The sequence below is a fragment of the Podarcis vaucheri genome (assembly GCF_965113315.1).
Source record: "Podarcis vaucheri genome assembly, chromosome: 5".
In the NCBI taxonomy this organism is placed as follows: Eukaryota; Metazoa; Chordata; class Lepidosauria; order Squamata; family Lacertidae; genus Podarcis; species Podarcis vaucheri.
Window position 1 is genome coordinate 53,793,140 of NC_138763.1, and position 144,179 is coordinate 53,937,318.

Below are 144,179 nucleotides of genomic sequence, written 5' to 3' on the forward strand. Positions count from 1 at the left end.
AAGTGTTACATCTGCGAGGATCCAGGCCATTTGGCGAAGGAGTGTCCCCGGAGGCTCCACAAGCACACTGCAGCCTCAGCAATGGTGACTGCAGCAACGCAGCAAGGAGAACCACAGCAGGGAAACGACGATGTCTGGCTGGAGACGGAGGCACTGGGGCCCAGCCAGACGCATCTGTGAAGCAGTCCCCAGCAATCTTGCAACCCACGGATCCCCTCCCACCCAAACCAGTAGTGCAGCTCACAGCATCTCTCCAGCTACCCGACGGCGTCACTATCGAAGTGCCGCTTTCTGTGGATTCTGGAAGCAACGCAGACTTTATAGCGCAGAGCTTTGTGGAGCAGCACGCTATACAGCTATTGCCTGCCACTCTGCCCCTGCAAGTCGTCACAGTGGATGGCAGAGAGTTGCTAGGGGGGCAGGTGGTGAAGCAGACGCCACCGATGGTGATGCGCCTTGGCAACCACAGGGAAGTCATCAGTTTTAATGTCACCCAACTGTCGGACACGCCCATTGTGTTGGGCATGAGTTGGCTGGACAGGCACAGTCCGACACTGGCTTGGTACCAGAGACAACTGATCTTTGGCTCCTCTTATTGCGCAGAACACTGCATCCTGCCCCGACGGGAGGGAGAGGAGGAGGAATCACAACTGCAGTTGGGAACGTTGCAAGCGGTCCCCCACAAATACGCGAGCTTTTTGGAGGTCTTCTGCGAGAAGGAGGCGGACAAGCTACCCCCTCACCGGCCATATGACTGCAGGATTGACCTCCTACCGGGGGCGACGCTGCCGAAGGGGCGGCTATACTCCATGTCTGAAGATGAAATGCAGGAACTCAAACAGTTCATCGAGCATAATCTGGAGCGTGGCTTCATCAGAGAGTCCAAGGCAGTGGGGGGCAGTCCCGTTTTCTTCGTGAAAAAGAAAGACACGCCCCAAAAAAGACTAGTTGTGGACTACCGCCTTTTGAACCAGATGACCAAACCGTCTGATTACCCCATGCCCAGGATTGACGACCTCCTCGCGACGGTGCGCAAGGGACGCGTGTTCACCAAGTTGGACCTGCGAGGGGCGTACAATCTCATCCGCATGCGGGAGGGCGATGAGTGGAAGACGGCCATGTTCACACCGCTGGGCACCTACGAATACAGAGTTATGCCCTTTGGATTACAAAATGGCTCTCACTGTTTTCAAGCTTTTATGCATCACGTGTTGGAGGGACTCCTCTACAAGACATGCGTCTGCTTCCTGGATGACATCCTGATTTTCTCTGACTCGCAGCAAGCTCACGACCGAGACGTGAGGGAGGTGCTCAGCAGGTTGCAACAACATAGACTGTACGCCAAGCTGGAGAAGTGCCAGTTCGACACGACGGAGGTGGATTTCCTGGGATACAAGTTGTCGGACAAGGGGATAGCCATGGACAGCACCAAGGTTCGTGCGGTATTGGATTGGAAAAGCCCGCGCAACCGGAAGGAGGTCCAGCGGTTTGTCGGCTTCGCCAACTTCTATCGCAAGTTTATCAAGGGGTTCGCGATGCAGACGGCAGCAATTACGGACACGCTCAGCTCCAAAAAAAAGAAATTCATCTGGACGGAGCAGGCGGAACAGTCCTTTCAAGCGCTCAAGCATCTCTTCGCATCGGAGAAGCAACTGCTGCATATCGACCCCAGTAAGCCGTTGAGGGTAGAGACAGACGCGTCAGACAGAGCCGTGGGAGCTGTCCTGCTGCAGCGAGACCCGCAGGGGGTGTGGCGGCCGGGAGCGTTCTACTCCAGAAAGCTCAGCAAGTCGGAGCAGAACTACACCATCTGGGACAGGGAGTTGCTGGCCATTCATGCAGCTTTCAAGGCGTGGAGGCACTTCCTAATCGGCGCCAAGCACACGGTGCAGGTCTGCACGGACCACAAGAATCTGGAGCACTGGCGCACGGCTCAGTTCCTGAACCAGAGGCAGATACGTTGGGCGGAGTTCTTTGCTGACTTCAATTTCCGAATAGAGTACGTCCCAGGCGACACCAACATCATGGCGGATGCACTGTCCCGAAAACCGCAATACCTAGAAGAGGTGACGCCAGCGGCGGCCATGCACATCTTCGCACCGACGGCGTGGGCGTGTGCCTCAGCTACAGTAGACCTGGATGCGGTGCGACGTGCATTGCGGGACGACTCATTCGCGCAAGACAAGATGGCGGAACTGCTCAGAGGCACGGCTACCACGGACGAGTTCCAGGTGCGGGACGGCTTGCTCCTACGCAAAGGGGCTGTCTATGTACCAGGAGACGACCTTCGCGCCAAGGTACTGCAACAGTTGCACGACGCACCCACGGCCGGTCACTTTGGCACAGAGAAAACGATGGAATTAGTCGCGAGAGACTTCTGGTGGCCCAGGCTGAGAGGAGAGGTCGCGGACTACGTCGCGAGGTGCGACACCTGCCAGAGGGCCAAGCCGGTACACAGACCACCGGCGGGACTGTTAGAACCGCTGCAAACACCGTTTGAACCGTGGGAGAGGGTGGCCCTGGACTTTGTGACAGATTTACCCAGCTCGAGAGGCAAGACAGCTGTGCTAGTGGTGGTGGACTTGTTCACCAAGATGGCACATTTCATTCCGTGTGCGAAGGTGGCCACGGCGGAACAAACCGCCAAACTGTTCATAGATCACGTGTTCAAAGTGCATGGCCTGCCACGGTCTATCCTGTCCGACCGCGGACGCCAGTTCATCTCGTCTTTCTGGCAGAAGCTGATGGGTTTTCTAAATGTCAAGGTCAATCTGGCATCAGCAAGACACCCGCAGACCAACGGGCAAGCAGAGAGGGTCAATGCCATCATGCAGCAGTACCTGAGATGCTATGCCAATCAACAGCCTGCGACGTGGGTGGATTACCTGCCGCTAGCCGAGTTCGCTTACAACAACACGAAGCACGTGTCCACAGGACTGACGCCGTTCTTTGCCAACAATGGGAGGAATCCCAGAACCTTCCCGGGACTGGAGAGAGTGGGGGAAGGAGAACCACAGACGGCGGACGCGTTCGCGTCAGAGCTGCAGGCGGTCCACGATCAACTCAGACGGCAGCTGGAGCTAGCTAAGCACGCCTACAAGGTGCAAGCTGACAAGCACAGGCGGGTTGGCGAAGTGATCCGAGTGGGAGACTGGGTCTGGTTGGCAGCCCACGCAGTGCCGACCAGGTCGCTTGCCAAGAAGAAGTTGGGGCACAAGCAGATCGGTCCGTACCAAGTCGAAGCGCAGATCAACCCGGTAGCCTTCCGACTGGCGCTGCCGGAGGGTTCCAGAATGCATCCGGTGTTCCACAGGTCGGTGCTCACTCCCTACAAAGCACCTCACAGGTTCCAGGAGCCAGGGACGGCGCCAAGTCCGCTCCGGGAACGGACGGAGACGCGGGAGGTGAAGCACCAGGACCACATCAACGAGGTCACGGAGATTTTGGACTCCAGATGGGGGGAAGAGGGAGTCGAATACCTCTTAGCCAGAGAGGGCACCCGGGCCAGCGCCAATAGCTGGGTACCAGACTACGCTTTGGAGGAACCCCTGCTCAAGGACGAGTTTCATGCCCTCTTCCCACACAAACCCATGCCAGCGAGCTTCTTCGACGACTGGTTGTTCACACCCACACTTTCTTCCAGCACGTTCCATGGATTCGACTCAGAAGGGGAACCCGCACGGAGCACCCGTTCACCAGAAGGTTCACCGGCAGGTTCGGCATCAGGCAACTCGTATTGGTGGGACGATCGACCAGAGGAGCGATGGCGCAGGAAGTGGCTGGAGATGCCAGGTCGAGCGACCGACGCAGAGACTGACATGGACGTGTTCGGGGAGGACCTCGGGTTCGAGCACGGCGGTACAGAGATGGAAGAGCAGCAAGTCAACGTCGACGACCGCGAGGGGGAAGACTCGGAGGTCTTCAGTTGGCGGCCACCCAAGGGGAGCGACCTGTATCCAGCATTCCCTCCCATGATGATGGAGCGCCCAGCACCCACACCTGACAGCGGGGAGGGGGGAAGGGGGGGCTTCGAGGGGGGGATGGATGTCAGGGGTTCAGAAGCAGAGACGCAGAGAAGGGTGGAAACAGAGAGCGAGGGGGAGGAAGCCGAAGGGAGAATGAGTGATGATGACGACCCGAGATCTCCAAGCCTAAGCAGTGAGTCAGAGGACTCCCAAAAGGGAGCCCCAGTGAGCAGAGCAAGGGGGGGATCCGGGGGGACACCCCAGGAGGAAGGGAACAGAGGAGATTCAGAGAGCAGCAGCTGGAAGTCGGGACCCACGCTCATAACTGAGGGCGGCAGCAGCTGGAAGTCGGGACCCACGCTCAAGACTGAGAGCAGCAGGGAGGAAGGTAGCCAGGCATCGGGTTCCGGAGGCTGTCAGCAGGAGGGAGGGCACGAGTCAGGGGTGGTCACGCCCTCCTCAGAGAGCGAGGCAACGGTTAAGAGGAAAGTAGAGAGTTGGGCGCGCGCGCCAAGTTCAAATGCAGCGGAAGCTGGAGCAGTAAGCAGCCCGGAGAGTGAACCAGGTCCTAAAGCCCGCCGCAAGGAGGCAGAAGGATCAGGGGGGTCAGCGTCAGAGGAGAGTAGAAGGGAGGAGGCCCAGGGGGGCAGAAGGACCCAGAGACGTAGGGAGAGGCGAAGGAGGTGGAGCAAGGCTAGGGTATTAAGCTGGTGTGCAAGAGGCGGGGACTCAGACGGGTCTTCGCCGACCTAGAGCAGAAGGTGTAGAGCTGCACGCTGCAGTTCGGAAATGAAACCTGTAACTCAATAAAGACTCTTTTAAAGTGGACGCTGTGTGGCGTGGTCCTATGTGAGCTGGGACCTGGTAGCAGCTCTGACAACTATGATTTTGATTCATAAGTGAAAACTTTGACACTCAGGATTTTAGCCAGCTTCTGCTCATGGCCGATAAGTGCCTTACGTAGTATGAGTACCACTGGTGAAACCATGGTGGAAGGTCAGATTTGCCTTCCTTGTCTTAGAACTGGGGTGCTGCTTTAGTCTGCCTCCCTGAGCAAGTATTTATTTTATTTCATCAAGGAAGACAGATGAAGCCAGGTGGGGACAGAATTAAGCAACAAAATGGCAACCAAGCAGAAGTTGCATGAAACTGCATCCATATGAAACAGCATCCGTATGGTCAGTTCTTTGCATGAGCCAGCTCACTATGCTGCCTGTTTTAAAATGGCACAAAACATCCCTGGCAGATGAATCTTGTAGAAATTATGGTCCACGTGGTGAACCACCACACATTAAGAGCCCTCTGCGTGGAGAAGCTTCCAAGCAAAATGAATTCCAGGTTCCCTCTGCAGTGAAAATGGAACCAGGATTAATGACTGGCTTGGTGCTAAGTATGAAGCTTGCAGAAGCATGAAGAAAGAGTGGCTGGGGAAATCCAGCCAGGTGGGCAGGGTATAAATAATAAAATTATTATTATTATTTATTAAATATCAGTTGAAAGGAAATTAGGTGAGAAATTAAGCCATTTATATAGATATCAATGCAAAACCTAGCTGGGTTGTATGATGTCTGAACAGGTAGATTATTTTAAAGGAAATAGGCCTCATTTACAGTGGTGCCTCGCAAGACGAAATTAATTCGTTCCGCAAGTCTCTTCGTCTTGCGAGTTTTTCGTCTTGCGATGCACGGTTTCCCATAGGAATGCATTGAAAATCAATTAATGCGTTCCTAGGGAAACCGCCTTCAGACCAGGTCCGGGGACAGTCTGTCCCCGGGCCTCTTCTGAAGGCTGGGGGGGGGGACAAGGGCTTTTCTTCCCACCCCCAGCATTTTAAAAAACCCCGGGACAGCAGAGGACTTCTCCGCTGTCCGGGCGATCTTAAAATGCTGGCGGGCGGCATTTTAAAATCGCCCCGGGACAGCGTAGGACTTCTCCGCTGTCCGGGGCGATTTAAAAACCCCTGGGAAGGCAGGCAGGGGGGGCCAAAGACTTTCGCCCCCCGCCCGCCTTCAGAAGGTGTTGCCGCCCTGCCGCCCGGCTTCGGAGCATCGTTCCGAAGCCCGGCGGCGGCGGGAGGAGGCGTTCCCGCCCCACCGCCCGGCTTCGGAGGAGGTCTGAGGACAGTGGGGAAGACGCGCTGCGCTTCCCCGCTGTCCCGGATATTTCCCTAAGGGCTGTCGTCTTGCGAAGCAAGCCCATAGGGAAATTCGTCTTGCGAAGCGCCTCCAAAACGGAAAACCCTTTCGTCTAGCGGGTTTTCCGTCTTGCGAGGCGTTCGTCTTGCGAGGTACCACTGTACTTTCTTTTCCATAAGGAATTCAGTGGCATTGAAAGCCATGCCTTGGAAGCATCAGCTTGCTATTGCCAACTTCTCTGATTGATCCTGCCAACAGCAAAACAGTACTCAAGGGGACACTGCTGACAAGATCCTGTTATAAGGCAGAACTACCGAGTTTTTGCTTTTCAAAAGTATCTAAGTACAGCTGTTATGGGTAAGATGGATAAAATAGTCCTTATATAAAATTCATTTGTGCTACTGAGGTATAGCTATGTGGGTATGAATCAACTGGGGACTTTTCCTGTAGAAGCCACTCTGAAATGAATGGAAATTGCATAAACTCTTGTGCGTTTTTTTAAGGGTGTTATTCTGTAGCCACCTACCTAGGAGTAAACCACAATGAATCAATGAAAAAACTTATGAGCAGACATGCACAGAATTGCATTGTTGAATGACTGAAAATGGTGCCCTAATTAGGGAACTGCTTAAAAAATAACTAATTTAGTACAGAACTTTTAAAAAGCACCACTGGCATTCCCCAATAAAACAGAAGGAGGAATGTGTCTTTTATGATGATATCTCCTACAACATATTTGTATATAACCTAATAACCAAGAGAATCTACCTTTTCTTTTAAAAACTGTGCCTCTTCGCCATATGCAGATATATGCAAACAGTGATATATTAAAAGCAATACAATTGACTGACTAACAGTGCAGTTCTAAACATTTGTGCTCAGTTCTACTATTTTTAATGGGACTTACAGCCTAGTGAATGCACAAGACTGTAGCTGAAGACCCTTTTAATCAGGTGGTAGCTCAAAATTTCATAAGTCTTGCAGAGAAGTCCCCAGTACATTTGGGACAAGCCTTTTGGCTGCACATACATCCTCAATGAACAACAACAAAATGCAGCTCAACACCCTGGCTTGTTCCAAATCTGTTAACCAGAACTGTTAATTAAGGGAAAACTTCCTGGTTGGTTGGATTGCTTGTGTGAAGAGACTACATGGATGGCCAAAAGGCTCACTTATATATTTTCTTATTAAGGTGAGTTATGTTCATCTTTCCTTTTCTAAAACTGATTTGTGGCTGCATCTATCAGTAGAAGTGCATTTCTGTGATTACCTAAATAAAGCTCAATCTATCAGTTTTGGTGAGCTTTCAGTCCTAAACAAGGCATCAATATAAAATAATATCAAAATAAATTTTGATGTACTGCATAATTTAAGAAAGAAACCCAATACGATAATTCAGTAAAAACTTCCCTGCTGCTACAGGAGAAAGTCCAATTGTATATAACTTAAGGTCATTTCAATAAACAATTATGATTACATGATTAGAAACTAGGAGGAGTTGCATTCAGTTAAGCACTACTCCAAGTAGTCCCATTGAAATTAATAGACGTAAGTTACTTAAACCCATTAATTTCAATGTGTAGAATTCCAGGCTGCACTATGGAAATTGTTCCAGTGCAAGCATTTTTGCTTGCCAGATGGAATGATCTCCCCTTGTGCTGTTCTTGGGGTTTCCTGACCTGAGCAGATTTGGGGAGGTAGCAGGGGGCACACAGTGGGAGAAGTCCTTGTTGTGCTAGCGAGACTTATTGCATTGGTTTTTGCTACTGCAACAACTTAGCTGAATCCAACCCAAAGGATCTACTCTGAGTACAACTAAATTGGATACAACCCTACAGAATTAAGCCCTTCCCAGTACACATAAATGAAACAACTGACGCTCACTGAAAGGAACTTCCAGAAGTTAATGCCTTTTAGCACATCAATTAGCAATGAGAGCTATCTCTCTCTTTTGTTTTCCCAATGCTAGCATCTTTATGAAGCTGTTGACCTTTTTCTTCAGTCCCCTTGTCTTGATTCACATGTCCAGGCGTGTGCTCTTTGGTTTTCTCAGGATTCAGTAGTACCATGGATTCTGCTTCCTTTTCTGTACCAGCAACCTTATTTTTAAGCCCCATGTTGGCTGATGACCTGGAAGCACAAAGCAACATGTAAATATAGGAAGAAATCATTAACATACTAACTGGCTTGCATCCCAACTTCAAAAGCACTAAGTACAGATTATTTGGCTATTTTGAGGGCAGAATATGGTAGCTGCCAAGAAGCTATAAGTATTGGAAAGAACAAGAAGAATCCTTTGGGGAGAACGAAATTGATGTGATTGGTGCAATTATTATTGGAGCAGTTTGGGCAATTGTTCAGGAAGGAAGGTAACTCAGCAAGGGCAAGGTGAAATAGAAATGCTGCCATTTCAACTGTTTTGTATTTGATGGGAAAGCCGTAAAGCCCTACAGTTTTAAAGAAAGAAAGCCAGATCACAGAAATAACCAATTGTCATCCTTGCAGAATTTTATGTTCAGGTGCCAGATTTCTTCAGCAATAAATTGCTACTTTATAACAGCAAAACCTTGTTCTTCCTCTGAGATCTTCATGGTTCAAATTATATACACCACAATCACACCAAACACTGGAACTTGAGACTAACTAATTCAGAACCTGTCTCTAGCCGATCCATTTGGCAAGTCCGTTTGGCCATTATTCAAATCCCAAAGTCTTATTTTATGCAGATTCTGCCTGGTGCTTATTTTTGTTTTTTTGCTGAAAGTGGAACAGGTTCCCCCCCTTAACATCACCGTGAATGAAACTTTGGAAGTGACATAAACAACAAGAAGAGTTATTTTAGAAAATGCTACATCTGAAAAGCTGATTGCCCCAACACTATCAAAATGGTCAAAGCCATAAATGCCAAGGTCTTTAAAAAAATAAATCACTTTAGAGGTAACCATCTTTCAAAATCTCAACAGCTGGACTATTTAACACAATCTGGTGAATCAGAGTATAATTCTTCATTGGGATCTCAACAGGGGGCCTGCATTAGTGGATGGCAGCAATCCAACGGCTGATGCACTGCCAAAGAGTGTGAAGCCTGTGTCATTTACAATAATAAAAAAGGATAACAGAGCAATCATATTTATCACCTTTGAGGACAGAAAAATGGGAGATTAAAGTCTGTCACTATAACACAGTTTAATGGCAAAACCCAGTGATTATGTACCAGCACAAAATAAGAAATTGCCGCTCAGGGTTCCTTCGGTGCATCTCCGCCCCCAAGTCCCCTTTTTACACAACTGCTGTTATTTACGGTGCAATATTATTGTTAAAAACCATAAAATCTCTCTCAAGTGTTTACTGCTGACTTACCACACTGTATCCTGAGCTGAAATTTGGCACAGCTTAACGACACAGTGCAATACAGATTTTTGAATTCTGTATAAAAGAGTACAATCCGCTCAGCTTTATTGTAACTGTCAGTGGTACTTTATTGTTCTGAACACAATCTGTACAGGAGCAGATCATAGTGGGATTGCACTCAGCCCTTACTTCAGACCAGAAAAATCTCAGCGGCATTGGTGAAACTTTGCTCTTCTGCTTTGGAATAAGTTTCAGATGAAATGAAACTGATTTTTAAAAATGCTATCTGTGCAGACTATTTTTGTGGGGAGGGCAGTTGGGAGGAGAAAAAACAAGACTGTGCTTTATTGCCATGAAGGATCACTCAGGCGTTTTTTGACCTATAAACCAGTTTGTATGGCATAGTGTTTGACTAGTACTTGTAAAGGCAGATATGAAGTAACGGAGAGTCTTAACTTCTAGCTCTGTGCATACTCTATTGATAACACAAATTACCGGTAATAGTTGTGAAGGAATAAGAAAGGTTGGATATAGTCTCCCGTTTATGTAATGGCAGCAGCACTCAGTCCAGATTTTAAACATCAGCTAAATGCTATTAACCTTTGAATTAAGAACTAAAGACATAATTAACAAGATAAACAGTAACAGCTTGGGGTTTTACTGTGTAAGCTCACACAAATATTCTAATAATAACTGCTATCAGTCAAGAATTTCAAACACCTGCTGCCATTCTCAGTGCAAGGACTTATACATCACAAAAGATAACACAAATCATTAAATGTGGAAAGGAATAGTGATAAGACAGTACTCCGCATGAGCATCAGGGTTATAGGTCACCTGTCCACCATTTTCATGCAAACAAAAAGAGTTAATCCAAACAGCAAACACAACAGCATAAGCTAAGGAATATGTGTGCCTTAGATTTATTTAGGTATTTTTATACAGCCTTTCATGTGGCATCTCATCATACGCAATGCTCTTGGTTTTGATGCAGCATTTGCTTTACTACAATCTGAAACTGAAACCTTAAAAAAAAATGAAACAATTCTCCAGAATACATGCCAGTCTGACAAATGGCCTTTATAATTTGTAGAAGTAATGGAAACACTGTCATATTTTGCTCTAGAGTCTAGAGCAACGTTCTCTATCTGATGTTTATGGGATATCTCCATTGACTGTAAAGCCTCCAGAGTGCATTAATTCCAATCCTACAAAGGGAACTAGAAACTAATTTGTCACCTTGGAATTATTAAAACACATAGCTCCTGCTGAATATGAATCATACATCTGAGCCACGGAAGACCATTATCAGTGACTCCCCCAAAGACCTCCTCTCCAAAAGACCTCCATGATTAGACAGGGGCATTGGGGATCAGGAAGTCCTTGAGGCACCCTGGACCCAAACTGTTAATGGCCTTGTAAACTAGCCTGGTAGCATACTGGCAACGAGTGCAGACTTCTGAGTACTGGAACTATGTGCTGGTCATAGTCTGTCCCCACCAGCAGTCTAGCCACAACATTTTGCACCAGCTAGACCCCCTGGGTCAGACCCATAGAGTTCTATGCTTAGTACTGATTACAAACCATCAGGGTATTACTGTTTGAAGTAACAGGCTCCTGGGTTACCCGGGAGTAATCTCATTGAGCAGTACTTATACAACACATGAGATACATAAAGAAAATACTGAGCAGAAATGCTAAGGGCTACTGCAGCATAGAAAGGTGGATATGAATGGGGACACAACATTGGAGACCTTGTGCTAGATCTCATTTTTAGGAAATATTCTTAGGATTTCTTCTAGCCATTGTATGGCATGCAATAAAGAGCAGCGAGAAGATGCTGAAACTGCTCAGTTTTCAAGCATGTTTCTGATGTATCTATGCACCCTTCTTTCGCCATCCACAAGGCATCAATCTTTTAAGGAAGAAGATTCTCAACTTCCAGCACATCCTGTTGTTCTTTCCAATTTGTTGTTAAAGCTTAATTGCCCATGCACAAACTGCACACAGAAAACCTTTGTAGTTGACTCTCTCTAAGGCTGAGCTGTTTCCTGCAGTGCCAGTAGACAATTCAGTGGTGCTAAGATTACAGCTGAGGGAAAGAGAAAATCCTTTAATTGTATAAAATCATCAGATTAAACCTTACCCAATATGTGGCTTCTTCTGTTAACTGAGTCCTCTACTACATGGAAATGTTTACTAAGTGCAGAGAACGTACTAAGGAAAAGGAAGGGGGTAGGGGGAAGGTTGGAAGAGTAAGATACAGCAACTTTCCCGTCCATGTACATACACCACAGGAATGTCAGGAACTGTTCCACACTGAACAAAATTAGCACCTAGTTTCTCTGAAGAAACTGCCTAAATGAAACTCCTGCTGTGTTTAATTTTGCAGAGAACAATTGGATTAGGTCTCACATATTATACACAACCTAGCCTCCATCCACTGGTATTTTCTCTTGGTCTTTCATCCCTAAACCACTTCCTCTGCAACTTGGGCTGAGCATGGGAGCTGGGTTCAAATGTACAGCGGACTTTAATGATTTTCTCAAACCAGGCCATTTTAAACCAGGCCATTTTCTCAAACCAGGCCATTAAAAAATCATTTTTTAAAAGCAGCTGCAGTGCAATCTGATAACAATCAGGACTGTGGAGACACACACACACACACACACACAGGAGGGAAACTGCCACTGGTTCAAATTTTTATCAGGATCACAGTCCAAGGAGGAAGGGTGAAAATAAAATCTCTCCCATCTCACTACAGTCTGATCACCCCCACACAGTGGTGTAGCTCACGGGGGGTGGTGGTGGTCCACTGGGTGCCACGGGGGTCTGTAGTGCGGCATGGTGGCTACTGTGTGTTGGGGGTTGAGATTCTGGGCAGCAAGGGAGCTTGCGGGCAGCGGAGCCACTTCCCATCCCTGAAATCAGTGGCTGCCCTAAAAAAAAACCTGAACAACAATGGTCTGTTGCTACGCCACTGCCCCCACACCACTGCTATTTGAAGAATCATGGAACACCAAACTATGTGTTCAAGTGTAATGTGGAATCTGTCCCTTGTCCTCATGTCACAAAGCTTGACTCATGTTTTGTCAGAATGGTTCTGTCATCCTACTACAGTGCTTATTTGCTACTCATATATTATCATTGTATGCTCTCTCCCTGGGATGTATGGGGTCTTAGGGGAGCAGTTGTACCTCTGGTGGGGGACATGTTGTGCTCCTTTTGGGGAAGTCTTTCCACCTTTGGTCCCCACCCTGCACACAGCTCTCACCTGTGGCTCCTAGAAGCTGTCAGCATGTGAAAGTGGCCACACCCTGGGAACGGCTTTGACTGGCCGGCTAAACCAGGTGAGAGTAGCTGATGGGTCTCAAACCCTTGGTGGGTTAGGGACTTCTCCTGCTTGCAATGACAAGCTCTGCAGATTGAGTGGGTGACGCCTTGTATGCCTCCTTCTGGCAACTCCTGCAGCCAAGGTGGTGCCAAACATACTCCTCTGCTTTCCTTTGGACCACATCAGTGAGGCCAAGAGGGGGTCTTGTCAACTAGACAGCCAGTACTTCCATACACACTGCCCAGGCTTGCATCCTGAGGAAGTCACTTTGGTGCTGCTAATGCAGCGGTTTGACTTCATCCCCAGAGGCATAATCCATCGTCTTGCAAGGTAGATGGATGTCAACAATTTCTCTTTGCCACTCTTTAAAAAGTGCCACAGAGTTTTGTACAATTATACACGTCTACAATATTTAAACAGTGACTCATGCAAACATAGATGCAGGGAATGCTCATATAATCAAGGCAGCCAAGTACAAAACAAGATAATGTGACTATAAGGCATTTGAGCAAACCCAAGAGGGTTTAAATTGGCAAGGGTTCCACAAGAAAGCAAGCCCTAACCCCAAAATTCCCATGTATGGCAGCTACTTTAGCCTAAAGGGGCCGTCTGAGGACATTCAGCTGAAAGCAAATCAGGTCTTGAAACTGTCCAACAACGTTAGCACCTCTGCAACAGACTATTTCTAATGTGTATCTATAAATATAAATTAGACTATGCAATTCTTAAAAATACTGATCAGTGTCCTCTTGTTCTGGTAACAGCTAAGTGGCCCCTGTAGCAGTTGCTCTTTGTAGCCCCCACAGAAGGGTACTCCCCTAGTTAGCAGTAGATTCTGAAAAGCTGCTCAGATTGCCCCAGGTAAACATTGCCAAATGGACCCACAATTCAGCAGTTTCATAAATTGGCCATTGTCTACTGGCTGCATGATTAGGTCACACCAAGACTACATCGCCTCTACAAAGCCAGTGACACTTGTTTCACTTTTTAAGCATATAATTTTAAATAAGAAGGTGTCCTTTTTGGTTGTTGCTGAATAGGCAAGCTGCATAATCAACAGAGTTTCACGTATGCTTTTACAGCTCCTAACAACTATGACAGTCGATACAAGATCCTTTTCATGGTCAATTCATCACGCATTCTGGGAGACCTTGGGCCCCGCAATTATTTCATTTCCTTCCTTGCAAATGCAATTTCCACTTAGTTTACTAGAATAAAAGGTAGACAAAAAAGGTAGCAAGAGTAAGTAGAATCTTCTGATTAACATTATCCATCCAAAGCAGTGGAAATCCACAGATGAACAAAGCCGTAGTTCACATAAAAACAACAACTCATCCCTGAACTAAATTGCCTTTGTGTTTCACTAGTGGCTCACAAATGCAACAATAATGATGTCAAATTAAACACATTTAATCGGAAAGATAGAAACTCGGTAATCTTTTATCAGGGGTGTGTGAATGTGAAGAAACAAAATACAACTGGAGAGAGCTATTTCCTTTCAAAACATACTTTAAAAAACACACATTTAAAACAGAATGAAATGAAAACCATAAAAGCAAGAGAAATAAGAAATAAGGTTTTTAGCCTGTTTTTACGAATGATAAAGGAAGCACACAAAAATAGCCGTGAATTGAATTTCCACTTCATTTGCTGAGATTTACCCCTTTGAACTATGAGATGCAGTTGTTTGAGAATAGGTGTTCCCTTTTCAACTGATAGAACAGGAAATCAGAGCTTTAATTAACCATGATTATAACATTTTGCTGATCTGATTTGTCTCACCTATTTCCTTTTTTCCTCTTTAAGTAATAAACTGCCTAACATCCTGGAAAGAGGACCAAACGGAAAGCATCAGAGAAGTTTATAGAAAGCTGGGGATTGTTATAAAACAAACTGACCCTCGACCGGATCTGTCTGAAGTGTGCATTTCTGAAGCAGGATTAACTCTTTGATGATTAAACAGCACTTTGAAAGAAAATGTACAGTCAGGTAATACCTTGGGCAAACCAAACTGCGGATTTATTCAGCCAAACAGATGGAAGCTTCAAAGCTCTTGATCACAACACCTCCAGGTAGCTCAGCATTGTGTTTACCGCTGATTAAAAGTTGCATTGCCAGCTGCATCTTAGGCTAAGAAAATACACATATTCTTGGCAAAATTGAATATGCATTGCTGCTGCTGAGATATATTGTCTAATTAGTTAATGGCTAATTTGCAGTAGTATAATTCAGTTATTCAGGACTGTGGCAACCCAAGAACTGCAGCTGACATTTAAATGGGAACATGTATACATCCCAAACACTGAAAAATGAAATACAAATAAGAGACAGCGTATCATGACATTTAATGATATAAAGAGCGATATTTCAGTTTTCCATCTTCACAGAGAGTAATGCCCAAAGCCTTTGTTATCCCAACTAGATTAAATTTAGGCCATTAACTAGAAGGCTCTAAGATCCAGGACTGGAATAATTTTTCATGCTCCCAGTTTCCACAGCTGAGATATGCAAATGCTTCAGTCTACTTTGGTACAGAAATCATGCAAGTGAACATGAGCAGTAATCACAATCTTTTTTAAAAATGCAAATGTTATTTTCTGGATTGTGCTTGGAAGTCATAGTTTTATACCTGCTGTGTCATACACGTCTAGATGTTCTTGCAATGTCAACCCCTATTTTTGAATGGAGGGGTTTTGAAAGACCTAATGACTTTTGATCTCATTGCAAGGGGAAACATCAACAAACATAAACTACTTACTGAATGTCGGAACTTGTGCTTTCAACCATTTTGTGACACTTTTCATCTGACCCCGAAGAACTGGGACCAAGTTCTGCTGCCAGAGTTTTCTTGTTCAATCCAGACTGTGTTTCAATGGAACCCAACACTGGCATAGATTTGGATTCAGAAGAAGCCAATATTCCAATTGGATCTAAAACCCAAAGAATACAGCATCTGCATTATTAAATTACATTATTATACACTTATAGAGTGGCATTGTGCCAAAGCATTAATTAGTCCAGATCAATTTTGATCACTATATGCACCACTTTCTATTGAAGATTGTGCCACTTAAGAGACACACACACACACACACACACACACACACACACACACACACTTTTTCAAGGTTTTCTTCCCTGATGTATTATCTGGATGTGCTCACTTTGGAAAATAATTAGCATTTTATTTGTATGTACAACTGCTCTTGGAACAACGAATAAGGTTTTCTTATTTCCTATGAGTCTGAAATCATATTCCTGATGTACAAGCTTATATGATAACTATCCGTTATTGTTCCTATGATACACAGGTGTTAATTTACGAACCTATTGGAAAGAAAGCATATCGGTGGAAAGGATCACAATGGCTTTAGTGTCAGTGTCTGAACTTCAGAGCAGAAGGTTGCCTAGAATGGCTTTACTGAACAATGCTGGGGATGTTAGAGTGCAGCTCTTATGAGACCATAGATCAGCCAGGAAAGCAATCAGAGCTCACTCAATTAATGAGGGCTGAAATGTTAAAGGTTTCAAAAGGAAGGCAATTAGACCTTTGGAACAGCATTGAAGAGATAACATAATTCAGTTGCAGGATCAGAAAATATCTTGGTAACTTACTGCTATTATCTTGATCGGTTGTCACCTTCCTGAGCCGCAAAATTCTTTCTAATTCTGTTTCATTACTATCTGCCTCAAGGGATTTTAGGCTTCTTGAACTTGCAGATGTATTCATTGTTTCCTAAAATAAATCAGTAAAATGTTCGGCCATGTGACAGTCAACAGAAGATGCCATAACCATACATCAAAATTTGCTGGTAAGCATGTAATCCTGACTTGGTTACCAAAAATTCTTCACACATGGGGCTGCCCTTGAAGACTACATAAAAAGTCCAGTTGGCTCAGAATATAGTAGCCTGATTATTGCCTGGAACTGGTCACTTGGAACTTATCTCAACAGCATTAATGATAATAATAATAAATTCACTCCTTGTTTGTTTCTATGTACAATTCAAGCTGATGCTTTCAACCTACGAATGGCTTGGCACCAGGATATACTGTTGCATACTGGTGACACTTTGCCCCAGTTCTCCCAATGACCACCACCAGCAGCTTCATATAGACATCAAATAACACTGGAGACAAAATTGTGCAGTGTCCCCCAGAGATCAACTAACAGAGTGTTAAGGCACACTCACCTAATGCTACTTTCTGGAACCGACCCTGTAAGCAGAAGTGAAAGCACCATAAAACAGTGCCCTCAGCTGCTGACTCATAGAGACAGTCCAAGATGTTACAATGATCAATGGCATCAGAAGCCACCAACAGATTCAGCAGAATCATCAGGGTTACACACCCTTCTTCCTCTCTTGAAGGAGGTCTTCTATCAGGAATACAAAGGCTAATTCTAGTCTGAGCTCAGAGCTGGAATGGGTCAAGATAATCAGCTTCATCCAAGAGTACAGTGGTGCCTCGCAAGACGAAATTAATTCGTTCCGCAAGTTTTTTCTTCTTGCGAGTTTTTCGTCTTGCGAAGCACGGTTTCCCATAGGAATGCATTGAAAATCAATTAATGCGTTCCTAGGGAAACCGCCTTCAGACCAGGTCCGGGGACAGTCTGTCCCCGGGCCTCTTCTGAAGGCTGGGGGGGGGGGGAACAAGAGCTTTACTTCCCACTGCCAGCCTTCAGAAGGCTGTTCTGAAGGCTGGCGGTGGGAAGAAAAGCCCTTCTTCCCACCTCCCGCCCCGCAAGCTCCGGGGACAGGAGGGCTTTGCTGCCGACCGCCAGCATTTTAAAAGCCCCTGCTGTCCCGGGGCGATTTTAAAATGCTGGGGGTCGGGAGGGAACGCTTCGCTCCCGCCCGCCAGCATTTTAAGATCGCCCAGGGCAGCGGAGAAGTCTCCGCTGTCCTGGGAAGGCAGGCGGGGGGGGGGAGGAAAGACTTTTGCCCCCCGCTGGCCTTCAGAAGAGGTCCAGGACCTCTTCTGAAGGCCGGCTGTGGGCGAAAGTCTTTGCTCCCGACCGCCAGCAATTTAAAACAGGTCCCCGGAGATTTCCCTATGGGCTTTCGTCTTGCGAAGCAAGCCCATAGGGAAATTCGTCTTGCGAAGCGCCTCCAAAACAGTAAACCCTTTCGTCTTGCCGGTTTTCCGTCTTGCGAGGCATTCGTCTTGCGGGGTACCACTGTATCTGTAACTGAATACCTACCACCATCTCAATCACCTTGCCTAACAAAGGTCTATTGGTAATTGGGCAGCAGCTGGAATAAACCTCTGAGTCCAGGGTTGGTTTTTTTCAAGAATGACCATATCACTGCTTCCTTTAAGGAAGTAGGAACCACCCTATCACACAATGAAGTGTGATCTACCCAGTTAACCTTCCATGGCAGGCACAAACCAGCCAATGGGCATGTGTTGAGAGCATGTATTAAGCCACACAACTGCAGATTCTTCAAAGGGAAGAGTTAGTCTCCTTCCCCATGGAACTGGTGCAGGGCCAATACTAAACTGCATTTCCTAGCCTGCACATGTAAAACCTCAATTGTGCTCATGCTTCTCTTGACTATTGGGAAGAAAATGGAAAATGCAGCACATTAATTCTTAAAATTGGCACATCTTTCAAGTTTTCAGCAAAACAGCACTTAATTTGCAATGTTTCCTTCAATTAACTTAAATCCTGCATTTTGTTAGCATTCTGAATTTAACAGAGGAGGCATATTATTAACACGTAACTCCTTGGTATTGTGCTCATGCTACAGATCTAGTAGCAAAGGAAATAAAGTAAGGTGTTTTACATCAAGCTTGAAATGGAACAAATTAATATCACTTTGTTTACAACAATTATACGGAGACCTACACAAAATGCATAATTAGCACAGTAACAATATGCATATAAGGATTTAGCTTTACACCTCCCAACCTTATTTTTCCTGTCTCACTGTGCTAATGACTAGCCTGGCAAATGCACTAGAAGTTGGTTTTATCGAGTGTTCCTTTTACTTTTCATAGTGAAGCGATTTGCATGGAACCAGTTAGATCTATTAGACCAGGTACTAAGATTCAGCTGAAATTAGGCAGGCGTAAATCTGTCAATTTCAGTTTCTCATTTCCCCCAATCTTAAATTAGGTACTCCACATTTCCATATTACTTTGTGATTTTTTAAAAAGGTCTCCTCAGCATGTAAGTGCTGATTTCTCCTAATGTACGCATTTTTGCATGCAATTTCCCCTGATATAGTGCATTTTTAATGTTATTTTCACACATGTATGCATTATATACACATTTTACCCTAGTATATTAATTTTTATACCCATTGCTTGGCTGGTGAACTGCACTGTAAAATTTGGAGAAGCACAAAACTTGAATGATGGGCATGTTTCAATTCGTGAATTGTTTCAGAATGTGATAATTAGGTAGGTTCACCATTAAATGTCATTTGATCTGAATTTCTTCCCCATCCCTAGGTGAAATCTTTGGAATGTCACATGAGCTCGCATAATTAAGTAAGAAAAAGAAAACATAATTCTGAACATCTGTCTGCATCCATCCATCTTGTTTTCCTTGGGGCACTTTTCAGCAATGACACAAGGACACAAAGTATAATGCAAAGTTGTTGTTTTCTCTCTTTTTCTTACCAGAATTCCCTTTAACTCTTTCATTGCACTCTCAGAGGGTTTGGGTACTTCTGGCTGTAAGAAGAAGAAGAAGAAGAAGAAGAGTTTGGATTTGATATCCCGCCTTTCACTCCCCTTCAGGAGTCTCAAAGCGGCTAACATTCTCCTTTCCCTTCCTCCCCCACAACAAACACTCTGTGAGGTGAGTGGGGCTGAGAGACTTCACAGAAGTGTGACTGGCCCAAGGTCACCCAGCAGCTGCATGTGGAGGAGCGGAGAAACGAACCCAGTTTCCCAGATTACGTGACTACCATTCTTAACCACTACACCACACTGGCTCTCGAAATGAAAACAAAACACCCATCTAGGTAATGTGATTTTGCAGACATTGACTAAAGCACTTAACGTGTGCAAAAGAGGAAAACTGGAGGCAAGGATATTGGAAGAGGATATTTCTTTCACCACAAAGAAATACACTAGACTATGCTAGCTTCCCAGTAGGTGGGTTTCTGTTGCCTACTAGGAGGGAGTGGGGTGGGGTGGAAGGGAGGTTGGTGTGGTGCAAACATGCTGACAGGAGCACTGAACTGGCTCTGCTGGTGTGTTTGCACAATACTGACCTCCCCCCACCTCAGTAAGCAGCAGTGACCTACCTTGCAGGAAGCTAGCGCAGAAATTTGATCTCGCCCAGTGACTGCTTCTGAATGAAGTAATAGAAATCAGATGAACCTTAATACAGTGGTGCCCCACAAGACGAATGCCTCGCAAGACAAAAAACCCGCTAGACGAAAGGGTTTTCCGTTTTTTGATGCGCTTCTCAAGACAAATTTCCCTATGGGCTTGCTTCGCAAGACGAAAACATCTTGCGAGTCTTGCAATTTTTTCCGCTCCCACCCCTTTTTCTAAGCCGCTAAGCCGCTAATAGCCTTTCAGCCACTAAGCCGCTAAGCCTTTAATAGCCGCTAAACCGCTAATAGCGCTAATCCGCTAAGCCGCTAATAGGGTTGCTTCGCAAGACGAAAAAACCGCTAGACGAAGAGACTCGCGGAACGGAATGTTTTCGTCTTGCAAGGCACCACTGTAGTAGAAAATGGTTTGGGAAACTTTCAAAAAAGTTATTATTTTGCTATCTGCCTGGGTCATCTCCCCTTGAAGGGGAAAATAAATGAGTGTGGTCTTATAAATTACCGTATTTTTCGCTCTATAACACGCACCAGACTATAACACGCACAGAGTTTTTAGAGGAGGAAAACAAGGAAAAAAATATTCTAAACGAAATAGTGGATATATGATTTTTGTGGTTCATGCTGTGGCCACAGACATGTGATCTGACAGTGAGTTTGGAGTAGCTCAATGCTAAAATCCTGAGGATCCATGTGGATCCGTGCTTTGTAACCACGGAGGAGGAAGGGGAACCATGGATCCTCTGCTCACGACTGCAGCAGATCCACCCACAGGCATTCGCTCCATAACACGCACAGACATTTCCCCTTATTTTCTAGGAGGAAAAAAGTGAGTGTTATGGTGCAAAAAATACGGTAGTTATATAATGCTGCATTAACTCTGCAATCCAGGTTGGAGTGCCTCAGCGACTGTTACCCTCTTTTCCTTCTGCCCAACATAATCAACCCCATTCCTTCTGACAGATTATGGCAAGCTCTTGCTTTCACAGGCGTTAGCTAGGGGTCAGTTTGAAGAGATAGTTGGGAGAGTGAGCCTACCCCTCTGATTACTTTTTAGCAACCTACAGTTTATCTATCAATAGTCCAACAATATTTTGGGATTTAAGGTTGAAGCACACTGCACTAGAGGAGCTTCAGGACCCTTCTACTCTCCTGGAACAGAGCATGTATTTTATAATAACACAGTTATCCCCCTGGCATGTTTTACACGCAAGTTGTTAACAAACCTTTGTCTTAGAACGGTTGGTCTGATTAACAGGTCTAAGGTGAACCCCCTTTTTAATTCTATCCATCATTTCTTCAACAGCTTGTCTCTTCAGATCCGATACTTCTCCTGTTGCAAAACAACAAAAAACTCAAATTACTTTCTTTCAGGAGGTTCCTTCCTTTCATTGTAAATTGAGGAAAACAAAGAGCCAGAAAGAGCCTTCCTGACTCACTGCTTAAGAATATTGATTTCCAAACCGTACAACAGAAGTTATAAGGCTAGAATTAAGGATGGGATTTGGAAGGGAGATGGTTATTTTTTAATTATTATTTTAATATATTTCATATTACTTTGCCACTTTGCCAGCTCATATTAGGTGTTCATGCTACTACTCACTCAATGCTTTGACTTGTACCAAGTTAACCTGGAATTCTACTAGCAGTTTTTGATTTAGAAAAATAAGGTGGGTCCAAAAAATATACATCTCAAGTGTCAAATGCCAAGGTGAACAGGTGGCATCTTCAGCATTTACTGAAAGCTGTATAATGAAGGTGTCAGATACACCTCTGTGGGGAGGGAGTTCTACAGATTAGGGGCTGCCACAGTGAAGACTGTGGAGACGGTGGTTCAGAACCTGAAGACACACAGCTACTGCCCTAAATTGGCTCCCTGCTGCACACATTTGCCCTCCAACACACGGAAGGCCACGGGAGATGGGCACTGGGATATGGATGAAGCTAGTGTACACAACCCTGATCTCCTCCTCATTGCTTGAATGACTGAAAAGGGCTAAAAATGGCTCTTACAATTCAAGAACACAGGAGCATAATAGCCCTGCTGGATGACGCCAGTGGTCCATCTAGCCCAGGCATCCCCAAACTCAGCCCTCCAGATGTTTTGGGACTACAACTCCCATCACCCCTAGCTGACAGGACCAGTGGTCAGGGATAATGGGAATTGTAGTCCCAAAACACCTGGAGGGCCGAGTTTGGGGATGCCTGATCTAGCCCATCACCCAATTCTCACAGTGGCCAATCAGATTTCAGCAGGACCCGAGCACGGGAGCACTCTTCCCTCCTATGGTTTGCAGCAACTGGTATACAGAAGCATTACTACCTTGGATCATGTAGGCAGAGCATAGTCCTCATGGCTAGCAGCCATTGATAACCTTATCCTACATGAATTTGCCCAGTCCTGTTTTAAACCCATCCAAGATGGTGGCCATCACTACCTCTAACGCAAAAAGGTTCCATAGTTCCGATGATGCACTGTGTGAAGTGAAATGAAAAGCTCAGATAGCACCTTATTGAACTAGGAACAAGGTTCATTTTGCTGGGAGGAAAATGTGCTGTACCTGAGCCTTGCTGAGATGCCTTTTCTTTCTTCGCCATGCTGCTATTTGCATGAGACTTCTTACGAATCATTGACATCAGTGACCTTTCACAAAGTAAAGATGGAAGACAGTCACTCAAGCTTTCTCTTGAACCTGACACCTGCACTTTCAGAACCAACTTAGCCCGCTTAGTTGCCCGTAGTCCCGTTTGACAAGAAGACATAACAAACACATGTAGAATCGGGGCCTGTTCCTATGACATGCATTGTTCCTATGACATGCATTGTGGAAAGAGCATTAACCGACAAACAGCTAAGCTTTCTAATTGACATGAGTGTTCAAACACTTCTAGGCAGAGGCAGAAATGTCACACCTCCTTAAAAAAAAGATTTTAAAAATACAGAGAACATATTATTTGTTTCACGATTGCTGTTGACAAGGCATAGTGCAAAACACTCAAGATCTGAATATTAAAAGGTAACATGGCACCGTGACATGTGTGACAAAATAAAGCCTTCTCACACAATAAAAAATTGAAGGGTTAGGAACGTTAACATAACGCATTACACTCCAGAGAACAATGCCACCCAGCAGGGAGCCTCTATATTGTCCCCTCGTTTCGACAGTATGTATTTGCTGGAATAGGGCTACTGGTAAACAAACAAAATGAGAACAGAAAATAAAAACCCTCACATTATCTATGCTTTTGGTTCAATCTGCAAGGCATGATATTAATCTTAAACAGGCACTGCCAAGTCAATATTTGACCAAATATGAGAGGTTTGCTGTCATTCCTTCCTCCTTTCCTTTTACTTTAATACAAAAAGCTTTCAACATGCCTTAAAGGGGGGAATAGGAGGAGCTGTTGTTATTATTATGTGTCTGTACCTGGATGTCTTGAGCACCTTTTAAAATGCTAAATGGCAGGCAAATGAATAAATCAATCCAGTGATCTTTGAAACAGCCACCACAATTGCCTGCAATGTTTGGAGGATAAGCACATTTGAGAACGGCAAGAACTCTTCCAAAGCATAAAGGCTAACCTGCATGACAGGTTGCATGCTGATTAAATTGAAATTGACCAATTTTCATTCTCTGTGTTAAAAAGGATCAAAGTGTGCCCCAACCATATTTTATCCTTTGTGAAGTGTGCCAGTGACAATAGTGCAATGTCTATTACAAGTATAATGGACAGAAAGGATGCCTATCCCTGTCTCTCTTAAAAGGAAGCTAGATGCATTTATTTATCTATTTAAAATTATTTATTTTCCATTCTCCCTCCATGAGATCAGAGAAGTTGACAGTAAAACAAGAAAAATAACAACAAAAACACACCATAAAATATGAACAAATTGAGAAAAGAGTGAGGCCACAAAGTGGTGGGGCCACCACAGAAAAAGCCCTTTCACACACTATCAGCTTATGAATCACTGAAGAGGCAGTTGGAAGATCTCAATTCTTGGGCAGGATTGTACAAAACAAGTTGGTTTTTCAAGTACCGTGGTGAAAATATTTTTCCCCATCAAACACTTAATATCTTCTTTATTAGTATATAATACCAAGCTAGAATCAAACCCCTTTCCAACTTCAATCTCACTACCAGAAACCAGACAAGAGTTAAGGGTTAATTAAGTTTTACGATAATAGTTTAATCAGTGTGTCCAGCAGACTATCTGATGGAAATATAGCTACTATTATTAACTGTGCTCATCAAATGTAAGAAAGCATGCAAAAAAATCTTCCACAATCAGTTAACAATTTTAGATCTGGAATGTTTTAGGTTACACAAAAAATAATAAAAATAACTAATAATAACCCCCATCATTCTGCCTGGACACTGATGTCCAGCGCTGAGGGCCTTCTGGCGGTTCCCTCATTGTGAGAAGTGAAGTTACAGGGGACCAGGCAGAGGGCCTTCTCAGTAGTGGCGCCCACCCTGTGAAACACCCTCCCATCAGATGTCCAACAGATAAGCAACTATATGACTTTTAGAAGACATCTGAAGGCGGAGGGACATTTTAATGTTTGATGTTTTATTTGTTTTATTTGTTTTATATTTTTCTGGAAGCCACCCAGAGAGGCTGGGGCAACCCAGTCAGATGAGCAGCATATAAACAACAACAACAACAATTTTATTATTTACCGGTATATCCCACCCGTCTGGCTTGGTTTCCTTACAGCATATATAAAAACACAATAAAACATCAAACATTAAAAAACAGAATATCTTAAACAGACAATAAATAGCTTTATAATGATGATTTAAGATATCATTCATTCAGTTGTTGAAAACACGAACCTACAGTGTGCCTTCATCCAGGCTTTAGATCATGTGTGAATATTATTCTGCATTAAGCACTTCATAGATTTAAAACGGATTATACTCCTGCCTGGTTTTGGAATACCACAGAAAGGCTTTTAAGAGATACAGTACTGAGCACACTGGGAGCATGGCATGCAAAGAATCAACGGAGTAGCTGTTCTCGTCAAATAGACTTAAATTGCACTGGAAGTAAATAAAGCAGTTGGGTGAGTAAAAAGATTAAGCAAATCACATGAGGCAAAAGGAAGGTAGAAACAGGAGGCTTACAAAACAGGGCTATTTGGGAATTCATGTGACTGAATTGGATGCTTTATGGCAGGCTAGGTTTCCATTAAAACTGCACATATTTAAGTTACACATTGATACATGTATTGAAAACCACTCTTGTTCAGAAAGTTTGGAACAATAAATTGCAAGGAAGCATTCATCCTTACAATTTTTCCCCTATGTTATAATGTCTGTTCTTGCTGAATGCTAAGCACACGCAGCTAACAATTACTATGTTTTAATGGGTTTGGATTCATGCAATGTCCCAGGACCCCTGTAAACCACCTGCCATAATTTTGCTTTGAGACAAAGAGAATAACTCCAAACTTCTTAATGGCAGTGCATGGCTGATTCCTGAGATCACCTGCATATAGGCAGCGGGATATACTGCTAGTAGACTGGATGATTAATATAATTATAGCATTTTAGAGTTAGAAGGGACCTTGGAGATCATTTAATCCAGCTTCCTGTTATAACGCAGGATCCTTGAAAGATGGTTGCCCAGCCTCTGACCTCCAGCAAAGAGCTCACCAACTCCCAAAGCAGACAGGTATTAACAGCCTGATTGTCCTGCAGAATGGGTTATGCAACAGGTTAAATTTGTAGAAATTACATATGAACTGAGTATATATATTTGAAATTGGTTTCATCCAGTCACCCAACCTGTTTTCCTTCCTAGGAGGCAAAAGTGCATGCTTATCCTCAATATGCTTTTAATTAACTCCTAAAACAGGGGTTGGCAAGGTTTACCTTACCTGGGCCGGATCACTCCTGCGGAGATTGTGGGTCGGACCAGCGCAGCGCCGGAAATCGTGTCTGTGCATCTCTTTGATGCCAGAAATTGCTTCTGCACAAGCCCAGACACCGGAAAAAATCACGCCTGCGCAGAAGCGATTTTTGGCATCTGCGCATGCAAAAAAGCGATTTCTGAAGCTGCGGAAGAGACCTGTGTTGGGTTAGCGCAGCGTGCCAGGATTCGATGAGGGGGTGGCTCGGTTCTGGGGTGGCTCGTGGGCCTCCATGGGCTGCTTCTGGCCCATGGGCCACATGTTGCCAACCCCTGTCCTAAAATCATATACTTCTGACCAGGAGCAGCGGGCAGAGATCACGGCAATGCAGCTGTAGCACTGCTGCCACTTACCAGAAGGGAAAGGGAGAGGAGAGAGGTGGTGAGGAGCATGGCACTGTGAGGGCACACCTGTGGAGACAATCCGGTTCCCCCGCCACTCACCTGCACAGCTCTGACCTCCCTGCCACCTCAGTAAGTGGTTGCAGTGTCACTATCAGGAGGCCAGGGCTGTAATGCAACCCCTTCATCCTGGCCACTCAGACTTCTGTCTAAGCAAACAGTGTTAAGAATCAGTAAGTATATAATTTTACTTACCTTATTGGATTTGGAGGTGGAGGAGGAAGAGGAGGAGGAGGAGGAGGAGGAGGTGGTGGTGGTGGTGGTGGTGGTATAACATTTTCTGATTGGTGTATTCTTTTTTGAAGCTCTTCAACTGCACAGAAACAAAATTGAGTCCTCAGCTAAAATGCTCTTCTACCCGTGTGTATTTAAATGATGCATGAAGGGGGTTGGCAAAATAAAAAGAAAGTCCTATAAAATGCAAATGGATTAACAGCCCAGTGGACTATGTGAAACCCCAGATACAGCTTGTCAGAATCAATTAGGTACTGAGAGTCAGTAAGTAAGTATCCCATACAGAAATAATTTCACATTGTAAAAAAAAACAAAAAACAAAAAAAAAAACAAAAAACAAAAAACCTGCATTTTGGAGATTTTATTAAAATATCTAGGATGAAGATATCACTGCCTCTCTCTTCTATCACTGTCTGTTTTCTTATTATCTTAGTATTTTTGTGAGGAGAAAATGTCATCACGCTGCCATTTGTGTGGTCGTCAACAGGCGACCATGCAAACTGTATATAGCATGATAGCAAATGGACCAATAGCAAGAAAAGCAAGCAGACAACTCGACTGAGCAGGATGGCAGAGCAAGTCGATGAGTGAGCAGGCAGCCAGGTGGCCCAGGCAAGTCTTCCCTGTTTTACCACTGCCACCTGCCTGTTTGCTCAAATGTCCAGGCAGCCAAGTGGCTGGGTTCAGGCAGGCTTTCACACGCTCCCTGTCATTCTCTCTCTCTCTCTCTCTCTCTCTCTCTCTCTCTCTCTCTCTCTCATACACACACACACCACAGTTCACCCAAAACTCCCCCCCCCCACAGCTTGCGCCCAAATCCAAGAGCCCACTGTCATTTGCACTGGAAAGGGAAATGAGGAGGACAAAGTCTTTCCCTTCTTTGCCCTGCACTGCCACCCACTTCCTCCTGTAGGTGGGCTTGGTGAGCAACACAAGCAGGGACAGCAGTTCCTAGTGCTATTCTAATGAGGAAGCAAGAATTTTTTAATTGAAGTATGAGAGGAAATGTGATGGCTGTTGCCGTCATGTGCCAGACTTTTGCTCCTGAAGGTAAAGAAGCTGTCTGCTTAGTTTTCTTGGAGAAAACACCTCTCTGACCATAGCACTCCCTAAATATATAGTCTATGGTTTCCCTTTTGCATGTTCAATGTTTAATGGAGTGTTGGAGTAACAATTAGGAGGGATGAAAAGATCTACATCCAGGTCCTTTGCAAATAAAGGATCACTGAAGTCAAATGAAAACGTATGGATTCCATAGAAGCATCATTTCTCTCTTTTTTCTGAGTCCATGGGTCCAACTTAATAGTGTTCTTTTCGGCTGGTCTCTGTTGCTAAACTTGGAAGCTAAATCTAGGACACACAATTGCATGCTGGGAAAAGCAACCAGCTTTGGCTCTTAAAACTAAATGTTTTTGTACTGATAACTGGTTTTCTTTACTCGTATTTCATAATACGTAGCTCTGGTGGGCATGCTACCACTTTGAAATCCCTGAAGAATCATTAGTGGCTTCTTCCTTCTCACTTTTTGATACAGTAAACAACCATTATTTTTATCGTTCAGATAATAGCTGAATGTGGCAGCCATTAAAGGACGCCATCAAGTTGAAATGTAGTCAATACATATACTCAGGTAATTTATTTTGTGTCCTATAGTGGTCCCTGAGTGGGTTCCCTTGGTAATTTCCATAGGTTTTCCAGTCACTTTACAAGGCTGTGATTAATTTAACACACAACACTGTAAAACAGTTTTAGGACCTTGCACAAAGGCATTAGTATGTTTTTCTTTTGACATTTTCCATCCACGTAATCCAGCTGCTTTAGGATAGTTAAACAGTACTTCCCCTGCTGGTAACTGTATTTTGAATTTATTAAGAAATGGCAATCTTAGATAAAGAGTAGTAAATTACAGTTTTTAGCATTTAATAGGTACGATGCTGTAAGCTGGTCAGGCACCATCCTGGCAAATAAGTCTTTGGTAACAACTAAATTACAGTAGTTTATCCATACTGTATGCATTCTAAGTGGTTTTGTCAGTGCTCCTGATGTCTTGCTTTAGCCTATAAACTGGACAAATAATAGCCAGCAAGTCAGACGGTTTCTACAGTCAGATAGTGAGGGGTAAATGTTTTGCCTGATGTGCAGGGAATTAGCCACGCAGCTCCCATGGATTTTAGCCATTAACACCCATGGGAGTTGCAAAGCTAATTCCTTCTGCATAGCCTTCGACACAGCATTTACTTTTTAAAATGTCAGTCGCACAAGGGCACATAACGTGTTGTTGCTTCCCAACTCTCACTGCAAAGCGCTAAATCATTTCTTGGAATATACTAATAACTTCTGCAACTAGAATGTCGTGAGGATATTTTTTTTAATCCCTATGTGACTTTTGCATTTGGAAGAAAGAATACCAACTGAGTGAATACAAAAGGGTTAGACAAGGTGGTCGTGATGCAACTTACATCCTGCTGGTTTGAATGGAGAATAAGTGCAACTAGCTAAGGCTGCAATCCAAACTCACTCACCCCTGCCTGTGGAGCAACTACATCCACAATCCAGCCACTCACGGTGGCCACAGAGAAAGTGGTGGGAGGGCAACCAAGCCCTGCACAAGCTCCAGGCTGATGCACTGATAGGGTGCATAGCAAGTCCAGTGCTGGCCACAAGGACTGGAGGACTGGATCAAGATTCAGCCAATCCCTGGCTGGCTCAGCTCCTCACTGTCCTTAGAACACCCTGTTTGGGGACTTTCCAATGGCGGGGATACCACCAACAGGCCTCTACCCCTCAGCCAGGTGAAATGAGCAGTGGGATGCTTCCACTCAATCCAAAACACACACAGAGAGACAGCCTGCTTTCTTTTGTAAACATACATTACAAAACACATATTTATGAAGTTCTAGTCAATAATAAAGCTTGAAAACTCCAAGCACTGATTATCATGAAACAACATGGTTATGTCTTAACTGGAGTTCACATTTCTATCTGTTTTGCATCCATCATACTAAGATTGAATATGGTATCAAATTTATTCGATATTTTACCTGAATGCTTTAGGTTTTTTACTTTTTCTTCAGCACTCTGGTATTTTTCCTCTAATTCCTTTTTATCTTCTTCTAAAAGTTCTAGCTGCTGCTTAAGGGATTTGATTTCCTTATTCAAGACCTCATTAGCTAATTGTTCCTCCAGTTCTTCAACCTGTTATTGACAAATACAAAATTGCAATGAAAATCAACATCTTGTTTTGTCCCACTCACCAACTTAACGAAGAAGCACACCCAATCAAGTCAAGCTAATGATTCCCCAGAACCCAAAAAATTATCTGGCAGTAGAAAAACTGGGATCCTGACAATATGTAACAGGAATACTGCCGAACCTTGGATCCCAAACGCCTTGGTATTCGGATGTTTTGGCTCCTGAACAAACCCAGAAGTGAATGTTCCGTTTTGCTAATGTTCTTTGGAACACGAACGTCTGACAGGGCTTCCGATTGGCTGCAGGAGCTTCCTGCAGCCAATCAGAAGCTGTGCTTTGGTTTCCGAACGTTCTGGAAGTTGAACGGACTTCTGGAACGGATTCCATTCGACTTCTAAGGTACCACCATACTCTAAATGTTGTTATTCAAACCCAGTGCTTAATAGTTCAAGGTTTAAAAAACATGCTCAAAATGAGGAAGCATTTGTAGCATTTATGAATGTATTGGGTTGTTTGTTTGAAATCTGTTCTACTCCAGAATTTCCAAGTTTTATAATGCAATCCTAAGAGTGGTCATGGGAGAGTGGGATCCATGAGTGCATCCTAAGTCTTCCAAGGGCAGATCAATGGAGGAAGAGAACTGACAATTTTTTCTTCCATTTCACACCAGCTCCAGGCTTAGAGTAAACATTAATCATAGAGTAGACACATGGAACTCGATAGACTTGAGCAGGCACCCCCAAACTCAGCCCTCCAGAAGTTTTGGAACTACAACTCCCATCATCCCTAGTCCCAAAACATCTGGAGGGCTGAGTTTGGGGATGCCTGGACTTGAGAAACTTGAGTTCATCGATTTTAGCAGGTCTGTTCTTATTAGTATGACTTAGTTGGATATTACTCTGTTTTGAAGCTACAGCCTGAACTATTGTATACTCCACTCTTGTGGCTACAGCATTGGGCATAACTACTACTGAAAACCATGTCACAAGCCAGATTTTATACCTGCAGAATGGTTAATTTCCTGAGATGCCTGTCAGTTGCTTAAAATCAGAAAATCCATTCATCTAGCCCAATGTTGGCACAAGCAGTTAATCAAAATATATGAAGAACAGGACAAAAATCTCCCCCTTGGAGAGCCATGAAGATCTTATAATTTGGTTTGTATTCAACTAGAATGTTGTTTTGTCAATTATTATTTTACAAAACACTTCAATTCTGTAGTGCCTAAATGTTTTAAAGAGGATTTAAAAGAGGGGAGCGTACACCTTCTTACATGTTTTTTTTTTATCTCAAGCAATAAAACACTAATGTAAGTTATTAAATGGTTGCCTTTGTTAAATGTTATTATTTGCACACTCTTTCTTTAACCCCTGCTGTTTGCAATGGGTGAATTATAGAATAGTCAAGTTGAAGGGCTGAGACACGGTAAAATAAAGACCTCTCTGCCCCTGTACACAATTTGAACAAATTTGGAAAACAATCCTTTCCCAGAATCTGGGAATTACTCCCAATGTATAAATACACAAACATGTGTGCATTATGTTTTTGAAGCAATCGCTGCTTTCTTTTTACTATTCCTAAAAATTGGGGGAAATAACATGGCTTCAATTTTAACTATTATCCAAACAACTTAGTAATTGCTTCCAGTACTGTAGATTGCTAAAATCTCCACCAAATTCAAACCAATAGAAATCCAAATAATTCATCTCCAGAATATTCCAAATACTTCCGGTGCCATTTGTTCATGTGTGTATCACCTGCTTTGCATATGTAGCTTGTTAGCCTGCTTTCTTTCATTAGGACTTAAAAGACAATGGAACACATTTCCTGTTTATTTGAAGAGATGCCCAGAAGCTCCCTCCTCCTTTTAAAGGCCACAGTGTGGTGTCTCAGTGGCCTGTTTTGCTTGTTATGCTAAGCCAATCTCTGCCTTAGACAACTGTCTGAGCATGTGGGGCTTCTGGAAAAGAGCTCACGGCCCAGTTCTTTTTACTACTGCACTGTGCCAACCTGCATCAAAAATTGCTCTTAGTTACAGCACCTGATTAGTCTGGAGAGAGCTTAACTATGACTCTGGGTTTGGAGTATGCACTAAGGAAAACCTTTGACTTATGGTCCATCCATACTTGTCCAATGATTTCAAGTCACAGGTCCAAGACTTTCTTCTTTTTATCAGCCACTTTCCTTGGGAGAACCCGCTGTTTACTGCTAAATCGGAACAAACGTCAGCTGAGCTTTTGGTGGATTGTTCTGAGTCAGCAGGGAAAAATGGATTTCCCTGGGGAAAGCAATGGGACAAATAAAAGCACTTGGACCCATGACTTGAAATTACAGTACAAATGGTAGTGTGGATGGGTCCTTAGTTTGCTGCAGCAGCAGCAAAAAAAAAAAGGGGGGGGGAGCAGGGAGTTTACAAAACAATTACAAGCTCCTCTCTGGAGACCCAGGCATTCTCGTTAAGCCCAAGAATCACAGAATTGTAGATTTGGAAGGGACCCAAACGTCATCTAGTCCAACCCCCAGACAGTCCCGGTCTTCCAGCCCAAGAACGGCTGGCTGCGTTACCCCTATGGCTTAGCCCCTTTAGCACCCACTTTGGAAGGGTGGTCAGAACCTTCCCCCAATTACACTGTTAAAGCTTCACTGTGGAGTCCAGAATCTAACAATGTCTGGGTGCAGAAGGGGATGGATATTTCACGCTGGTTTAGACAACTTTTTAGTTGGACGACCACTTTTAGTGTTTCATATTTGTAATGTTTTATTGGCTTTTTAATGCATTTGAAATTTTATTATTATAAATTGCTTCAGGACCCCTCTGGATGTGTGAAGTGGTATGTCAATGGGATAACCTAAACTAAATTAAACCAACTTGATAACTTACAATCAGAAGTGGCTGGCAAGGCGGGTCAGAGCCACTACCCTAGCTTCCTGGCAGGTGGGTCACGGTTGCTTACTGGGAAGAAGAAACAGAGGAGTTGGGGAAAGGGAACTATGGTGCAAACACACTAGCAGGGGTGCTGGATTGCCTTAGTTCAGGCATCCCCAAACTCGGCCCTCCAGGTGATTTGGGACTACAGTTCCCATCATCCCTGACTACTGGTCCTGTTAGCTAGGGATAATGGGAGTTGTAGTCCCAAAACATCTGGAGGGCCGAGTTTGGGGATGCCTGGCTTAGTTGGTGTGTTTGCACTGCACTGACCTCCCCACTGCCTCACCTCTCCCCTTCTCCCTCCCATTAAGCAACAGTGGCCCAAAGCTCTGTCCCACTCAGTGAGCTACTTCTGCTTACTATATATTCTTCAGTTTGGGAAGACAGGCGTCAGAAACAAAGCACACCACAGTCTCTGGAAAGTACAGTGCTTACCTTTTGCTGGTGTTGCAGCCTCTCTTCCTCCAGTATTTGATTCAGCTTGGCATTTTCATCCAGAGCTTTCAAAAGCTGTTCGTCGGGGCCAGCATTTTGCAGGAGAAGCTGACTTTGCCGCTTCAGTGTTTTTTGTTCAATAAACATCTACCAAACATGACCAAATTGCAAATTAGATCATTTGCCCAGCATTTATTCAAACCTGGGTATATGGGAAATTGGTTATCTAGCATCCAGATGGAGCAGGCATCAGGAAAATCTACAAGCACACACCAGAATCTTGTCACCTCCTCTAACATTCAGGATCTCAGCAGGTCAATGCTAAGAGCAAATGACTGGACTGTACCCTAAAGTCTGCCCAGTCTTCTATTAGATTCGCTCCAAAGGAAAAAGGCATTATTTTACAATGGTAGAAAAGCTGGAAAAGATGTTTAGGTGATCAGGTATAGATAAATGAAGTTCAGATTACCGTAGATTCCGGCGTACTAGATGACTTTTGAACCCCGGAAAATCTTCTCCAAAGTCAGGGGTTGTCTTATACGCTGAGTATGAATAATAGAATCATAGAGTTGGAAGAGACCACAAGGGCCATCGAGTCCAACCCCCTGCCAAGCAGGAAACACCATCAGAGCACTCCTGACATATGGTTGTCAAGCCTCTGCTTAAAGACCTCCAAAGTAGGAGACTCTACCACACTCCTTGGCAGCAAATTCCACTGTCGAACAGCTCTTACTGTCAGGAAGTTCTTCCTAATGTTTAGGTGGAATCTTCTTTCTTGTAGTTTGGATCCATTGCTCCATGTCCGCTTCTCTGGAGCAGCAGAAAACAACCTTTCTCCCTCCTCTATGTGACATCCTTTTATATATTTGAACATGGCTATCATATCACCCCTTAACCTCCTCTTCTCCAGGCTAAACATGCCCAGCTCCCTTAGCCGTTCCTCATAAGGCATCGTTTCCAGGCCTTTGACCATTTTGGTTGCCCTCTGGACACGTTCCAGTTTGTCAGTGTCCTTCTTGAACTGTGGTGCCCAGAACTGGACACAGTACTCCAGGTGAGGTCTGACCAGAGCAGAATACAGTGGCACTATTACTTCCCTTGATCTAGATGCTACACTCCTATTGATGAGGCCCAGAATTGCATTGGCTTTTTTAGCTGCCGCGTCACACTGTTGGCTCATGTCAAGTTTGTGGTCAACCAAGACTCCTAGATCCTTTTCACATGTACTGCTCTCAAGCCAGGGGTCACCCATCTTGTATTTGTGCCTCTCATTTTTTTTGCCCAAGTGCAATACTTTACATTTCTCCCTGTTAAAATTCATCTTGTTTGTTTTGGCCCAGTTCTCTAATCTGTCAAGGTCGTTTTGAAGTGTGATGCTGTCCTCTGGGGTGTTAGCCACCCCTCCCAGTTTGGTGTCATCTGCAAATTTGATCAGGATGCCCTTGAGTCCATCATCCAAGTCGTTGATAAAGATGTTGAATAAGACCGGGCCCAAGACAGAACCCTGTGGCACCCCACTAGTCACTCTTCTCCAGGATGAAGAGGAACCATTGATGAGCACCCTTTGGGTTCGGTCAGTCAGCCAGTTACAAATCCACTGAGTGGTAGCATAGTCAAGACCGCAGGTTTTGGCAGGTGGCGGCGGCTGGCTTGGAATGGCGACGGGCAGAAGGGTGGTAGGAGCCGCCCCCCACCTCCATCCCTGGCCGCCTCCCGAAGCAGCAGCAACTGCGGCAGCCTCCCCTTCCCGCGGCGAGGTGGTGCGCAGCTTTGGCTGGGGCTTGCTCGCCCTGCCACCATGGGGACCGCCGGATTCCCAGAGGGAGAGAGGGAGGGAGCGAGTTCCACCCACCAAACGCCTCACCTCGGGCTGCTGCTGCTGCGACGGCAGAGGCAGCGGAGTGATGAGCACTCTGCCCCTGGCAGCACTTGGCGGGCGGCAGCAAAAGTTGGGGGGTCGTCTTATAAGCCCAGTCGCCTAATACGCCGGAATCTACAGTAGTTGGGGCATGTGCTGTACTGAAATATTATTTCAAATTAATCTTTTATATTTAAAAGATGGTGTCTCTCTATCTGAGCACTCATAACAAAATCCATAACAATTTCCTTTTGTTCCTTATGCTGAAGTTGCTTTCCTACTTCATTAAGACTCCTTCTTAATGAACAACAGATGTAAGACTAAGCCTGGTATCAGAGGGTGAGGGATTTTTTTTTTAAAAAAAATCTATATGAAAGACAATATTGCGTATTTCTGCATAAGGTAGGATTTTCTGTTTATGGAAAGAAAAAGTAAAGTAATTATTTAAAAATGACTAAGAAATTCATTTGTAGTGAAGCAAAAGCAGAAATGTGTTTTAGGATTGCTGTATTAGATACAGAATGCCACATTATTTCTTGTCCAAATTCCATGCTGTTTGTTTACCAGCACAGTAAATAACCACAGCATGGTGGCTGATAGATTCTTACTATCCCTTATTAACACGTCATTAAACAAAAATGGAAGCAAAATCAGTTATCTGGACACTTGCTTGTTTTTACAAACAGCCCATGCACCACTTGAACTGACTATATTTCCAAATCTACTGAAATATGATCAGTGCTCTCTACTCTTAACTTTGTGAATCGCCTGTTTGCAAATGAGGTAAAATATGGCCGAGTGGTAGATTTTGGCATTTATTGGCTTACGCCCTTCAACCTAACAGGTGTTTCAACATTGTCATGATGGATAGTGCTGATCACAGTTCCATAGACAAGGACCTACACTGAAACTAGTTCATGTGGAAAATGTAGTGAAAGAAATAAACACAGAAAGAACAGCGTTGTATGCCAGGTCGCCAGGTCATGTGACCAAGCTGAACGGGCTTAGGATGCAGCCTAAGTTCCTCTTTTCTGGTCCCGCCCCCAAGAACAACCCTTTTTTGGAATTTACACTGGCCTCAAGTCAGGCAGCTGTGGCTTACCTGGCTAAGCCAGAATGAGCAAGTTACACCGATGTATTTTCGGCTGAGTCACAATTGGGGACTTAATGACAGCTGAGACTAAAATTAGCTGATTGAGCAGGAGATCAACTGCATTCTAAGATTCTCAACCCAGCAGATCTTGCCATATGATTGGCCCCATAGTATGACAAATATTAGATTCCTTTACAATGGAATTCCTTGGCACTCTCCCTCCAATAAGCTGAATCTTCCATTATACTCTGCAGGTGACAGGTTTCAGATTCTAAGGCTAATGTATTTGTCCCCTGACCTCACCCAATTCCTGTATATGACAACTGAAGCTATGGGGTGTTACATTAATTATAGTCATATAGCAAGTCCCCTTGCTCCCACCCTTGGCGAACTAGGCTATACATAAGAATCTTTTCATAAGTGCAGGTTTTTCAATCCATTTAGAGACACGTCACATATTAATGGAAGAGTTATTACAAAATAACCCAAAGGCCATTAATGCATCTAAATGAGAGTTATTGTGGAGCTCGTCACTAAAAAAGCCCATTGATATCTCTGAATCAATGGCATGCAATCTCATGAGAGGAGCAACATTCTTATACATGGAGGTCATGGCTGTCGGAAATTATAAGCGTTTTCCTCTACTGTTGAGGGGGGTGGAGGAAGCAGATAACAGCATTTGACCTTTTGTATGCAAATGTTCAGTACTGGATTTTAAATACAATGTCTGCAAGTGTTGCACAATGACAAGGGCATCCTAAGTAACCAAGATAAGTAAAGGCACTGCACTTTAAAAATAACTGTATTATGCACATATTAAATTGTATATGGAACCTTTATTACTTACACATAGGCAGTAAAATTGAGCAAAATGATAGGCAGGTCAATGGAACTTTCCTAGCTCCCAACCCACATACACCCTCAGTGTTAGGCTGCACCAGATATCAGATATTTTCCCCCATTCTGTTGTTTTCCTCTATTTCTTTGCATTGCTTGTTTAAGAACGTCCCCGGGGGTTTTGCCAACCCCACATGCAGAATCAAATCTGAGACCTGCTGCATGTAAGCCATGTGCTCTACCACAGAGTTATGGCCCCTCCCTGAAGCAAAAGCTGAGTGCATTTTACAGATTAGGACCCCAACCCACAACCCAGAGAGCATATAGAATATACCACATAAAGCCCCAGCTTTACAGATAAGCCACATTCAATGCTGATAGATAAGCCACATGGGAAACTTCATAACTGGCCTCCAATTTAACACAATAATTTGCTTCCTGCAAGCCCTTCTGCATACCCAAAAGCATGCACTACACAAAAGGACACCAAAGTGTCACAGATGCACTCTAGTCCAATTCTGGGACTAGACACTCTTAAAATGAGCATAATAAACGTACACCCTTCTGCAGAGTGGAAAGAAGACAGTATTTATTTATAAATAAACAGAAGCCGCTATGGAGTAAATGGCCCTTTACTTCAGAAAACCTGTATCAAGCTAAAATATACAACTGGGTAGACATACAATCTATAAATACTAGAGTCTTATTACAGTTGTGGCATATATATGAACCTTGACAGATTGACTAGACGCATACATACAAATGGTCTTAACTGATTTTAATGTTGTATTCTTACATTAAAAAATAATAATTCTGTAAAATATTGACCATTATTGCAAAGGACAAATAATAATAACAAAAATTCCCCCAACTGATGGCCACTGTGTCTTGGCTTTTGTTTACTTATCAATACATCCCTCCCCGCACCTTATTCTAGACTGTTTGTGTGCTGCACATATTTAATGTCTGTGGCATATATAATCTTCATTTCTTACTTAGGTCATTTTTAAAAATCCATGTTTCAAAACCTGATTTGATCTGTAGATTCTGTTGGCCTACATACCTCCTGTGCAAAGGATTCTGCTCTCTGTCGCAGATCTTTCTCCAGTTCAAAGTTTACTTGCAGCTCTTCATATTCTTCTACTGCCAGTACAGACACTATTTAAAGCACAAAAAGACAAAACAAATCCAAACACACCACAACACATAACAACACACAAAGATGAACAACAAATTAGGAAGCAAAATAAAAGTGACCATCAGCTGCAAGCCATTGCAATTCACATACAAAGTGCATCAAATATATAAACTTCAAAATGACATGTTGTATCATGCCATGAAACAAGATTACACAAGATTTATGGTTGCATGCCACCATAAAAGCTTCAGCTGCAATACTGCATTGGTGGATAAATAATCCCAGAACTGTAGTGCAGTGGGGTGGAAGACTGGTTTCTGGGCAAATAGCTTCGCTTTGTTTTTCCCCAAAACAAAGATCTGTTGTTGTTATTTATTAGAAGTATTTATAATCTGCCTTTCACCCAAGCCAGATAAACACAATCTAAACCCAATCTAAACAAAATCTAAAACAGCATTGTGGGCTGGCCTCGCTCACCTGATTGGTAGCATCACTGCTGCTTATTGGAAGGTAGTTGGGGAGGGGCAAAAAGGCAGTAAGACAATAAGGAAAGGGTGTCCTAACCAGTTCCAGCTTTGGCCCAATGCAGGTCATTAGGACTGAGTTTTGCAGCTAGGCCTGATTCTTGGTTTGCAATATTCTGGCAGTACAGATCAGGTACAAATTCTGGCCGTGCCCAGCAAATCTCTTTTAAATCTTCCTCAGTCACAGCTTTCCTTATGAAATGCAAGTTGAAAATTGGTTGCCTCTTGGCAATTTCTAATTCATATTGCAAAAGGGCCTTTTCATGGTGCTTTGACTGTTTTGGCTTTGGCGAGGGAGTGCTTCCACGCACACAGTGGATTTACTGAGTATATAGAGTTTGAAATTCTATGCCATTATTCTGAAAACTGACTCTTAGAGCTGAAGTATGTTGCAAAATCAGGGCTTGTGAGCAGTCATTAAGAGATTTTGAAGAGTTGATTGTTACTACTTTCAAGTCCCGGTTGAGCTGTGTGGGCAGAACAATACCAAAGAGCCTGCACAATATCTGTGCACATTCTGGGCAATTTTAGCCAGCAGGCTTGCCCCCAATTTCATGAACCAGTGTTTTGCAATCAACTTGTGGGGCTGGGAGCTATGTATTGATAATGTTTAGTAATGGAGAAACCTGTTCTATAGGTAAGAACGTAAGAAGCGTCTGTTGGATCAGCCTTGCTCCCCTGATTCTGGCTTTTCTTTTATTTACTTACAATAATTTATAAACTAATTACTTTTTTAAAAAATCCTAAGCAGTGTACATAAAAAGAATATACAACAATTATAAATAATATTCAAATAGAACCAGGAAGATTTTTTTAAAAGAGTACACAAAACTAGATGATGTTTTCTGATTTGGACCTTGCTGCATCTATATAGGAGAGGAACTGCAGTAACAAGGCTCTCCAAATGGCAGTGCTGAGAAAGCAAACTGGAGGAGAAGATGACTATGAAGCAAACGTACATACTTCGGTTACATTTTTCCAACACCTTCTGATGCTTCTGAAGTTCAGCTGTCAAGACTGCATTTTCTTCCTTGACTTTATTTACCTGCGTAGTAGAGGGAGACATAGAATCATAGAAATGAAATGTTGGGAGGCACCACAGAGGTCATCTAGCTCAACCCCCTACAATACAGGAAATATTTTGCCTATCGTGGAGCTTGAACCCACAACCCTGAGATTAAGAGTCTCACGCTCTACTGACTGAGCATAAAACATAACAGAGATCATCAGGAAAACAAAAACACTTAATGATTTACATGGTATGAGACTTGGCTGTAACTCAACCAATATGCTAACACTGGTATTTCATTTAGGTATTGGCCTGTACAGAGTTCTTCCGTGTTCTTTTCTGCTCTTGCTGATGTGCCTGTAAGAAGTGACAAGCCCTTTTTGCTCATAATTTTTCTAGCTAACCGAGCAATCATAAGTTACTCTGACACACGCCTTGGTTTCAAAGGAATTTACTTTCTAATATGTTTGCTCAGCATACCAACCAAAGCTGCACAGAAACAGCTGGAATATCTTAAAATGCTTTACTGAATAATAACCGAGAGCTGAGAAGTGGCAATAAGTACTTCATACGCAGCAAGGAGATTTTAAAGCCCTTGTATACAAGGATGTAGAATCTTAGCTAGCAAGATCGCTTGTGGGAGATGGAGGGGGCAGGAGGCTAATAGACACACAGCTAAGTCTCTCTCTGGCTGCAGTTTTGTACAGGGTAATACAATAGCATCAAACAGCAATGAGGGGGTTGCTGATCTCCACTTTGGTGAAGTTAAGAGTGCTTTTGAGTCATACTTTCTGCCTTCATCTCCTCTTATGGATTTTGGAGGCCAGCTGATGGTTGTGATACAAAGCTCCAAAATCCTGACGCTGGACCTGAGAAAAAGCTGGTTGGGAGAGGTTACCCCTTCCAAACTACCATAAAAGCCCCAGTGTTCAATCCTAGTATGGGACTGCACTGGAGTCTGGTAAGTTTGTAATATTAGGCCAATCCATCTGAGTGCACAAACACTCAGATGCTGATACAAATTATTGTTTACCACATTCCTTTTTCTAGGATCCAACAGATAATGATTCGTCGAAAGGAAAATAGATATTTGAGAGGGGAAGCGGACAACGGAAAGTCTCCCACCCTTAAAAAAGAAGAAGCAGTTAACAATCCTGATGAACCTGTGGGATTAGGTATTATCCAATTAACTTCACAGTGGACAGTCATAAACCAAAAACTAGGCACAAAAAGTCAACGTCACATTCACCAACTCCCTGCTTTCCTGACACAATACTTACATCCACAATTTCTTCTACTAATTTGCTCCTCAGGTTTTCCAGCTCAATGGCTAAGGCCTTCTTTTCCTCCTGAAGAGATATAATTTGATCCCGCAGATCTACATTTTCAAGAGCGGTGGTGGGAAGAGTTCGTTTTTCATTTGAGACAAAAACACACACAATAAGCACACAAAGACAGACACCGGCAGGAAAAGCTGAAGAATCGGTCATCAATAGGTTCTTGAATTATTAAGAAGGCAGGTGCCTTACATGCAGATACCATTACAAGTTTGCCTTGTCTGGTCCTTTGTCTTAGTTTGATTTTCATTGCAGAGACATCATAGCCTGAAAAGCCAGAAATTCAGAGGCTGTAATGCTTCTGAATACCAGTTGCTGGGAACCACAGGAGGGGAGAGTGCTCTTGTGCCCGGATCCTGCTTGCAGGGTTCCCACAGGCCTCTGGCTGGCCTCTGAGAGAAGAGGATGCTAAACTAATTGGCCATTGGCCTGATGCAGCAGGCTCTCAACTGTTTTGAGTTCAGTTCTGCAGTGCACAATGCATCTCTCAGCCTGCCTTAGAGACCAGGCATCCCTTAGAAAGGGCTGCAGTTCTCGGTGGTAAAGCCCATGCTTTGAAGGCAAAAGGTCATAGGTTCAATCCCTGGCGTGTTCAGGTATGGCTGCAAAAGATTCCTGTCTGAAAACCCAAAAAGCTTCTGCCAGAGTATTATTATATATTATTATACAGCCCTTCATCCGAAGATCACAGGGTGGTTTACACTATAAAAACACAAAATACTTGTAATAATAATAATAATAATAATAATAATAATAATAATAAATGGATCAGTGGCTGACTCAGTAAAAGCCACCTTTGACCCAGTCCAAAATAAAAGCCAATGAATGATGAAAATTTCATCTCTGTCCGGGCCCTATTGGTTGGTTTCAAATCCTACTGGAAGCCCATTAGCTGCATCTAAAATCTCTTATACAACTAGACAAACATTTACTCATTACAGTATAACTCAACTTGATTCATGCTCGCTTTTTGAAAAGGCACCCCGCCCTAATTCAGAAGCACCCACCTTTTATCATCTGCTGGCAAAGCACCGAGTCACATGCCCCTGGACTACCTTCCGTATCTGTGGACGATTCTTCATCATCAATGTTTATTTCTTCAGTGATTATATCCGGCCCCAGTTTTGCCATGTACAACATGCTGATTCTTTTCAGAGTCTTGTTTTCTTTGTTCAGCTACAAAATTCCAAGCACATACTCTTGTTGCTTAAAAAAAAAAAGCCCTTTCTCTTTCCTTTCCTAAGTGAAATAGAACATGTCAGTCATCCCAAGGCCACCAAGCATAAATCTGAAACACTCGCTGAGATGGGACTGAGGACTGTGTCAAGCAAGCGTTTCAGAAAGAAAGAAAAACCAGCTCCTGGTGGCTGGAGTAGAGTGGGATGTTCAGACTTCAGAAGCAGAGCAATGGGTTGTATCCAGCAGTTCCCTTTGTCCAACAGAAAGAGTTCCTCCAGAGGAAGTGAACCTCTAGGTCAGGGCTGGGGAACCCGGTGCCCACCAGATGTTGTTGCCCTCCAACTCCCATCAATCCCACCTATCGTGGCCATGGTCAGGAATTTGTAGTTCAGCAATGTGTGGAGGGCCAAAGGTTGCCCAGCCCTGCTCTAGATGCTACCTAGCTTTTCTTAAACTCTGGAGTGGGCCATTTTGGGGAACGGACAATGTCCTCCACCCAGCAGGTCAGATCAGAGGGGCAGAGGCAGGCCACATGGAACACACCTCTCTATCCTCTACATTCATAATGCTGCCCTCCCCACCTCACAGCACCTGCCACCAGAGGCAACTGCCCCATCATATCTAATGGTAGGGCTGCCCTGCCTCTGCATTTTTTTTAAGTGTGGTTGTCTAGTAAGCATCTTGATTCAAGATTAAATGGCTTATCTGATTTAAACCACAGAAAGCTGCACTGATCCTCTGAATTTCAAAGAAAAGTTTTGCAGAAATGGAGGTGGGGTGGGGGTTAGGAGAAAAAGAAAGGTTTTCATAAAGAGTCTGAAAAATCAATTTTGAAAGGAGGTCAGCAGAACAAGAGAGAGAACAGAAAGACTATGCTAGACAATCACTATGCTTATTTTAGCACTCTCCATTCCTTTCATTTCTACTGTTTTTGCCCCTGAATGTACATTTTCATTAACAGAAGGAAAGTGTTCACAGCAGCCATGATTATTCCAGATCAGCAATGGAAGAGGTTTTATAAATATGGAGTCAAGTTCCAAAGTCTAATAAAACCAAAAGAGCAGAAATTGACAAGGTTATCCTACTCATTTGCACATTGGGAGCCCTTATAATAGGCCATGCTTTTGTCATATTCTGAAATATGCACTGCACTAAAACACTACATACTAGCATGGCCAAGCCTTACAAATGAGGACATTGTTCACTTAGGGCAACCCTGAAAACACCTGCTAAAATCATAGCAGGCAGTCTCCATGATCAATGCAAGATAGAGACAAGTATCATAATCCTGCAACTTGGTGTGGAGGGGGCTCAGTGGCTTGCATAGCTTTCCCCCCTAAATTATTCTGTATTACAAGATGTGTAAGAGGCTGCCATAGACCTAATAATGCAGAAAGCATGCATAATAAAAATCAGTGCAGGTGCAGAGAATAGGCTGATGGACAGGTCCCTCCCCATCCACTTCTGAAAAATCTGAAAAGTTTCAGTGCATTCCATTGCTCATAGCTGTACCCCATGAGATACTGGAAACCCTTGAATTGTGAAATGTAGGCAAAATTTCTGCCACACACATGGACAGTGTTATAGCAGCAAGCATGGCCTTGCCCAAATTGATTGGTAAACTCTCCCAAACTTGCATGATCTCTGTCTGTAGCAGGTAGGGGTTACATTAGTTTTGATTTCTTGGACAGGTCCTCACATAATAGTGATTGATTGATTGATTGCTTAGGATGGGGGAGAGATTGGCAGCCTCCGGTTTCTTGAAACACAGTAGCTGGATCTGGTTTTGTAGCTAGGGATGGGTGAATCAGTTTCATGCAGGTTGGATGGGGAGACAAGGGAAAGAGTGGCAGCAAAAAGAGAAAGGGTCTGCAGAAAGAGAGAAAAAGAGGTGACAGAAAACAAAAATGTTGGTGCTGATCTTTAAATCCCTAAACAGCCTCAGTCTTGTATACCTGAAGAAGCGCCTCCACCCCCCCATCATTAAGCCCAGACACTGAGGCCCAGCTCTGAGGGCCTTCTGGTGGTTCCCTCATTGTGAGTAGTGAAGTTACAGGGAACCAGGCAGAGGGCCTTCTCGGTTTGACATGTAATGTTTGATGTTTTAGTGAGTTTTTATATTTTGCTGGAAACTGCCCAGAGTGGCATAAATAATAATAATAATAATAATAATAATAATAATAATAATAATAATAATAATAAATAGATGAAAGGCCTAGCCCACCTGTTGCTCAGTCCCTACCCATGTTTCGCTCATTGCTGTATGTGGTCCCTTACTGCTGTCCCACAAGGGAATGCAGCCCTTGGCAGGAAAAAAAGCTTGCCTGTCTCTGTAGTATAGTGTAGAGGATATATAAAATAGATAGCTGAACAAGTGCAATTATTCTTAGGATATTTTATGCAGCTGATGCTGCTAGTGTGATTAGTATAAGTCACATGAGATGTCTGAGAAGAGTGTGGGAACGGAAGACTGTCTTATCTCTTCCTTCTGAGCGTGTTATATTGTAACTGTGGTTTCACTTTTGCAGTATGCAACAGTTGTTCTGCCAGAGCTTGGAGAACACAGACGTGATTATGGATTGTCTGTATCGAATGTAAATAAAATGTAGTTTAGATCTACGGATGTTTCTTTCTTCTTGCTGTATGATGCTAGAAGACTTGTGTGCACTTTTCATATGAAAAGTGTTGCAGAGAGGCACTCTGGAGATGAAGGGACATGCCATTCTAGAGACGTGCCTACCGGGAGACGCTCAGAGATCCTGGGGGGTCGCTGTCTCCCCAAGAGCATTTTCCCAACAATTATATCCTCTATCCAAGCATAAGAAGAGTCCTTCTGGAACAGGCCAGTGCCCCATCTAGTACTACATCCTGTTCTTTGTGGCCAACGAGATGCCCATGCAAAGCCTGCAAGCAGGACCTGAGTGCAACAGCACTCTTTACTGGTCTCTGACCGTAATAAATTATTACAACAGCACTTTTCCTCCTGCAGCTACAAGCAAATGGTATTCAGAAGCAAACTCCAGCAGTCTAGAACAGAGCTTTCCAAACTTTTCCTGTTGTTGACACACTTTTTATACACATACCATTTTGGGACACACTAATTCAGTTTTACTAGCAAACCAGAGGTTAAGTCAACCCATTTCCAGCCCTGGGAGGAGTGAAGGAGTGTTCGTACAAAACACCTACACACTGCAGCCAACACACAGTTTGGAAAGCTCTGGTCTAGAACATGGCCATCAGGGTCAGTAGCCACTGACAGCCTTATCCGCCATGGATTTGTCTAAATCTCTTTTAAACCCATCAAAGCAAGGCAGCCAAGCAATGTAAAGCTATACAATCAATCAACTAAAAGAAAATGAATCTGTCTTACAAAGTTATGGACCACATGATCCATAACAGGTGGCATTCCCCATTCCTTTTGTGTTTGTTCTGTCTGTATGATAAAAAATGGAACCACCCCCATTGGAAGATGCACAAGGTCACAACGCAAGGACAGCTTGCAGATCTGACCATGGGAGATGTCCAACTTTTATTTTGAATTATATCAAGAATCACCAATGGGACACAAGGCACTTGTGCTTTCTGTCCAACATTTATAATAGCAAAAAGTCATCCAGACTCCACTTGTCCTGCCGCTTTCCCCTCAGGAAGCTCAGCCTTTACTGCTGAAATGTCAATCTCGTTTTCAGCAGATTGACATTTGCTCTGATTCAGCACTAAAGAGCAGGGGAAAGCACAGGACAAGCAGAAAACCACTTGGACCCATTCTTTCTCGGCACGGGGGAAGTGGAAGCATGAACGAACCCTAAGACACAAGATCTTATTTTCCTGGGAAGGGACGCCACATAGTAAGAAGAGATCACAACTCTTGTCTTCAAACACAAATCCTCAACCTAGATGCTTGAAAGAGGGAGATCTTCCCAGTCACCCTGCACTGCTAGTTCCTCTAAGTGTGTTTCACTCCTAAAGATCTAGACAGAAAATGTGAGAAACCTTTCCAGGGTTGGTCGAAGAGTGAGTCAGCTTTGACATAGCAAACCAAACAGGAAGGTGCTAGTCTCTTAGCTGTCAGAGTGTGTCACTCCATGCAAAGAATGGAAAGAAAGGATAGTTACAGCCATAAATTCATTTCCTTAGTTATATGTTGATTGACTATATTATGAATCCTAATGTAGTATCATTATGCAAACAATTAAGTTAATATATCCAGAAAGTACATTGCTAATGAATCTAAATTAAAAAAGATTTCCTGCTGGTGGGATTTCTGCTACATCTGAAGAAGTACTTTGAGATTTTGCAAGGGGGGGGGGCGTGCACAAATGCACACATACTAGCCAGCATTGCTAATGAAATTTGGCTCAAAATTGCCACAATCCATTTTCTGATTATGAAGTGGCTCAGATGTGTTATTCACAACCGTGTGTGTGTGTGTGTGTGTGTGTGTGTGTATCCATGAAGAGATAAAAACATTCTGTAATAATAATAATGCACTTCTGATGAGATGGAATATAGAAAATTATATGCTTGGTAAATTCATCAACCTAGATGCAATCAACAGAGCAGTACAGGTCACCTTTTGCTTGCTCCATGGTTTGCTTTCATAAACAATCACCTGAAATGTAATACTCTGGCTGACTTTTCCATTTGATTCACACACTGAAATGCTCATTATTCTTTCATGTCGCAGACACTCAGGACATTTCTAAACTTGTTTATCAGTTAACCCAGATGCATAAAATGGTATGTGGGAGGTAGTGGTGAAGGGAGGCAGAATAAAAAAGTAAACATTCAATGAATTATCCTTTTTTTGCTTTGTTTTTTTAAAACCTTGAAAACCCAGTCAAGCAAATCTATCTTTAGGGGACTGCACATATTGAGCAAATAAAATACTAAGACATATATTGCATTGCTTGAAAGAAAGCAAAAAATCCTTTATTACATCCAAAAGTAAACAGTCAACTTCCCATCCTCTCCCTACTTCCTGGCTCAAGCAAACAAATTCAGGGCTGTTTCATAAAGCTCTTTTTTGTCAGAAATAAAATAAAACTCAAGATTGTCACATATCATGACTGCACACACGTATTTGGACCCTGACAACTCCCCTGCATATGTATATGCGACAAAACAGAAGCATCTATAATCATAATATGACTGTTTTTCATTAAGTTGTGGGCCACATTCTACATCGGAGTGCTTTCCATGTAGGAATTTTGTCATGCACTGAATCTGTCTGAGGGCACATCCTTCAGCACTGACAAGAATGGAACTGATTGCACATATACACTGGGGTGTCACGTTGGGAGGGGCTGGGCACACCCTTCCTGGGTGCAAGACATACTGGCTGCATCCACACACCTGTTTATTCCATTTCCCTGACATTTCCCTAACTGTTAATTTCCATATTATAATTGAGCCTTCACACAACGTAAAAGCCACTACTGGAAAACTAATGGCACCTATTTAGTGCTTGATTCTGTGTTACTTGGTTCCAGGGGAAAAAACACAAATCATTTGCAGTCAGAAACCCAAAAAATTGAGGGAGTCAGGTGACAAAATTTGGGGTGGTATACTGGCATACACTTCTTTCCTGTTGGTCTCATGGGGGAATTGTGCAGGAACAGACACATACATGCACAGAAAGGGTGGGGGAGTAGTGACACAGAATGAAATTTAGCACAACATGCTGGTGTCTTGGTTAAAAAGCCACAGTTCCATAATGCTATAGGTACTGCAGCGTGAAAGGAAAACATATGTCTGAATGTGCTTGTCTGGACATGGCTTCTTACACCTCTTTGGGCAAGTGACATACACTGTTAGGTTGTTTTCATAACTGCATCCTCTCCTAAGTACTACGCAAAAAATAATAATTTTTAACAGTATATTTTTAAAAGAAAATAAAAGGAAAGGAAAGGAAAGGAAATGGACAGAAGCAGTAGCACTTTAGTCAGGGGATCTAACACAGTAACTTACACATTTGAATGTGCCCACAATGCATATTAACTCAGATATTAAACCCCACTCTTCATGAACCTCAGTGCCAAGTAGCAGCACACAGGATCTCAACATTAGAGAGCAATCCTTTGCGTATTTACTGGGGGTCAGGGATCATTCTGTTCAGAGGCACTTACTCCTAAATAAGTGTGTAAAGGATTGTGGTTTCAGTCTCCTCTGCTGACCTTACAGCTTCTCGGGCCTTCCAAGTGGACTACAAAGGATCAGCATCATTGTTATGCGACTTAAGCTTACCAGCCACGATGAACCAGTGTTTCAGAAACCCTCAGATTAGGTGTTCCACACAGAGGAAAAATAAAATATATATTCTTACCTTAGTGGCCAGAGCTTCTGCACTTTCACGGCATGTCTTCTCAATTTCAAGGTGGCTCTGTATGCAGCTCACTTCCTCAATGACCATGTGAGAAACTAAAGCATAAGGGGAAAATATTTGATTCACACAGTGTTTAATGAGTCAAGCCTTCCCTCACTCTGATTTTTATTTTACTCAGATCATTCATCCTATGATTATGAAAATCTAATTCAACTTCCACGTCAACTACTTCTTTAAAGCTAATACTTTATCCATATTAAGCAAAACATATCTATAAAAGGACCAGATGTTTATGAATGCTTTAAAAAAAAACTAAACATTAAGGTCAAAAATGATACATAGTATTTCCAAAGTTTTGAATACAAGGAGAAACAGGATTCCCATCTGATCCTATGGCTGTTTGATCAGACTGCCTTGGAAGGAAGGCCCACTGTTTTAATGGGACTTATTACCAAGAGAGAAAGCACTGGATTGCGGTCTGAAATTCCTAACAGAACCTACTAAACATTAACTCTTCTTTCCCAGTGCTTCACCTCTCCCCAAAGTGCATCCCGTATTATTTCTAGTCCTTCTACTTTACCCCTACTTCTGCATGCTTGCCTTCATCCTCCCTGCCCCAAATCACCACCCCATCAAAACTCATGCCTTCCATTCTTATAACAATCACATTTTCTTACTTACCTCTTCCCACTTCCTATAGCATATATTACAGCAAACACAAAAATAATTTCAAAATAATTTTTATCATCCTAATTGCTGTTGTTGTTATGATTATATTTATATCCCAACTTTCCTCCAAGCACTCAAAACTGGCACACATGGTTCTCCCCCACCCCAATTTTATCATCACAACAACCCTGTGAGGTCAATTAGGCGGAGAGACAGTGACGAAGCCCAAGCTACATGGCCGAGTTGGGATTCGAACCCGTGTCTCCTGGGATCCTGTTGAACCACTACACCACAGTAGGAACTGGAAGGGTGGGGAAAACAATTATTTTCTATAAATAAAGGTTTTTAAATACATTTTTAGCTTTCTATATATTTTTTCAAAGCTTAATATTTCCTAAAGCCTAAATGCTGTCCCAAACGGCTTAATTCCAGTCCCCAAAGCTGGCTGAAAGGTGCAACAGAGTTTTCAAGATGCAAAGATTCAGGGGTGACACTGGTGAGAGTGGACTCTCTTCCTTCATAAGAACATAACTAAGAACATATACTAAGTCAGACCATTGGCCAGTCTAACTCAGTAATGTTTACATTGGGCCAGCTGAGGTTTCAGGCAGGGTTCTTTCTAGGAGTGGCCAGTGGCACAGAGCGGGTGGGGCTGTGTTGCCCTCCCAGCATCTCAACACTACTGCGTACCAAGAGAGATGGGGGGGCGTGGCGGCTATGCAGCCAACCAAAACTCCTGCCACTAAGCACTGTACCACACTGAGCTCCCCACCCCTCACCCTGTCCATAAGGGGCAGCGACAGTGTTGGGAAGCCAGGAAAGCAATGGAAAGAAAGCTGCTTCTGGTTCTCTTCCAGCCTTACTTGGAGATTGAAGCTTTGGCATAGAAGGTCACACATGACTATTCTTCAGAAGCACCCATATTTCTGGCCAGACTGTTGGATCTGTAACCAGACTTCCCATTACTGTCTATGATATTTTACACATATTTGATAAAATTGCTTAAGTTATTTTGAGGCATTAAAGATAACCTTTCTAAGTGCCTTTAAGAATTCTTTAACTCTTCGGTGAAATTTTGTTTCCAAATTTATTGCAAGCTGCCATGAGCATTTTTTAAATGGAAAGTTGGGTATAAATATTTAAACAAACAACTGCCATCACCGCCATCCAATTTACATCGCAATATTTTACATGCTTACTAAGGAGTTCCACCGGGTGGTACCGTATTTTTCTGTGTATAAGACGATGCTTTCTGCTAAAAAAATAAAAGGACAAAAATTGGGTGTCATCTTATACACAGATAGTGAATGCAGAGGGGGAGGGGACGTGCGATTAATGGCAGCAGCAAGCAGGCGATTGGGCAGGCGATTGGCGGCTGTGGAAAGTGGGCGGGTGGGCTGTTGGTGATGGCAAGCTGGCAGACAATTGGCAGCTGTGGCGAGGTGTGCAATCAGCAGTGGCTGTGGCAAGTGATCGGCAGTGGCGGGAAGGTGGGTGAGCAATTGGCGATAGGGACCTCCCTCACCCTCCCCCAAAAGCTAAACAACTTAATTTCTTAATTTGGGGTTTAAAAAATAGGGGTTGTCTTATACACGGGTGCATCTTATACACAGAAAAATACGGTATTTAACTTTAAAAATGTGCAAACAGAACAGTTTATGTTTATGTACTGCTGCTTTCACCCTCTCCTTGTCCCGCGGCATCCCCAAATCCGCTTGGGAAGGTTGGGGAAACCCCACAGAACAGATTTAGGGGGCATGCACTGGTTGAAAGCAACTCATTGCATTTAGTAGGACCTATTCCCAAGTAGGCATGCATTAGATTGCCCTTGTATATGCCCAAGGGCAGAGCTATAACCTTTACATCTCTGCCTTGAATACATAAGTCTCACTGTCTCATCTTCCAAACCAAATGAGAAAACTTCAGAATAAAAGCAGCCTCCAGTTGTAGGATAGTTACCCAACTGCATATAAATGATATTGTTATGAAGTTGTAAATATCTGTTGCTGGGAATCACAAGTCCTGCTTTCATGTCTTGCTTATGGGTTTCCCACAGGGCATCTGGTTGGCCACTGTGAGAACAGGATGGGTCACCGGCCTGATCCTGCAGTGCTCTTCTTATGTGTACTGTGTATCGTTATGAGATACTAGAGTTGATGTGTTTTCTTCCCACTCTATTCCGCCTTGGTCAGACCACACCTGGAGTACTGTGTCCAATTTTGGGCACCACAATTTAAGAAGCACAGTTCTATGATTCTTTCACACTTGAATCCAAGCCCTTTGGGGCTTTATTGGTGGTGGTGGGGGAACAGTGCTGTGAGCTATGGCTCTAAAATGAATAAGAAGCCAATGGCATTCTCCCTCTTGTTTGCTATAATTGTTATTTATGTTTCGTGTTCTGTCAGCATCTGGCACTGAACCACCAGAGAGATGAAAGAAAACAGCCTTAACCGAAGGAGATATACATAGACACACCACAAGAGCCTAGATGTGTTGTTATAGCTGGGCCTCGAAAACCAACACATGGCAGTAGTTTCCCATGTAGATGAGGTAGAAACACAGAGACACCAAGGGAAATACTCAGCCCTGGGATCCAATAATCAAAAGAACACAGAAGCCCTGTACTTTAAGAGGTTTATCTTCTATTAGGTCAACCCAGGCTACCTATTTGGCAGCGTGTCATAAGCCAAGAACAGGAGTAAGCACTGCATGCGCTGCAGACATACTGTCAGAAAATGGAATGAGTTGAGCAAAGCATGGGGAAATGCCGCAAATAATCTCTGCCACATGCTGCAGTGGAAGGCAAGAATAATAAAACAAATGGTCATCAGCCAACCTCTCTTAGGCCACAATCCTACGCCCACTTACTTGGGAAGAAGCTCCTCTGAGCTCAGTGCAAATCACTTCTGAATAAACACATATAGGATCAGGCTGCATGGAAAACCAACTTCAATGCGCTAGAAATCTAAAGATGTTGAGCCAAGAAAGCAAAGCTCATAGGTTGGATCCTGCTAAAGAAGGTATTTTGTAGTCTGCTACCACACCAACCTGGCACGTTACAATTTTCTAAGAGTACACAAAACAGGTTTTACATGTATAATTCAATGTGTAAAATGTACATTTGGAAATGTGGGAAAAATTCAACATTGTGTGAGCTGGCTTCTGCACCCCCAGCTTCAGGGAGCTGCACTGGAGAGAAGAGGAAAGGGAAGTCCCATTGTGCAAGCAGATGTCCATTTTGTCCATACATAGACACCACTGAATTTCACCCAGCGTGTATTATGCAGATACACAGACCAGGTAGTTCAGGTTTGGTACCCGGATGTATGGTAGCGTAGAATGCATTCCAGCCTGAAGAATCACAACAAACAGAAAAAATAAGCTATTGATAATGTGTCACCGAGTTGTGACATCTGTCTAATCCACTGTCAAAAGAAAAGAAAAAGTGATTACATGGCATTTGTCCAAAAAGCTACTTTGTTGTTTCATAAAGTTAGCCAAGAAAGTTCTGATTCCTTTTACATTAAAGGGTAGGAGTAGTGCATTAAAAAAAAAGAGTCATTTTACATTAATGGTAGGAGGTGAAAATTAACTAGATTTTTCATGTAAAATATAAAGGGTTCTTTTTTTAAGACCTCATGGTTCATTTAAAGATTAGTTAACCTGCAATTATGATTAAATTCCGAAGGTAAAATGTATCTGAACACACACACACACACACACACACACACACACACACATATATATATATACACACACATACATACACCCCCCCTTCCTAAGACTGTCCAAAGTTCTTATTATGCTGATATTAAAATTCATAAAGCAACACTAAGTGGCCAAAAACCTCTCCAACCTCAACATTTTTTCAGGGGTAATAATAATATGCAGCAAATGCAGGCCAACCAAAAACCACTTAACTAATTAGTAGTTGCAGTCGCCGAGAAAACATGAATCAACACTGTTATTACAAGTGGCACATTTGAGTGGCATCTAATTATGACTTGATGAGCGTGATACTTGCATTATCAACATTACTACCGCATCCCATCAGGGACTAAAAGCCGCTGATGGCATTGACTGCAAGAAACTCCCCCTCAATGGCACTGCAGCACCCAACAATCTCCTTGGCAGGGGCACCCTCACTAAATGACACGTTAAGCGTAATTACTGGCCGACATTGTAAATAAACAGGATTGGAAGTGAAAATTGTACCAAGTGCATAAGACACAATCTGACACATTGGAAGTGGCAGCCTTAATTGAGAGTTTCTTTGACTGCTCAAGATCATTTCAACTGCATTTCTCGGAGGACAGTGATTATAACTGTGGAGACAGACGGCATAATGGTATCAGCACTGCTGACAGAGCAGTGAATTAAATTGTATCTGCTGTTGTGTGAAAGCCTTGATGAGAAGTACAGATCCTTAGTGGTCTTATCATTATCACACAATGGTCATGTTGTCATCAACCTTTCTGGCTCCAATTGAAAAGAAATGATTGTGTGTTGAAGCTTCCCCCCCTACCACCACCTCCTATCTCTTCTGCTGAATAGAACCAATTTTCAGAGAGCTATGAAATCACGCTATAGGGCCTAAAATGCAGCTGCTTGGCATACAGACTGGGCCCCATTAAACAGGAATCACGCACAATATGTGTTTATGCCGGGAGAACAAATAGAAGCTGAGCGCAGGCCAAGTTTATTCACAGACACAAAGCCCGTGTAGCTCTTCATCAATATAATTGCCTTTTATATTGTCGTTTAAATAATGGGCTCCATTATTGCTGTAAAATCCTAATATTCCTGGCATTTTATCGCTATGTTTACAAGGTATGTCTTTTCCCCCCTTTCTTTTTTTTAAAAAGGGAGGGGTGAAGCACATGAAAAGGAAGATAAAGGAAAACCCACGGCATTTTACAAGAGCAAATATTACTTTCAAATTTTAAGACTCCACTCCTTGACATTTTCTGCCAGGCTCTTGAATTCCCAGTATCACTAGCACATATTAACAAGTCACAAGGTGTCTGTGTGTGCCTGCCCTATTCCTTCCACTTCTTTTCACAGGAATTTGACTTAGGCCTTTCCCCCCCTCAACATATAGCCACTCCACCAGATTATTTCAAAACAGCTTAAAGTTTAGGACTATTTCACTGTAGGTTTTTCTACTGCATTTATGAACCGACGCAAACCCCAGCCATGTAAATTTCTTTGTCATCTATGTATGAGGTGCAGGTTCTTTCTTTTAACCCTCTATTGCTAATGCCTAATACTGCAACAAAACATACTATGGTGACAGAGACCTAACATAACAGGCTGCAGTACTGTTGTCATCTCCTCTCTTGAGAAGCTATTCACGGGAGGGCTTTCCACTCCCATTAGCTGTGCTTTGTTACCTCCAGACACCACATGGCATCAATAGAACCATTATCACACAAGAGGGAAAACTGGATATTTGGTGGAGGGGATGGGGGGTGGGGAGAGTTGTTAGCATATTTATTCCTTGCGCCAGTGGGAGACATCATCATACCCACTTTAAATTTGGTTATGTAGATGTGCTTGATCTTTCATAAAGAAGTCAGCAGCCTGAGCCTTAGACAGTAAAGCAAACAAGCCTTCTCCAATATATTGAATTTGGGTCCCCACCCCATTTCACAACACAGAGATATTCAAAGGAAGAGTTCCACACAGCCGTCACAGCCAGTTCCAATTAGAACCCTCCATATGTGGGCAAGAATAGCAAAAGCACACATGAATAAACGTAAAATGTAAATAAAAGAGGGCAAGGGCAGAGATTTCTTTTCCTTGCAATTCTTTGAACTAAAGAAGATGTTCTCTGTCTATCAGTCCCTGGCTAGCATTCTGGGTATTCCAAAAAATAAAAAATAAAAATACTTCAGCAGTTGACAAATGTTGAAAGGAAGGAGGCAAAAGCTGGCATTTAGTGTATTCGTTTCAAGTAATTTTACTTATAAAAGAATAAGTCTTTTGGAGAACAAATACTGCTGCCACTTTTCAACCCAAGTAATGCTATCCAAATGGAAGTATTTAAAGGAATATTTCATTCCCCTATACAGATAAGGAAGGAAGGAAGGAAGGAAGGAAGAGGAAGGAAGGAAGGAAGAAAGAAAGATTGCAATAAGACAGTAAACAGAAGTGATTCTTTGACCAGAAAATGTAAATGGAACTGGTGATGCCTTCACCATGTCAGAACTGAAATGTAGGTTTTCCATGAGGTTGCAAGTGCCTAGAAAGCATATTGACGTATGTTTTTGGCATTAAATCACAAAAACAGTGTTTACTGTTTTCAAAAGTCTGCAAAACAGGCAGAAATTCCTCATCGCTGCATCTTTGTGACAGGGAGAACTATGCCACTTGAATGTCTGCCTACTTTTAACAGCATTTGTGTGCCCTACGATAACTTTTTTGAAAAAACAATATGCAGCTTGCTTCCGATTTATTTAGAAAGAAGTAAATGATGCTTTCAAAGCTCTACAATTACCTTTAAAACTTAGATGATAAAATCTTTCTCATAACTGCAGTTCCATCAACTTATGCTTCTCATGAGGCATTTAAGCAGGGGAGGGGTGGCAGAGGGGGTGGCAGAATCCCTGCTAGGAAAAACTTTGTGCCTAATGTGCCAGAAAAGGTCATCCTTGTCAAGCTTTATCTTCCGCATTTTTTGTGGGTGGAGAGCAAGGATAATTTCAAGGGACTGCCATAATACTGCCTCTCAACCTGTCTCAGCTTTTGCTTTCATTCCTACACATTTTCATGGCGGTTCAACATCTGGAAGATTTTACCAGCTACAACAGGGAAATGGAAATCCCACAAGAGGACTATTAGGACTACTTCATGTTGTATTTTGAGGAGGGAAAGAATATGATGCAAAGTGGGGAGAAAGTGACCCTCTTTCTCGAGGTTTCTGTATGTGCCAAAGGAAATGTGGGACACAAAGGGGTCTTACAATAGGCTTCAGAGAAGGCAGAAGTGGGCAAGTCTATCCCACTGTTGCTACCCCTCACTAAAACCCGGCCCAAGGCAATGAGAATATTAGCATTGCCCATTCCTGAGCATGACCTTAAAGAAGCAGAGATGGTAATGCAAACCAAAAACAAAGATCACCTCCTCCAAGTTACCCGTTTCTTTGTGGGGCCAAGCCATAGAAGCCAACTCCTAGGGGCCAAGGTCACTTCGGCCTGCTCAGTAAAATATTTGAGGGGTCCCCCCTTTCTGTTTGATGGGCATTGCCATTCAAATGGTGTGCGTGCATTGTGTCATGTGATCAATTATGTGCAGCAGGGCTTACCACCTCCCCCCCTCCCAAAATGTATTTTAAGCTGGCACTCCTGGGCCAAGCATATCGCACCTAGTCAGTACCACACTACTTACTGGTTTGCCCAATCCACAAGGACTTAAGAGCAGCCTTGTTCAAAGATTTAAATCTCCCAGTTGAGAGATCGATTGGGTACCTGATTAACTTTTTATTAGGGGACAAGTTTGGAGAATGTTAAGGAGAAAAGTTTGCAGGGATGGTAAGTTGAATTCCTCAGGGGAGCAAACTCTTATCTGACAGAATGTCTGATTTTAATAATAATCACTCTGTGTAATGTATTTTACTCTGTTTAATTGGACTACTGTTATTAGTAGTATTTTTGTACATTATTATTAATCTTCTCTCTCTTTTTAAATTTCAATTAATCTTTTTTTCTTTTTCTCTTTTTTTTCCTTTCCTTGCTAAATCTGAAAATGAAAAAATTATTTTTAAAAACCTGTGAAGGTAAAACCCCAGAGTAACTGAATTACTGTACAGATTTCCAAAAGTTAGATCTGAGTCACAACACAAAAGGTACTCAGAAATAGCTAACTGGTGTTTGCCCATTTGATCTGTTAGCAAAGAACCCTTATTCCTTTGGAAAACACTACTTACTTTTCTGAATCTCTTCCAACTGCTTGACTGCTTCATCTCTCTGCTGCTTGATTTTGTCACACTGCCGGAAGATAAAATGGCATTTTCAGAAATTAAATAATTAAATCAACTTCCACATAATCAACAGAAAGCAAAACAACGATCAGGAATTAGGGTAAAGCTAAAACCAAATTTTAAAGAAAGGCAAATGGTAATTTGGAGCCAATTCCTGCTTTTGGTTTTTAAACTCCAGTACAAAAAGCTATGGGACGCAGGTGGCGCTGTGGGTAAAACCTCAGTGCCTAGGACTTGCCGATCGTATGGTTGGCGGTTCGAATCCCCGCGGCGGGGTGAGCTCCCGTCGTTCGGTCCCAGCTCCTGCCCACCTAGCAGTTCAAAAGCACCCCTAAGTGCAAGTAGATAAATAGGTACCGCTTTATAGCGGGAAGGTAACGCCGTTTCCGTGCGCTGCGCTGGCTCGCCAGAGCAGCTTCGTCACACTGGCCACGTGACCCGGAAGTGTCTTCGGACAGCACTGGCTCCCGGCCTCTTAAGCGAGATGAGCACGCAACCTCAGTGTCGGTCACAACTGGCCCGTACGGGCAGGGGTACCTTTACCTTTTTACAAAAAGCTTCAAGGTTCAAATGACAAGATTCATAAGCTGCACTATCAATTGTGGAGAGGACATGCAAGTTAAAATGGACAGGTTTCCTCTAAAGATGTTATTAGCAGCTCAGACTACCTTGATATTTCTCAACTTAACGTTCCACCTTAATATTACAGCTTCAACAGCTCTTATCTCAGAGGAAATTCCTTTCCCACAGCTAGTGAAAGTGGAGCAAGGAAAGCCACTTATGAAGAAGCACTAAGCCGGGTTGGATCCTCCCTCCTAACAAATGTCAAATGGAAGGCTCTGATCCTGCATGGTGCTGGTCACTTTTTCTTGAGCTGCTTCCTTTATGTGCAGGGAAATCACTCTTGAAGGAGGATCAGCCAGCACCATGCAGGATCGGATGTTCCTGCTTAGTTAAGCAAGAGGACCTGATCCTGCATGGTGATGTGCATCCAAACCTTTTCAAAAAGTTTTTAATGCACACCCGCTCAACTGTTGTGCAGAAGAATCCAGGGTGGGATGTGTAGCCCTGATTCAGGGCCACAAAGCACACGAAGGGGATTCTTGTACAGCCCTTAAAAAGCATATTCTTCCACTGCTCTAGGGCTTGTTTATACAATCACAGATGCTCAGACTCATCAAACCTGGATGGTTAAGAATTGCTGTTACAAGCCTTCCTTGCCCACAGAGACAAATTCTTGGGTGATTCAGTCCTCCTCCCTCTACACCCATTACTTGTAATCGCAAAGTATTACACCCACCTTAGCATGCCATGACCGTACTTTCATTTGAATGACATCTATTCAGTCAGTTATAAGCTATTCAAGAATGACTAATTGTCCTAGGGTATCTCACCTTTTCTTCCAAAGTTCAACTAATCCCTTGAATGGGTAAACAAATCAGGCAGTAGAGACCTATCCTCACCTTCTAAGTGCATATATACTGATCAAGTGAAAGAGGAAGGGGACCAGCCTGCTAGCCCTACTCCTGACTTCTACATGTGTCAGAAGTCCCATGCTCACCTTCTGACAAATGCACAGAGGACAGGGCAGGACCGGCAACATGATCTGCTTCCCCTACACATATATGGCATGTGCACAAACAGGAGACGCTAAGGGTTAAAAGTCAAGGAAGATGTGATGCAGGAGATCTGTGACCAGGCCCTCTTGTTTCTTTTAAGTTATAAGCAGCTATAGGGGAAGGGGACTGAACTGGATCAAGGCCATTATGCAGGTAAAACACATCGCCACATGCAAGTTTCCACAATATAAATCACACCACTTATACTGACTGATATTTGCCTTACGGGGGGGGGGTGCACCAGAAAAACAACAGCCTTTGTTTGGTGTGGGTGGTGGGAGAAGTTGACTGGAATACTAGTGTGGGGAAATGTCTATCCTCTCTCCACCATGCAACTTCGAAATTTGATTGAACCATGCTCATATCTCCGTTTACCTTTATTTGTTCGTTTATTAACAAAGGATTCCTGACCCTGCTTGCTCTGCTCACCAACCCCTTTTCCAGTGCCCTTTCCCATCACCTGGCCAACCCTCCTCCCTTTACACAACATTCACCCCCTCACAGCTCTCAAAAACCTCCCTATCCCCTCCAAAGGAAAGGGAGGGGCTTCAGAGAGAAGTTTGTCAAACTGTTATTTGAAGCACCTCCTCCCCTTCCATTAAACCTCACTGCAGCTGTGTTTAATGGAGAGGGCAGGCACTTCAGAGAGCAGTTTGGCAAACAACTTTCTGAAGTTCCTCCCCTTCTCCGTTAAACAGGTCATCTGGGAAGCTTACAATTTTAAACACACACACTAATTCAACTAAAAATCAGTTAGTAGACATCAGTAGACATTTTTTTGACACATACCATCAACTATGCACATTTTAGGGAATAATAACAAGCAATGATGAAGCCATACAAATTTCCCTGGGTGGGGAGTTCCAAAAGTGTGGGGCCACTACTGAAAAGGCCCTGCCCCTAGCTCCCAAAGGCCTCATAGTTCTTACTGGCAGGCCAGGGAAAGACAACCTGGAAAAATCGCAGATCTCCCATATCACATCTAATTTGTGCTCTGCAGCTTTTCAAGGCATTGTTATACAAAGGTAACTGTCAAAGAAAGACTTGAGTTTGGAAAACATTAGCTGTTATTTCAACCTAGCAAAATCCAAATTCTACTGAAATTTCAGGACTGCAGCCTGCATATCCATTCATTGAAATAAAGCAAAATGATAAGCAACTGTGGGAGAAGATAGAATTAAAATGTCTCATTGAAAAACCAGATATGCCTGCCACAACAATGGAGTTTCTACCTTTTAATATATTAAAGAAGAAGCCCTTTATGTCTTAGAATGCAAATGAATGGTCAAGGACAGCAATTCTGGAGGTGCCAGCTGCCCCTGCCTCCAAAGTAGTATTCTTTTCTCAAATCTTAACACACAAAAACATCCACAAAAAGACAAACCCTCTTAGGGTATGGAAGAGAAGACGAAATATTCATGTCAGTGGTTCACACTGATCAGACTCAGAGGCCTGAATATATGGATAGTTTTGCTGTAAATCAATAGTATGTTGTATTTACTTTATGAGAAGACTGTGAATGGAAATCAAGAAAAGGGACCAGTGCAAATGTATAGCTTTCTAGCAACAGAAACTGGTTATTTCCATGAACAAAAACATGCAATGTGCAAAAAAAAAAAAGTTCAGAAATATGGATTAGAGATAACCAACGACTTATTATTCTGACTCTCTTAAAATTTGTCTCAGTGCAGATGTTAACGCCACTGTTTTCTTAACTGTTGTTAAAAGATCAGGAGCTAGTCACAATCATGTCCATTCACTTCCAACCCCTGCAACATGAATTTCCTCCAACATTCCCTTGTCAGCCTTAACCATGGCAAAGCATTACATCAGTGACTTGTATCAGGTTCCATCTCAGCTACGGAGTGCAAATCTGCATCAATTTCAAAACCTGATTCAGACAGCAATTCTGGTTAGTGTTGACGATCGTTAGTCTTGATGATGTAGGGGTGTACTGCAGTCTTACAAGAAGTTGTTTTGAGCTGGAAAGTGGGGAGAGGACTACACAACACTGTATCCTCCTCTCATAGTTTTATCTGTGACATTAGTACACTAGTCTAGGGTAGCCCCTTACTGTCAAAAAAATTCATCACACAAAAGGCCTTTTCATATGCCAATTTATATTTACAGGTGCAAATTTGTAATTCAAACAGAAATATAGTGCATTCTGTCCAGGTGCCAACTGATAATGGACAACTTCAAGGCCCTCTCCCTTCTTGTAGAGCTTATCTTAAATTGGACAAGGACTGGATGACCCTTCAGGTGGTGGCCTCCTTCAAAGAGAAGAATGTCTCCTGACAGCCCTTCAAACCCTGCAGTAAACCAAGGCTTGTGGTTTGTTGCTCCCAGCTCCATGAAGGGTGGAGTGACACAGGAACAATTCAACAGTGAGTGTGCTTGAGCAAAGTGCTTGTTGGTGGTAAGCCAAGGTTTATGGCTTATCATGGCATGTAAACAGAGTAGAGGACACATAATTATTATGAATTAGGAAGTTGCAATGACAAAACCCACACCCCTGGAAAGCCCCAGCCACAATGCATCAGTAAAGGCAAGGGGGAGCATAGCAAGATTCACCTACTGACATTGTTGGTCAAACAATTGTTCATTTAGAAGATTAATTGCCCACCTTTCAGTACAAGTTTCACAACACAATAAAGGCAATCACAAAAACAGTAAATGGAAAAACCCAACAGCAGCAATAAAAGCAATAAAAGCCTCAATAGTATCAAGCCACATTAACTTAAAGCCTGTTTAAAAAGAAAGAAAAATATTTAAACTGATCTAAAAAAGACGAGCTCTCAGATTCTGTCCTCAGCTATCACAACTTTGGGAGACCACAGGGGAAACTTGCTTTATGGGTGTTAATATTCTGATGGCCCATCAAGTACTGGATCTCGAAAGGCAATAGAGTACGTATGGGAGAAGATGCTTCCTCGAGGGTGCCAGACCTAAACCAGTGCCATCCTTGACATATCTACTCACTTAAGTCCCATTAAGCTCAACAAAGCTCATTACCAGTAAAGTGGGTATAGGATCACAGCTTAAAAGAAACAGCAACTCACATTTAGACTACAAACCAAGGATGCTCAACAAGTGGCCAAATCCCTCTCGTCTAAGAAGGGATGTGGTTGACGAATCAAAAGAATATGATAAAACGTGATTGTGGACATCGTCTTGGCATGGACATCTGCCAGGAGCACTCCCAAGCTGCCCCTTCTGGGTGAGTGTGATCCTATTTAGGATGGGCATTTCCATCGCTCCCCAAGTGTTGGGACCACTCACCATGAGCTATTTCTTCATCCTGTCCAAATTAAGCTTCTATTTATTCACAGTCATCCAATCCACAAGCAACTTTAGACCATCTTTTAGGAATGGAATGTTGGAGGCTGCCTTATACTCATTCAGACCAATGGCCCATCCAGTTCAGTACTGTCTACATTGACTGAAGGTTGTTCTGCAATATTTCAAGACTGGAGTCTTTCCCAGCCTACCTGTAGATGCTGGGGATCTTCTGCATACAAAGGAGATGTTCTCCCAATGAGCTACAGACCTTCCCACTGAATTAGACCAGGGCACTGGGTTCAGATGGAGGGGAGGAATGGTGATGGGAGTCATTCTACATAGTTCACTGTTTCACTTGCTGTAGTAACCACCATGAGCACTAGGTTTCTACCCATTTCTTTGTGTGGGAGGGTAGGGAGGAGTTTGCAAGAAACCTGATATTGGTTTTTGCTTTGCACCTCTAACAGGCAGGAGAAGAAAATGATTGCAGTGTGTGCTCCGGCTTGCAAACTGCATCCAGGCCAGGATTAGGATAGGAATCATGATCTAAGAGGCACATTGTGGTGGTGGTGACAGTCTGAAATTACTGTGTAAATAAGGAAGTAGTCTTGTTACTGGTTTCTGCTGAAAACTTGCATGAGAAATTTTCTTATCTGAACTAAATACGGGCAATGTCAACTATAGCTAACTACAACGAGAATTCTCTTATATCAACATATCAAGTTTGGCAGTTCTCATTCTATGGCTGCAATCCAAGATACACTTACCTGGGAGAAAGTCCCACTGAACTTAATGGGGCTTACTTCTAAGTAGACGTTTATGGCCTTGTTATCCACTGGGACATACATATACAGTATGACTTTACACTGTGCCACTGCTGGGAGCTGCTGGTTGGCATTGGCTCATGACAGGGCCTTGTAAGTGGTGGCTCCCTGAAGAGGTACATCTGTCTCCCTCATTACTGACTTTTAAGAGGAATTTAAAAGCAATCCTGTTTAGCCAGGTATTTGATGGCTGAACAACATTGAATCTGGCAAAACGAAATCATTGACTGAGAGAATGTGAATGCTTTAAAATAGTATTTTTAAACTGTTTTTAGAACTTTTTAAATAGTACAGTTTTATTTCTGCTGCTCTGGCCTCCTTTTGTGGAAGGCAGGTATAAATCAAATAAGTAAATAAAGGACAAAATTACTAAGCAAATTGGTGATACACAGATATACATACCAGTAATTTCCACCATCACAGTGGTACCAAAGTACTACTATGGTTATGGAAGTTGCTGCAAATACTTCCTCATATGGATAAAATATTTGTAAGGGGAAATGCCAATTGTGCCAAGGTCCATCAAAATCAATAGTTAGACAATATTTTATATCACATGAAAACAAGTACAAACCTCTTCTTTTGTTTTCTTATTTTCTGCTCTTAGATCTTCATATTCACCAATAGCTACAAAAACAAGATACATAAAAAGTTATCTCGGTGGTGCTCTTCATAGAAATCTCATTAACTTTCACACATCCATAAATTTTACAGCTGCAAACATCATGTTGCAAGTCTATAATAAAGATCACTTTGCTTACTGGAATAATACATAGCATTTATACAGGACTTTAAAAGAGTGTTCAGGTAGTATCATAGAATCATCACAGACATTATCTGAGCAATTAAAAGACATTTAGGATGCTATATATCCAGTCATTTTGTTACTCGTGCAGAATATACCCTTTATTTAGAAATTTTGCATTACTGAACTCATGTTCTCTCACAATCAAACTAGCTGGTATAATCACATCATGAGTGAAGTTAGATCTTCAGTAACTGCAACACCAATGGTGTTTTGACTTTATAGCCTCAACTTAATTTTAATTACTGATTTCTAATTTTCCCCACAAGGTGTGCATAGCGGTGCATAACTGTAGGATGGCTCACACAACATCACACACACAGTCACAGTTATGACAGTATACATATAACTTTGATATTGTTACCACAAACAAAATGCTTTTTAGCAGGTTCAGTTCACACGTCCAGCTGCAAGTCATGTGCTTATTTATTATAACATTTATAAGCTGCCCTTTAAAATGTTCCCAGGAGAGCTTTACATCAACAACAAAATTACAGAAACACTAAAACTAATAACAAATAAAAGCAGCATTTAAAAGCAATATTGCATAGAAATTGCAGGTATCTATTTATTTAGTTATTATATTTATTTGTTATCTCATACAAGAGGTCTCTGGGCAACATACAACGCTAATATCTAAAACCAGAAGTAAAACCATAAAAAATACAAACAATTCAGCCAATAATCAAGTCAAGGGGAAAATATTGAACAATTTAATCATACAAAAGGAGCAAAAACACCCAGACACAACCTAAAACCAGGTAATCCCTATCAGTTTAGAAGAGCCTAAATTAAATAATATTGAGATTACGTTTTAAAAAGATGTTTAAAGAATAGAAAAGTCTTTGCCAGGCATGTGTAATTCTAGCACTATAGAGGCACTATGAACCCAATGAGTGATGCCCGACTTGGACTTGTCAATTGATTTCTGTGGGTCTACTCTGATCACGACACACAACTGGGTATCACTCTGTGATCTGCTTTTATATAAAAAAGTGAGTCAGACTTTAACCTGCTGCTTAGCAAATTATGTGGAGACATTTTCCATGAAAGATTAACCAGTTGTCACGGAGCCCAAGATGATTCCTGTACCATGTCTTCTGCCCAGCTTTAAACTGTTCCTTCTGACAATGTCTCATCTGCAACACATTCAGAACATCTATTAATTATTGATGCACTTTCTAAAGTATTTATAAAGGTAACCTTAGTGTGAGGCGAAAAGTCAGAAGTTCTGGAAGTATAAAAGGCTAACAGAAGTGCTAGACTTCACGGACTCAGGCTGCAAGCCTATGCAGATTCTTAGAATTTAAAAGGTACAGGGACCCCTGACCATTAGGTCCAGTCGCAGACGATTCTGGGGTTGCGGCGTTCATCTCGCTTTATTGGCCAAAGGAGCCGGCGTACAGCTTTCGGGTCATGTGGCCAGCATGACTAAGCCGCTTCTGGCGAACCAGAGCAGCACACAGAAACGCCGTTTACCTTCCCGCCGGAGTGGTACCTATTTATCTACTTGCACTTTGACATGCTTTCAAACTGCTAGGTTGGCAGGAGCAGGGACTGAGCAACGGGAGATCACCCCGTCACAGGGATTTGAACCGCCGACTTTCTGATTGGCAAGCCCGAGTCGGACACGACTAAACGACTAAACAACAACAAAAGGCTCTGTGGTTTAGACCACAGCGCCACCCGCGTTAAATCCCCTTGAATTCAATGGGGTTGACTTCTGAGAAGACATGCCTAGTAGTCTGTGGCTAGAGTACAAATAGCCTCTTAGGTCTTCGTTTTTTTAAAAAAGGAGTGAGGTAGCTTCAGCCTTGTGAGGCCTAGAAGCCACAAGGTCTCATTCATCTGTGTTTTAAATTTATAAAACATTAAGTGCCTATACAGGATCTGCTGGGGCACGCACAAAGTAATCTGGGTTAACTGATCCAAAGAATATACTGCTATTTACACAATAAGTTGCCACACACAGTTAGATTCAGGTTTAACTAGTCCAACATTCTTTGTAAGAATCCCAGCAACCAAATAAGTACTAGGAGGCCCACCAGAAACAAGACATTTCTTTACGGGGGGAAACAAGGGCTAATCTTATTTATTTATTTACATGCATGTATACACTGCTTTATTGTAAAAAACAAAACAAAAAAGTCAAACGATTTACAAAAAGATAAAGCAAAACAAAAATATAACCACACTTAAAAGCATACAAAAGTTATAATACTAAAACAGCATCAACTTTCTAAGCATCTGGGTAGGCTTGGCCTACACTGTCCTATAATGCTAGCAAAGGCAGCTACTAGTGTCCATGCCATTTAGGTATTCCCAAATCAGCAGTCAGGCTTTGATTTGCCTGAACAGGCAGCATGCTGACACTAACTGCTCAAGTGATCTCACTTTGCTCCTCCTAGTAAAAGCAGTGTGCACAAATCAGGAAGCTTTGTGTTCATAATTGTGTCAAAATCAGATTGTGGTTTGTTGCTCCCTAAAACACAAACTTCCATAAGCCTGCAGCAAACCACAGTTTAGGGTATAGATAGGAAGCAATAAACCAAAAGTCAAGGTTTCCTGATTTATTTACCACCAGCGTCCTGCTCATTCATGGTATGCCAGTGACATACTGTCTCTGCACATGAACGTTCCAAATAGTCATTGAGACAAATAGCCTGTGGTTTATCTTCTACCAACCATTAATTTATTCTCCGTGAATTTATGACTCACATCCTCCATCTCCCTGAAATCAAAAGGACCTGGGAACTAAACTCTAATAGTCAGAAGTATCCAGTCAACAGTCAGAAGTATCCAGCACACAAAAGAAGGCTAGATACTTGGCTACTTCTATATTCACAACTGTCTTTAAAAAAAAAAAAAGGAAAAACCAACATTCAGGGGATGCATGTCAGCAGTAAATGTGGGCAGCTGATATGTGAACATGTAGAAATATGTGATAATGACTGGAGCTGAGGGGACATTGGATGACTCCAAAGTTTAAAGGGAGGGTAGGTTTTCCACATTCCATCCTGGTTATGATTTCCTCCACTGAGATTCTCTGATAAGTGTAAAATACTGTAATACAGCAAGTGTTTGATAATGTTTTCCTGCCACTCACTCCCTATACAGTGGTACCTCGGGTTACAAACACTTCGGGTTACAGACTCTGCTAACCTGGAAGTAGTACCTCGGGTTAAGAACTTTGCCCCAGGATAAGAAGAGAAATCGTGCAGTGGCAGCACGGCGGTAGCGGGAGGCCCCATTAACTAAAGTGGTACCTCAGATTAAGAATGGTTTCAGGTTAAGAAGAGCCCTCCAGAACGAATTAAGTTCATAACCAGAGGTACCACCGTACCTTAGGGCCACATTCACACTATTCATTTGACACATTATGATACCACCTTAAACATTCATGGCTTCCCTCAAAGAATTCTGAGAGCTGCTGTTAGCAGGCTCCTACTTGCCCTCCCAGAACCTTCCAGAGTAGTTTAACAATCCTTCTTCCCATGGAATTCTGAGAATGGTTGTTCCATGAGGAGAAGAGGGCTCTCCTTAACAAACTGTAGCTCCCATAACTCGTTGCGGGAAATCATGACTGTTCAAAGTGGCATCATAGTACAGTGGTACCTCAGGTTACAAACACTTTGGGTTACAGACTCCGCTAACCCGGAAGTAGTACCTCGGGTTAAGAACTTTACCTCAGGATGAGAGCAGAAATTGCACGGCCGCGCAGCAGCAGCAGCAGCAGGAAGCCCCATTCGCTAAAGTGGTACCTCAGGTTAAGAACGGTTTCAGGTTAAGAACGGACCTCCGGAACGAATTAAGTTCGTAACCAGAGGTACCACTGTATTTCAAACCTATAACATCAATTTGGCCTAGAACAGTTAACTCTGTTCAGACATTCTATGATCACTGCATTGAGTGGGAGAGCAGGCACCCAAATATCCCCTGCGAGCCCTACCTTGTGATATCCGTACACTGGGGGAATGCCTGAAAAGGCAAACCTGCTCTTTCACCTCATGATTTCCAACCATGTTCTGAATGACCATTCTGCATGCATGGCTTCCCTTTTCAAACTTTCTCCAAATGCATGGACAGCAGAAGGGGGAGGGCAGTAGGAAATGTGACTGTAGGTAAGATCCTGCTCTCCACAAAATATAAAATTGTGTGATTTTGAATGTCTGCAACCTTGGAGAGCTGCTGTCAACCACAGTAGTCAATACTGAACTAGATGGGCCAACAGTCTGACTCCCTAGGAGGTCAAATGCCAACAGCGAAAACCTTCAGATGCCACAAGCTGCCCACATCAGCATGCACAGAACTGACAGGAGGCTGGTAACATGGCTTGAAGTTTAAAACAAGCTGAAAACTAGAGCTGCCTGAATAGGCAATGGAAGAACAGATGGAAGAAGCAGGGATGCATGCTGACCACCACCCAATTCTACTAGATGATAGATATTTTAAAGCTTCCCCTTTCTCCAAGGACCTCATATAGTTCCATGGGCATAGCCAAGGGGGGCAGGGAGGGGCAGCTGCTCCCCTAAATCAATAAAAATACATAGCAAACTGAGGTTCTGGCCCCACTAAAAAAAGGCATGCCCCCCAACAAAAATCCTGCCTACACCCATGTACAGTTCCCTTCTTTTATCCTCACAACAACCCTGTGAGGTACCTCTTGCAGCAAGAGCATTAGCTGGCAGTTAGCCACCCCATGAGTTTCATCACTGAATGGGGATTTAGAAATCTGGGATTCCCTAATCCTAGCCTAGTACTATAACCACTACTCCATGTTTCCTTTAGTTAAATTTTAACCAGCAGCAGGCATGTACAGCATTTAAAAGTTGCCTCCTATATCAGCATCAGCTCTCTGCTCAATTAGTGGGGAGACTCCCTAGTCTGAGTCATTTTGCGCTTCGTTGCGGGGAACGTAAAAACACCAGGCGAACGTTGTTTTCTTGGAACCCTTCCAACTGGGAAAAAGGGATTGTTTCACTTTGGGGAATAAGGCTCTTTCGTAAGGGGGAGGGGACGTACAAAGCCAGGCACGTGCCACGGATTTCATCACCCCTTGCGCCCAAACCCACAAATCGTCTTTTCCTCTTCCAGCGCCAGGTGGATAAGAAAACAATAAGCCTTTGCAGCCGATGGGAGGAGGTGGCGCAAGCCGATTAAATAATCAAACCCGCCCGATTTGCCCGGCAACCGAGGAGAGGGGATTGCCAACATTTTCCTGCAGGGAGAAACAAGGAGGCAAACGGGAAATCTTCCGAATCCGGTTGGGTGTGTGTGTGTGTGTGTGTGGAGCGGGTGGAAGAGCTGCCTCCAGGTCTCGGGGTTCAGAGACGCCAGCCCTATTAGCAAGCGCTTCCCCGGGGAGGGGGACCCATCTCCCTACCAGCTCCAATGCGGGGTGGATTCGGTTGCCGGAGCTCACGAGCGAGGAGCGCGCGCGCGCGGCGTCCCCTCCCCTCGCCCCCGCCACCCTGCGTCTCGCCGTCTGGCTGCCGCCTTTGACACTGGGCGGCGGGGCGTCCCTGGCCCAGGGCAGCGCAGCGCGGCACGACCTCCCGCCCACAGAGGGGGTCCTCGCTAGGCGGGCGGCCAAGCGCCGCTCAGGTCGCCCGGGTGCTTTTTGTTTCGGCAGCGGTGCGCCAGCCGCTCCCCGAGCCTCTTGCGGTTTCCCGCCCAGGCGCTGCAGGAGGAGCGGCCGGCCGGTGCATTGGGGCCCCCGGTCCTCGCCCTCGTCCGGCGCGGCTTACCTTGGTCTTTGAGGCCGCCGAGCAGCTCCAGCTGCCTCGCCGCCTCGGAGCCGCTCATGCTGCCGGGCCGCCCGAGAGCGTCTGGCTCGGCACCCGGAAACGCCGCCCGAGCGCGTCAGGCAGGCGCCGCTTTCACCTGCGAGCGCCGAGAGGGGCGGAGAGGCTGGCCGCGTGCGCTCGGGCAGAGCCCTCGAGCGGCCGCCACGCTACTGCTACTGCTGCTGCTGCCGCTTTTGCAGATGCCCGGCCTTCTGGCGGCCGCTTTCGCCCTGTTCGTATAGGGCAGGAGGGAAGCCAGGTTTTTTTGTTTGTTTGTTTTTTAAGGAAGCGAGAGAGAAAGTTTGCCTCCCCCAAAACAACAAACATGTCATGGACATGTAGTGATCATGCCCAGACCTTTTCTGTTATGGCTCTATTCTCGCCATTACTCCTGTTTTGGGAATGAGTGAGCTTTCATCTTTTACATCTCTTGCAAAATATTTGCCACACACTGTTCCCAGTGGTGGTTGCAAGGTCCCAGTGGAATTAAATTGGATGGGCCCAGTTAAACAGAGAAAGGGCAGGGAGTTCATGGACACAGTGTGCGGTGAAATCTTACTATCATTTTGAAGGAAAAGACAGGATCCATTCCAGGGTGCTGTTCGCATACCGAAAAGTCCATAATCAGAGTGACGTGTTTGCCACGTTTTTAACCTGAAAAAATGCCACATGAAGCATTTGCAAGAAGAGATATGACTGTATGTGCATGCCAAGGTACTCTACTCAACTAACTAGCAGCAGGTGTGTTCTGCACTAGCTACAGCTTCCAGGCAACCTCAAGGGAAGCCCCACATTAAGTGCATAAGTTTTTCATGAGATTGTTATCAACACGAGTCACAGTAGCCAAGCTATCCCTGATCAGGAAAGCATATAGTTGGAGTATCAATCTAAGTTGATAACAGGCACTCCTCAAACCTGGGAACCACTCACCTACAAAGTCTTGATCTTATCAGGATTCCATCTCCCTGTGGGCTCCATCCAGCACACCACTGCATCCAAGCATCAGTTCAAAAGAGCCATGGCCTCTACCCATTTAGATATAACAGAGAAGCAGACCTGGTTGTCATGAACATGATACCTCATCCCACCTCCCTTCAAACGATGGCCAGCATACAGGAGATGTGCACATGGCCCCACCCAATATGTTGAACCTGGCCCCATACATAGGAATGGAACCACTGGAAAACAAATGAAAGGGAGGATACCATGGTCAACAGTATCAAAAGCCATTGAGATATCAAACAAGCAGAAAATGATCGCACTACCACTCCCTGGACACACGCGCAGTTAACTCCCCACTCCCAGCTGGCACAAATAAGCCATGGTGGGCGAGGGTCAAAAGAGCATGTAGTGGGCCGGTTTTTATATCCATCATTTAATACTAAACATTAATAACCCCGAAATAAACTGCAAACGTCTTGGCTGTATGTGAAAATTTGTAGTGCATTATAGGCAGTGCTTTTTTCTGGGGGGACACGGGTACGGTCGCATACCCCTAAGCATTTTGTGAATCTTTGTACTTTTTTCCATTTACTGTATTTTTCTCGATTTGAACCATAAAATGGTGATTTTCTTGAGTAAAAATGAGAGTACCCCTAAACATTTTTAAAGAAAAAAAGCACTGATTACAAGACATAAATAAGATCGTGGTAATGTATATTGTAGGCATGGAATGCAACAACCCTCCCCAAAAAAAGAATTTTAAATGGTAGATTTACACAAATGAACTGACATATTTCATTGCAAACCTTTTTCACTAAACACCATCTACAGGTCTACCAGACATAGATTAAAGACTATGTATATTAACCAGCCCTCCTCTATCCAGACAATATGCTCAGAGAAATATTTTCCTCCTCACCCGTTATCACAGGAAAAGAAGCTGCCACCATGTTCCCAGTTGTGGGGGAATTTAATATGGGACTTTGGCAAGTTTTAGGCCCAAGTCTGATCCAGAGCATTTTTACTCAAACATAAAAATGGGGGTGGGCAGGGTTGACTGGGGCTGTTTAGGACTTCAGTGGGATTTAAGTAGCCTTCATGGGACAAACTGTGCGCTTGCTTCAGGGGGATCATAGGTGGGGGTTGTAAAGGTGGGATGATGTTTACTGATAGACTCTAAGATGTACTAGTGAGATACAGCATTTTTTAAAAAGAAGGGGGTGGTAGTAAGTTAAATACTATATGGCACATATAAGAGGCACAGGCATTCAAGATTACTGAGTGGCTGACTCATCAGAAGGTCAAATCATGACTTGTCATGACCTATTCAGCTCGTGGCATGACATCTTACAACTTCAGGATGAAACGGCAGACTACCAATTAGTCAACATATGAAAGCAACCCACAGAGCTAGCATTACAAATTCCAATAAAGATTTTTTAAAAGAAAATCTAGGCAACAGCATCAAATAGTTACGTGTTCTGGCACAAAGGCATCAGAACTTTTCCAGGTCTGTCCATTTAAGTATTATTTTAGCAGTAACTAATTGAGCAGAACATCTTAGGGGAAAGGCTGTCACCGCTGCACATTTGTGTAGCAATCTTTTCAAGTTTGCAAAATGTTTTACTATCTTTCTTGTATTCATTGCAAACCTCTGATTTAGGGAAATACCCCCATTTAACAGAGCGGGAGGGGGTTTAGAGGGAAATGAAGGGACATATGCCAAGGATTCAGTGATCCAGCTCTCTTCCTAATGGGGCATATACTGATTTTCACATCTGTAAGTATCATTGTGTTCAGTGAGGCTTATTCCCAGGTAGGTGTCCATAAAGGCACTTAGGCTTACTTTCAGACCAGGGAGTAAGGCCCACTGAACATAGTAGGATTACTTCTTGGTAATCATGCATAGAATTACACTATCATGTTGCAATATTTCACACTTACATGGGAAATAAGCCCTATTAAAAAAAAGTGGGACTTGCATCTGAGTAAACGTGCTCATTGCACTATGGATCACATATATAGAACAAATAGGGACTGGAAAAGATTGCACAAACAATCCTCAGGCCTGTAATTCTGCAGCTGAGAATACTAAACTGCGCTAGTTAAGGGAGAAAATCATTTAAAAAATAAACATTGAGGAACAAACAGCAATAAAAGGCAAGCTTCATATACAGGAGTTAAAGTAATTTGCAGCACATTTTACTGAGTTGTCTGATGTATTGATCTTCAGCACTGGAGACAAACTGAATTGATGATGTTTAAACAACACTGTCTGTTGAAGAATCAATATGTAGCAGCATGGTATCTATCTCTTTTCATTCAGAGGCATTACAGGGCTGTGATTCAATCTATGAGGTGTTTCCAAGCACAAGCTTATGCATGTCTACTCAGAAGTAAGTTCTACTGAATCCAATGGCGCTCATTCCCACATAACTGCATATAGGATTGCAGCTTTAAAATATGTTCTTATCCAAAAACATATTTATTCTATGACTGGTAATTTTCGAATAGTAGTGCATAATCTGCATTTTAACATATTCATTTTACTACTGTGGTGGAGAGAACCGTGGTTCAGAAATGCAGAAGAGAGGCCACCCCCTTGCCTGTTTGTTAAAAAACTAGATTATTTCTGAAATGAATCACAACTTGCGATGCTCATGTATACTTCTGCACAGCATAAGCACAGATCTTGTGTTTCTACCATGTCAGAATTAGTATAACATGTACATATCTTCCGGGCCGTTGAAGGAAGCATAATATATATTTATATGTAAATGGTATTTGTGTGTCCCTTACACAAACACACACCCACACACCCTTGTACAAGAATCATTAGATTTCCTGAGTGGACTTGTTTTCATAGCCAAATTACTAAAGAGAGAGACAACAAGCAAGGTTCAGGCTGCCTTTTCTTTCCACAGTTTTCTCCAAGATCAGCTCCAGCTTTGAGGGTGGAGCCCCTCTGGTGGTGGCAGTGGTGGGCAGCACTCTGAGCAGCCGGGCCCACCTGTTTTTATTTCCCAATAATGCCCTGGACTGACACTGTATGTGTCATGTGAGTACAGTGGTACTTCGGGTTACATACGCTTCAGTTTACATATGCTTCAGGTTACAGACTCCGCTAACCCAGAAATATTACCTCAGGTTAAGAACTTTGCTTCAGGATGAGAACAGAAATCTCGCAGCGGCAGCGCGGCAGCAGCGGGAGGCCCCATTAGCTAAAGTGATGCTTCAGGTTAAGAACAGTTTCAGGTTAAGAACGGACCTCTGGAACGAATTAAGTACATAACCAGAGGTACCACTGTAGTTTTAATAATAATAATAATAATAATAATAATAATAATTAAATTTTATATGTTGCCCTTCATCTGACGAACACAGGGCAGTTTACAGTATAAAAACACAAAATATATAACACAACAACACGATGATCAAGGATCTGGAAACCAAGCCTTATGAAGAACAGTTGAGAGAATTGGTTATGTTTAGCTTGGTAAAGAGGAGATGCAATAGTCATCTTCAAATATCTAAAGGACTGAAACATGGGAAATTGAGCAAGCAGCCCGGGTGCCTGGGGCGGTGTGCCCAGGGCAGGGCAAGCTGCCCATAGAGGTGGGGCGAGGGCAGGGCGATCTGCCCATGGGGCGGGGCTTACCGTGGAGCCTCTGGAGTCTGCCTGCCTCCTCACATTCAGCCGCCTTACAGCTGGGGGGGGGAGGCAGCAGGCGGACCGTTGGGGCAGCGCAGAGCCAGCCCACGCTCCCAAGCCACCGCATCTCTCCCAGGAGAGACACGTGGCTCAGGTGCCCTGCAGGCCCCGTAGTGAGTGCCGACCGGCATTTTGTCACCCCCCCCAGTGGTGACACCCGGGGCAGCCTGCACCCACCGCACCCCCCTTCCTCCGCCCCTGGGAGCAAGCTTGTTTTCTCCTGCTTTGAAGGGTGGGACCTGAACCAATGTCTTCAAGTTCAGGAAAGGAGATTGTGACTAAACAGCAGGAAGGATTTTCTGACAGTAAGAATTGTTTGACAAGGGATTGGACTCCCATGAGAGGTGGTGGGCTCTCCTTCACCTGAGGTTTTTAAGCAGAGGTTGGATGATCAACTGTCTTGGATGCTTTAGCTGAGATTCCTGGATTGCAGGGGGTTGGATGAGGTGATCCTGGGGTTCCCTTCCAACTCTACACTTCTATGATTCTATAACAGCAACCCAATAACCCCACTCTCAGGCACATTTAAAGGCCATAGATCATTTAATAAGCCAAGAAAGAACTGTCATGTAGTAGTGTTATTCCAGCATACTAGCTAGAGAACCAAAGTTTAATACACATAAACTGAAATACCCTGATTACTAGAGAAGTCACGAGACATCAGTACAGGTCTTTCTCTTTTTCTACATCATCTACACTCCTCAGCCTGTCACCCAAGACACCCAAATATAACATCTGAAAATGTGACAGTTTTGTATGTAACAGTTAAAATCTTTTGCACATAGTTTCAGCAGTATGTGGTGCCTTCCAGATGTTTGACTACAACTCCCATCGCCAAAGATCATCTGACTTAAACCTTAATGGAGGCCAATGGTCCAACAGACATCAAACTGTATCATTTATTAATTCAGTCCATGGGGTGGTCCAAGTGCAGGACTTGAGACATTGCACAACAAACTGGACAAGCGCAGAGCATTTATCATTTGTATAGCAGGTCAATCCCATAGGCATCTATGTAGGTGTAAGGAAATATAATTGCAGAGACAAACAAACCTTCATGCAAAATGCCATAAAGAATTAATGGCAATAAACCATTGAGTCTATAATTAACATCATGAATAAGTTTAAAATGCAGCCCATATTTGCTCTCATATATTATTACAGAGTTGCTAACGGATGCAAATTTCCTATCAAATCAGCCAGGACCAAATAATAGATCTAGCATAATATATGAGAATAAGTGTCAGCTGTATATCTATCCACATTGAAAACTAACTAATCAAAACACATTCATAACCAAATACCTTCTATGATTAAAGTAGCAGAATCTAATGACGATGAATCCCTTTTAAACTTTACTATTTGATTAGCAGCATTAACATGATTTTTCGCAAGCCGGCCACTCCCACTCTGGCGGATTTTGCCTGTCTAGGCAAAGAAATTACAACCTTGATGAGAAGATAAATTAGGGGGGAAAGCCCAGAATAAACACATAATCTAATGTTTTAAAACACATTGTTCTGATGCAATTAACGATACTGTCTGTGAAATGTACAGCTATGAATGGTGGGTGTCACAAGACGCTTCTAGAATAGCTGCTTCTCCTAGAAGTTACATAAGAAATTTGAAGGTGGTGGCTTGCTTATTGATTTGTACCCAACCTTTCCTCTAAGGATTTGTGGGACCATGAGCGTGCAGCAATATAAATTCATCTATGTGTGTCACCAGCATTTCTATAATACTAGGTGATGGAAGTGCCAAGGAAATAACAGAACAGCACAAGAAGCCTTTTATTACAATAACCTTGGCAAAGCTGATCTATTTCTGAATGACAGCATTTTAAACACTACATCTCTGCAACAGAAGAGCCAGTGTCCATGTTCAGCCTTTGTACCAAGATAAAGGCTAGCAAGTTGGACTCCACATTTTCAAGCGCTGTGGTGGCTTTACAGATTTTCTTTCCTAGAATGGTACAAAAATACAGTAACATATAGTCCTTTTCAAAGCCAAAACCAATAAAACACAATAAACATGTCCATATGCTGCCAGCAAGACTGAATTCTTTATCCTCAAGTACAGTACTGAGAGCTAAATCCGACATTATAGCATCTCAGATATTATGACAAACTATTGTAACCAGAGTATATTGCAGAGAACTTGAGGGTTGCACATTCTCTATCCCCTTCTGCTTCAGTGTTGGAGCATACGCAGGCTGCCTGCTAATTCTCACCTAAACAGTACAGTGGTGCCCCGCAAGACGAATGCCTCGCAAGACGGAAAACTTGCTAGACGAAAGAGTTTTCCGTTTTGGAGGTGCTTCGCAAAACGAATCTCCTATGGGCTTGCTTCGCAAGGCGACAATGTCTTGCGAGTTCCTGCTGGTTCCCCCCCTTTTTTCTAAGCCGCTAAGCCGCTTATCAGCTGATCTGATCAGCAGATAAGCCGCTAAAAGCCGCTAATAGCACTAATAGCGCTAATCCACTAATCCGTCAATGGGCTTGCTTCGCAAGACGAAAAAACCGCTAGACGAAGAGAATCACAGAACAGATTGCGAGGCACCAGTGTATTTCCTTCTTCACATTAGCATTACACAGGAAGTATGAGGCTAGTTCTGATATTCTGATACCATGAGAATGTAAGAAAATCTTGCTAAATCAGGCCAAAAGCCCATCTAGTTCAACATCCTGCTTTCACAATGGCCAGCCAGATACCTGTGGGATACTCACAAGCAGGATCTGAGCACAATAACAGTCTCCCCTCCTGTGGTTTCCAGCACTGGTATTCCAAAGTATTGTTGCTGTTTAGTCATTTAGTCGTGACAGACTCATCATGAGCCCATAGACCAGAGCACGCCAGGCACTCCTGTCTTCCACTGCCTCCCGCAGTTTGGTCAAACTCATGCTGGTAGCTTCGAGAACACTGTCCAACCATCTCGTCCTCTGTCGTCTCCTTCTCCTTGTGCCCTCCATCTTTCCCAACATCAGGGTCTTTTCCAGGGAGTCTTCTCTTCTCATGAGGTGGCCAAAGTATTGGAGCCTCAGCTTCAGGATCTGTCTTTCCAGTGAGCACTCAGGGCTGATTTCCTTCAGAATGGATAAGTTTGATCTTCTTGCAGTCCATGGGACTCTCAAGAGTCTCCTCCAGCACCATAATTCAAAAGCATCTTCGGCAATCAGCCTTCTTTATGGTCCAGCTATTACTGCCTCCAATTGTGGAGGCCGAACATGGCTATCATGGCTATCCTTCTCAGAAACCTCACTGGTCATATGTGCCCCTTGGAAAAAAAATTCTGCCTCAAAATCCTGGAAAGAAGACCATCTTCCTAAATTTATTTATTTATTCCATAAAATTTATACACCACTTGGTTGTAAAAAAAATCCACAACACCTCAAAATGGTTTACAAACAGATAAACCAATAAAATCAAGAAAAAATTACAATACTTTAAAACATACAGGAATTTGTAACACTAAAACATTAAAATTCACGTCAGCACTTCTAGGCATCTGGGTAGGCTTGCCTAAATAAGGATGTTTTTTGCAGGCACAAAAATTTAAACACCATCTTGCTAAAAAAAAATTGCAGCCTGTAAACTGAAATTTCCCCAGGAAACTTTCAGGCGGGGGGGGGGGGAATGACTGAAAAATGTTTCATTTATACAGTAAAGGAGGAATCAATGTACCCTTCATTCAATGAATGTATATTCATTTCTTTTTTTTGCAAAATCTCCCAAAAAATGAAGTTTATGAAGTCTGGGAACTATTTTTAAGGAAATTTGCAAAAAAATCAAGACATCCTACATGAGTTGCCATGTGTCTGGGTTTTCCAGGACTTTTGGGGGGGATGATTTTCAGAAATTCCACCCGGACGCTATTTCCAGCAGATGAATCCTGGATATGTCCGGGAAGACATTGACATATGACAGCCTCTACTTTTGGAAGTGTCAGTCTTCTGCCAGGCAATTTTGAGTCAACTACATGACTTTATTTATTTATTTATTTATTTATTTATTTATTTATTTAAAATTTATATTCTGCCCTATACCTGGAGGTCTCAGGGCAGTTCACACAAAAAAAATCACAGTATATAAAATAAGAATAAACGCAATAACCCTATAATACACCCCCCCAAAAGAGCCACATTTTAAAAGGGTATGGGATGTTGATTAGGTCAACCAAAGACCTGGTTGAAAAGGAATGTTTTTGCATGGCGCCTAAAGGTGTATAATGAAGGCGCCAGGCGAACTTCCCTGGGGAGAGCATTTCACAGACAGGGAGCCACTGCAGAGAAGCCCCGTTCTCATGTTGCCACCCTCTGGAGCTCTTGAGGAGGAGGCACACGAAGGAGGGCCTCAGAAGATAATCTCAGGTTCATATCGAAAGAGGCGGTCCTTGAGGTATTGCGGTCCTGAGCCGTTTAAGAACATAAGACATAAGAACATGCACTTTGAATCTCAATCTAAGACAGGAATTCTCTTGTTCTTTGGAAGCTATCCAGCCTATTAAATATGGTGACTTGGTGGGTGCCTTCCTTACACTGTCTCTTTTGTATCCATCCTGGCAACTACATTTCTTAACTGAGCTGCCGACCTGTGTCATAATTTCATGTGTGAACCCCTTTGTGTTCATGCTCTCTGTTGAACATTGTTGAATGGTGATAGGAGTCTTAAAGCTATACTGGCAAAATAATGATGATGATGATGATGATGGTGGTGGTGGTGGTGGTGGTGATGATGATTATGATGTCATAGTCATTCATAGAAATACAAAGATGCAGACTATAAGTCTGAGCAAAAGCCTCCATCCCTGAGAAATAATGATGCTAAATGTTGACAAATTCTCCATTCCTGGGAAATTCATTGTTGAAAAGGTAGGGCATGTAACATATTCTAAATTTGCCCCTTTTTACAGTTATGCCAGATAGATTTAGTGTATTCAGTTTGTGCCCTTTTGCCAGGAAATAAGTCCAGTTGAAGACAGTTGGGATTTTGAGTAAACATTCATTGAATTACACTGTTCGGCAATTAGGGTTTGTAATCAGGAACTTTTAAAGCATACTATGTGGTGGTACCTGTAACTGCTTGAGAAGGTATCCATGTGATTACGTCCAGCATCACCACTCCTCCTCTTAGAGCATAGGCCTGTGAATGACACAGAGTTAAATTGAGTCTTATTCCCCATCAAGTGTGTATTGGATTACAGTCATGGATATAGGGGAAGACAAAGGGGTGGTACTAAACACACAGCCAGAAAATATAGGTGACTGTCTACTTATGGCACGTGATAAGCATTAAAGCAATTAGAGCAGCCTTTCTCAACCTTAGGTCCCCAGACGTTGTTGGACTAGAACTCCCATCATCCCCCAGCCACTGGTCATGCTAGCTAGGGATGATGGAACTTGTAGTCTAACAACATATGGGGAACTAACGTTGAGAAAGGCTGAGCTAGAGTGTGGCTCCTGTTTGTCTGAATCAGATATATACAAGGCATGTGTGCATGTTATTTATATATCATAAGGAACTATGGAAGACATCCTATAAGATACAGTATATCTTATGATTCCGTGCTGATTGTATGTATATTGTTTAATATATATATCTTCTCATTGGATTGTACTTTTATTTTGCTGATGGTACGGTATAAAAAGTTCGCAAATAAATAAACACAATTTTAAGGGTGTACTCCCAGACATGGTGTGAATAATAGCTCCCTAGGAAATCTGGGAATGAGAAATGATGCAGGAAAGAAAAGTAAGTCTGAGTAAGTCTGCCCCACTTCCTGCCTGGCCTGGGGAAAGCTGGTAGGATATTGGAAGTGGGGTAGATCCACCACTTTTCATACTCCCTGGCCCCACCTGGGATTGTGTTGTAGGCCTAATTGAATTCAGCCGCACAGCAGGTCTTCTGGAATTCAATGAGTGAATCATTGGATGACTCAGTACTGTACATTTCTGGCACATGTCAGTTTCACAATTGTTCATTTGTAAGTTTGTTCCATTCCATTTCTGCATTTATCTGCTTAATATATATTTTTTAACTGTATGAAAATATGTAATTTTAATGCACCATTAAAGATCTATTTAATGATATATTTTATCATAAAATATATGTTTTCTTACATATTGTATCTCATTGTATGTATTTTTAAATGTATTTTGTCCCAAAATGGACATTTCTAACCTCTTCTGGTGCATTTTTTGAGCTGGGAATGGTAGTACAAAATTAAGAGGAGTGTGAAATCTGAAGACTAATTATGTTCTGATCTGTACATTAGGATGAAGTGTGAATAATGTCCATTTCCACTGGAATTCAAAGAAAACTGAATGCCTAATGCATCCCTACTTCAAAGCATACATGGATAGAATAAGGATTCACTTATTATATTGTGATGAGCTGTTGTTGTTGTTTAGTCGTTTAGTCGTGTCCAACTCTTCATGACCCCATGGACCAGCGCACGCCAGGCACCCCTGTCTTCCACTGCCTCCCACAGTTTGGTCAAACTCATGCTGGTAGCTTCAAGAACACTGTCCAACCATCTCATCCTCTGTCATCCCCTTCTCCTTGTGCCCTCCATCTTTCCCAACATCAGGGTCTTTGTAGTTATATAAAACTATATAGTAAATTCAACTCCACAGAGGCAGATACAGATTTGCACATTGGTCAAGGTCTGTTTGGTATTCTTTACTGTTTTGCCATATACCATCCATTATGCCAGCACTTCGTCTTGATCTTTATGATGCAGCTTGTTAACATTTGTTCCTGCTCATTATGTAGTTTCCATAAGAATGCTAGATTATCCCACTATATTAATTTGCTGTTGTTTTTTAAAAAAGAAATTCTAAGCAAAGCCACTGACCTGCCTTCAAAATAAATACTCTACAATGGCAGCTTTCTTTTGAATATTTATGACTTTCATGACCTTTGCACATTGCCTTGCAGTGCTTACTATTCTTACTCCCTTTGTGTCAGAGACAATGGGAAATTTATTTGTGTGGCTGCTTTTAATATAGAATTAGGCCACCTGGAATGAAACACACAAGTTTCACCCATTTCTTGCCACCACCACTCTTTCGAATTACAAATTTTGTAATAATATTGAAAATGAATTACTTCTGCTACACAACCTGCACCCTGTAAAATTGCTAAATATAACATCATGACCTCACACACAATAAATAAGTAAGTAAGTAAGTAAGTAAGTAAGTAAGTAAGTAAGTAAGTAAATGTCAGGGGCAGTTGCCAGAAGCAGGTCAGCAATAACTCACACAGTGTCAGTGAAGTTAACTCTATATTCAAAGAAACAAACAGCTTAGGAGGACAGGCCTAGTGAGCACAGCAACTCTTCTTGGTAGATCTTGCCCCAATGAGGCAGTTGTGAGAACTGAAGGTCCTTGCCTTCCCACAACTCTCTAAGTGTCCTCCGTCCCTGAGTCCTTCCCAAGCAATCTGAGACTCTATCGACACATCTGTTTCTGCTTCACCCTCTTCATAGCTCTGTGGGTTCTGGGAGACCAGAGAGGAGAGAAGCTGGTCACATCAGGAGGGCTTCTTCAGTTGCTTACCTCATCTTTGTCTCTTGCCTCCTTTCCAGCCTCTGCTTCTGCCTCTGATTCTGGACTGCTCTCAGTTACAGCTTCTTCCTGCTCACTAAATCCTGTTACCTCTTCAGCTTCCAGCACCTCTTCTACCCAGTCTGCTCCCTCTTCTCCCCCTGACCACTCACTGTCCCACCACCAATCCCATGGCTCTGAGTCTTCTTCCCATGGAGGTTCCCCAGCTGGTGGTGCCTCCCAACACTCCTCTGCATCCAGCCAGTCTATGACAATAACTTGGGAAAGCTTCCAATGTGTCTCTAGTTTCAGAGTCTGACTAGCTCAGTTAGCATACTGTTGAATGCCACCCCAATCTCCGAGCAAGATTCCAGGGGATCCATATGCTTACCCAGGGTTTGTGTTTAATTTAGGAATGAGGCACAGAGGAGACTATGGTGTCTTTATGTTTTATGGTTTATTTACACATATATACAACCTGAGCCTACAATGGAGGTGTTTGTAACATTAACACCTGAAAAAGGTCATGTTTCTCCATAGCTGCAGTTTTGGATTCAAACAGAAATCAAATATTGCTCAGACTCTCTCTCCAGCTTGCTGCTTTGCTTCTGATGCACATCATTGCAGCTCAACTCTAAACTCTGGCTTCATCATTTCAACTAACTGTGAAGGCCACACCCATTTGCCATCTCACACAGACATCCTTTCCTTTGTTTCCCTTAATTGCCCATCAGACTATCACCTCAACACAGGAAGCTAGCTTGGCTTATTTTAATACTTGTTGGATCCACGGGTTAGAAGGATTTCACATATAGCCTACTCCCTCTCCCCAAAACTCATAACAATACTTTCACCAGAATGCTTCTAGATACGGCTGTACTCCCTCTGAAAGACTAAGTTCACAGCTGGGGCGGGGGGTTTCTTCCTGGATCCTTTGCTATCTGTGGTAATACAAGTGGCAGTAGTTAATAAGAGGCCATTCATCCAGATCAAACTACTGCATCACATTCTGTGTGGCGCTGCCTTTGAAAATGGTTTGGAAGCTTCAGCTGGGGCTGAAGTCTCAGTAGTCTCAGTGTTTATAGGGTCTAAACATCCATACCATATCACTCACCTATTCACTTCCAGGCCCAGTTCAAAGTGCTGGCAATTTAAAGCCTTGGCAGGTTTTTAAGGGTCCAGACTCCTTGTGCTGGCACCCATAAAAAGCTGCCAGGCTATTATGGGCAACTACAGAGTTGATGCTCATGTGCCTTCCAGGAAGGAAGGTTAGATTGGTGGCCATGAAAGGCAGGTCCTTTTAGGTGATGGTCCCAAAATCGTGTAATTTCTTCCCCAGGAAATACAATTGGTCCTTCCTTGTTTTTAGATAGACCTTAATAACAGTTTGTTATTGCCACTGATAAAGGAGGCAGATCATGCTTCCACTCTCGCTTAGTCATCCGTTTTAGGGCTCATCCACATTTCTGCTTGTTCTGCCACCTTCCCCCTGGAAAACTCACTCTTTACCTCTGAATCGGAGCAAACGTCCATCAGTTTTTCCATGGGGAAAGTAGCAGGGCAAATGGAAAAACCATTCAGTCACGTGTTTTCTAGGCACGGAAAGTGTGGACAAGTCCATAGTCTGCTCAGTGGTTTGTTGAAATGGATATTGTGCACACAGCGTTTTATTGTAATATTGTATATACTTTCTGATTATTTTAATCAGAGATGGCTCAAAGTGCCTGAAGGAGAAGTACTTTTGTGGGGGAAATGGTATTTGCTCTGCAATGTTGCCAAGAATTGCAAATCAGGACAAGTCTATATGTGGAGACAGAACTACTGCCTGATTTGATTAATTTGTTGTGTATGGAGGAGGTCCTAGACTTGTGTAGGCATTTGTAATGAGCATGTCCCCCCAAATGGTATCTTCAATTAAATTAAATGTGTGCATCATCATGAAGTAACAGCTTTGCAATTTGGGGTACTCCTTGATCAGTCTTTGACACTAGAGGCACAAGTGACTCCTGTGACTAGGAGTCCCTTCTTCCAGTTTCATCTTTGGCTGTTCCAGCACGAGGATAGCCTGACTACAGTGATCCATGCATTGGAAATTTCAGTACTTGATGAAACTCTTTGGGTTGTTTCCATGCCTCTGAGATTCAGTTCAGGCCTTTAGCAAGGACCAGACTTTTAGTGTGGTAGGCTACCCTGTGGAACTGCTTGCCAACAGAAGTTCAGCAGGAATCACCCCAGCTTTCTTTTCGACATATTTTTGAAATTGTATTGTTCAGGCACACCTTTAGAATTTGAATTTTTTTACCAACCAGCTTTATTGACATGTTACTGGTGTTGTGGTTTTTTTTAACCAGTGGTGTTATTGTTGTTTTATGGTTATCGACTGTACACCACCTTTCCAAATATTTAAATAAAGAAGTGGTTGACAGCACAGGGATGCAGGTGCTACATGAGCAATTTTCATAACCTTCCACAACCAAATGAATTGCAAAAACCGATCAGAAAAGGATTGTTAAGTGATAGCTTACGCTTGTCCATTGGCACATTTCAGCTTCCAACAGGCAAAGTTGCAGTACAGTATCTATAAAGAGCAAGGTTGTTATACCAATAGTTACTGAAATACAACAATTACAAAGCATGAATTATCGATGGATATGAGTGGCAGTGGAATGTAATTAGCATATGGTTTAAAGTAGTGCATTGGGATGGATCGAGACTAGACAACAACAGTAGTATTTATTAAATAAATGCCATATTAGTAATGACAGTCCGTTGTGTTTGGTGGAATGTCTACATTCCGTTAGGCGCTGAATGGCACCCTGATGACAGGCTCATTAGAGAGGCAATGACCAAATAGAGATCAATCTTCTTCAGGGTCAGGGTTAAGTGAGGTCAGTAGCTTTCACTCCCCGTGTCCTTGTGATTCATATTCCAAGGTTGAACATAACAGTATAGTCATCATGACTTGCCTATAGCACATGAAACAAAGAGAGTTCAAACTATAGCTATGGGACCAGCTGTTCTATTGTGCTAAGGGAATGAACACACACAAAAATTTGTGTGCACCTTGATCAACATACTTCCTTCATGGTCATTGATGGTCAATTGATGTTCCTGAAATAAATGTGGTGACATTTTCCTGCTGGGAAAAGAGGAGGAGCTAAAACTAGTGTGTCCAGAACAGCTGAAAGGAACAGAGCGAGAAAAAAAGTTTGAGTTCCCAGTGCAGTTACGGTAGGTAAGATGGGCGATGGAGTTGCCACAACTATGACGTAGTGCACTTGAGAGCATGCGTAGAAAGGAAGGTGAGAGGGGCAAGGGCGCCAAATAAATAATTAGGGTGCCATATTACTCAAGTCCACCCCTGCTAAGCCAACTAAAAGACATGAGTTTGTACTGTGACATAAACATTTCCTCACTGCTAGGATTTCTGCATGAACAATGGAATATTCTTCCCCTCTTCTTGCCTGCTCCCTTGCACTCTCTAAATCTGTTCTAGCCCTCTGGAGCTGATTTGGGGAATGTGTGGGGCACCTGTAGGGGAAGGAAGGGGAAAGTGCAAGTGGAAATCTTTGCACTGATGGGATACTATTCTTGAACACTACTTCAGTGCATTTCAATGCATTTATGGTGATTTTCACTGAGCAGAAGGAAAATGGCTCACGCCACGGTCCTGATTCAGACCTTCCCCCTACACACAGAGAGAGCTGGTGCTGCTACAGTGATAATGAGAAAAAATACATTAAATGCACACACATTTAATTTATAATCTAGTTTTGCTTCAATATAATATCGTTCTAGCAAATCATCATTCCTTTCATAGTAGTTCTCAAATGTAATAAATGCACCACTCTTCTGTGCTATCAATTCAGCTTACAGAGTCTGTGTAGTCACAGTACAATATAGTTGGTTGTCTAATAAGATGGGTTAGGCTTTTATTTGTTTTTATATAGGTAAATCACTTCCACCCTCCATTAATGGAAACAAAAAAGGGGTAAATATTAAAGGATTTACAGTGTGCACAAAAGCAAAATGTATACTAATAACAGTAATAATAATATTAGTAGTAGTAATGAAGTAAGTGAAAAGACCTATAAAAACAGAATGATGAAAATGGCATTCAGAAATCCATTAGCAAGGGGCTATGATGCTTCAGAGCTCAGGGAAAGTATTTTAAATGTAAGCAAAGACCTTTGCGTTCAAAATCCTTAATGAAGATTTTTTAAAAAGACTAAAAGCTACTGTAAAATCTTGAAATAAGGCTAACACCTTGATTCATAATGGACTGCAAGTCAATACTGTTGTTCTTAGTTACATTACTGCAGACTACCATTATCAGAGTCCACAGTACTCTATACCTTCAGCTCATTTACTTTCTAGCATGCTCTTTTTCAACCAGGCTTGCTCCATTATTTAATTTATTTGTCTGTGCTAGCTCTATGTAACAAAAGGATAAACAGCAGTGCCACTGGCTTTATTTGCCTTTTGCATGGGAGGAGAAATAAGATTTGGGCACAATCCTCTCAATTTTGTTTGAATGCATTTCAATCCTGTTGATTTGAATGGAACTTAAGAGGGGGGTAGGTTTATTTTGGTGCATACCAGTTTGCAAATATATTGTGCCAAAAACAACAAATTAGAAAGAAACTGGAGTTGTAATGAAATATGGGATACTAGCAGCATATGGGATACTACACTAGTATCCAGTGTTGCTCAGGGACTCAAAGAAACCATAGAATCAGTGCAGTTTTAAAATCATTGGTTATGCAATTTTGAAAGATTTAGGCTACCATCTTGATTCAAAATGGTGTCCAGTTGTATCAAAACAGATGAAAACCCAGTCAGAAATTATCACGCAAAATCTGGATACACTGTCATTAAGCGGTGCCCAAATGCATAGCAAAGGGATAAATTTGCCAAAACATATAGTTGACTGGTGATCCACTATGTGGTCAGTTGGAGAAATTGTATCAAACACCCTGAACAACATTCTCCTGTTGCTGAAGCTGAGGGGAAACTGTTTTGTCCATCCCGTCCAGTATTATCTACTTTGACCTTCAAAGGCTCTCCAGGGTCTCAGGTAGAAGTCTTTAATGTCATTTGCCACCTGACAGTGGCGCTGTGGTCTAAACCACAGAGCCTAGGGCTTGCCGATCAGAAGGTCGGCGGTTTGAATCCCTGCAATAGGGTGAGCTCCTGTTGTTCGGTCCCTGCTCCTGCCAACCTAGCAGTTCGAACGCACGTCAAAGTGCAAGTAGATAAATAGGTACCGCTCCAGCGGGAAGGTAAATGGTGTTTTCGTGTGCTGCTCTGGTTCACCAGAAGCGGCTTAGTCATGCTGGCCACATGACCCAGAAGCTGTACACCGGCTCCCTCGGCTTATAGAGCGAGATGAGTGCCACAACCCCAGAATCATCTGCGACGGGACCTAACGGTCAGGGGTACCTTTACCTTTATTCTAACTGAAGATAATGGAGATGGAGCCTTGGGCCTTCTTTACTCAAAGTGTGTGCTCTACAACTGAGCAATATAGTCTCTTCTACCTAAAGGCAGAGATGGGGCATTTTCTCCTCGTGGAGAAATGTGTGGGAATGACTGAGCCAGAATGGAGCACATAGCAGATCTCCTAGAAACCTGCTGATAATACCAGCTGCAAACAGAAAATGTTAAAGCAAGCATTGAGACTTCTCAAATACAGCTTAGAAGTGTCCTTAAAGCAATCTTGAAGGAAGGACTTGAGGCCAACTGAATGAGAATTCTTTTTGATCAGCAGCTACAAGGGTCAATGCTGATTCAGCTGCAGAACATCCAATCAGAAAGTGGCTGAGGATGAGTGCTGCTGCTGCTACCTGTTTCATTGCCAAGATGGCTTTTATATCAGTGGTTGGCAACCTGAGTTGCCTGGCTTGGATAATACTGCAGAATTTACCTCTTGGTCAGCAGGTGAAATCCTGGATAAAGGTTTGCACAAGGGCATACATCTAGTTTGATCCACAGGTTAGAATGGCCTGCAGATCAGTTCAGGAGCAGCAGGAAGGAGGAAAAGAACAGGCAGCAGATGTAAATAAGTTGGTGATCATTACAAGGCAAGGCAGGAAGCCCTGGCAAAGGGCCACTAAGAGGCTGATTAGTGTTGATTAAAGGAAAAACAGGTATATAAAAAGGATAATTATTGGGTGCCAATATCAAGTTTGGGACAAGTACTTTTTGGTGAGAGAACCCCAATAGAAATTTAAAATCATAATATATGCAGTAAAGTGAAGCACGGAAATATAGGCTGTTAGATCTTTAAAACATATCCTTTCAAGTGACCTCCAAAATAGTCTCTTCTTCCTCCAGCATTGGAAGGTAAAATGGTTTACTTACAAACTCTCCAAATGTCATGTTTACGTGGTTTCCATACATTAGTCAGCAAAGTTGCATAAACAGTAAAACTTATTTTGGTTCCAAAGTGGTAAAAGTACTAAGGCAGGGGTCAGCAACCTTTTTCAGCTGTGGGCCGGTGCACCGTCCCTCAGACCATGTGGTGGGCCGGACTATATTTTGAAGAAAAAAATGAACAAATTTCTATACCCCACAAATAACCCAGAGATGCATTTAAAATAAAAGGATACATTCTACTCATGTAAAAACACACTGATTCCTGGACTGTCCACAGGCCGGATTGAGAAGGCGATTGGGCCACATTTGGCCCACAGGCCTTAGGTTGCCAACCCCTGTACTAAGGCTTCCTCTCTTGACATCTCAGGAAAGTTGGCTGTGTTTTTAGACTCAGGTTGGGCTTGAATCAACCTTAGACCCATGTCTGTCAGGGAGAACTGCTTTTGTGATGCTCACTCTGCTGGGGCTCATTCAGTTTCCAAAGAAACTATGAACTTAAGAAAGAAAAGTCTACTACATTTTTAAAAGCATTTGAAAGTGAACATGGTGTCCATGCCACCTGCAATTTTGTTATGATAAAGAATTTTCTTTTAAAAAATACTGCTGTTTGCACTTCTAGATTTCTGTGCAAGGGGTTCTGGGGAAAGTTCTGGGTGTGTGTCCCCCCCCCATGTGCCAATCAGTCTCAGATTTTTCTTACCTAATCCCCTGACTAGTGGGCACACTAGTGGAACAATTCTTTTGTTTCATCCAGAATGCTGTAAATGTATTGTTAAGTTGTTCAGTCACAGTCCAGCATAGGTTTGACTTGAGGCTGGCTGCTTTCAAAGATGCCAGAGGCAATTCTCAACAACACAATTTGCAAAGGTCTTCCTGTAAACAGAGGAAAGTATTGTCTAAATGTCATCAGTTGATAGTTTCTGTTACAACTGACCATCTGCTGAGGTGAAGCTGCAGGTTGCTTGCAATTTTTTTTTTTGCAATTGAAGCCAAAACGACCCCAAAAGCAGAATCAGTAAGTTTTGCTTAATGTTAACCTTGCAAATAAGCATCAGAAAAAAACAAAATAGTTTTGCTGCATCACAAGAAAGGTTCTAACAAAAAAAACAAAAAAAAGTTTAAGGTTCATAAAGTGCTTTATAAACCTGTGGGGTATTTTTCACTACTATTACATTTGTAGTGATGCTAAGAAACTGACAAAATACTGTTTTTTCATCTTTGGTGCTCAATTTGTAGCAGGAAATTGAAAGAACAACATTTTGGTTAAGTAGCTGTAGATATGAAGACTAATGAATAAATTAAATGGCATTTTGTAGGGTTACTGACACCTAAGGTGTCAGGGAAAAGGCAGGATATAATCATCAGTGGCGTAGCGTGGGGGGTGCAGGGAGGGCCAGCCGCACCGGGCGCAACATCTGGGGGGTAGGGGGCGCAAATCCACTGGTTAGGGGGCTCCAATTACTTGCCTTGCCCCGGGTGCTGACAACCCACGCTACGCCACTGATAATCATATTATAATAATAGCCCCACTGCAATGGTGCTAGAATTGATTCCAAAAATATGTACCTAAAACATCAAATTTTCACTAGATTTAGGAGGTGAGGCCCTAACACACCATTATGAAATACCTGGCTGTTGGAGTTGCAGATGACTGACATAAAAGTTTTGTTACCCAGTGTTAGGTACTGAGTTGAATAGGATCCAAAATACAGCAGTCTGATTGGTCCTAGAACAATAGGATTCATAATGCAGCAGTCTGATTGGTCCTAGAACAATGCAGCAGTATGATTGGTCCGCAGGAGCCACCCAATCCAGCTCCAGGTGGAAGTGAATCCACAACCTGATTGGCCTACAGGAGAATCCCAGAATTAACCAATCACATGCAGCCCATTGTGTAAATAATGTATATAAAGCAGATATTATGGGGGAACTTCCATTCCTCCTCACCACTATGATCCGAATAAAGAGCATGAAATCCACTCTCGACTCTGAGTATATTTCACCCATGCACTCACCTTCTCCAGTATTGTGAGGCTACATTTGCTCTCAGATCTACATAGAAGGTTAAAGGAAAATGTAGAAGGTATGATAAAAAGAAACCAGTGAAAATGTGTGATAAAAGAAAACAGCTTGCTGGCCTACCAAATTCTATCCTAAGAAGTCTAATGTAGCAGCATACTTAAGCTGGGTCAGAATCAGTTGGGTGCCATCTCAAGAGGCTCTATGAGCCACCAGAGTAACATGATTGTTACCAGGTTCAAGAACAGATTTTCCCTCAGAACAGGCTCCTTTAGAGGGCTCCTGTGAGGGAATTGCTGCTTCTCTAAATGAGCCATTGACTATCTCTGAGATCCAATTAGAGAGCAGCCAAGATGAGCAAGAATCAAGCATACATGTAGATGGTGTTACTTCTCCAATAAATCTGCCCACATCCTTGAGGGACAATATGAAAGGTATCCAGTGGCGTAGCGTGGGTTGTCAGCACCCGGGGCAAGGCAAGTAATTTGCACCCCCTAACCCGTGGATTTGCGCCCCCTAACCCTAACCGCCAGATGTTGCGCCCGGTGCGGCCAGCCCCTCCTGCACCCCCCACACTACGCCACTGAAGGTATCCATCTCTGATCAGATTCTGTTTCAAGAATGGAACTCCATTAAGAATGGGTGCAGTTGGTTTTCTGCAAGATATACAAAATGGTCACAGCAGGCCACCAATTGCCTTAGGCAGATTGTACAGTGCCTTTCATCACCTGGAAAGCCTCTGCTAGATGACACTAAGCAGTTGCAATGGTGGTAAAGAAGAAACTTTTTAGCCATCATTGCCACCACATAGTAGGCCCTCACATGGTTTCTAGTCTGTGTTTGGTCAGATTTATCACAAGTCTTCAGCTGTTGCTGCTCTAGGAATCTTCCCTTTCATTTCATTCTCTCTAGCTCCTTATAAAACCAAGGAGGCAGCTGGGGTCTGTGGATAGGGCAAGGATATTTATGAGAGACTGTGTCACTAGCCCAGGTCATTTACCTACTCTAGAAGTCAACTAGGGCTCTGACAGAGCTGCCAGACTTATTAGTAGGAAAATCAAGAGACAGCAGAAATATTTGGATTCATAAGCTTTCAGGGACAGATTGAATTAATGGGTCCACCACCCACATGGATTATATCTGATGCATAGGCGCCATCTCTGGGGGAGGGGACTGGTTGCCAAAGCACCCACAAAATTTTCACTGGGGGTACCTGGGGGAGTGACCCAATGTGTCACAGGTGTGACATCACATGGCACACTGAGGCCTGGCAGGGCTCATCGCAGCCGCAGGAGCGTCTGATGGGGCCCCATCACACTGTGTGACATCAGAAATATTTGAGGCAGTGGAAATGTTTGGATTCATAAGCTTTCAGGGACAGTCGGAATTAATGGGTCCCCAACCCGCATGGATGATATCAGATGTCACCAAGAACTCAAATCAGAACAGATAATAATCTGTTCATGATCATTGGAGACAACTAACTAGCCAATTAAGTCAGGGGAGGGGCCCATGACACAATCTACATAAAGTTTGCATATGCTAATAGAGAGATAATAATCTAAGTTTTAAAAATGTAGGGGAGGGACAAATACCTGGGGCATGGACTCTCTGGACCACCCCCCTAACACTGCTCCTGTTTCTACAGCTCAACATCATTCTTACCTGAGTAGAACATCCAAACTAGTACAGTGGTACCTCGGGTTAAGTACTTAATTCGTTCTCGAGGTCCGTTCTTAACCTGAAACTGTTCTTAACCTGAAGCACCACTTTAGCTAATGGGGCCTCCTGCTGCTGCCACATCGCCGGAGCACAATTTCTGTTCTCATCCTGAAGCAAAGTTCTTAACCCAAGGTACTATTTCTGGTTTAGCGGAGTCTGTAACCTGAAGCGTATGTCACCTGAAGCGTATGTAACCCGAGGTACCACTGTATATGCCCAGATAAGAGTTTGGCCTTATATAATTTAAGATGGGCCCATGGTTCTTATGGAGACCAAGAAGTCCAGAGCTTCTCCCAACAGGGAAGCTTACGCATGAATGTTTTAATCCTCCCCCCACCAAGATTATAAGACTACCTTCATCAGTTCAGAAAAGGAAAGTGCCGGTCAGTGGGGTGGACAAGTACACTAGCAAAATCTTGGAAATCTTATTCTACATGCAGATGCTAATAGCTGGTGGCACCTGGTCAGTAAGATGGAATGTCAAGAAACCATTTTAAGCAAGTTGGAACTGAGGCTGCACCTGGAGACCCAGCAGGCAAAGCTGAGAGAGGCCACCCCATCCTCCTAGGCCAGCCTAGATTGGATGTAACTCAGGCCAGATCAGTATCCCCACCCAGGAGTAAATCCTGGGTGTAAGCGGTTTTACTATTCAACGACTTAAGTGCTAAGTGTAACAATAACTCCGTGCCTTCATACATCTGAGAAGTATGGTATGTAGTCAATGTCTGCTCTCCTCAGCTGATTTGAACCCGAGGGGACCTAACAGAATGACACGCCTCTCAGGGGTCCAGTCTGAAATTCAGAGAGAGTTCAGTCAGGGAATGGAATAGGTATTTGTTTTTTATCCTATGGAAATAATGCTTGGAAATAGCAAAACTGCTATAACTCCCCCCCCCCAACCCCTAGAGTGGTTTGTTTTAGTTTCCTGTTACATGTGATTTGAAAGATTTATGGGGTGTTTTGTTTTTCCAGGTAAACTGTTATTCTTGCAATTTAGCAATTATCTATACGTTCCTCAAACACTGTCTTGACCCGCTCCTGTGTTGCGCTTTAGGAAATTGTCTGATTGTGAAAGGCACTATTACACATTGAAGTGATTGCTGTTGTTTGTTGCTGTTAACACCCAGGCAAGAACCATCCTGGCAGGCAAACAACATCTCAGCTACTAAGTATTCATAATTTGCATATCAGCAATAAAAAGAGGGAAAGAAATGTAAACATATATTATCATTCAATAGGCTGTAATTTTAATTGCTTATAAATGTTATTAATTCTGATTGTGATTATCTGAATAGGTAATAAGGATAAAGGCTGTCAAATTAATTAAGTACGTATTCATTAAATTCAAGGTAGCTTCAGTTTCTTTTATTGCAAATACAATAAAAATCCACAAATACAATTAACACTTAATCTGAACTCAGTAAGTTACATAATCATGTGACTCAGAAGAAAAGGAGGATACAACCTTGGCCTTTTACTTTTTACATGGGAAAACATTAATGATGCTGACATTGGAGACAATTAGACAGTGTCAGCCAATTGTTTTTAGTCAGCTTTCTCTCACATCTGTGGTGTCTACAAGCAAGAGCGGCCATTGTTTCTGCAGGCCGCTGTCGCGCTTTGGCTTTTTGTGCTAACCGTCAATCTCTTGGCGAATATCAAAGCTGTGAGGAAATTAGAACAGACCAGCATCACACTAAAGCTTAGCAGGGTGCATCCACTATGCTACTAATTAGGCAGTGGCCAACAAAGTAACCTGTCAATGCGTGCTTGCTATTTCCCACACACCTGCATTTCATACACTAATAAGCATACATTGATGGAAAGAAAGGGAGAACCGCTGAAGTGTGAAAAATGAACAAAACATAACAATGTTTCTATCCCCACCTAGACCACTGCCAATTACCGTTAAGCATGAGGTAGAATCAACATGTCGGAAGGAACACAATACAGTATCTGAAACTAAAGTGAGGGACGGGAGGGGGGCAACCGAGCGAGGGAGTTGTGTGTGGTGCTGGTGCTGGTGGGAAGCCATGCATTGAGAACATTTCGTGTTTGCTCTAAAATATCTCACTGGAGTGGAGTTTGTAGTTATTTATAAAAATCCCGAGGTGGGAAACGATCATAATTACGGGGTTTCCCGTTTGCCTTGGTAGTTAGAAATTCTCACATCCTTAAAACAAATGACTAAATACCGCTAAGAATGTTTTGATCCGGGCTCACGCACTTATACTGGGCCAGCTCCTCAGCTGATATAAACTGGCTAAGTTCCATGGCATCAATGGAGCCAAGCTAATTGTCACCCATTGAAATCACAGCCTATTTTCATTCTTTTATGCCTTTTCCCTTCCATTGATTCCTGGTGTCTTTAAAACTTTCTCTTAGCACCATTTTTCATTACCTTTCTTTCTTTCTTTTTTAAAAAGAGACATAGGCAATAGGATCTGGTTCCTCTGATGATAATAATATATTCACATTCATATCTTCTTTTAAAGCCTGGTTTAATAGTGGGATAGAAATAATTTTTCTATCTATGAAACAGCATTGCAGTTGTTGTTATTGTTGATGCTGCTGTTCTAGTTATCTTCAGCATTATTGCTAACTGGAAGAAAATGCTTTAAATCTGCTAGATTTGAAGGATGCTCGCTGCAAATATGCAGATATAGTTTTCATCATAGCCTGCATAACATGGTACAAATTGTAAACCTTAGCAAATCAGCAGGGTTCCTTTTAAGCAATAACACACAGATATATGTGTTACCTTTACCATTTGTTTCAACACCCTGTTATATTATGAAGAGGAGTTATATTGGAGGGCCATAATTTAGAAAGTCCATTAATGCTGTAAAGATTTCATTCCCGGTGTATAAATCAGCACATTTCTGTGAAAAAGCAATCAGTGGTAGTTTATTCTGTCTGAGTCCCCCCCCCCCACTGAAATAAACATTCCAATCAATAGAATATTTAAAAAAACTCACTCCAGGGATGTGAAGCGTTAGACTAGACCTTACACAGAAGATCCATGTAAGAATTCCACCCCACCCCCTTTTTCAATTGAAAGCATCCGTATGAAGCTGCAAGTTTGAGTGGAGGAATGGGAGAAAATAAGTGCTGCTTCCTTACCACCTTACCAGTCTTTCCACCCCCTGCCCCCATCTCGTGCTTTTTCCACTCAAAGGGTAAAAATATGGATAAATTCAGTCTATTAAACAATACTATTGCTGTCTCCTAAAAATATGTCTTTGCCATAAACAAACTAAAAGACATTCTACAAAACAGTAATCCCTGTGACAGCAATTTATAATGGATACTTTTTATTTTAAAAAAGAGGTGCCTGTTTTTAATCACGTTGCTATAGCAGTTCCCCATCACTAACACAAAATGCAGATCCCCATCACTTTAAAACAAAATGCAGAGAGTATGGCGTAATCTGTGGATTAATTTGTTTTTCCTCCAATAGGATGGGGAAATAATAATTCTCAATGTGTAGTGTGGAGTCACTATGCTGTTACAGTATCCTTGATGAGCACTGAAACAATAAAGGACAATATTCAAATGATATTTCTTTGATACTTTTGAACACCACTTTGCCTTTCATTGCACATTATCCAAGAGCAGCGTTTTCAATTATAAATAAAAACTTTCTCCGCCTCTTCCCACTTGAGCTCAAGTACAGAAGGCCCTTATTTAAAATGCAGCTCCCGAACAGGCCACCAGGCCGCCTGTTCAGCTGCCAGTGGCTTTTGTGTACAGAGATGTTAATTGGTCCTAATCCCCTCCAAGAAGCTGTTTTGGTAGCCTGACCTGGCACCCCGAAGGACACCTTGGTGTGAAAAACTAAAGGGCCCATTCAGGAGAGAGTGAAAAGCTGCACTGAGCATTCCAACACATTTTAATTTCAAGAATTAAAAAGGGGAGGGCTGGGGTAGGGAAAAAAGAGAGCGAAACATCACCGTTCCGTTTCTCTAAATAAACTGTATTTCAGCAAAAGCAAGCTCCAGTAACAGTGAGGTCCTACACACATTCTCTGGACAGAAAATAACAGGGGGGTTATGTGTTATGTGTGTGTGTGATCCGCATTGTATTCCTGCTATAGCAGTTTTAGAATCTGATTCTCAAATATCTTCAAACGTGTATATCCAATTAAACCATTCCCCTTACTGCAACATAGAGATTTGCCAAGAGGCACAAAAAACAAAAGCATCTCATACATAATCCTTCTGTTCTGCAAAACCAGCAAATGATTTGATGTTTATTTGATGTGCCTATTTGATGCTGCCCCTCCCTCCCTCCCCTGCTCCTCAAAGTTCAGCATAAATGTCGTCCCTAGATTATATCAAAGCAGCTAGTATAATATAAACTTTGGGCAATTTATAATCAAAACCAGCAAGGACAATCTAATATAAGTACTCTCTCCTAACAAGTTCCAATGTGCATTTTTTCTCTCTTGGTGTGTCATTGTGCAGCATGCATTTACATCTTGGGTGGCAAATTATGCTAATAGGATGCACAAACCTTAGCTGTGTGGTTCTGAATTTTTTGACCAAGTTCACAGATCAGCTTCATAGGTCAAAGAAGTTTGCCTCCCATGGTGTAAACAAAAAGATACAGGTATGTGTGTTATCACTGCACTCAAGTGCTCAGCAAGAGGGTTTCTTGCATATTTTCATATCTGCATTTAATCATAGCAAAAACTGTATTTTTTCATTAAGCACTAGCATAGCCAGGAGAAAAACACTTTGGAGCAGACTTTCATGGATGTAAACAGTGATTGAACATGCTGAACATAAAAAATAACACTTAGATGCTATGGCAGCAAATCAAGATAAATTGGGTGTTTTGCTAAACCACTGCATACACCAAACACCAACTATTTCTGTTTGGGATTTTGGAAAATGAAAGTTTACGATCCCATCAGTGGGATCCCCCCTTTTTTTTCTCCATTAGCAATGACTTCCAGCTCAGTCCTGTGTCTTGTGCCATTACGCATGTTCAGAAAAGGGATGTGCTGACAGAGGTGCACCACTGTGACATCCATCCAAGCAGGTACACAAAGAAGAAGGTTTAGGACTGGATTATCAGCGAAATATTGAAAGTGATGGGAAAGATGGTTACGTTGTGTCTACAGCAACACAAGTGAACATGCCTTAGAGGCCCAATCCACACAGAAGTTGTCTTGCTCAAGTCCTGTTAAAAGAAATAGGAAGCTGCACAAAACCACTCCTGTGTTCCTTTGCAGCCCACATTCATTCCAATAGGGCTTGCCTAAGAGGCCTTCCTGATAAGCTGTGGATTTAATTCATCAATCCTTTTTGTCCTCCGGAGTCATGAACTATGCTTTCTGCATATTTTCCTTTACATCACTGCACTTAGTCATGTACTTAATGCAGTGGGTAATAATCTGCAGAAATTTAGAACTTACTGAATCTTTACACATTATTCTTTTAAATATATAGAGAGAAAGATGTCTGTCTACATATTTGAACACTGTAGTCTGTTGCTGGAGTGAAATTGTTTCGTCGCAGGAGGATGGTGCGTAGCGCATGCTTCTATTTTATGGATCCCATTGATTGTTGTATTTCAACTAGGAAAGAATATTCTCCAGAACTCTAGTCTTCTCTTTCCTCTGCAAAAAAGGTTGGCTTACCAAAGCTCTTGATATTTATGACTATTAATAATGATCTCCTTGCTAATGCACTGTTGGGTTTGTTTTGAAATTTATAGTGCACTCCCACTGGGATTTACTGTAGGCTGGCAGACTTCTACCTGTGGTTTATTTGCAGGTAGGGCTGCCAACCAATCAGAAATAAACAGCCTTCCTTTCTCCCCTCCTCCCAACCATTTAAAACAACTGTATAGTTTTGATGACTAGAAATCTTTTCCCAGACCCACTGCTCAAACCACTAAGCTGTGAAAATACTGACCCTTGGCTCTGGTGACACACACACATCCGACTCTGATCGGGTACAGTGGTACCTCTGGTTACATACTTAATTCATTCCGGAGGTCTGCTCTTAACCTGAAACTGTTCTTAACCTGAAGCACCACTTGAGCTAATGGGGCCACTTGAGCTAATGGGGCCTCCCGCTGCCACCGCGCCACCAGAGCACGATTTCTGTTCTCATCCTGAAGCAAAGTTGTTAACCCGAGGTACTATTTCTGGGTTAGCGGAGTCTGCAACCTGAAGCATCTGTAACCTGAAGTGTCTGTAACCCGAGGTACCTCTGTACTGGAGGTAGAACATGGGCAAGTGCAGCACTTCAGCTCATTTTTTCCTTTTTCCTTTTTGGAGCAGGGTGATGATGTCATCTGCTGGAACTTTTCTCCTGGTGATAATGAGGCTTTCAAGTTTGTTGGAGGCCAATTGGCCTAGAGTAAGTCAGAGAAGGGATAAAATAATTGGGGGGGGGCTGAATCTGAATACTTCTTTCCTTCATTGGGAGTCCCTACTTCGTGCTAGCAGTTTAAATGGTAACATTTCTTTGCAAGATGGTTTGCATTTCTAATTTAAAACTAAAGGTTGTATCTCAGCTGCCTGAAGATCTTTTGTTAAAGCTCAGTGTGTTTTACAAGGTGAACCCGGAAGCAGTTGGTGGGATGGGGCAGGTGGGGCTTCATTGCTTTCCCAGTTTCCCAACAATATGGGTCGCTGCTACTTACAAAAAGGGGGAAGGCGTGGAGCTTGATATAAGCAGTGAGTAGCAGGGGAGCTAATCCAGCACTCCTGAAACCACACAACACCATAAACCAAGGTCTAGATCAAGTGCATATATATTTACCTACATATGCCTTAGAGACAAGACTCATCCTTTCCCCACTCAAAATACCTGGGGTTGGACACTGCACCCCAAAGAAGGCAAACACTAGCAACTCGCCATAGCAAAATATTAATGTATCCCCGAAGCACAAAAATCAGGGCAAATGAGAGACACTGGGCTGTATTCAACTAAATCCTACTCAGAGGAGATCCACTGAAATCAATGAACCTAAGTTAGCCATGTCCAACAGCAGTGCGTCTACTCTGAGTAGGGCTGGGTTGAATACCACCCAGTAGATTTTCCAATGACAGGAACCAGAGAACAGTAACTGTACCTGGTACGTAGGGGCGGCTGGTGTGATTCTAATAAAGGAATTGAACCTTTAATGTGGTGGCACAGACCCTTTCTCTGCAGACAGCATATAGAAATTGACTTTGTGGAATATCCAGAGCACATCTGTCCTGGAGCAGCAGATACTGCACCACTTTCTACACACCAGATGAATAAGAAAAGAGGAGCTATTCGTTTGAAAACTCGGACATTAAAAATAAATCAATCCCCATTTCACTTTTAATATTGAAGGTAGAACTGTCTTGCTCAAAGGTGAATGCTCATTTTGAGGTGTGCAAACAGTAAATTATTCTATCTATTGCACATTAAATTGTTTGGACAATAATAGTGGTTACGAAGCATCTTCAATTGGAAAACGAAGGAGTTTTATTCTCTGCTGATGTTTTGCCTGTGATTGCAGGAAATCTTTGTACATTAATTTTGTTTGTACATTCTTTTCCTAAGTTCTGAGCACATCCAAGCAGCTAATCATAACTGAAAAGAAATAACACACACACACACATATACACGGTCTTATTCTGTTCCCAGAAAGTGGTTGTTGCAGGGGGGGGGGGAAGGTATGTCTAGAATGACTTTTTAAGTTTATAGTATCCCTCATTTTCCATCTCCCTTTCCTTGCTGTATGGCTGGTGGTAGTACAATAACTTGACCATATCAATTGCTTGTCTCAGTGCAACCTTTGGTGACAAGCTTTGGCAGCCTAATTGTTCCCCAGCAAGTACAATGCAACCACCATCTTAGCCTGCAGTCCTATTTACTTAGCTAGGCGTATGGCCACGGTCCTACCCTGGAGAAAGCTATGGTGAAGTGTGGACCCTTCTCCACTGCTGAAAGGAGGCAGGCATCACCACAGTAGAGAACTGACCTCTGCCTGAGCATGTGGGAGGCTACCACAAGTGGTCCTCCTGACAGGGGTAGCTAACACGGCATCCTGAGATGAAGTGTTTCAGGGGCAGGGGCATAGTGGCTAGACCCTGCCCTGGCCCAGCTCCCAGTAGGGCTTCCAGATGCATTGGGACCTTTGTTGCTTTGCTCAAAGGGTAGGATTACTCTGAAGTTTAGCTCTGAGTAGAAATGTATAGGATGGCACTGTCGAAAGTTATTTGTTGCTTGTTGGGCATTTGTACATGAAGCAGTCCCTACACTAGGCTGAGAGAGATTCCTCACTAGCGTTTAGTGTGGAATTGCCATGCTTCATTCGCTCACTTTTTATGATGCATCCACATGACACTGTCTTCCAGTAATTGTCCTCCTATATCTTCATTGTTCTGCCATCTTTTCTTGGACAGCAGATAGTGCAACTTTTTTTTATTAAAAAAATGGCATTGAGATATACGGGCACACACACCCTTACACGCATCCCATTTGCACGCAACCATGTTTACATGGGTCGCTGTGAAATAAATTAGCCTTCTCTCACTCAGGGATTCTGCCCAGAAGTTGCTTGAAGCTACCCTGTGCGAAGGAGGGAAGGCAGCCTTTAACTGACCAGCAGACAGAGTAGGAGATGCCTTCTCCCCACCTTTGCCGCTTGGCCATGTGTCTGTGCCCCCATTCTGGCACCAGTTCTGCTGAGAAGGTATGCAAAAGTAACAAATCTGGAAAGCTGGTGTTGTTGATAAAATTCATCACCAAGACTTTAAAAAAAATATTATTATTTTCCAAAATTTAATACATACATCTTTAAATTCTCTTCATTCATTTCATTTCTCCAGACTTCCCCATCCACCCATCTACTTAGTTTTTGTTATGTTGCATACCCATTTATACCACCCATTTTGACAGCAAGATTTAAAATTTAATGGGAACAAAATTCTTCAAAAAATAATTTCGAAGCAAAATTTGAAAGTGCTCAAAATTCAGCACTGGATATTTGTCTAATTTAAAACACATGCAAAGCTTAATTTCCATTTTGCCCTGCTTTGTGGCATATGTGAGACATGCAAGCATACTATTTAGATCATCCTGGAGGAACAGGGGCAGAGAGGAGAAGAGAGAGGTAAGCAGGGATCCTGTGCATCCTCTTCCAGATGTTGTTGGATTCCGGTGCCATCAGCATCAGCCAGAGTGGTCAATGGTCTGGGATGATGGGAGGTATATTCCAATGACTTCTGCATGCTCACAGGTCCTCCATTCCTGTATGATGGGGTGATCTAGTATTATAATGGCAAACAGAGCAGCAGCACCTGGTCCAATGGTTAGATGCAGCTTTAACAGCAGCGTTTGGCCAAATCCTTGCATATACCACTGCTAAGGATGGGATAAGAATTCAAAGCATGTTGTACAATGTAAGTGCTAGACAAAATACAAGCTATAAGGATAACCAGTGCTGAATGAAACTCATTTTCTCAGCCTAGAATTTGCCTGCTTTTCATGTCTTGGAATGTCCTTTTCTTCGCTGTTAAGCTAATGCTGCCATAAAGTGAGAGTTGTAATGGCAAAGTGCATTTTCTTCTAATGAAAAGTTTGATGGTAGCTAATTCTTTCTGTCTCCTGTGGAGATGCCTAAGACTCATCTCCAGCTGCTCAGGCTGGGCACCAGAAATAAAATATGAAGCTGACTGTGTGCCCTGCAAATGAAAAGATCTGAGGTTTTGTTATATCGCTTTATTAATAGCTTTTCCACTAATTCTCTATTCATTGATGTCCATTATGAGATTATCCTGCTAAAATTAGGTTAGTACATATAGCATGTCTATAATGAATTAGGCAATTGTGTGCTTCAAAAGGGGGAAAATGGTACTCTAATTATATTTAAGACTAGCAACGGGCAGCACAGACTCGGTTGACTGAGAGGTGTTGGTTAAGGCAGTTTTTACCTTGTCTTTGCGAGTTTCAAGCATAAAAAATCTGGACAGATTTTTCATTCCAAAAAAATATTGATACGGTAGTGGAACATGGAGATGGGCACAAGGTAGGAAAAACGTTATGCCATTCCCCCCCCCCCACAAAATATCTGTAGAGAAATCCACTAGGGAGATAAATTCATAAATTCATATCCCGTCAGTTGTTATTGTTGTTTTGTAAATTGAAACACATGTTGTTGCAAATGGAAGGAAAAATTGCATTTCCCCACCCCTATGTTTGGACACCTGCTCATTTCACCCCCAGATACTTGGAACAAAGTTGCCCCACAGGTCTGACCCTACCATTAGGTAGAGTGAGGTGGCTGCCTCAGGCAGCTGGTTTTGGGTGGCAACAAATTGTAATTTAATTTATTAGCATCGTTGCTGCGGGGAGGAAGAATAGGTGCTCGTAAGGTTTCTGTCCCAGGTGCCAAAATAACAGGTTCTGGGTATTATGCATTTTGACTAGGTGTGTGTGACTGGGACAAATGGGGATCATTTGCTGTCCTACTTCAGGAAGCAAAACACTTTAGGTAGAACCTGCTGCCTGAGTCTTTGTCAGAGCTCAGTTTTGTTCAGTGCAACGAGGTCCTGAAAACAACAGAGCACCCTGAGATATCACTATTCTTTGCATTTTATCATACAATTCTATTTCAAAGAACAAATTGGAAATAACAAAAAGTGCCTATAATTTTATGTCAACTTACTTGTAAGTTAGCCTCATGGAATTGCAAGGGGACTTACTTCTGAGTAGACATGTACAGGACAGCATTGTCTGAGAGAATATAGTATCAGCACTGTGAATTAGTTATGCATCTGTCTTACAGGGCAATCCTAGGCATGTCTATTCAGAGGAAAACCCCACTGAGTTCAATGGGGCTTACTCCCAGGAAAGTAGGTGTAGAATTGCAGACTTACTGGCAGGTAATTGATGCTAGCACTGCAAGCATTGTAAGTATATTTCTCTCTGTGTGTCTGAGATGCTATTGGCTACAAAGAAATAGTAGCACCATAATATATATTTTTTAAATCCAACATAAAAATATTTCACATCGTATCAGCTTCTGTCTTTGTCAGAAAATAAGTAGACGGCAGGAGAGCATGATATTAAGATGCCACTACCTGATAATTTCTTGAAAATTGCTTTTAAAGAGGCAAATGACAATGAAGTGAGTAAGGAAGAGCTTTCCCTCACTCACTCAGTCCTAATTTAGAGTCTATACCAAGACATATAGTGCCTTTAAATAAACAAAGAATGGTTCCATACCAATAGTTACACAAAGTCCATTCTCCCTTTGATGTGCCTTTGGTTTTATGTAGGTGAGACCCATTAATGTTAATGGAAGTTATGTGTGTAATTCTCCTGTTTCATCAATGAGAGAATAGACCTTTATGTTTCTAAAGAAATTACATGGACCTGATATTAAAGGCTTTTTTGAGGGAGGGAGAGAGGGAGATTGTCCTTTCATATCTCAGCTCTTAACTTTAGGAGAAGGAAGAAAGGACAGAGAAACAAGAAATGACCTCAAAAAGCAGAACTGCCAGAATAAACCGCCAATGCCCAGGATCAAATTGGCATGCAGAGAGCAAGCATCTGTGCATCTTTCTTATGGCAAAGGAATCATGTGGTTACTCTGCCATGCGCACAACATGCAACTCAACCCACATGGATTCACCCATTTAGTGCACAGTCCCACTTACCTGAGAGTAAGCCACACTGAACATAATGGTGATCTGATCTTGGTGCTTAGTTACATATTTCATCATCATTATCATCATCACTAGAGGAGGACTTTTTTGAATGCCTCTGCTGAGTGATATATAGCAAACCCTCCAAAATTTCTCCGATTAAAATAGGGATGTCCCATTCCAAAATCTACTATTTATACACTACACACATCCTACTGGGTTGCCCCAGCCACTCTGGGCAGCTTCCAGCATATATAAAAACATAATAAAACATTAAATGGTTTTTTAAAAAAACAAAATCCCTATACTTCAGATGGCTTGGGGGGTCAGAAAACCCCATACCCTCCAACATTTCTCCAATGAAAATAGGAATATCCTAAGGCAGGGGTCTGCAACCTTTAAGACAAAAAGAGCCACTTGGACCCGTTTCCGAAGAAAAAAAACCTGGGAGCCGCAAAACTCATCATTATAAAAATAACTTTTTTGTCACTTTTTATTATTTCTTTGTTTGACCCCTCAGAATTACTCCTCCTCATAGAAATAAACGTTAAATTAACAAGTTACCAAGTTACCTTTTTGTGTGTGTGTGTTCTTCACTCCCCTTCAAAACAGTGACCAGCGTACATGCCCCCTTTCAATGCAGTGACCAGCGTACATGCCCCTTGCAATGTAGCGAGCGGGCGGGCGGGAAGGTGACGTTGGGACGGTGCGTGACTAATGCACGCACCGCCCCCATGTGACGTCACAGCCAGTATAGCGCCCGCCACAGTGGGGAGTGTCAGGGCGCATAATGCGCCTCCTCCCCTCGCTAGTATCCGCCCCGGAGCCGCGGCAAAGGTGTAAAAGAGCCACATGCAGCTCCAGAGCCGCGGGTTGCAGACCCCTGTCCTAAGGAAAAGTGGGACATTCTGGGATCAAATCAGAAACCAGGACAGCTTCTCTAAATCAGGGGCGCCCCTGGGAAATTGGAACACTTGGAGGGTCTGGTATAGTGGGTGGCCAAAGGAAAATGTTCTTCAGTTGTGGAGTGCAAGCTTATTTTGTATTTCTCTCATTAAATATATAGGACAAAGTAAAGAGACCACAGTATGGGACACATTCCATTCTCATACCCATATTTTTGCATATGGAACAAAAACAGCACCAGCATACAAGGGAGAGAGAGATAACCAGACTTGGGGTAAGCCCAAGGTTTGTAGTGCTCAAAATATCCATAGGGGAAAATATTTAGCTGCTGGAGTTTCATAGAGGTCAACTTCTAGGGACCAAGGTCCCTTTGAATCCCCTAATAAAATATTTGAGGGTGTGGGGCCCCCATAAAGTTGATAGAACTTGCCATTCAAATGGTGCGCGTGTGTTATGTCATGTGATTGATTCCCCAATTTACACTGCAAATCTAATTTAAAATGTTACCAGTGAAAGCTATCAACAGATAAAAATGGAGAAATCAAATATTTCAATGTAATTTAGATCGGGTACAAGTCTCCCCCACCCCCAAAAAAGAACACAAATGAAATCCGCCCCACCCCTTCAAAAAGTCTAAGTGTGCTCACTGGGCATAGGAAGTGGACTGACTGGCTGTAGGAGAAAAAGAAAGAGAAAAGAAAAGCCTGGGGGGAGAGGAAAGGAATGGAATACCCAGGACCCTGAACTACATACTGCAACTTTTTTGTTGCAGGACCCAACTTCTTACAATATGAGATGTAATATACATTTCAAATATCAAAGAATATGTTGTGGAATGAAAGCTTATCGCAGAATGTTACTCTTTGTGTCCTAAGACTTTTTGTCGTCTTTGCTTTTGTTCTATAGAGTATCAAAATGAAAAAGTGTGGAGCTGAATATAATATACACTTCAAGCACTATGCACCACAACTTTTTGTTGCTCTTGCAGGAACTCACCTTTTACAACTTGAAATAGCGAAGTCAAACAATGAGGTATTGTGGGATGAAAACTTATCTCATATTGTATTATTCTTTAAAGTGCCGTAACACTCATTGCTGTCTTTGCTTTTTTACTCTACAGAGTAGGTTGTTTAAGTCAAGGATATAAAAAGTGCAGAATTATAGAACTAAATGGAAGACCAGTGATCAGCTAGGCCAGCCTTGTACAGTAAGGTAGGGTCTATCACCACCATAGCCACGCCATCAGTGAAATACATTGGTCTACAACCCTATCTTTGCTTACCTCCAGTTGGTATGCTTCCTAACTTTCTTGAAATAAAAAATTCTAGTACAGTGGTACCTCGGGTTACATATGCTTCAGGTTACATACGCTTCAGGTTACAGACTCCGCTAACCCAGAAATAATACCTTGGGTTAAGAACTTTGCTTCAGGATGAGAACAGAAATCACACGGCAGCGGCGCAGCAGCAGCAGCGGGAGACCCCATTAGCTAAAGTGGTGCTTCAGGTTAAGAACAGTTTCGGGTTAAAAACAGACCTCCAGAACGCGGTACCACTGCATATGGATGGAGGTGATAACAGGAAAGCAGTGTTTCAGCAGCTTCCATGACACTTCAGGCATCTCAGTTATATTTGAATTGGGCTAGTTTACCTGTGTTACCTAGTACAGACCACTCTTGGGTTTGGGGTTCATGCACTAATTCCAAAACCAGTATTCAGGCTTCAGGGAGGAAATCTGATCCCAATGTAGAAATGAAATTATTTGACTTCATAAACCTTCTTCATTCTTTTTTATGGGCACGTCTGCTTCCCCGATCTTCTTTCCCCAGGATCAGATTTGGTGGAAGAGGTAAACTACAGACTTACTTGTTACGAGTTGCTCCTGGTGAGTCAGCCACTACTCCTTGCCTTGACAGTGGTGGGTGCGTGTCTGTGTTCTGTGCTGTTGATTCGCACAGCTCTGCCAAATCCTGTACAATTGGATGAACCAACACAGGGGAGCTGGGTTTCCGAAGGTGCAGATGGTACAAAGAAGCCTAACTCCTGTTGACGTATTATCAAAAGCTAGATACTGCTTTTTCTTCTCCTTTGAAATTTGTCCCAGAAGCTTCAACAATGTACCATCTGTAAACCTTTCCACTAACCTGCATATAACTGCCTGAAGAGCCCTCGGTTCAGGACACATCTGCCTGGACTTAACACTGTGCTAGCAAGTCACCAGATGGTGCTGTTTCTTGAAGACGTGCAGTTTTTCTTTCAGAAAATGCAGAGCAGGTGGCGCAAGCAACACCACATTTACTCATGAGTAGCTTTGTTAAAATAAATAATACTGCGGCAGAAAGAAAGCACTGTTGGCCAGTGACCAGTGTGTGTCTGGTCTTCAGAGTTCTGCTGTGCTGATAGAAGTGTGGTTGCACAAATTCTTTTGGGGCAGCGGTTGATGCAAACAACTGGGTTTGCTTTCCTTGCTTTGATTAAAAGGTTTAAATCCAGTTTTCTAGTTCATAAGTTTATTGTTCTAGCCAAAGGCCATAACAAACTTGTAGCAATAGTAGTGGTTAAATAATACAGAACATGCATCTATGATATCAGCCAGCATCCATAATGTAAAGGAGAGAAGATACTAGAGACACCAACAGCTTAAATCTAGCTTGATTTCAGATTGAACCTCTGAAGACAGATTAAAAATAACGACAAAAAGGAAAACAACAACAATTTTTTGCCTGATGCCTAAAAAACAGAAAAATTGGTGCCTTGACTGGGCATTCTGTAGTAGGGTGCCACCCTCTCCCTCCTTCCTGCATGGCATTTAAACCAAGTCCTTGGCATAATATTGCTTTCTCACTTTGGCTGGGGCCAAGGGTTTCACACTGTTCATGACTATGGCATTCAGTAAAAATAACATGCACCAAATAACGTTAACAGTCACCACCTTTAACTCCTTCTAAGTAATTCCATTGCTGCTACTCCTTAGCAAAGTAGTGACCTTGATTAACAAAAACATTTTATAATAAATCTTACCACTACTATGCAGGTAGAAAAGGCTGAGAGTTTTATTACATGTATACAAGTACACATTAAGCATTCCATTGCTCTGCAAAATAAAGCCAGTCTGGTTTGTTTTTCTAACAAAAATGTACAATGTTGTCAAGGTTCAGCAGAATAAAAGCACATGAATTAGGCCAGTTTCATGCTAAAAGGAGACTGCTTTATGAAATATTTCTGCACTGCTGGAGACCTAGTCACTCACTGAACCTGTCTCCATGCAATATTTCCAGTTCATTTGAAAACTGGCTTACTTCTGCATTGATTAAAAAGAAAGAAAAAAAGATTAGCTTGCACCAGCAGGAATGTTACCTACATGTCATGCTTTGAAACTTGTTACATCAGGACAAACCTAGACAGCATCTTAAAAAGCAGAGACATCACCTTGCCGACAAACGTTCATATAGTTAAAGCTATGTTTTCCCCAGTAGTGATGAATGTAGGTAAGAGCTGGACCATAAAGAAGGCTGATCGCCGAAGAATTGATGCTTTTGAATTATGGTGCTGGAGTAGACTCTTGAGAGTCCCATGGACTACAAGAAGATCAAACCTATTCATTCTGAAGGAAATCAGCCCTGAGTTCTCACTGGAAGGACAGATCCTGAAGCTGAGGTTTCAATAGATTTTCTTACAGCGGGTGGCACTGTGGGTTAAACCACAGAGCCTAGGACTTGCCAATCAGAAGGTCAGTGGTTCAAATCCCCGCAACGGGGTGAGCTCCCGTTGCTCGGTCCCTGCTCCTGCCAACCTAGCAGTTCAAAAGCACATCAAAGTGCAAGTAGATAAATAGGTACCGCTCCGGCGGGAAGGTAAACGGTGTTTCCATGCACTGCTCTGGTTCGCCAGAAGCGGCTTAGTCATGCTGGCCACATGACCCGGAAGCTGTACGCCGGCTCCCTCAGCCAATAGAGCGAGATGAGCGCCGCAACCCCAGAGTCGTCCGTGACTGGACTTAATGGTCAGTGGTCCCTTTACCTTTATCTGCCTTTTAACAAATATTGTAACAAAGATCAGTTTATGCAACCCCCACCTCTTCAGAATCAGTGGGAATTTCCTTCCCTTTCTCTTGCCCAGTGCAGCCCCCAAAATGCTCCAGTGAGTGTCATGGAACTGTCTGGGATATTATGGCTCAGGAAATGGAGGTTGGTCCCTAGAGCAAACAGAGAGCTGCCCCCACCAATGTCATTTTACCCCCAGCCAGCCCCCACCTGCCTGCCATCCTCCTTACAGTCTAGGTTTGTGGCACTGCCTATCAGCTTCCTTCTCTTGGGTATCAATGTTACCCTTGCAGACAAGGATTGCAAAGAGAGGAGAAACTGGTGAAAAGAAGGTGTGTTGTGGAGAATATAACTTTTCTGAAGGTCCTGCAACCCTCTGGAGAGGCTTCTTGGAGACACACTATTTGCTACCTTTCCCAAATAGTAGCAAAACATCCCAGGTGTGTTTTGCCCAGCTAGAACAGGCCTGAACTTGTCCTGGCCTAACATTCTACGTTTCTGGATACTGTTGTGTCCTTGGGACAGCCTGTCACAGCCCTTTATTCCTATAAACATGTACCCATGCCTTTGATTTAGGGTTTGGTTTTTTTAAAACAATAACCTGGAGCTAGACAAAGCTACAGTATGCTCCTTGAATTCCATTTACTATATTTGTGCTGTGCAAAACACAGGTATGGAATATTCGTCACTGTCATTGGTCTCACTCAGAATTGTCCCATTGAAATCAATAGACTTAAGCAAATCAAGTCTACTGATTTAAATGGATTTCCACTGAGTATGACTAATGTTGGCTATTGCCTTATGTATTTGGAAACCAAATGTTATCTTTTGCCCGTCCTAAGTAGGAAACATTCTTATCCTGCACTTTTTTCACAAGGAAGAGAAGAAGAAGAGTTTGGATTTGATATCCTGCTTTATCACTACCCTAAGGAGTCTCAAAGCGGCTAGCAATCTCCTTTCCCTTCCTCCCCCACAACAAACACGGTGTGAGGTGAGTGGGGCTGAGAGACTTCAAAGAAGTGTGACTAGCCCAAGGTCACCGAGCAGCTGCATGTGGAGGAGAAGAGACATGAACCCGGTTCACCAGATTACGAATCTACCGCTCTTAACCACTACACCACACGGTACCTTGTGGTTTAATGTGGACTCTTACAATTTGGTATTCTATTTCAACATAATGATAAGTTAGCTTCAAGTGTGAACAGCTTGAATTGAAGTTATATGTGCTGCAGATCCCAGCCAAATGACTGAAGCCAATAATAATAATAATAATAATAATAATAATAATAATAATAATAATAATAATTTATTTATACCCCGCCCATCTGGCTGGACTTCCCCAGCCACTCTGGGCAGCTTCCAACAAAATATTAAAATACAGTAACCCATCAAACATTAAAAGTTTCCCTAAACAGGGCTGCCTTCAGATGTCTTCTACAAGTCTGGTAGTTGTTGTTCTCTTTGACATCTGGTGGGAGGGCGTTCCACAGGGCGGGTACCACTACTGAGAAGGCCCTCTGCCTGGTTCCCTGTTACTTGGCTTCTCGCAGTGAGTGAACCACCAGAAGGCCCACGGCACTGGACCTCAGTGTCCTGGTAGAATGATGAGTGTGAAGACGCTCCTTCAGGTATACTGGACCGAGCCCATTTAGGGCTTTAAAGGTCAGCACAAACACTTTGAATTGTGCTCGGAAACGTACTGGGAGCCAATGTAGATCTTTCAAGAGTGGTGTTATGTGGTCTCGGCGGCCACTTGCAGTCACCAGTCTAGCTGCCGCATTCTGGATTAGTTGTAGTTTCCAGGTCACCTTCAAAGGTAGCCCCACATAGAGCGCATTGCAGTAGTCCAAGCGGGAGATAACCAGAGCATGCACCACTTTGGTGAGACAGTCCGCGGGCAGATAGGGTCTCAGCCTGCATACCATATGGAGCTGGTAAACAGCTGCCCTGGACACAGAATTGACCTGCACCTCCATGGACAGCTGCGAGTCCAAAATGACTCCCAGGGGCACAGTTACCCCATTCAGGACCAGGGAGTCCTCCACACCTGCCCCCCTCCTGTCTCCCAAGAACAGTACCTCTGTCTTGTCAGGATTCAACCTCAATCTGTTATCCGCATTCCATCCTCCAACCACCTCCAGACACTCACACAGGACCTTCACTTCCTTCACTGGTTCTGATTTGAAAGAGAGGTAGAGCTGGGTATCATCCGCATATTGATGAACACCCAGCCCAAACCCCCCTGGTGATCTCTCCCAGCGGCTGCATGTAGATGTTGAAAAGCATAGGGGAGAGGACAGAACCCTGAGGCACCCCACAAGTTAGAGCCCAGGGGTCTGAACACTCATCCCCCCCACCACTTTCTGAACACGGCCCAGGAGGAAGGAGCGGAACCACTGTATAACAGTGCCCCCAGCTCCTAGCCCCTCTAGACGGTCCAGAAGGATGTTATGGTCGATGGTGTCAAAAGCTGCTGAGAGATCCAGCAGAACTAGGAAACAGCTCTCACCTTTGTCCCTAGCCTGCCAGAGATCATCGGCCAGTGCGACCAAGGCAGTTTCAGTCCCATGATGAGGCCTGAATCCCGACTGGAAGGGATCCAAATGGATCCAAGGATTTCAAGAAATGTGAAGTCCGTGGTTATCACTTTTGAAAACAAAAACAAGAATCAGACACTTCAAACAAGATGATTTGGAAGAGAAAGCATCACCCACCATTCCATGGGAAGACTAACAACACACCATCATCAATAGTCAGGGGTGAAGTCGCTGTCCTAGGTACTGAACTCTATCCCCGAGGAAGATTAAAACTATGAAAAAACATAGTAGCAATCTCTTGTATAAGCTCTTGTAATTATGTGACTCCTGAATCTGTAATATATCCTTGAAAGTACCAGCAGATTATCAACATAGGCAAGAAGCCTGGAATCACTGGAAAAGAATATGGCCAACTGTCATGGCTGCTTTAGTTGAGATTCTTGCATTGCAGGGGGTTGGGCTAATGGCCTTTGATACCCTTCCAACTCTTCAATTCTATGATCCTATGAATAATAGCACTTCATTGTGAACTCAGGTAGTGAGTGCCAACAAGTGACTGTAGTCATTTAAAAATGAGGCGTGTATCAGCATGTTTGAGGAAACTCTACAATATAAATATATATTTTTTAAACTAAGGGGGCAAAAAACAAAAACAGAACTGCTCTTTGAGACTGAGCATGCTTAGTAGTCATAGAACATTGAGAACTTCTAGAGGGGTCGCCATTATAGTTTGTTGAAACAAAAGCAAGCAGTCTTGTGGCACTCCGAAGACTAACAAATTTATATTATCGGATATAAGATTTCATGTATCAAATTGACAAGCTGGTGAAATGCCAGGATGGTGGCAGTATCACTAACAGGGCCTCATCAATTCTCATTGTGACTATGTTGCTTTTGCACATTTATCACTATTATTTTTGCGTTTGGTTTCCCTCTGACTTGACTGCTCTCCATTCCCCATGCCCCATTGTGCATATATATGCCTGCCAATTTAGGATTAAACTTCATGCATCTGGTAAAGTGGGCTCTGGTCCAGGAAATATTATGCCTTAATATTTTGTGACTTTAAGGTAGCAGCTGGAGAAGAAAGACAGAAAACTGGGAAGGGTGATGGAATGGTCTTCTGGAGAAGGCAATGCCTCAGCCTGGTTGGAATCCTGAACAAGAGCACATCTAGCAGAGGATGAGGAAACACCACACCATTTTGTTGCATGTCCCACCTGTGAATAAAGGAAGACCAAGTTGGGTAATAACTTGGAATGAACCAAGTATTGTTTAAATGTTGGATCAACTGCTTATTCATTCACAGCAAAACCAAGAAAAACAGATGATGTTACAGGTCTGGGCTACTGACTGTTGGCTGTTCTCCTTTACCTTTAAAGCAGGGACAAGGAAACGTAGGCCTGGGAGCTGTATGTGGACCTCTAGGCTTCTCTATCTGGCCCCTGGAACTCTCGCCAAGCCCGATACCTCACTCCTTCTGTTTCTGCTATCCTTGAGAGTTATGCCTGACTGGAATGTGTTCTAGGACTCTAGTAATGCCCCACGCAGGACAGAGAGGGGCACGTGAGAGAGTGTAGAAACTAGCCTATTGTACAGAGGTAAAATTTACCTTCATTGATCCACCCACTTTTGCCTCTGGCCACACCCACCACTGCAGGTGAAGGTAGATTGCGACTGGACAGAGGGCTTTAGCATCCTATATATGAAATTCTATCCCCAGCGATGCTCACCTGGCACCTATGTTGCTACCTTTACAGTATCAGAAGAGGACTTTTGTTTTGTTTCCTTGGTTTGTTATAGATCTCTAGTGTTGGCTTACAGCTTTAGGCTGATGTAGGGATATTGCAGAGTGGGCAGTGAGGTCCGGAGGGAGCACACTCCCCACCAGCAGGCAGCCACAATCTGCCTGCACGCATGACCTTGGGGTGCAGGGCAAACTCCCCCTCAGACAAGCCACGGCTGTCTGGTACATTGTTCCCTCTGTCTGACCTTTTGCAGTCTCAGCAGTCTGCGGTGTCCTGTCTGTAACCTTTGTCCCTGAGACCTTTTGTCTCCTTCGTCATACACTGTGCAAGGGGAAAATGATGCTGTGGAAACAGGTGCCAAAATAACTTTGTACCACCCCACGATCTCAGAACCAAGATGTGTAAAGGTCACAGCCCAAAATGTATCTGCCTAGCTTGCATATTTGTCTCAATAAAAGGAGGCTCCACAGGTCTAGGGGCAGCTCGCTTCAGCCCACCTGTGCGCAGCTCACATGATGATCAACACCTGTCTTGGGCCTTCACTTCATCTGTTTTCCATGTTTGATGCTGCCACTTATTATTGTTTTGTTGTATGTTGCCTTATTTGTTATTGCATTTAATGGCATTGTTAACCACCCTGAACATTTCCCATTGAATGACAGTATAGAAATATCATCAATCAATCAATCAATCAATCAATCAATCCTACTTCTCTCTAATCTTTAATTTGAATGATGGGGAGATACTGTCTCCATATGTGCAGTTTGAGAGTGCTGGACACAATTGTTTCAGTATTTCTGAACAGCAGCAACAGAGCTCCTATGCCTACTTGGAACTCAGATAGTCCACTGATGCTCAGCTGTCTATACCTGAATAGTTCCTGAATACACTGGAACTTTACCAAACTTCTGAAAACATGCTTTACCCCTGACCTCTCAACTAGCTCTCTTTTTGCCTGCTCTCCCCCTCCAGCAATGATCAGAAGTACAGGTATCCAATTAGATTTGGCATGTCATCTTCTTGTTCCATGTATAAATGAGTTCTCTGCTTCTAATAAAACATTGCCCTGAAAAGGTCAGTTAAAAGAAAGGCCATATCCAAAATATACTGAGGCTGCAATCATTTTGCGCGGGAAACAGTAACTGCCACAAAACTCAGTGTGACTTTCTTTTGAGCAGGCATATATGGGGTTGTGCTGTCAGTCATTCAGTTAATACTACCTTGAGGGTGACCCAGTTCATTTTTTCTACATGGTGATTATTTTTATGTTGAAAGTATATGTTAATTAATGTAGCATGGTGCAAGAGCTTTTCCTACTCCCCAATCCTTGTCTACATGATCTAGGGCAAATAGTTGCTCACCGACACTTAGATGGAAGCATGTCATCTAGCAGTCAATATGATTGGCACTTTTACACATTAGCAATGTTGCAATGTAGAAGCCTAGTTACAGAAGAGTGAAGGGTTTGTTTGTTTTTTGCACATGTAAATTTGTAATTTAGACCTGTGTTACTGTAGAAGTTGTGGGTGGGTGTGGGTGTGCCTGTCTGTCTTAATTTTTCTAAACTAAGATGGCAAAAAAACCCAAAACAAAATGCTCCTTTAACTACGGTACCAGTAATCCCATGCAATTTTATAATTTCAGAATAAGGAAGTAGAGAGTGGTGTAAGCATTGGAAACTGCGAATTCTGGGGGCAGTAGGGTTTTCCTTAATTGTTAACATCCCCTTAAAGTATCTCAAGCCTCACCTCTCATCTCAAGAAGACTATGGGCTTGCAAACAGCCCATTTATTTTCAAGGAACTTGCTTCTTAACTAGAAGCAGTTTTAGTCTGATTCCTGCTGCCAAAAGTCTAACTTAAAGCACAATCTCATTGCTTTGTCACACATACCTTTCTCTTAAGACAAGGAATTTTTCTGATCTACAGCGGCACAGGTACTTACTGTAAATACTAATCCACAAATAACCATGCAGACTGAGCCACATGTTTTCTCAGAAGTCCCACTGAGTTCAATGGACTTTGTTCTGAAGCAAAGGCTGTGAACAGGATTGCAGCCTGAGGTTCTGATCCTTCCATGCTATGGTTAGGTGGTACTGACCCCGGTGTGTATATTGGGCTGGGTTTTTTTCTTTCTTTTTGGAAAAACATGGGGCTAAAACAGGACCGATTGACCTTTCCACAAGAAACTGGCCCTTAGCTTACATATCCTTCGGATCCATTGATTTCTCTTAAACACCATATTATCCAGAAACATATTCATAAACTGCATTCATACAAGTAGCTCGAGTCATGCACCCAGTTCCTACTGGGAAGAAAACAATGTTTTTCTCTTGGCCAGAAAGAAAAGAAATAAACAATTTATTAAATATACTTCTTCTTTTTTTAAGGTCCCACCCTGTTTAGTGGTACAGCTGGGAAGTTACTCCTCTTTAAGAACTGAAAATCGAACCGATCCTCTTTTCACTGATCAGGTGCGGATTGAGCAGTTTGGTCTAATGGAGTTTCTAAGGATTGTGGAGAGCCGCGACATAAGGACCAGTCAATTTCTTCGGAGTCCTTAAGGAAAGCCAAACTGAAATTGTACACTGTTTATATATCTCCACGCACACCTTATCATTATGGTTTCTAGGGCTCTGTGGCACCAGCCATGGGCGTAACCAGGGTTTTTGTTATTGGAGGGGGTGGGCCTTTTGTTAGGGGAGGCAGGTCTTTTGTTAGGGGGAGACCGAACCTCAGTTAACTATGTATTTTTATTGATTGGGGGGGGACAGTTGCTCCTCCCTCCCACCCCACTTAGCTACGCACATGGCCACCAGCGATCTCAGAAGGAACCCGGTCGACACGATTTCCTCAGAGAAAATGAGGTTAGGATCATACCCTTATTGGCGATTTCCATGTAAATAATCTCCGCGTCCCGCCCGCCCCTCCCGGTTCCCGCAGCCCCCAATCCACTAGATGCCTTTCTTTGTTATTTATAGTAGATAACAGACGCTGGAATCGTTCCTTGGTGGAATCCCCCCGCCAGCAACTATGGGGAAATTGATCACAAGACAACTTGCATATTGACCAGTAAATACAACGTATTGGGTGATGAGCCATTCCTGTGGTTATTATGGAGTCGAAATATTTTTTTTTAGTCAGAAAGAAAAAGAAAACAGGAAGAGAAAAATGCAAAACAGAACCCCTCCCTTCATATCTCCAGTACATATTTCGATGTACACACTGGGCAGAAATAGTTTCAAAATGAGAGTTGACTGCAGGACCCCCTCTAGGCAAGGCTATATCTCTTTTGCCTTTTGCGCAGGAGTTGACACTGGGTGGGCGGAGGGGCTTTCTAAACAGAAGACGAAAATAACAGCTAACTCTGTCATAGCATAGATATAATATATTTCACTCTCACCACATAAATACAAAACAGCCAAATACCCAAAACATTCAGAACAAGGGCTATTAGTAGCAGGGGGAGCTCATCTTCACCCGCGGATTCATTCATTATTTTCATCACTAGTTGCCTAGAAACTTCAGACGTAAATAATTTACAATAATATTAATAGGAGGGTTTTCCGTTTTGCCCCCGCGCGCGTTCTCTCCCGCTCTCTCCTTACTCTTTCTGTCCTAGAATTAATTCTATGCACTACATCAACCATTCCACTTTTTTGCCCCCCTTTCCTTTTTAAAATTTTTTTGGTTAAAAAGTTTGGTGGCACATATTTTATACAGTCTGTAAACGCAACCAGATGATTGTTTAAAAATTAAAAAAACCAACTAGCTATGTAGTTTTGTTTTGTTTTTCCTGACAAATTTCAAGTCCTGGGATTTAATGTAAAATAATAATAATAATAATAATAATAATAATCCAGGAATACATACATTGTGTGAAGGATGGGGGGGGGGAAGAGCAAATAACAGTAAAATAACGATTGTTACAGAATAGTTTTGGTTTCTTTCCAGTACAAAACCAAACCGGAGAAGACGCGTTGATTGGAATTTAAAGGTAAGCATTTTGTAAGAAAATAAATTGGAAGGTGGTGAAATCTCGAGGCTTCCAGTTTAGGTCCAGTTTATATGGGGAACAGGCAAATAATAACGTTGGTCTTAGACGCCTTCGCATCTACGACTCTCTCTCTCTCTTTTACCTGCACTTCACAATCGTCTTTATTTTATTTTAGAGATTGGAGTTAGATTCTGGAGTAAAGGGTATTGTGAGGATTTTCACAAGATCGGTCCCGCCCTTAAAAACACCCCCTCAGTTTTCTGTAGCCAATCATAGTTAATGCGTATATATTATAGTATAAACATTCAGGATTCAACCAAATCAAAGTGTTTTATATTATCCTGCTTCTGGGCTGCATGACGAAATAAAGGCTAGGAGCCAGACACAATTATTTGGAAGACCACAAGCCTTGGCAAAGTATCCGCTTTGAAATCCACCAGATTGCACAGTTTTTGTGCTCGCTTAAATCCATCTGTCATAAACATCGCTGGGGTAATATTCCAAGAGTATGTCACTTCATCGCTGTGGTACCTGAAATAAGGGTAATTCCCCAACACAGACATGTACAATTTAAAATTAAAGTGCAATCCTTTACGCACTTACCGGGCGTCCCAGTGAAGAGGGACTTCTTAAGTAAGCATGCTTAGGATCGCATTGCGCACCTCAACCCCCTTGTTCCGGTGAGCTTAAATTTTCAATTTTTTTTTTTGTTTAGAATAGGGAACTGGAAGAGGAGGAGGCGGAGGAGGCCTGCACCTTCAGGACGATGCATGAGAGCAACACCTGGACTTGTTATCGTCTCGGACTCGCAAAAGGGAGACGCCTTTGAAATAAGAGGCGTGTTTGAAGAACCAACACAATGTGGAGCAGCCAAAAACATGGCCTCCCTGTTGGATGTATGAGCTTCTCTGCATGTGTAGGACACACGCACTTTTAAGCTCCTATCCAGCCTTCCGCCTTAAAAAAAAAAAAAAATCACCTCCTTTTCCTATACACTCCCTTTAAAATGTAAAAAGTTGGTGCTTATTATAGGGGCAGCCGGACTGAAGTCAACAGTCTCTCCTTCCATTATTCGCCCCTCTCTGCCATAGTCCCCCCCTAACCCCATTTCTAACATTAACGTGGGCCACCAATGCGACAAATGTCTGGCTCGGGGAGGGTTCCACCCTCGTTGCCGCCGATCGATTTGTTCCGCCGATTGGAGGCCTCCAGTCAAATCTGTGAGGCCCTCCGGTTGGGAACTGATGGGCTGGCAAGGTAAAAGTCGGGGTTCCCCCAGGAGGCAAAGTTGTGCCTGGGATTGGTGGCTGGGGAAGACGGCAGAGAGAGGAAGAAGAGGAGGAGGACGGTAGAAGAGTCTGTGGGGTGCGATGGGAAGAGGAAGGTGGGGAAGGGTCTTCCATAAATAACCGTCACAAATAGATACTATAAATATAAATACAGCGCGCGTCGCCGCGCGTCAGTCCAGGGCCTTTTTCTCGACGCCTTCTTTATTGGCCGTCCTGGAGTAGGGCTCGAAGGCCGAAGAGCTCAGGTATCTAGCGGACAGTTCTTGCAAGTTCCCCGCCAGGGAGCCGGCCATCGCTAAAGGGTTGGAAAGCCGGCTGGCCACCGAGCCCAGCAGGGTGGGCACGGGCAGGCTGAAGAGGTTGTGGCCCCCGGGAGGGGACGGGTGCGCCGGGCCGGCGGCGGCGCTGCTGCTGACGGCCGGCTGGTGCGGGGAGCCGCCCGCCGTCGCGGATCCCGAGCCGCCGGTGCCGCTGGCGAGGCTGGGCGCGCGCAAGGCTGAGCCCAAGGCGCTGGTGGCGCACGGCGGCAAGAGGCCCGGCAGGCCCGGAGGCGAGAGGAGCCGCCCTTGCTCCAGCAGCCTCAGCACGCTGCACGTCGCCGCCGTCTCCGACACCACGGATTTCAGCTCGGAGTCTTTGCCTTGGTCCTTCTTCTGCTTGGTGCGTCGGTTCTGGAACCAGACTTTGACCTGCAAAGAGAAGCAATTGGGGGTTGGGGCGAGGGAGGGAGGGAGAGAGACAAGGTCAGCGAGGGAAAGCCACGGGCAACTTTAGGATCGGGGTTGGGAAAGCTAAACCCCCCCCAGACCACCATGGAAAAGCTCTCCGAACTCCCTTCACCTCTTTCCCCACATGACTGGGCCCTGAGCTCATCCTGTTTGCTTAGCACTTGGGCAAAAATGGGGGGGCTTGGGCGCGCGTGTACGTGGGAGAAGAGCGCGCGCGCGCCTCTCTCTCTCTCTCTCTGTGTGTGTGTGTGTGTGTGTGTGTGTGAGAGAGAGAGAGAGAGAGAGAGAGAGAGCGCAAGATAGCGACCGTGTGTGGCCATCTGAAACGTGATAAGAATCGCCAAGCAATCTTGGGCACTTAAAAGTGTTGCTGAAGTGGCGGAGAATTGCTGAAATAACAAAGAACTCTCGAGCACCTTAAAAGACTAACACGTTTATTATTGTGGAGTCGCCTTTCCATAAGGCGAGAGCGCCTACCATTTCATCAGGTGCGTGAAGTGGACAGGAAAGGCATTGGAAACTTATACACAGAAGGATGCGGCGTGGGCATGGGGCGGAATGGGAAGGAATCGCTTTGACAACGCGAGGTGGTTGTGTGTGTGTGTTTTAAAAAAGAATTAATTAGAAACAGGCCCTGGTAGCGAAACTTCTATGGAGAAGAAAGAGCACCTGGTTGTCAATAATAAACCTTCCAGAGCCGGGAATCCACCAGGATCTTTTCCAGAAAGGAAGCTTTGCTTAGAGAAGAAGAAAATCCCCAGTGAGTGATACTTCAGTAATGCCTCAGATCCTACACTATTGAAACTCTGTAGTACAGATTTAAGGTTTTATCCTTTTTAAGCCTCCCTCTTAGGCCTTGAACACAAGATTTCTGTGGGACGTCATCTGAATTTGCAACTTCCCTTCCATTCTCTTTATCTCTGGGAGCCTGAGGTTTTCCTAGCGCCTGTGGAAGCGCACGCAGGCTGTATGTATGGATAGACAGACGTACATAGTTTGCGTTGGATTTTTCCGTCAACATCTTTTGCGTGCCGAAGGGAACTGGGAGAGTGTTCTGGGCAAGCGACTGCCAGCTCTATTCCCCATTTTTCGCCCCCAGTCTTATAAAGAGACACCTGCAATTTCTTCCCCGCCCCCCCGCCCCCCCCAACGACTTTAGGTCTGCTTTCCACCATTTCAAATATTATTTCACTCAAATTAATATCACATGCCACACTCTAGCCTCGGAGGTTGTATCGTTTGTCATACCAACATGGCCAAATCTGACAGCCAAAGAAATGCTAATTAGCTTGTCAGAAGGATTCATTACAGTTGTAGGATCTTTTCACGAATTAAGAAACCACTCCCTACGACACTTGGGGTTTTTTGTTTTTTATTTGGCACTCTTTCTTTCTTTCCTCCCTCCCTCCCTCCCTCCCTCCATAATACTTGTATCAGACGCTTCAGTTAGGAAGAATAAAATCACACCTCCCTTTCTCCACATTTTCGCACTTTCTCCTCTTTCTTCCTGCCCCGGGACCCATAAAGGGACGTGCACATCTTCCATCACATCTTTTGCACCAGCTAATCAAGTAGCAACAAGACGTAAGCACATTTTCAAGGTGGACGCAGAAATAAGCATGGCCTGGACACCCCTGTTTCTGGCTTGGAATGGTTTTTGAGGCGCTGGGAAATCTGAATGTTCCCCCGCAAGCATTTCCCTATAAGCATATAATTATTCCCCCCACCACCACCACCCCCCGGCCTCATCCTATTCTCTTTTCCTCGGGCTCTTCTTTTATTCAGTAAGTCTTCCATACAGTATTTCCTTCCTGTGCAGAAACGCCTTCTCGCCTCCTGCGCTATACACAGGGACTCTCTATACAACCACAAGGCGAATGGGACCCGCCCTTAAACCCCCCCCCCCACTTATACCCATTTTGTAGCAAGTGGTTCTAAGGCTGAAGGAAACTTTTAGGTTTAAAAGTTGTAACAGGCCCGTTGAAGCGGACCTCATGCTTGTCAGATTCATAGTGTACGTTAATTAATTAATTTGAAAAAAGCAATGTTTGACGTGAAATAAAAAAATACTGGCTGCAAATCTCTAGCTGTGCCCCCCACCATTTTGTTTGTTTTTTGTTTTGTTTTTATAAATTACAACAAATGCTTCCGATAGTCAGTTTCCTTCACTGCCGGATTGCAGGAGTCTGGAGAAAGCTCATTTCAAGCTAAACAGACCCAGAACCTGATCTTTATGCACACATGCCGTTGAACTTCTTCTGGGTAGGATTGCGCTCTGCAATCTTCCCCGTGCTTGCCTGAGAACAAGCCCCGTGGAAACCGAATGGAACTTTACTTCCAAGTAAACATGCGCGAGAGGATGGCGCTGCAGCAGCCCACGTGGAAGCTTCTTGCGACTAAATGCAGCCTGCCCAAATAAATAAATGAATGAACCCCGCCATAATAGAAGAACATGGTGGAAAGGGCAGGGGAGTAAGTGCAGCGAAGAAGCATTGCAGTGGTGTCTCCTACAAAGGGGCCTTCGTGGCCTGCGCACTTTTTGCAAGAGAATCGTCCTGCGGAGCCTCCGGTCTGAAGCTCCTGGGAAGTAAATGGTCACCGAGAGGCTTAACTCCGCATAAAGGTACCTTCAGGCAGATTTTATTTTAGCAACGCACACACTCAAATCCAGGGACGATCGGTGGCACTTGGGTTGCACCCCTGCGCCCTCCTTCAGCGTTAACGGCCTGCTGAAAACTCCGCTTGTATCTTTCCCCGCAATTCTCGTAAAAGAAACAAGATTGGATCCTGACTCTGGTTGAATCAATGGAGCTCTATTGCTCATATCACTACTGACCACTGACATTAAATGTGGTCAGATTAAGACAACCCCTTCCCTCTCCCTTCTCTGGTTGGAAAGACTTTTCCTTCCAATTCTAAGGCACCCAAAAGAATAAGTCCCAATGAACGCAGCGGGACTTACTCCAGAGTAAACATGCGCAATTGCTGTGCTGTCAAAGCAGTCCTGAAGGATAAAGGTATCTCCTTAAGCGCTGTGTCTTCTCCTATCTATTTTGCATCCCTTTTCTGTTTTGGAAAAGTTACTTTTGTGACTTATTCCGATCCTATTCCCGCTTTTTTTGTACTTTTTCTACTCCACACACTTTTCGCCTGTTCTTCAGAACCCGAACTTTACACCACGGGAGGCTGAAATCAATTCCCATTTTCCTACCCACTGCAAATGAGTTAAGGGCAACCGGTGTGCAGGTAACTGGACGTCAGCACCTAGGAGTGCAGTTACGTCTAGAAATTTTTAGAAGTATTTCTTTAAAAACACGCGCACAGCAACCTTTAACTCACTTGCAGGGGCCTGCAAACGATTTACAGCACACGCCATGTTCACTCGGAAACAACTCCCATAAATCGCCCTTCATTCCACGCAACTCTCTTATTTTTGCGTATCTGTCTTTCCGTCTAAGCATTTAGGCTTGCTTAGAATTGCAGCGTCCACACCCTCCAGGCAGCTCAGGCCTCGACCAAACTGTGAAATGCCTCCGACCTTGAATCTACCTACCCCCCCTTTTTAAACGTGATGATAGACGTATGTTTGTGGGTAGGAGAGCGGAAATCGAGGGGTCTCAACTGTGCTGGTCCCGCATGGTACCAAATTATGATTCAGGAACCTAGCAGGGAAGTGAAAGTGTCTGGAAAAGTCATTTGTAGTCCGGATCTGGGAAGCTCTGGGAAAAGCGTCTACCTGTCTGAACTCGGGCTGGTTCTATTGATTGGTCACAGCCATGCAGGGAGCCACCCCAGCGTTAGGCTTTATTATGTTGTAGCAAGTTAGTAGACTCCCCCCTGCAGCTTCATAACCTGGGGTTGGGGGGTGGGGATCGATCCTGGCTCCCTCCCGTTCCAGCGCAACGGCGTTGTAGTCACTGCGTCACCTACTTCTGAGCGCAACACACCCGGGATGTTTGGGACGCGGCGGGGGGAGGGGAGGTGCCGCTCTCTCCCTTGGTTTCTCTGGCCCATTTCGTACCTGAGTTTCTGAGAGGTTGAGCTGCCTGGCCAGCTCGGTCCTTTCCCGTCCAACCACATATTGGCACCTCTGGAACTCCATCTCCAGCCGGTAAAGTTGCTCCGCCGTGAAAGACGTGCGGGTCCTTTTGGGTCGGTCCAGATCAAGCCCCTTCGGGAGAATAATCTCTCTTATTGAACCTTTGGCATCTGGCAAAGAGAGACAGAGGCACGTTTAGACCCAGGAGGAGGAAGAGGAGGAGGAGGAGAACAAGCACCCATTTTCAGGACCTGCACCGAGATGCATATCGACAGAGCGAAGCCTCATCTGCTGGTTTAGCTGAGGCGACTCTCCTTTCAAACCAGAGATGGAAGAACCTGTGGCCCGCCAGATATTGCACGACTACAATCCCCATCGCCCCTGACCATTGGCCTGGACTGGCGGGGGGCCGATGGGAGGTGGAAATCCAATCACACCTGGGAGGCCACAGGCTCCACAACCTTGATTTCTATCCGGAGGCCCTTAAAATAGCAGCGCGTCGCCTATAAATAAATACCAACTTTCATCACAAGACAGGGGACTGGGATGGAAAGATACAACGACAACGACGACAACAACATAGGCTGGTTTAGTGTAAGAACCAGCTTCGTCCAATCAGCAGAGGCCTAACAACAGCAACTCCTTCTTAGCATTTTTTGTCTTTGCAATGATATGATCATATTTGCTTGGCCTGGCTTTTTAACCACAAGGCGAGGACAAATGTTAACCATATAAGGCCGCCTTGAAGGCCGGCTTCCGGCTCCCCCTTCCTGTTTGGAAACTGGCAGGCTCCCCCCCCCCCCGCGCCGCCTCTCTGAAGGACCCAAGAACTCTTTTTCCATGTAAAAAGCCTGGTCCCGTTTTCCCTGCCCGCAAAAGCTCTCCACATCTTATGAGCACCTCCTCAATTCCAATTGCCTTCCCGCTCATCCAGCCTTGCTTTCCCACAATTTTACCTTCCCATCTTTAGTCTCGAAGCCTAAGGAACTCCAGTTTTGTTTTGTTTTAAACTGATCGCTTTCCAGGGGGTCCACCGATCGCGCCAGGATTAATTATTGTTTACCGGGCCCTTTGTTCTAGGAGAAGTTTCTCTTTACGTTTATCACACGCAAACAAACTTTGGGAATTTAAATCAGACACTTAAAATGAATGTTGTGAAATTATTGCACTGGCGGACTTAGAGGGAGGGGAAGAGAATATTCCACAAAGGAATAAAATAACAAACAACCCCCAAACAGTAGAGTTAAGGGGAAGGTTTAAACATTGAATCAAAGGAAGGGGTTTATATGGGTTTGTTCGTTTTTTAGTTAATGTAAACTTTGTGAAAATGATCACAGTTGGAAAGGAAACTTTACACCTTTTTTAAGTTGTTTTTTTTTTTTAAGACCCTCCAAAATACTCAACCCAGCCTTCGGAACGGATCCAACCTAAATAAGCACCGCTTCCCGTTGTGGCTACGTATAGCGGGCTCCAAAGCAAAATCTCCCAGTCCCTCGCCAAAATTTAACAAGAGTGGGGAGAGCATAAGGCTTGCAGAAACCGAAGCACCCTTGCTAGATACGGAGCTTTACCACCCGTCTACCTTTTAGCCCCTGCCGGAACAAGGGCGCTTCCCCCGCCCCGCTTTTTCCTTTTTTGACACGTCAAACGAGCAGCCTTCCCCAAAGGCAGCGGGCAGCGCAATCCTATACTTCTGAGTATAGATGCAAGTCCCATTAGGTCGGGTAGAGCTCACTCCCAGGTATCTATCTATCTGTCTGTCTGTCTGTTCAGCATTGCAACGCAAAAATAAACTAAGAAAGAAATGCCTGCAGGGTAGAAGCCAGGGCAGAGAAGCAGCAGCCAAACAATTAAGCGAAGCGACCGCGAGAAGTACGTGGGGAAAGGAAAGCTACGAACCCCCCCCCCAGCTGAGTTGCAAGGCTTGGGATGCTGAGCTATGGGGAAATAGGAAGTCTGCCAGATCCCCGCAAAACTAGATGCCCCCAAATGCCCCTGGAATTGTGGAGAAAGAAATAGCTCTACAGAATAAATAGATAAAAAGGAAACATTGCAAAATCTTGGCTTGAAACAAAAACAAAACAAAAGCAAGAATCCGCTAGCGGGGATTTTCCAGGCGCAGACACAACATAAAAAGGGAAAAAAATAAAATACAAGCAAACTCCCCCCTACCTCGGACTAGTATTCTTCTGCAATAATCCGGGTCAGCGGAACTCGATTTGTTTTTGCTGCAGTCTTCCGAGCCGCCAGAAGACGAGAAAGTCCCTTGTGGATCCTTCAAAAAAGAAGTCGAAATATTTCCTTCGCATCCTTTGCTTTCCTTGCCCTCTTTATTGTGCCCGTTCTTGGAGACTCGGTTGGCTTCGATCTCAGAATTGCATCTAACGTCCATTTTGTCTTGTTTCCCAAACATGTAGTGCAATATGGTTTTTTAAAAAGTAAAAAAAAAAAAAAAAAGAGGGAGGGAGGGAGGGAGGGAGGGTAGGTTGGAAGGGGTGGGGGGGTCTGAAGCAAGGGAAGAAAAGTCTGCGTTGGGTATTGCACGGTTCGTGGTCAGGCCGGCGAGTAAACAGCCAAGTCCCTCGAAGGCGAGAGGTCGGTTCTTCTGATCGAGAGGCAGGCAATCAGCAGCTTCCTCCGTCCCAGCGTCCTAGTGCGAGTGTCCAGCTTCCCTGCGCCCCAATGATCAGGTACTCAACAGTGCAACTCTAAAATGATTTAATGCCTCCCTTATTACAGAGAAGGGGATGGGGTTGTTAGACACCCAGAGGGACGCGCACTCGCTGTTTCAATTGATTACGGGTAATTTTGCAGCCTCCACATTTAGGTTACCTCATGAATACACTAAATTGTTTGGATAATATATCACATCGTAATGGGTGGTTTGTATGCTTGTCCCCAATCAAGTCGAGTTTAGCCAGTGAATAAACTGAAATGATTGGCCTTGCTTTCAGGAAACACACAATCAAACGACTGAGACTTTCCAGAAGAAGAGGGGGGAGAGGAGAGGGGAGGGAGAAAAAAAAAAAAACTTTTGACAAGATTCAGCCTGAATTGTTAGGAGCCATTAGCGGCCATTATTAACTTTCTTCAGTTTGCCTTTGACCCTTCCAGATTACAGAGTGGTTTTATCCGAGGAGGCACGCCTAATACGTCTGAATTAAACGGCCAAGGAAACAAATATAGATGCGGAGTCCCTGGAAGCTGTGGGAAAGGAGTCTCGGGTCCTCAACAAATAGCCACCGCCAAGTCACCCCACTAAAGGAACACCACCAACAACTAAAAAGTAGCCATTTTCCTTGGTGGGGGATTATAGTGATCCAAGAAAGCAGATGTGCCTTCGTGCCCCTTCAGCCCCCACCCCCACCCATCGCCAGGCAAATAGCAGAAATCCTACTTAACACTTATCTCCACAGCCAGCCATCTTAAAACTCCTACCTCTCCTTAATTCAGAGACTTGGCTTGGGTCCACTCCCTCCCTTCCTCCCTTCTAATTCTCTGCACCTTCACAGTGAACAACATTTGCAGAGCATACTCCTAGACTGGGGTGTGTGTGTGTGTGTTCAAAAAGCCTCCTTTGTATTTAGAGAGATCCAGGAAAGAGAGGGAGAGAGGGAGAAAGAAAGAGGGGGAGAGAGAGCGAGAGCGAGAGCAGGGGAGATCTCGACTGCGTGATCTACTAAAGGGAGGGGAGAAGCCCCCCCCCAGCTATTTCATTGTCTCTGCTACAATATCTTTGAGAACCGCAACAGCCAGTAATCCAATAAGACCATTGATTAGGCTACAATGATTCAATTCAAGCGCATGGCTTTGTGCAGAGAGCATGCTTCAGCCTTTCTTGTCACCTTGCAGGGCAGAAGCCCTCTTCATGCTGCTCTCCTTATTCATGCCTTTATGGGAAATGTAGAGCGAAAGGAGTGAAAGATGGCAATTATCTAATTGGACTATTAACAAACAATCCTCTGAGTGTGGCTGTCTGGCATTGGTTCTTGGGCGGGGTGAAAGGCCACATGTTGCACTGGCCCCATTCACAAAAGAGTTCCAGGGGCCAGGCTAGAGAAAGAAAGCGAGGGAACTTTTCACACAAATCCAGGCATTTTAGTTAGACATCCTTCCCCACCCTCTTAGGCTCCTTGCTTGTGTCTTCTAAGGGGGGACTGGAGAAGGAAGGCTTTTAACTTTCTCTAGCTAAAAATGACACTACAACGGCAAAACAAGAAACAGTACAGAGGGAGCAGCAGTACTTGGGGGGGGGAGGGGGGAAACCCAGCTACACCCAAGTTGTATATTTGAGCTTTGCAGGTCAAAGCAGGAAACATATGGACATACTCTTGAAGGAAAATGAACCTGAAAAAAGGGAAAACAAGGCATAGATCCTCTCAGCTGGGCTTTTTGTGTGCCAGGTTTGAGCAGCAAAAGCAAAGAACATAAGAACACAATAAGAGACCTGCTGGATCAGGTCAGTGGTCCATTTAGTCCAGTTTCCTGTCTCATAGTGGCCAGCCAGATACCCATGGGAAACCCAAAAACAAAACCCAAGCACATCAGCAATCTCCACTCCTGCGGTTTGCAGCAACCGGAAGCACACTGCCTCGACCATGATGGCAGAGTATAGCCATTGTTGCTAGTAGCCATTGATATATTCCATTAATTTCTCTAATCCTTGTAGAAGGAAGGACCAAAACTCAGTGGTGGAGCATCTGTGCTGCATGAGGAAGGTCCCAGGTTCAGTCCCTGATAGGATATCTAGGCAGGGCTGAGAGAAAGCCTGGCCGGAACCCTGGAGAGTTGTAGGTAGTCAGTCAGTCAGTCAGTCAGTCAGTCAAGAGCTGGTTGGACCAATCGCCTGGCTCAGGATGAGACAGCTCCCTGGGAAAATCAGAAACCAGCGTGATCAAGCTTTCCAAAAAGACTGCAGTAAATTTATACAATATTTGAAGGACAACTGTAAACAATTAACAACACTAGCAGGGTTAATATAAAAAGACTTGTAATGTTAATGATTAATACTGTACCTTTTTATATTTATTTAAAATTTGTGATAATTGGAATAAGCGAAATTTAAATTGGAAGAGGTACAAATGCTATGACATGGAAATGAATTATGAAAACCATGAGGCGGGCGGGCGGGAAGTCAATTAGCTCATATTAGCTAAAAGTTAAGATAGCAAATAAGGGTGTATTTAAATACTGTAAAATGGAAACTCAATAAAATATTACACACACACACACACACACACACACATATGGGAGAGCTCCCTAAGCTCCATCGACACTAAGAAGGTTTGAACAGCACTAAGGTTTACTTCTCCTGGAAACTAATTCAAGGTTAAGCTGGATGTCTCACCTTTTCACATGACTGTACATAACAGCCCCAGACTTTTTGGGGAGTCAACACAAGAAGAAATTGGATTTCAGCATGTATATGTAAGTGGGATGTGATTGCCTGTATGTGAGGAGAGCCATCTGCCTTGGGCAGGGGTTGGAGCCTGTGCCCTTCCAGATACTGTTGGACTACAACTCCCATTGGCCATGCTGGGTGGTGCTGATAGGAGCTGGAGTCCATGCAAGCAACCACTTGCAAATGGCTATGTGAAAGAGCCTGATGCATTTTCAGTAATGCTGCAAACATTGCAATATTTTGTTGAGACTGTAACTGACATTAGACATACATTCAGTTTCTTATGATATGCAGTATTTTATATGTTAATACAACATTTTAATATTATTTTTATTCAGTTGTTATTTTAAATTTGCACCTTGATCCCTCAGGATGAGGTGAGTTCATAACTGGCATAAAGAAATCAAAATTCAAAAATGCAATTTTGAGTCCCTAATGGAGGGCAATACAAAATGTTCTATAGGCACTGTAGTTTTATGTGGGAAAGGGGAGATGCATTTTCAATGGACTGATCAGTTGTCAGATCAATAAATTAAACATTTTAGCTGAGTAATTATTTGCCCCTGATTAATTGGACATGTGCATGTGTGTGCTTATGATATTTAGAATTCCTGTGGCCCTCATTTGAGTTGCACTCACACAAAGTGCAGCATAAAAAAAATCCCTTCCAGTAGCACCTTAAAGACCAACTAAGTTAGTTCTTGGTATGAGCTTTCGTGTGCATGCACACTTCTTCAGATACACAAAGTGCAGCAGTTGCATACATAGGCCCCATATGGAAGAGCCAATTCATATGACCAGGACTGCATGCATTGCTCCTCTGGCCCACATGCTCAACAGCCAGGGGTGCACTGGAAGAGGAATTCTGGGTAGTTCTGCTCCATAATGTTTTTTAGAGCAGGGGTGGTGGCGGCCACTGCCACCGCAACAGCAGCGGTGGTGGTGTCATCTGCTGGAGTGCCAGAGTAATTGATTACAGATTCTTCTTGCTCTGGCAAATAAATGAGGTGATAACAAGGCTTTCAAGTTCTACTATGGGGAATCAGGCAGAGGGCCTTCTCAGTAGTGGCACCCACCCTGTGGAATGCCCTCCCATCAGATGTCAAGGAGATGAGTAGTTATATATCTTTTAGGAAACATCTGAAGGCAGCCCTGTATAGGGAAGCTTTTTAAGGTATAATATTTTACTATGTTTTTATATATGCTGGAAGCCGCCCAGAGTGGCTGAGGCAACCCAGTCAGATGGGCGAGGTACAAATAATACATCATCATCATTATTGACAAAGGAAGTGAGCGAATGAGATCAACTTAACATTTTATGACTGTCAGCTGGTTCTTATGTCAAATGCATAAATGAAGCTCCTTGCATTTTTCTACTCTCCTTGGCAGTGTAGCTATAGAAGCTATCATGATCAACTTCTGTACATCAGAATGTATCCCTTCACTACAGCAGGCAGCATCCCTCTATATGCTTCCCTGCAAACAATTGTGATGGACCACTCTGACCTTCGGCTGTGGTGGAGCAAAGTCTTTAACCTGTGAACAAGGAAGCATAATGGCCAAAGATGTCATTCAAAAACAAACAAACATGCTGCCCATCTGACTAGGTTGCCCCAGCACAACAATGATAAAACCACAATAAAACATCAAACATGAAAAGCTTCCTTATACAGGGCTTCCTTCGGATGTCTTCTAAAAGTCTGATGGTTGTTGTCAAATAAAGTGAGAGCAGGAAGGGGAACGGCTGGAGCTCAGCGGTCGAGCATCTGCTTTGCATGCAGAACGACCTCCAGGTTAAATCTCCAACATATTCAGGCAGGGCTGAGAGAGAACTCTGACTGAAATCTGGAAGAGCCACTGCTAGCCAAGCTGGATGGACCATTTATCTGACTTGGTATAAGCCAAGAGAAAAGATGACCATATGAAGCAGAGGTTGGATGGCCACCTATCATGGGTGCCTTAGCTGAGATTCCTGTATTGCAGGGGGTGGGACTAGATGGCCCTTGGGGTCCCTCCAGACTCTACAATTCTATGGTTCCATGAAACTTTTTATCCATGTTTGAATTATGGGAACAAGGAAGGGGGAAAGTTTCAGCCAAAGTATGACTCTCCCATGCAGGTGGCGCTGTGGTCTAAACCACAGAGCTTAGGACTTGCTGATCAGAAGGTTGGCGGTTTGAATCCCCGCGATGGTGTGAGCTCCCGTTGCTCGGTCCCTGCTCCTGCCAACCTAGCAGTTCGAAAGCACGTCAAAGTGCAAGTAGATAAATAGGTACCGCTCCGGCGCAAAGGTAAATGGCCTTTTCATGCGCTGCTCTGGTTCGCCAGAAGCAGCTTAGTCATGCTGGCCACATGACCCGGAAGCTGTACGCCGGCTCCCTCGGCCTATAGAGCGAGATGAGCGCCGCATCCCCAGAGTCGGTCACGACTGGACCTAATGGTCAGAGGTCCCTTTACCTTTACCTATGACTCTCCCATGCTGTTCTAAAAACAGCAGCTCAGGCAGCTGTGACAAGAGGTAAGAGGCTGACCCCCTCCCCCATAATTTGAGCACTGCATTTTGTCTAGCAAGTTGTGTGCCTTCCATGAATGTGGTCCTTGCATCTCACGGTCTTGTTCCTATTGCTTCTAGTCTTTGCAAAATCTTACGTCCAATAGGTAAGATTGGAGACTATCCCTGTATTAGTGGTCTGCGGGGAAGCAATATGTTTTTATAATGGCAAATAGGAGAAAATTGCATTTTATACTTGTAAAAAATGCCACAAGCGTTTTAAAAGAAAACCTGGCAACCTGTTCTATTATAAACCTGAAGGAGAAATTATAATTATATTTGTAAAATAGTGTGTGGGTGTCTTTATGACATTTCCCCCATGCTTTCAGTTATGCTCCTATCCACATGTATGGCATAATAAAAAGATGGAGTTGTTTGGCTCAATTATGCAGTTTAAATCAAAATATTTTGAATTTGATCATTATGCTCTAGTACTATGGGCTTAACATAAAACCCAGTCAAGTCACTGGGTGGCACTCAATTTGTCTCTTTGACATGAGTTGCATACCTAAAAACACACCAACCTTATAAATCATGCAGTGTTTGTTTTAGGAAAATCACAAAAATATACTCTTTTACATAATAATCACCTCCAAATACTTTTCCTCACTTTATCAGTGACCGTGTGCTAAATACTGACTATTGTTAATTGACAATAGTAAGCTCATGCTCACTTTATAATGTTTTGTAAATGATAATTGTTACCAGTGGAATTGTTGGTGTTACGTTGTAGTGATATTATAGCTTCTGCTATGTATTATGTATTTCTATTGTAGCCTATTTATTTTTTGAGGACTGTTTTGAGCACAAATATTTTTTTTAAAAAAATGGTATATAAATAAATTGACTATGGCTATGGCTACATTCACACAGCAGTTGATTCCATTTCCCCAACATTTCCCTCACTTTCAAAGTCTGCATTGTATTTGAGTTTTTGAACAATGTAATAAACCACTTCCAATAAAACTAATGGATAGTAGTTCATGTTTAACGCTCATTTCCATATTGTTTGCTTCCAGAAATAATAGACTCATAGAGGTGGAAGGGATCTCAAGGGTCATCTAGTCCAACCTCCTGCAAAGCAGGAATCTCATCAAAAGCACCCATAACTGATGGTTAATTTACTTTCCTTTACAGCCCCCTTAAGCTCTGCTGCCTTGTGGGATATCTTTGGGAGAAGAAAAGGCAAAGGTGTAAAGCTCTACACAAATTCAGAGTGGAGTTCCTAAGACGCTTGGATGGCGCCTTGTACGTCTCCTTCAGGAAACTCCTGCAGCCAAGCTGGTGCCAGACATATTGCTCTGCTTTCCTTTGGATCACATCAGCGAGACCAAGAGGAGGGCCTTGTCATCTGGGCAGCCCAAGATCTCCTTACACACTGCTCAGGCTTGAGCCCAGATGAGGACACTTTGGTGCTGCTAATACAGTGGTTTGACTTCACCCCTGGAGGAGTACTCCATTGTCTCTTGAGACAGACAGATGCCAACAACAACACCGGAAAAGCATGGGAGTAAAGTGACAAACTTTGGGGCATTATACCATTCTTTCCTTCAGTTTTCATGGGGGAATAGAAGCAGGCATGTGTGGAAAGAGTAGAGGAGTAGCCATGTTGTCCAGTGAAGTCCATGGCTGTATCACACCATGCCCAGTGGTGTGAATTAAATTTAGCGCAGCATGCCTCTATATCAGTCAAAAGTCAAAGTTCCGTAACACAACAGGTACTGCAGTGTGAAAGGAACATTGTTAAATGGAACGGAAGGCCTAGCATTATAATCAAGAAAATGAATGCATTATTCCCCACATCTGAATGCACCCTATCAGAAATGTTCCATTTTCCTAATGACCAGTTTTTCATGAAAAATCCAGTAGGTTCCAGCATTTTTACAACTGTGTTTGAACAGGTGTTTATCTACTTGCAGACTCAGATCTACATATATTTAGCCCAGTATAAAAGGTGAAGCTCTTGTGAGGTAAACAATCTAATGAGATTTATTCTGAGCCCAAACCCTTCTGTTTAAACCTCTAGATTCTTGTTTAGCCGGCATGTGCTAAACATCTTCAATTTTAATGAAGACAAATAAGGCTGGCCTCTCTCCAGCTCATAACTATTTACAACATAAAAGAGAGAGTGCCATATCAGTGTAGATAGTTGAAAATATTAGCTCAGTGTTCTTTACTAGCCCCAAACTGCAGAACAAGCTGTTAAGAACTCTAGTGAAAACTGGAACAAATGCTTTAAAGAAGTATTTAGGGAAATGGGTTTATTTATTACATTAACCATATGCCACCACAATAAATGTCACATTGTGTACGCACACACACATGCCCAGCGGTGTAGCGTGGGTTGTCAGCACCCGGGGCAAGGCAAGTAATTTGCGCCCCCTAACCCGGGGCAAGGCAAGTAATTTGCGCCCCCTAACCCCTAACCTGCCGCCGCTGCCAGCTTCTTCTTGCTGCTGCCTGGTCTGGTCTGGTGTGGTTCTCTCCCGCGCTCAGCGCTGCGCTGGGTGGCCGCTGCACTGTCCCTCCCCCAGATAGTCCCTCGCTCTCTCTCCGCACCGCACGCCTGGCACCCACCCCCTCCACAGTGGGCTGCGACACAGCCGCTCGGATCGGATTCGCACAGCAAGCACTGCAGTGAGAGAGAGTGAGTGAGCCAGGTAGGGGCAGAGAGCTGCGAGTGCGAGCGCCTCCCCAGATGTTGCGCCCGGTGCGGCCGGCCCCCCCTGCACCCCCATGCTACGCCACTGCACATGCCCCATATACTAGTGGCAGAATAGTGTCACAAGTGGAAAAGAATACATAGCATCATATCCAATAGTACACCTGTGGCTCTATCTATGGATAGTGTGGGTGGGTTACATCTTTTCACTAAGTTCTCCAAATGAATGTATCATGCGCAGACAATTTTTGTATATCTGAACTGGTGGTAAGGAGACCATCCAATCTGATTCATTAGTTGAAACCCTTACATTCATTCACCCACTTCATCTGGGAATGAACTGTCTTGAGCCCCCCTTACATTTCAAGGCTTCAATAAGGCTTCAACTATGTATAGCTGGGTCCTCATCTAGAATCTGGGAGCTGAATTTGGGAACCCTATCTGAGAGATGTTTGCCTTGGGATCAGCATACCTAGCAGACTGCCACCCCACAGTGCTAGTAAATCATCAAGATCTTCTGAGGAAACTCTGATGGTCATCACTTGGAGGCAACCTAGAAGATGACCTTCTTGGTGAGATCACCCATCATTAGGAATGCCCTCCCTTGGGTAATTTATGGAGACAATAATGACCATTCAACAGATCTTTAGAATATATGTTCACCCAAGCTTTCCTAGACTCTGACTCTTAATTTTTAACTTTTTTGTTTTGCACATTGCTCAGTTGTATTTGTACAGTTTATTTAAAATTTCCTCCATAAAAAACAAATAATATAACTAATAACAACGAACAAGCTATGGTGAACATATATTTGCTTATGTTGCAAAAATTAGCTCTATAGTATCCATGATTATCACAATATTTTTCATTACGTTCCAAATATTTTCCTTCATTTCACTTTTAGGAAATTCTTACTGTTTTTATGTAAACCACATAGAGATTCTTTTAAAAGTCAGCTAAGCAGTATTTTTTTTAACTAAACTACTAAACAAATGAATACATCAATATTCTTGGGGTTTTGTGGGTGATGATGGAGGGGCTGGAGCTAAGTTGTGCATCCAGTCCACTAGCTGTCCATTGAGGGGGTGCAGCTTCTGTGCTGGGGGGGCTCTGAGTGCCCTTCGGGGTATGTTGATTCTCCAGGGCCCCAGTAAGTGCTGGGCCACACTGGACTCCTAATTTTTCTCTCATCAAGTCTCAGCCGTTCCTGGGCCTGGGCTGCTCTTGACAAGGACTCTATAATTCTTATGAGTGGGAGTCATCACCTTGTGTTCCATACAGCTACTCTTCTAGTGAATCCATTGAGCAAGCTCTCTGAAGAACATTCAGTATGTGCCACCTTAGGAACTCAGAGGTATTCTGTGTAAGAATTCAGAAATAGGAGACTCAGTATCTGGACATCTGCAACAAAGTCATTTTATCACACCATCTCTTCATTTCGCTTCATAATGGGAGACAAGGCAAAGAAACTTTATTTGTTGTTGCGGCAAAGGAGGAGAGAAGTCTACATTTACGATAAATTCTTGGCTTTAACCTCTGGCTCTGGAGCTGTGAGAACTTCATTATCTTTAATTGACTCATCCTTCAAATGGGCACTTCATATAGTTCAATATACTTCCTAATGACTTGTAAGAGAGCGTGAAAGCAGGGTTAGGAAGAGAATTGCCCATGGCACTATTTATTAAAATCTGTGGAGGATTTTCAGGGCAGTTTGGGGTTATCCTGCTGTATGACAGGGGGACATAAGCACACTGGGAAACTGGGCAGCACGTCAAGAAGCGACACTGATCAGGGATAAATGCAAGGCAACACACAGCACTTGCAACATGCTACGTTTGTGAAATAATCTGATGGCCTCTGAACATTCAGAACTCTCAGAGGACCAGAAAACCGCTGCATGTATCATCAGCATCACTTTCTTCTGAATTTGTGGCTGCAGTTTTAAAACAGCCGCAAAAGGAATCATTTGGATACTTTATTTAAAAAGGGGGTCTAAAGAAATGTAAAGCATATCCCTGAAATATAATTATGGCAGGGACCCCCCCTCCCGACCCCCCATTAATGCCACATTCCATTTGGGTCACTTGCCTCATAAGTTATATTTATTGGCAGTCTGAAAAGCTCCTGGAAGCAGGAATAGAAATGACTGATTATAGGTGTGGTAGGATATATGTACAAAGAAAGACTGTGAAGTCTAGAATTATTTTGCTTGGTATGAGTGAATGAGAGAAGGCCTGATGGTGGCAATCAGGCTTGTAAAATGTATATTGGACAGTGAACACTTCTCTCCCTCCCCCTGCCCCGCCCCCCACCACATCTCCTCAACATAATATGTGAATAAATTCCAGGCTGAATTAAAAGGGAGTAAACTATACGTTGGAAAGAGAGGTGCACTCTCCCATCATATATTATAGGATTTGCTGTGATGCGATTCTACCGCAACTGTTGCAATTTTTAAAATGAGTTGCATAATGGAATGGCTGTTTAATCAGGCAAGACACTGCTGTAAGTTGGAAACTATTCATAACGCCACACATTATGCAGCACAAGGCATATTCTGTTCAAAATACATGCACAATTTTTCAACATCAGATGGTTTGTTTTTGGAAAATGTGAGATAGTCTCATCAACTCCACCCCATAACTTAGAGGCCACCTATTGTCAGGTGCTGACTGCCGCAGAACCAGGAAAATCAAGAAACTTCAACAAATTCATCCACCATGAAAGGCCTGCCTTAGTCCACTGCATGATCTTCTAGGCCCTGACTCACCTCTGGCCTAGCTTTGGCATTTCTTGGCGGAAGTTATATAATCCTTTGCCAAGTCAGTTCCACTGCTGGACATTTTTTCTACGTATTATCTGCAGTCTTTGAGCCAGTGACTGATTCTCTAACTCGTCTTCCCCAACCCCCATTTTCCCATGCCTACTTTGTGCAGCCATGGAATGGCCTCTCCAAGCGCTGACCCCTTGCGGATCCTGCAGCTATGGAACTTACGGAGCCCGGCAGCCAGCCTTTGAACCATATACCCCATCTTCACTGATCCCTTAATGGGAAAGAAATAGGCATTCCTCACTCACTCCAGACAACCGAAAAATTTCTTGCCATAACACAGTGTAGAAACCTGCCTGAGGCTAGGAAAACACTGAAATATATATAGTAATGGCACTACAGGAAGTACGGGAAATCTCCTTTTGGATACTAATTTCTAGTTTTCTGCTGCATTAACTGTCTCTGAAAGGGAGCATGAAACAATGTGAAGGGGCTGCTTAAAAACTGGAATGTGAAGGAGTGTGGAACAGAGGATATGGACAATGGTTCTGTTTCAACTCAAATAATTTACAGTATTTTGAAACTAAGTCTAACTCTTATCAAAAAGTTTTATGAGATCCTGACTCAAATTTTAAAGTGCACGAACAATATGTCATAGGTTTAGTGCTTGCCTACCACTTAAATTGCTGGCAATGATGCTATTAGCATTTGCCTTCTATTTTTAGGATGCATAGTTTTGCATATAGAGTTGAATGTTGTGTATATGGGGGTGAATCAAATGCTGCCTGCGTGCCAGTGGAATGACCTTCCACTCTTGCAGTGGGACATCATCTTTCTCCCCCTCCCCCCAACCCTCAAAATCTGCTCCAGAGGTTTATGGAGACACCCCTGGACCATAGCTGTCAACTTTCAGATTAGAAAATAAGGGATCAGCAGCCTCACCTGTCCCGGGGACAGTCTACGGGATATCTAACAATCCGGGATAGCAGCAGGAAGCAGCGGGAAACAGTGCTGGAATAAGGGAATTTCCCGCAAAAAAGGGGAAGGTTGACAGCTATGCCCTGGACTAGATTTTGTGGACATGCTTAGGAGCTGCAGGGAGAAGACGAAAGTGAAGTTCCATTGCATTGGAGGTCTTTAAGCAGAAGCTTGACAACCATATGTCAGGAGTGCTCTGATGGTGTTTCCTGTTTGGCAGGGGGTTGGACTTGATGGCCCTTGTGGTCTATTCCAACTCTATGATTCTATGAGTGGATGCCCACTTGCTCATCACTGGATCCCATCCATCACCTTCCTTCTGTCCTTTTTTTTTTTTTTGCTTTTTTCCTCTTTCTCCTTTTTGATCAAGTACTATTTTGTTAAGAATTTGCTGCTTATTAGATGATGTGGCATGACATAGCTTAACTGCCTTTTTTCATCATTTTGTTTATTAAGAAAAATACTATCTTCATGCCTGTATCTGTATATATACTATCTGTATATATGGTTTAGAAGGGGTCTACATCTGTCAGCCTTACATACCTTCTGTGTTGAGTGCTGGCCCTATCATTAGGTAAAGTAAGGTGACCATCTTATACAGTAGATTCAGCAGGGCGGTGATGGTGGTCCCCAGGCTATTCCTGCTGTGTATGATTCAACTGCCAATCTAATCAGCTTATGGGCAGGGAATAGGAGGAGGCACCACCTTGTCTTTCTCTTTAGGCAGGAAAACTTCCTGGGCCTGCCCTGTCATTGGTTAATTCCTGTGTTTTGAGCCCTTATGAGTCCCAGCTGAGAGCTCAGCCTTCTCAGGGACAAATCAGGGCAAAAGTCTTCATTTCATTGGCTTATCCTATCAGGAGTCAAAGGTATAATCCTTTAAAGGCAAGAGATGAAATTTGCAGGAGGAGGAGAAGTTGGAAGTGGAGCCTGTTACCTGTTGTAGAATGTTCTCCCCCCTTCCTCTCACTCCAAAGTTACTGAGCCAGCTGGAACCCCAGAAGCCATCAGAGTCTACCTGCGACCGCAGCATTAACCCCTGCCTACTCAGAGTAACAAGCAGGTGAGGAGCAACTTGCTGCATCCTTCAGCCACAACCTCATACTTTCCTTCAAGCTTAGCACCCACACCCATTGTGACAGATTGCTGTTCAATTGTTTGGCCATGTTATTTATAGGTTGTATTTGGTACTAGACATTATGCAAGGGGTTTGATTTGCTCTCCCAAACAAAAGGAACTGAAATTTAATGTATCTTTGTGGGTTTGTCTGTAAATCACTTTGAATTGCCTAGGGAAAGAAAAAGCGACTAACAAATTTAACAAATAATGATAATAACTTTAACTTTCAGAGCCACTGCTTCTTTCACAACACCATCCTAGCTTATTTTACCTGTTTATTCTTATAATTTCTGGATTATTTCTCCCGTCTATCAGATGACCACCAGTGTGCCTGAATAGAAGGCTTTCTTGTGTGGAATGCATTCTTTGCCTTGTTAACTGTCAGCTCCCAAATGCCTTTTTTCTCTCTCACAATTGCTTAGTTAGGTCAGGTGCTGCCTTTGTTTTTTGTTTGTTCCTGAATTCTGAAGAGGAAAACCTAATTTCTTCATAAGTAGGAACTACATTCCTGGAGGTGTACAGCTGGCACAACACATAAATGTTAATGTTAAAGACTTAGCAGATGGATACCTTAATAAATTTAAAATGGAGACAGACTATATGCTGTTGGGTTTTTCTTGGCTAGGGTGGCTAACTTGTGGCCTTCCAAGATCTTCACAGACCCCAGACCCCATCAACCCCAGCCAGTGTAGCTAATGGTTAGGGATGAGGCGAATAGCTGTCTAACAACATATTGAGAAGTACAAATTATCTATCCTTGTTTTAGAGCAGGGGTAGCTGAGGTAGTGCTTTCCAGATGTCTTGGACTATAGCTCTCATCAGCCCCAGCTAGCACCACCAGTGATCTGGAGTTATGGGAGTTGTAGTCCTCAAACGTCTGGAGGGTATCCTGTTGGTTACCCATTTTAGGTAGCTGAAGATGGTTTGAGAGAGAGATGGCTGCTTTTGCTGCATACTCATTGAAGTTTCTCTTCCAGACTAGGGACTTTTAGCACGAACCAGTCATTGCTCTACTGATGTAACCTCTATGTAAAACTGTAAAAGACTTTAGACACTTCAGTGAATCTAGTGTTTTCTGTGTGTAGGTGTATGCTTTGCTGTGTTTCATCAATGCTATTGGGCATAACAGTGCCACATAGACGGGAGAGAGAAAATTCACCTGAGCAAGTCATTTCAGCAGCATGCTTATCTTAAAAACAAATAGTATGCTAACATGCTATTTTTGCTTATATTAACGTTTCCATGCAATAGCACTTCATTATCATTGATTATAGGCTTGCTTAATTTCTTTGCAAAATGATGGAAACAGTTGCTGGATAGGGGAATCTGCTGTTTCCAGGCTTTTGCAAATTTCAATAGTTTATTGAAGTATGCAAAATATTGTTTAAAATATTATTTAAAAAATATGCTGCTTCAGTGTAGCTGACTGAAAAGGTCATAGTGAAAGTGTGCCAAACTGAATAGGCGTGGTAATGTTCAGCCCCTGCACATCTCAAAATAAAATCTCAGGCGCTTCCAGACTGTTGCTTCATTGCAAGTGGATTTTGCAACTCAATAATAGTGCATTATTGGTCCAAAGGGGCCATCTTTAATAAATACAGAATCATAGCTTTAAGGTGATCTATTTCAGAGGTGAGCAGATGTCAGGATTGCTGGGTCTTCATCATCTTTTTACTAGAACCTCAAAGTCAAACAACCAGAGCTGGGTGCGAAATAGTGACTGGGTGGAGGTATTATAAAATTAAGGAACAGCATGATTCTCTGCATATGCTCAGCCCAGGAAAGTGTAATTAACAGAACCTGTGCTGTACAGCTGACTGGAACAAATAATTCCTAATTTGTTTTAGTATCAGAGCTCAGTTCACAGTCTTGTCGCACAAAAATCTAATCCTGGTCCCCTCCTGCTGCCCCAAGATTTTAATGACATGTCTAGGTGATGTCTATTCTGATACAGTATTTAAAACAGCACTTGTTTGTATTTGATCTATTAGATGATTAAAACGTAGAGCTTATTTACTGCATAAATTGTAATCGAGCTAGAACATGAAAGAGATGCTATAATGATCAGAAAATATACTATACTTTATTGTACTGTACCTACTTATTTCATCGTGTATTTTGTACTTCGAATGAATCCCTGTTCTGTGAAATAAAATAATCTTCCACCAGCTTTTGCATAGAATTTCAGCTTTATAAATATCCCTGTGTGCCTTAGATAGGAGATACACTTAGCTAAATAAGGTTGCTGGATTGGGGAACTAATGCATTTAAGTAAAATGAGATCTACGTATTTATTACTCTAAACAAGTGAGTGTAAATTAAGAAACTCTCAGACAGGGCTTAATCTGCCACAACGGCAGGTAGATGGCAAGAATGGATTGTATGATATTCCCTAAACCTTAAAAAACTTCCAGGATGATGGTGTCACATGTCTCTTTCATGCAAATCTATCTTTTATGTAATTTCTTGGGTGGGGGGTACACATAGCATTAGATATTTATGCAAGACATTGCCTTCCCTTTTCCAGGCAACATTAACCTGGCTCAAAGCCTCAGAACAATGGCATGTACAACCTCTCCTGTGCCCAAACACCTTGAGCTGTGCCAAAGAAAATCTCGCAGCACAGCCATACCCCATAGCCAGTAAGCCTTGCGATTCAGTGAGACATCGGGCCTTAAGGGGCTTTCCATCCCAGTATAGTCTATGCTTTGCCACCAACTCCCAGGGTATCTGTTTCTTGTGACCTAGCTAGGGTTGAACCACATGATCAGGCTAGAATAGAAGAGCTTACTCAAATCAGTAAAGCAGGTAATATATATATATACTTCTATTTGCCAGGTTATTCAGTGTGTGAACCTTCTCCCCACAAGAAAAAAAAAATCTATGCTCTTTTTCTCTCAGCAGTTGGTTACTACTGCAACATCTAAAAAAGAGGAATGGAATATGGGGCAGTCAGAGTGAGAAATCATAGGGTGTCCTTAAATAGTCACTTAATTTAAGCGTATATCTTAGCATCCTCATAGACTGGGACCTCCTGATGATGTGGTTCCAGAGAGAGGCATTGCTCTACTTCAGGCTTCCCTGACCTGGTGTCCTCCCATCAGCCCTAGCCAGCATACCTGGCTTGTAGTCCAAAATATCTGGACAGCGCCAGACTGGTGAAGGCCGCTCTCCTTGAGAAAGCAGACAGCTGGCTGCTTGAGTGTAAACATTTAACCATTGCATGACATGCAGCTTGTTTTCGGTGCAGTATACCTGACATGTGTCTATAAATTACTTACCAAAGGAATTTAGTCCTCAGCAAAAATAATGATTCAATTATTTTTAAAAAGGGAGGTGAATTAGAAGTGCACGAAGGCCTTGATGCCGTAACAAAGTAATCTTGTTGAGCAAATTAAAAGGAAGGCTCGTCAAATGTGGCCATGTAACGCACCTGAACTATTAGATTGGCTGTGCTCTAAATGAGAGGCAGTTGTTAACATCCATAAAAAGGATTATCTAACATTTGTACAATGGCAAACAAATGAGTGGAGTTGACTGTGTTGGTTTAAAAATAATGAAACCATTTGTTCTCATAGAGATCAAGGCTGAATCTGTACTCGCAGCTATTGCAGATACACTCTTCTTTTATTATGGCAATGCTAATTAAGAGGTGGAGTTCAGTTAGAGAGTGAGAGGAGGCATCATTTGTCATTTCCATGCTTTGTTTTTCCATCCTTAATGGAGGGTGTTTCCTTTCTCCCAGATCCAATTGTTCTGTTCTGCTGCCTTGTTGTTTGCTGCCCTGGGCTCCCTTGGAAGAGCCGGATAGAAATTTAAGATTTAAATAGTATAGGATACAGATGAGTTGATGTGGTACAATACTGGATTACTGTGGGATACAGTACTCATCGTTTCTAATTGGTGCCCGAAACTCAATAATGTGAGAGGCAGGCACACCTCGAAGGGGAGATCATCCCATAGCTGGAGGTCATAATTGTTTGAGAGCCAAGTATGTACACATTAGCAAAAAACAAACAAACAAACAAACAAACCCCAGTAACTTGAACATACTATTTGGGATTTTTAAATTTTTTAATTTTATTTACTAACTTAGAAAGATTATAAGCCACTCAGTCAAAGAGCTCTCTAAGAAATCTGACCAAGATGGCATACTCAAACTCTTTCCACTTGTGACTTAGTGCTTTAACCCACTCTAGAAATAGAGGGACAAAATCAGCAATCCTAAACACACTCCATTACATAGAAGAAAAGAGAGATATCAACATGACCCTTAAAATTACTAAGATGCTGTTATTTTGCCATTACCATGTGCTGTTGCACACAGTATCATATGTAATAGAAGCACTTCATCCAATAGAATCCAGCAAGCAAGAGTGGTGGTATATTGTCACCTTCATAATGGCCCCCAGCTGCTGTATAAAATAAATGTGAAGTCAATGCATTAAAAAATATAAGGTCAAAGATGAAGCATCTCTCTTTAGATATATATTGAAAAGCAATATAAAAAAACTCCTCTGACGGAGCGTTTAAATGAAAGTTATTTGTATACATAAATTGTATATGCAATCAGTTTCTCTAATGTAGGGTATTATTTACCACCAACCCCCCCAACTTTGCATACAAAGTGAACTGTATTGAACAAAATGAAAGAAAGAGTAGGACAATAACGTGCAACACAGTCACTAGCAGATACTTTGTCACCAAGTCCAAAGGTAATGAAAGGTAAGTCATCCACCTTGATGCAGGCTATTATTTAACACCATTTTAAATAGCACTATTCAGTCTACATAGGTTTCCCATCATATTTTCTCAACAGTCCTGAGAGATACTTACCCAAGGCTGACTATTATGCTTCTAGTATGAACAAGGATTGGAAACTCAATATGCTGCCAACTGCACCACTCTGCCTCACACTTTTAACTAGCATGATGCTGTCTTGCATCCTTTGTTGCTCTTTCCTATTTGCTCCTCTGCACCTTTGGGCCTTCCTGCTTCCTTGCCTAGGAGAATGCCTTTGAAACTCACGGGCCTTTCCACAGAATGTTAACATCCACTTGCTTCTGCATCTTCACCTGTGAGACAACAAGCACCAGCTCTGGGGGCTCAGCTAACAGCAAGCGGGTTGCATTGCCCCATTGGCTTTAACCTTCATTCTCACACCACTCTAAATACCCCAGTGTGGAATCAGGCATGGCATGCAAAGCTGTTCAGCGACAGAGCCATAAAAATGGTCACCATGTGGTATGTGTACTCTTCAATTTGGTAAATTAAAAACAGAAAGAATAACAGCAGCAGCAGCAAATTAAATATTTATTCTGCCTGCCAACCAGACAGACAGACAGGAGAAGGTGGACATCTAGTCTGACATTACTTTCATGATGCAGTGCCTTGGAGTCATGGATGAAGTTTTTATCCATATCATATATATGGGGGTTAGGAATAGCTTTCAGAAACAATATGACAAAGTCATTGCTTTTCTACTACTATCATTGTGATTTCTAGGTGCCGTTTGATGAAGTTGTTCCATCTAGGTGATGAGTTTAAAACACTGTTTTAAACTAGCCAGTTCTATGTCCCTCCTCCTCCCCTCCCTGCAGCAACTAAAACCACACAAATGGAAGTAGCTCATTCAGGAGAGTTTCAGACCATTCTTTTTAATGTAAAGTTTTGGATTATAATATACTTGATTTGTGCATTAATTAAAACTGGATGTCCTACCCTCCTGATGGAATAGAATTCCTAGGGTGACTTACACTTACAGTATATAAGATAGCCTAACATAGTAACGAGCCACCAAAGGACAGTACAATAACTTATACAGCAGCAGACTCAGAAAAGGGATCACCAGTATTCATATACTGTGCAAAAGTAGACAAAAAGGTCTTTTCCTGATGCTGGAAGGAGAAAAGGCTCCATGCCAGGTGCGCCTCTCTGGGGAGAGAGTTGCACAAAAACAGCATCACTACTGAACAGGCACTTTCCTTGGCCATCACCA

General features: G+C 43.2%; 2 protein-coding genes across 3 annotated transcripts; both read right to left on the reverse strand.

The window, feature by feature from the left end:
- Positions 1 to 5,295: 5,295 nt before the first annotated feature.
- Positions 5,296 to 69,519, reverse strand: SHTN1 (shootin 1). Of its 2 annotated transcripts, none has more exons than XM_082222670.1 (18): positions 69,414 to 69,519; positions 63,436 to 63,488; positions 57,083 to 57,143; positions 48,487 to 48,581; positions 41,990 to 42,158; positions 40,926 to 41,023; positions 39,600 to 39,681; positions 38,038 to 38,132; positions 33,187 to 33,333; positions 29,672 to 29,825; positions 26,592 to 26,709; positions 22,639 to 22,721; positions 21,304 to 21,410; positions 19,416 to 19,469; positions 16,401 to 16,521; positions 15,544 to 15,715; positions 6,257 to 8,230; positions 5,296 to 5,566 (listed from the first exon to the last, which is right to left on the reverse strand). In XM_082222670.1, the coding sequence occupies exons 1-17, from the start codon at positions 69,469 to 69,471 to the stop codon at positions 8,026 to 8,028; spliced, it is 1,872 nt and encodes a 623-aa protein (XP_082078796.1). In that variant the 5' UTR covers positions 69,472 to 69,519; the 3' UTR covers positions 5,296 to 5,566; positions 6,257 to 8,025. The 2 variants fall into 2 exon arrangements, with proteins under 2 accessions (XP_082078796.1, XP_082078797.1); XM_082222671.1 differs by lacking the exon at positions 69,414 to 69,519 and adding an exon at positions 69,050 to 69,138.
- Positions 69,520 to 118,041: 48,522 nt separating this feature from the next.
- VAX1 (ventral anterior homeobox 1) lies at positions 118,042 to 125,149 on the reverse strand. Its single transcript, XM_082225332.1, has 3 exons — positions 124,873 to 125,149; positions 122,683 to 122,870; positions 118,042 to 118,622 (listed from the first exon to the last, which is right to left on the reverse strand). Exons 1-3 carry the CDS (start codon positions 125,111 to 125,113, stop codon positions 118,104 to 118,106), a joined length of 948 nt encoding a protein of 315 aa, XP_082081458.1. The 5' UTR covers positions 125,114 to 125,149; the 3' UTR covers positions 118,042 to 118,103.
- Between the last annotated feature and the right edge of the window lie 19,030 nt (positions 125,150 to 144,179).

Excerpts from the sequence above, each read along its gene's own strand:
- SHTN1 (XM_082222670.1), bottom strand. The coding sequence starts at position 69,471 with ATGAGCGGCTCCGAGGCGGCGAGGCAGCTGGAGCTGCTCGGCGGCCTC. Across the intron at positions 38,133-39,599 it reads GTTGGAAAAATGTAACCGAA|TGTCTGTACTGGCAGTAGAA; the intron begins GTATGTACGTTT and ends TGCTTTAAATAG. Across the intron at positions 16,522-19,415 it reads AAGAGTTAAAGGGAATTCTG|GAAACAATGAATACATCTGC; the intron begins GTAAGAAAAAGA and ends GATTTATTTTAG.
- VAX1 (XM_082225332.1), bottom strand. The coding sequence starts at position 125,113 with ATGTTTGGGAAACAAGACAAAATGGACGTTAGATGCAATTCTGAGATC. Across the intron at positions 122,871-124,872 it reads CAGAAGAATACTAGTCCGAG|ATGCCAAAGGTTCAATAAGA; the intron begins GTAGGGGGGAGT and ends TCTCTTTGCCAG. Across the intron at positions 118,623-122,682 it reads TCAACCTCTCAGAAACTCAG|GTCAAAGTCTGGTTCCAGAA; the intron begins GTACGAAATGGG and ends TTCTCTTTGCAG.